The sequence below is a fragment of the Macaca nemestrina genome, chromosome 3, assembly GCF_043159975.1.
Source record: "Macaca nemestrina isolate mMacNem1 chromosome 3, mMacNem.hap1, whole genome shotgun sequence".
Taxonomy (NCBI): Eukaryota; Metazoa; Chordata; class Mammalia; order Primates; family Cercopithecidae; genus Macaca; species Macaca nemestrina.
Window position 1 is genome coordinate 64772973 of NC_092127.1, and position 144179 is coordinate 64917151.

The 144179-nt window shown below is 35.9% G+C and overlaps 1 long non-coding RNA gene and 1 pseudogene across 1 annotated transcript; one reads left to right on the plus strand and one right to left on the minus strand.

Annotated features, from left to right (window-relative positions):
* Positions 1 to 5415: 5415 nt before the first annotated feature.
* On the minus strand, positions 5416 to 111255 carry LOC105486115 (uncharacterized). The gene is made up of 3 exons (XR_989987.2): positions 110894 to 111255; positions 23778 to 23919; positions 5416 to 9141 (listed from the first exon to the last, which is right to left on the minus strand). It is a non-coding gene; the product is annotated as an uncharacterized lncRNA (long non-coding RNA).
* Positions 111256 to 141788: 30533 nt separating this feature from the next.
* LOC105486116 (survival of motor neuron-related-splicing factor 30 pseudogene) lies at positions 141789 to 142868 on the plus strand (annotated as a pseudogene).
* The last annotated feature ends 1311 nt before the right edge of the window (positions 142869 to 144179 follow it).

Genomic DNA, 144179 nt, shown 5'->3' on the forward strand with positions numbered 1-144179 from the left:
AGTAATGACTATAACTGTGGTTACTAGAGACTGGGGAAAGGTAGGAGGAAGGGGAAGATGAGGAGAGGATAGTCAGCAGATACAAAGTTGCAATTATAAAGGATAAATAGGCCGGGTGTGGTGGCTCATGCCTGTAATCCCAGCACTTTGGGAGGCCAAGGAGGCTGGATCACCTGAGGTCAGGAGTCTGAGTCCAGCCTGATCAACCGGGTGAAATCCCATCATACTGAAAATACAAAAATTAGCCAGGCATGGGGTCACATGCCTGTAATCCCAGCTGCTCGGGAGGTTGAGGCAGGAGAATCACTTGAACCTGGGAGGCAGAGGTTGCAGTGAGCCGAGATTATGCCACTCCACTACAGCCTGGGTGACAAAGCAAGACTCTGTCTCAAAAAAGAAAAAAAAAAAAAACCAAAAGGAAAAAAAAAGGAAGGAAGGAAGGAAGGACAAAATAATCAATAAGATATATTTCAAAATAGCTAGAAGAGAGGATTTTATATGTTCCAATCACAAATACATGATAAATGTTTGATATGATGGATATGCGAATTACTTTATTTAATCAATACACAGCGTGTCCATGTATCAAAACATCACATTGTATCTCCAATTATTTGTTCATTACAAATAAATAAAAAGTTTTTAGAAGTAAAAAATAATTTCAGAACCAGAAGTTTTTTTTTTTTTTTTTTTCAGAATTCTAGTTTTGCAGAGGGGATAGAATAAGTCCCTTGAATGTAGAAGCACACCTATGAAGACATAAGTCTTAGACAAGCAAGTTTTATATAAAAGTTGTTGATAACTGGGTCTGCATATGCTGAGCACCTGACTCTTGACCTCATGGCATTTCATAGCTACCTTACTGTAATTCTATACTTGAAAACTACAAAAATTCTTGAATGTGCTCAATATTTTTTCCCCCTCCAGGTTGATTCCTAACCTTCTCCAGCTTCTTTCTGGCACTGAGCATGCTGACTGCCATTTACTGTTTCAACCAAGTTCCTTTCTGTTTGGCTTCAGTTCGGGTTTGTGTAATGGGAGAGTATTGCTATCCTGCCGTAAGAAAGTACAACAGATTGGGTGGCTTACATAATAAAAGTTTATTTTCTTACAGTTTTGGAGGCTAGAAATCTGAGATCAAGTTGTTGGCAGCGTTGATGTTTTTCTGAGGCCTGTCTCCTTGGCTTGTAGTGGGATATCTTCTGATTGTCTTATATGGTCTTCTTCTGTGTGTGCCTGTGTCCTAATCTCCCCTACTTATAAGAGCACCAGCCATATTGGATTAGGGCCCACCCTAAGGGCCTTATTTCCAGTTACTTCTTTAAAGACCCTATCTCCAAATACAAGTACTGAGGATTAGGACCTCAACATACAAATTTTGGGGGACACACGTCGGCACATCACAGGAGGCACATGTAAAAGACCAGAGAGACATGTTGGGTAATTTTCCCCTTGGCTATGTATTGTCTTCCCTCAGCTGACTTTAACTAAGAGCATTCCTCTTGCTGGGTGGCCACTCTCCTACAGATACTTTTTCCAACGAGTGGATTCTGGTAACTGCTACCTTCACTGTCCAGCTGTTAGTAGTGCTAGATTGCTTACTATTCACTGCTTGTTTTCCCTGGCCCTTGCCATACTTTATAAATAGATCCTTTGTAAAACTGTGTCCAATTATCTCTTCTGAATATGCCATCTGAGCAACAATGAAAAGATTCCACATATTAAAGAGAGAACTAGATTTTATGGTAGAATTTATATAATAAAAATTGTATATCATGAACTTCAGATGATAGACCGGAGTTCTGATTTCTGATTTGCTCCTTAGTAAGTTTAAAGTCACTCTCTCATCCTGATGTTGATATGTGAAGGATCTTTGGGCAGAATTCTTCATTTTCTTAAGTTTTACAAGTTTTCCAGTTGTGTGTATTAATACCAGATTCTATTAATGCTATTCTTAAGGGTGGGTGGGAAATGACTTCTTCCAATTTTCTTTGCAAAATGCCTGTCACTACATATTTATAAGCTCAGAAATCACTATTCTCTATTTGTGTGGTCCTCAAATTCTCCATGTTTCTCTAATTTTAGGGCATACATTTCTTCAGCAACTGCTTCTGCTTTGTAACAAGATGCTGTGACAATTAGAAGAGTAACTTTCAAACTAAGAAACAAGCAGGAAATTGTGATCTTTCCTGCAGCACCATATCCATACCCCTCCTTCTAACTACTCTTTCCCATACCTGCTTCTATTGGTGAGCAATATACATGATGCACACTCATTAATTTCAGAATAAAGGTTTCAATTTTCCCGGTAAATATTTCTGGATCCCATTTGTTTCATTGGCAAATACTCCTTTTAGTGTACAGTATAATATCCCGAAATATATGTTTCAGGTCTCCCAGGAAACAAGTTTCACAAGTTGGTACATTATGTCATACCCTTTCCATGGTTCAGTTCCAAGGGAAACAAAAAGGATTCCTTCCTGCTTTAGCTATGCTTTTGAGACACTGCATTGCAAGCAGAGAAGAGGGACTTTGCTTTTAAAAATATGATGAATTTTTGGTGTTGAACAATATTACATATTCTTTGACGCCAACAGCTTGCTGGAGTTGTATAATAACTGCAGAATTATCTAGATAACATTCACCTGATATATGATGCAATGTTTGAAATAATTGGTTCTTATTCACTTCCATATGTATAAATCATTGATTCATCTAGAGATATTTTTTGAAACAATTCAGCCTATGGCTTCACCTATAACATGCCTGCTGAGGGCATGAAATATTCCAGGATGTTGGAAATTATTTTGCTTTCTGCTAACTATCCAAGAGCCACATGGATATTCAAACTGCAGTCCCTGTAACCAAAACACTCAATGTAATATATTCACAAGAATGAAGCTTCTGTCACAGAATTTTCCCATAAAAGTAAACTGAAAACCATTGCGTTAACTATGTGAGTGTGTGCCAGTCTGTACATGTATACAGTTTATGCTACATGTGTGGTAAGATATAAGGTAATTCATCATTCATCTTCCCCACTGGGTTATAAGCAACTACAGACGAATACAATTCTATCAAGATTAGCACCAAGATGATGGACTTCATAATTTTTTTTTTTAATTTTCATTAGATAATTTTACAATTTCAAGATTTGACACTTACTTTGAAGCGACTTCTCTCTATATATAGTAATCCCCTCTTATCTGTAGTTTTTCCTTCAGTGGTTTCAGTTGCCCATGGTCAACCATGGTCCAAATGTATTAAATATAAAATTCCAGAAAAAGAAATTGATAAGTATTAAATTGGACACTATTCTAAGCCGTGTGATGAAAATGTGCACCTGCTCACTCTGTCTAGGCTGGAAAATGAATCATCCCTTTTTTTCCACCGTATCCACACTGTATATGCTACCTACCAGTTAACTGTATAAGAAAAAACATAGTATATATAGGGTTCAGTACTATCTGTGATTTTAGGCATCTGTGGGAGGTCTTAGAACACATCCTCCACAAATAAGGGGGAGATGTAGATACCTTAGACTTATGAATTCTCAAGATACTTTACCACATTCCCAGTGGTCTTTGTTAACCAATGAAAATTGACAAAATCATTCTCTTTTCCACATTGATCAACGATAAAACAGCCTTTCACATTGTTTGACAGCAATTTTTCCCTTGTATTGCACAAAACAAAGGCAGGGGGCAAGCATTAGCCTTAACAAGTGATGACTAAAAACACAAATTCTGGCAAGTGCTGCTCCCTGATCCATTACAGCTTTCTTCTGAGGGGCAGCACACACACCCATATAGACTTTGGAGTTGATCTGACAAGTTCAAATTTTGCCTTGGCCAGTTCTTAACTGTATCACTTAACCAATGACTAAAGTCACTGCACTGAGTGGCAGCTTCCCTCCTCTTTAAAATAGGGATAATAAGGTACCTATCTATTAGGGTCGTTATGAGTTAACATTTTTAAAATACTTCAAATTGTGCTATATAAGCACTGCGTAATCAATAAATTCTGATATATAAGTGATAATCTCCCATCTACATTTTTAAGACTTGAGTCCTGGCAATTTATACGTGATTATCATGGCAAGTAGCAGTAGTTGGAGTGCTTCTGCATGTAAATATCCAGGTGCTTATCTCAGTAATAGAACCAGATATTTCTGTCATGTTTGGACAAAATTGCATATTGCTTTAACAACTCAAAATAGGGAACCTCATTATGAAGTCAGCTAAATTCTTTACTTTCACAGTTATTTGTCTTGGTATAAAATTATTTAAGTTTGTAATTTAGCCAAAATGAAGCCTAAACTATGATACTTGAAATATAAAATCAATAATGATTTTTCCATAGGGTTATGAGAAGCATGTAAAAGTTAGGATTTTTTTTTTTTTTAGATATTAGAATGAGAATACTACTAAGAAAAGGTGTGTGGCTTTTTACATGTTGTTTTCAATACATTAAGTTAAAAAAAAAAAAAAGAGGAAGAAAAAGAAAAATGTTTTCTTTGCCCCATAAGGGAGAAAAACCAATTCCACAGTATTCAGGATCTCCCTTTGGAAATAGTTTTGTAGAGTTAAAATGTTCCAGTGATGTGTTGAGATTATTTGGTGTGTTTCTCATCCTAAAGAAAATATTCATCCCATGTCACACACAAAGAATTCTCCCACATAGAATGAGAAATTAACCATCAGTTTTTTTAAGCATTTCCTTTCAGATATGACTTAGCATTTGTTTCTTAATAACTTAAAAGCCCCCATACATATTTTCAGACAATGTGAAAATAAGATGATTCTTAGAGGATTATAGAGGTGTAGAATATTGTCTGTCTGCATCTAGCAGCATCTTAATTGTGCTAGAAAAAGTCAAAAAAATGCAACCCTTAAGTCTGTATTGTTTAGAGATGATATCAATAGGCAAAAAAAATTTTGGAGCTTATTTTATAAATGTAATGTTTGAGTTAGGAACTCTAAATATTTGAATCATGCAGAGCTTATTTAATTTTTAGACTTTATAGCTTATAAGAATTTCCTCTTTCTAATTACAAAATGCTATCAGAAATACTTTTTTTCATACAAAACTAATATTTATTCAATAATGGGCATATGATTAACCTTTAAAAAACTTAAATGCTATCATTAGCATGTCTATTTTATCCACTATATGATAGTACAGCATATGTCAAGATTCCTGAAATCTTAATATAATTGCTTTGTGTCCTGATCCAATACAAATATGAAAATAAAAATTATTTTAGCATTGACTACTCTATATTGCCTGTACAAGACTAATTCCTTTATGAGCATAACAAAATATATAAGAATTAGTGTCTTGCTTCTTAATTAGTTCCATGCTATTAAGTTCTCTCGAAAGACTTTTAATACTATACTATTTTTGTATTATGTACTTTACACAAAGGTAATGCTTTTTTTTTTTTTTTAGCTTTTAACCATAGCAACAAAGATGATAAAATATCATGAACTGAAAAAATATTATCTTTTTAAAATTTCTGACATCAAATATAAACTCATTTAACACAGCCTATTTCTGGGTCATCATAATTACAAGTCTATTCTTGAATTATTACAAAAAGTCAAACATTTTCAACAGCAGCAACTACAATGACTAGACTTCACAGTGCACACACATAACGTAAAACTTGTGAGGGAGCTAATAAAAAAAAATTAACTCCCAGAGTAAGCTCTTATTTGTTCTTTAGATCAGCCAGAAGCTAATTCTGTAGCTGAAAATTAAGCTCCTTAAAGCAGGGTAAAAGGAACAAATCTGAAGTGTAAATGATAAAGTTTCCATGTTTTTTGGTAATCTCTCCTTTACCTGCATGGTAGCCATTTTTTAAACTAAAACTGTAAAGCCTGTCAATGATAAATATAACAACATAATTACAAACTTGGCATTGCTCTTACTTTTGTTGAACATCATGACTTGTTGAAATGTTTGCTTGCCTTTGTAGTGAATATGAATAACCCAATGGAATAAATGAAATGATTGTAAATGAATCTATGTCTCCAGCATTAACTTTCCACATGAGCCATAGATTTATAACTGGATGTCAGATATTACCATGATATGTCCAGTCATCTCTAAAATCTACAGTTTAATATGTTGTCTTCTCCTGTAAACAAAACACCCTAGTCATCGCTCAAGTGTGTCACCTTCATTCTGACTTAGATTTATTTTCTTTAGCCTGTGCCCCCAATTCTCTTATACATAGTAATCAAAATATGCTGTTAATATTCCCTTTTGGTCAGTCACTCTCGAATGTACTCCTATACCATTACCACTATCAATACCTAAACTATGCTTATTATAATAATAGTTTTAGTTTACATCTCCTCATCTTAAATTATTCTAAATGTGGCTACTACATTAATAATCATTTCAAAAAGACTGAAAACTAGCATTTATATGACATTCACCTCATAAGAACTAGATAGCAAGAATCTCAAGATGGCAGGAATCAAATTCTTCGAACTAGAACCAAATGTCCTTCATTAACTGATGCCCTATTAACACAAATTAACTGTTGTAATTTACATTTTATAACTTTTCCCATGGAATTTCCTTCCCAGCTGAACTTCACCTCCACACTCAAGCAAAACATCCTCAGTTGTGCTGCCAGGTAAATACACTGTGTTAGCACTCTACCTCCATTGTTTATAGAGCCTGGAATGTCCTCTATCATGATCTTCACTAATTCATAACCAACACTCTTCAGAAAATTCCAGCTTGGAGCAGGTGCAAAGGGGCACACCTGTACTCCCAGTTACTTGGGAAGATTGCTTGAACCCAGGAGTTCAAGACCAGCCTGGACAATATAGCAAGACCCTGTCTCAAAAAAAAAAAAAAAGTCTAGCTTAACATTCATCAGGTTTAAAATGCACTAAGCATTCAATAAATATACCTTGTGCAGGAGCCAAGGAAAAACTTCCCCTCCATCCTCCGGAGGTTCACTGAAAATCAACTGATAAAAGACACATTAATAGGAGAAAACGCATATAAATGTATTAACGTTTATGGAGGAGAAGCACAGAGCAATTGCTCTACCACGCAATGAGGTACAGATGGTTATGTTCCCCATTCTTAGGAGAAACAGAAATAGGGAAGTGTGAATGACTTTAGGCAGGGGTAACAAATGATTTTTATTGGAATTCAATGAGCTTGAAGAACATACAATCACCTGGGACTAAGTCTATTGGGCCCACAGAGCAGACAATGGTTTGTGGCAAAAATCTGCCCAGGTTTGTCGACAGACTGCAGTCTTCCTGTGATATGAATTCAGTTAATGAAAACTCAGGGGTAGAACAAAAGGTAATCATATTCTGCTTTGGTAGGTCCAAATTTCAGACAGATAAAAATCTTTAGAGATTATCATCCTGTGCTGTGGGAGAGATAGAGCACTGAAAAACAGGAGGTATGGGATCACAGAGACATTGAGGCTGCAAAACACCATGTTTTGGGGTATCAGTTTCTGTGACTCAACACTTGAATACCTACTGTGTCCCTCAGGACATGCAGTGATCTTGGCTGTATAACAACAGAACCTCAGTGGATTAAAATGTAGGTAGGATCACTCATCTAAGACATTTGTCCATCTTAGATCTACAGAGGCATCCACTCTATGTGATCTTCACTCAGCCGCCAGCCTGTTGGAGTCTAGAATATTTGGAATATACCTGCTTCTACGGTGGAAAGAAGGAAACATGGGGAGATTTGATAGTGACCTGAAAGTGACACACATCATTTTACTCCTCACATTCCAGCCCTAACTACATGATACCAAGGTTGTGCAATCTTACCATTCGTTCAGAAGAAGGAGAACTGGAAATATTACTGAGTTTCATCATGTGGCTTGAGATGATAGGTTGCAGGCTGATCTTAAGTGTGGGATATTTTTTCTCTTCATTCTTCTCCACATTTATATTAATATGTAGTCATCCTGGCCTCACCAAAACCTCCACATTATAACAAGATCTCATATTGATAGCTCTAAGCTTCTATCCTATTATAAAATAGGAGTTAACACAGACCCAGTCGTTGAAACAAGCACCTTGGTACACCTGGTTCTTAGCTTTTCATACTTCTCAGAGCTTTAGAAAAAGTGCCTGTGGCATTCACTAAAGCAGTAACCCTCTTTCCAGCAACATGATAGAATAGTACTCCCTGAGACCATGTTACCAGTGTTAGCCGATGACTTCCAGACTAAAGTGGTGTTTCACTACTGAGCACACAGTAGCTAATGTGAGACTCTCTAGAGCCCTTTTATCTTAAAGCAGATGTCAGCACATATAAAGGTAGAGGCTTCTACATCAACCTTAGTCTAAAATGAACACAAACCACAATGAGTGAAGACTCCTTATCAGCCTCTGATGCATATGTAACTGGGCATAAAATCAACTTTTGTCATTTTTAAACGAGTAGATTTTGGAGCTGCTTGTCAATATCATAATCTAGGTTATATTGACATTAATATAGATCCTTATGAAAGCTATAACTCAGAGTGATAGTAAGAAACTTTTTATTCTTTCTAATGGAATGCTGCAATAAGCCCTCAGTGATTTCAGAAGCTGAGTCTGGCTTGGATCCCCTGGGATGGGGCATTTTGGATTTTGTTTTGTTTTCTCCCAAACTCTGGCTGCCTTTGTTTGCTTTTGAAGCTAGATCCCTCCAGCTCAGGCTACAGTGTGGCGTTTCTATTCCACTTTTGGTCCATAAAGGTATTTATATTGTTTATAGATATTTATTTTGATGTTTCAAAAATTATTTCACCTCACATTGATGTGTTTGGCATGGAGAGAGTATTTAAAACAGGCTTTCTGTCACCTTCTCCTACAATTTTTGTGGTTTTCAACTATCAAATCCTCATGTCGAGTCAAGCATTTGCCAACACTAGGGTAGAAAAATACATTCAAGGTCTAATAAGTCAGGATTTTTCTAATCAAGGCATTATTAACATTTTGGGTTGGATCGTTCTTTGTTGTAGAAGACTGTCTTGCACATCGCAGGTTGTATGGCAGCATCTCTGGCTTCTACCCACTAGATTCCATTAGCCATGCTTCTCCATTCCCCCGAGTCTCAACAATCACAATGTCTGCAGACACCGACAAAAGTCCTCTGGAGAAAGAGAGCATAATCACTACTAGTTGAGAACCAGTGACTTGAATAACTCCAAAAGAAGAGTATCAAACATGTATTTAGTCATTACTAGGATAATTATTAAGAATAAAGACTCTTTAGGTAATTGGGAATATGTATAGATTTCAATTTTTTATATGTATGTGTGTGTGTGTGTGTGTGTGTGTGTGTGTGTGTGTGTGTGTATCAGATGGGCCCTTTTTTTTTTGCCAAAAAAGTAATCTTACCATTTTATTACATATTTCACAAAAAGATCGGCAACTAACGATTCAAGAGATAATGTATTAGTTGCCATAAGCATGCCAGAGACAGTTCCTGTGGCACACAGGTATCAGCTGGTGTCTTCCTGTCCCTTATAGGAGTGGACAACTCATTTCCATTTACCTGGGACTTTCCCAAGTTTAAACACTGATTGCTTAAAGGAAAGCCCAAAGGCAAACTTAGATGGTTGTTCACTGCTAGAGACTTACTGTTTATGCCCACCCCCAACCTTTCTTCCAAGATTTGTATTCCGAAACCTAACGGCCAATATGAAGGTATTCGAAGGTGGAGTCTTTGGGAGGTAATTAGGTCATGAGCACTCACCCTCATGAAGGGCATAAGGTATTAGTACTCTTACAAAAGAGACCCCAGAAAGCTCCCTGAGCTTTCTACTATGTAAAATGCAGCAAAAAGACAGCCATCTATAAATGAGGAAGCGGGCTCTCCTCAGACACGGAATCTGTAAGCACCTTGACTTTGGACTTTCCGGCCTCCAAAACAGAGAATTAAATTTCTGTTGTTCATAAGCCACGCAGTCTATGGTATTCTGCTATACCAGCCCAAATAGAAAAGACAGTCACCCTACAATAAGGGGTAGCAATTCTATCAGTGTGTGCCGGTGGAAAGTTCATGTTAACCTTAAGAATCTGGCTAAATTTTAAGGAAAAGATACTTCTTTATCCACCTCTAGCTCCTATTTCCTGCTCTCTATGAATTTTACTTCTTGCGTTAAATCTTAAGGCTCTTTATTAATTTCCTTATTGCCATTTAAACAAATATAGACTTTATACTCTTTCTATTTCAAAATAAAAGACAAAGGAAACATTCAAAATGCCTTTTATGTATAGTAGAATCTCTCGAATTTACACATTTGAATATCACAGAAACATAATTTAAAATAGGATATCAGATATGCCAACTTTTAAAATTTCTAACACAAATCTGCCATGTTTTACATGCATTTATTTTCTCTCTTCTATCAGTCCCACATCCTGCCACACACCCCTGCCACACTCCCTTCTCTTTTCTCTCCTTCTCTTTCTGTTTATTCTTGATCAGAGTATTTTAACCATGAGTCTATTTCCATAACTCCAGAAATCTATCACCTCAAGGTCTCACCATTTTCCTCAGTTATTCTATCAAAGATTCTTTGTTTTCTATGAACAGATGTAGATTTTCCTCAGATGAATTCTGGAGCGTTTAGTAAAATAATGTTTCTTTCACCTTAGCAAACATGTTACATGAATTTGTAGAAGGAAGAAAGTGTTCTGACTAGCGATAACAGAAGACATTTTTTCCCATGAGAAGAAACAAAACAACAAAGGCACAGTGGTGAGATGATAAGGGTCATTTTGGGGGAACAACAGGTAGTCTAGTATGGCTGGAGAGGAGGATCTGTGGAAGCAGATATGTTTGGAAGATTAGGTTGGGAATACTTGAGACAGGTTAAATGTCAAGTGATAGACTTGGGAATTTATTTCATAAGAAGTAAAAAACCACTGAGTAATTTTAACTAATTAGATTAAAACTTCTATATATTAAGCCAGCAAACAATTATCTTTCCTTTCGTTCACTTTTATATTACTTTCTTATTGGTTAACCTAGAATATACGCTCAATATTTAACACTGTAATAGTGCAATTGCCTCTGTGGTAGAAATTTTACATTATCTTTTCTGTTTCCATTGCCTAGAGTGGTCTGAAATTGATATAAAATGTAAATTAAGTTTCCTAAGTAATTTTTATCAATTAATGTTATTATCAGAAAATTTACCATCCAATACATTGTGCATTCCTTTTTTATTTGAAAAAAAAATGCTATTATTAGGAACTGCAAACAAAATGCAACTGAACAAAAGAAAAACTTCTAAAGTAGTAATACCACCTAGTTTCTATTTTCCCTCTGGCAAACCAGACTTCTTCCTCTAAAAACAAAATAAACTATATCAAGGTAAGGTATTTAAAAACTTTACATTTCACATACTCTTAAGCTTTTCGGGGTAATATTCAGTACATTTTAGATTCTCCCTTGCCATGTCAGAGTTTACATGGGATTTCATTCAGAAAATCGTTGAAACCATTTTCTGTCTATAAATTCCCAAGTGTACTGCGGAGAAGTTATTTGCAGTCTGTTGAATCACCAATGGGCAAGAGTTTTTGCTTCTCTCCGATTTTAGTTCATCAAGGAATCATTTTTGCTGAATTTTATATTATATATATATGTAAAATATATACACACACATGCATACCTCAAGAATAAATGAATATTTTTACCCTCTTGCTACTTTTGGTCTTATTTGCTGTCCTTTGTTCATTTATATACATAATTTTGAGCTAGATCTCCAGAAATACCATACTCATTTTGTTAGATGAATATCACTAAAGCTGCCAGTGTTTTTCATCTGCATGTGTACATTTTTTTTACACTAAATGAAACAGAATAAAATTAAAAATACAATACTGCAAAATGTACCCACAAAGTGACCAAAGTCTTACACCTATATCCATGTTCCACATTCCTTTAAATAAAAACTCAATACTAAATTTCCCCTCAAGCAAAATTCAATTGAGAAAGAAAACAACACATACTGCATTTTCCTAGTGTCACTGAACTAGAAAGGAATTACCATTAAGGAACCCATATTGTGTTAAACCTTTTTTCTCCCTAGCCATTAATTTACTTTAATGGATAAAAGAGAAAGAATGAAAAAAAATTTCCATTGCATCACTAATATAATTACTAAGCATTTGCAATGGCTCCAAGCTAAAAGCAATACAATTAAGACCAATATACAACAAATATATGTGGCCAAACTGCTTGAGATATCTATTATATCCAATTATATTTGTGCTTCTTTATGTAGGTCTGACTTTCACATAATAGGGCAACAAGGATTATTCCGAACATTACGAGGTTTTTTCCCTTAACCAGCTCATAGTTAGGTTAAAAATTCCACTTTCTCAATTAACCTTTGAGAGCACACAGAGCCGTTTAATTTGCTATTTCTGAAATGCTGTTTGTTACGAGAAAAGGTTGCCATCCTCATGAATCATTTGCACCCATGCTGGCAGGACAGGATTCCGGCATAGTTCCATCTGGACCTAGCTTATTTTCTGAATATTTCTTTCAGTTAATCTTTTCTTTGTGTGCTAGCATCTTCTTCAGGCTGTTTTCCAACATTGTCGGAAGATGGAGACTAGAAGCTATTGGGGGCAATATTGTTCATATCTCAAGAGCAAGCAAGCAGCATTAATTTCTACAATCACCAAAGTCCTAAAATTCACACTCTTTGGACTCTCCCTGAATCAATGTCCGTGATCAGGCAACTGTAACATGCTCACTTACTAACCCTGGATTATCTGAACATTTGGCTATTGCTAGGTAGATAGAAATACCCTGACTGGTTTAGATAAAGGATTCACCCCAATGCTAAGTGTTGAGCTAATCTCACCAAATGAAATGCTGCTACACAGTGGGAGACAGAGAAACTGGGTGTTGAGAGGAAAGCACACAATATGTTTTTGTCACTGATCAGGTTTTCCAAGGCAGATTCTGAGAGCGAGGTTTAGTTTATTGGCATCTCTAATAAACTGTTTATTAGAGAGTTCCCTTGGGATCAACACCTGTAAAGAGAGGGGAGGAAAGCTGGAGTGGGCAGAGCAGCAGGCCTAATGACAGGTTTTACCGACCCTATGAAGAGTTCTGAAGCCAGAGTGGTCCTTCAGTGGGTCAAAGGGTCAGACTTTTATTCTCCCATGTTGATCAGCCACCGGATGTGGCAGACTGGGAAAGCAGTGTGACTTTGATAGCTCTCAGCAGGTGAGGCAATTTCTGAAGGGCTGAGAGCACACCTAGATGCTGGGGCAACAAGTCCTTCACCAAAGGGAAATGTGGGTAGTACCTCCCCTAGAAACATGTGACACATAAACTCTTTACACAGACATGTGTGCATATGCATAGAATGCATGGATTGGTTAAACTCTGAAAACTCATTGTTTTTCAAGATGACAATGCAGTTCAGAGATTGGTTTTATTAATTCTTCCAGCTGATCAGAACTTGATTAACTCAGAATGTAACATTTTTCCTTTATTTATACAAACATTCCAAGTTAATCTCAAATCTTGAAGAAGCAAAACACAGTGTCAAAATTGATACTGGAAACATTGGTCCACTTTATATTTTACCTTTGCAAGCCAAACACGTTTTTGAGTTACCAAACAAAATAAAACAAACAAACTATGCAGCACCATAACATCACCCTCCCTCAGACTAATAAAATGAACAAAATAGCTTTAAATGAAGAAGAGAAAAAAAATCTTTATAAGCAGCAACCGAATAAGGACGCAAGAACAAAGTGAAGCCATAAATCTCAAAAAGCAAAGTTAAAGAATGAAACAGAGAACTCTAATGTGATAGTTGTTAGCTCCCTTGCTCCCCAAAACAACACTGAAAACAGGAATGACTACAAAATCCTCTGAATTCTCACTAAAATCTTCCATTTAGAAAACTGTAGACTGGGCCAGGCGCAGTGGCTTACGCCTGTAATCCCAGCACTTTGGGAGACCGAGGCGAGTGGATCACAAGGTCAGGAGTTCAAGACCAGTCTGGCCAAGATGGTGAAACCCTATTTCTACTAAAAATACAAAAATTAGCTGGGCGTGATGGCAGGCACCTGTAATCCCAGCTACTAGGGAGACTGAGGCAGAGAATTTCTTGAATCTAGGAGGCGGAGTTTGCAGTGAGCCGAGATTGCACCACTGCATTTCAGCCTGGGCAACAGAGCAAGACTGTCTCAAAAAAAAAAAAAAAAAAAGAGGGGGGCGGAGCAAGATGGCCAAATAGGAACAGCTCCAGTCTCCAACTCCCAGCGTGAGCGACACAGAAGACTGGTGATTTCTGCATTTTCAACTGAAGTACTGGGTTCATCTCACTGGGGAGTGCCGGACGATCGGTGCTGGTCAGCTGCTGCAGCCCGACCAGCCAGAGCTGAAGCAGGGCGAGGCATTTCCTCACCTGGGAAGCGCAAGGGGGAAGGGAATCCCTTTTCCTAGCCAGGGGAACTGAGACACACAACACCTGGAAAATCGGGTAACTCCCACCCCAATACTGCGCTTTAAGCAAACAGGCACACCAGGAGATCATATCCCACACCTGGCCAGAGGGTCCCACTCCCACGGAGCCTCCCTCATTGCTAGCACAGCAGTCAGTGATCTACCGGCAAGGCAGCAGCGAGGCTGGGGGAGGGGCGCCCGCCATTGCTGAGGCTTAAGTAGGTAAACAAAGCTGCTGGGAAGCTCGAACTGGGTGGAGCTCACAGCAGCTCAAGGAAACCTGCCTGTCTCTGTAGACTCCACCTCTGGGGACAGGGCAATAACAAATGCAGCCGAAAACTCTGCAGACGCAAACGACTCTGTCTGACAGCTTTGAAGAGAGCAGTGGATCTCCCAACACGGAGGTTGAGATCTGAGAAGGGACAGACTCCCTGCTCAAGTGGGTCCCTGACCCCAGAGTAGCCTAACTGGGAGACATCCCCCACTAGGGGCAGTCTGACACCCCACACCTCACAGGGTGGAGTACACCCCTGAGAGGAAGCTTCCAAAGCAAGAATCAGACCGGTACACTCGCTGTTCAGAAATATTCTATCTTCTGCAGCCTCTGCTGCTGATACCCAGGCAAACAGGGTCTGGAGTGGACCTCAAGCAATCTCCAACAGACCTACAGCTGAGGGTCCTGACTGTTAGAAGGAAAACTATCAAACAAGAAGGACACCTACACCAAAACCCCATCAGTACATCATCATCATCAAAGACCAGAGGCAGATAAAACCACAAAGATGGGGAAAAAGCAGGGCAGAAAAGCTGGAAATTCAAAAAATAAGAGCGCATCTCCCCCGGCAAAGGAGCGCAGCTCATCGCCAGCAACAGATCAAAGCTGGACGGAGAATGACTTTGACGAGATGAGAGAAGAAGGCTTCAGTCCATCAAATTTCTCAGAGCTAAAGGAGGAATTACGTACCCAGCACAAAGAAACGAAAAATCTTGAAAAAAAAGTGGAAGAATTGATGGCTAGAGTAATTAATGCAGAGAAGGTCCTAAACGAAATGAAAGAGATGAAAACCATGACACGAGAAATACGTGACAAATGCACAAGCTTCAGTAACCGACTCGATCAACTGGAAGAAAGAGTATCAGCGATTGAGGATCAAATGAATGAAATGAAGCGAGAAGAGAAACCAAAAGAAAAAAGAAGAAAAAGAAATGAACAAAGCCTGCAAGAAGTATGGGATTATGTAAAAAGACCAAATCTACGTCTGATTGGGGTGCCTGAAAGTGAGGGGGAAAATGGAACCAAGTTGGAAAGCACTCTTCAGGATATCATCCAGGAGAACTTCCCCAACCTAGTAGGGCAGGCCAACATTCAAATCCAGGAAATACAGAGAAAGCCACAAAGATACTCCTCGAGAAGAGCAACTCCAAGACACATAATTGCCAGATTCACCAAAGTTGAAATGAAAGAAAAAATCTTAAGGGCAGCCAGAGAGAAAGGTCGGGTTACCCACAAAGGGAAGCCCATCAGACTAACAGCAGATCTCTCGGCAGAAACTCTACAAGCCAGAAGAGAGTGGGGGCCAATATTAAACATTCTTAAAGAAAAGAATTTTAAACCCAGAATTTCATATCCAGCCAAACTAAGTTTCATAAGTGAAGGAGAAATAAAATCCTTTACAGATAAGCAAATGCTTAGAGATTTTGTCACCACTAGGCCTGCCTTACAAGAGACCCTGAAGGAAGCACTAAACATGGAAAGGAACAACAGGTACCAGCCATTGCAAAAACATGCCAAAATGTAAAGACCATCGAGGCTAGGAAGAAACTGCATCAACTAACGAGCAAAATAACCAGTTAATATCATAATGGCAGGATCAAGTTCACACATAACAATCTTAACCTTAAATGTAAATGGACTAAATGCTCCAATTAAAAGACACAGACTGGAAAACTGGATAAAGAGTCAAGACCCATCAGTCTGCTGTATTCAGGAGACCCATCTCACACGCAGAGACATACACAGGCTCAAAATAAAGGGATGGAGGAAGATTTACCAAGCAAATGGAGAACAAAAAAAGCGGGGGTTGCAATACTAGTCTCTGATAAAACAGACTTTAAACCATCAAAGATCAAAAGAGGCAAAGAAGGCCATTACATAATGGTAAAGGGATCAATTCAACAGGAAGAACTAACTATCCTAAATATATATGCACCCAATACGGGAGCACCCAGATTCATCAAGCAAGTCCTTAGAGACTTACAAAGAGACTTAGACTCCCATACAATAATAATGGGAGACTTCAACACTCCACTGTCAACATTAGACAGATCAACGAGACAGAAAGTTAACAAGGATATCCAGGAATTGAACTCATCTCTGCAGCAAGCAGACCTAATAGACATTTATAGAACTCTCCACCCCAAATCAACAGAATATACATTCTTCTCAGCACCACATCGTACTTACTCCAAAATCGACCACGTAATTAGAAGTAAAGCACTCCTCAGCAAATGTACAAGAACAGAAATTATAACAAACTGTCTCTCAGACCACAGTGCAATCAAACTAGAACTCAGGACTAAGAAACTCAATCAAAACCGCTCAACTACATGGAAACTGAACAACCTGCTCCTGAATGACTACTGGGTACATAACGAAATGAAGGCAGAAATAAAGATGTTCTTTGAAACCAATGAGAACAAAGATACAACATACCAGAATCTCTGAGACACATTTAAAGCAGTGTGTAGAGGGAAATTTATAGCACTAAATACCCACAAGAGAAAGCAGGAAAGATCTAAAATTGACACTCTAACATCGCAATTAAAAGAACTAGAGAAGCAAGAGCAAACACATTCGAAAGCTAGCAGAAGGCTAGAAATAACTAAGATCAGAGCAGAACTGAAGGAGATAGAGACACAAAAAACTCTCAAAAAATCAATGAATCCAGGAGTTGGTTTTTTGACAAGATCAACAAAATTGACAGACCACTAGCAAGACTAATAAAGAAGGAAAGAGAGAAGAATCAAATCGACGCAATAAAAAATGATAAAGGGGATATCACCACCGACCCCACAGAAATACAAACTACCATCAGAGAATACTATAAACACCTCTACGCAAATAAACTGGAAAATCTAGAAGAAATGGATAATTTCCTGGACACTTACACTCTTCCAAGACTAAACCAGGAAGAAGTTGAATCCCTGAATAGACCAATAGCAGGCTCTGAAATTGAGGCAAGAATCAATAGCCTACCAACCAAAAAAAGTCCAGGACCAGATGGATTCACAGTTGAATTCTACCAGAGGTACAAGGAGGAGTTGGTACCATTCCTTCTGAAACTATTCCAATCAATAGAAAAAGAGGGACTCCTCCCTAACTCATTTTATGAGGCCAACATCATCCTGATACAAAAGCCTGGCAGAGACACAACAAAAAAAGAGAATTTTAGACCAATATCCCTGATGAACATCGATGCAAAAATCCTCAATAAAATACTGGCAAACCGGATTCAGCAACACATCAAAAAGCTTATCCACCATGATCAAGTGGGCTTCATCCCTGGGATGCAAGGCTGGTTCAACATTCACAAATCAATAAACATAATCCAGCATATAAACAGAACCAAAGACAAGAACCACATGATTATCTCAATAGATGCAGAAAAGGCTTTTGACAAAATTCAACAGCCCTTCATGCTAAAAACGCTCAATAAATTCGGTATTGATGGAACGTACCTCAAAATAATAAGAGCTATTTATGACAAACCCACAGCCAATATCATACTGAATGGGCAAAAACTGGAAAAATTCCCTTTGAAAACTGGCACAAGACAGAGATGCCCTCTCTCACCACTCCTATTCAACATAGTGTTGGAAATTCTGGCTAGGGCAATAAGGCAAGAGAAAGAAATCAAGGGTATTCAGTTAGGAAAAGAAGAAGTCAAACTGTCCCTGTTTGCAGATGACATGATTGTATATTTAGAAAACCCCATTGTCTCAGCCCAAAATCTCCTTAAGCTGATAAGCAACTTCAGCAAAGTCTCAGGATACAAAATTAATGTGCAAAAATCACAAGCATTCTTATACACCAGTAACAGACAAACAGAGAGCCAAATCAGGAATGAACTTCCATTCCAATTGCTTCAAAGAGAATAAAATACCTAGGAATCCAACTTACAAGGGATGTCAAGGACCTCTTCAAGGAGAACTACAAACCACTGCTCAGTGAAATAAAAGAGGACACAAACAAATGGAAATACATACCATGCTCATGGATAGGAAGAATCAATATTGTGAAAATGGCTATACTGCCCAAGGTAATTTGTAGATTCAATGCCATCCCCATCAAGCTACCAATGAGTTTCTTCACAGAATTGGAAAAAACTGCTTTAAAGTTCATATGGAACCAAAAAAGAGCCCACATCTCCAAGACAATCCTAAGTCTAAAGAACAAAGCTGGAGGCATCACGCTACCTGACTTCAAACTATACTACAAGGCTACAGTAACCAAAACAGCATGGTACTGTTACCAAAACAGAGATATAGACCAATGGAACAGAACAGAGTCCTCAGAAATAATACCACACATCTGCAGCCATCTGATCTTTGACAAACCTGAGAGAATCAAGAAATGGGGAAAGGATTCCCCATTTAATAAATGGTGCTGGGAAAATTGGCTAGCCATAAGTAGAAAGCTGAAACTGGATCCTTTCCTTACTCCTTATACGAAAATTAATTCAGGATGGATTAGAGACTTAAATGTTAGACCTAATACCATAAAAATCTTAGAGGAAAACCTAGGTAGTACCATTCAGGACATAGGCATGGGCAAAGACTTCATGTCTAAAACACCAAAAGCAACGGCAGCAAAAGCCAAAATTGACAAATGGGATCTCATTAAACTAAAGAGCTTCTGCACAGCAAAAGAAACTACCATCAGAGTGAACAGGCAACCTACAGAATGGGAGAAAATTTTTGCAATCTACTCATCTGACAAAGGGCTAATATCCAGAACCTACAAAGAACTCAAACAAATTTACAAGAAAAAAACAAACAACGCCATCAAAAAGTGGGCAAATGATATGAACAGACATTTCTCAAAAGAAGACATTCATACAGCCAACAGACACATGAAAAAATGCTCATCATCACTGGCCATCAGAGAAATGCAAATCAAAACCACAATGAGATACCATCTCACACCAGTTAGAATGGCGATCATTAAAAAGTCAGGAAACAACAGGTGCTGGAGAGGATGTGGAGAAATAGGAACACTTTTACACTGTTGGTGGGATTGTAAACTAGTTCAACCATTATGGAAAACAGTATGGCAATTCCTCAAGGATCTAGAACTAGATGTACCATCTGACCCAGCCATCCCATTACTGGGTATATACCCAAAGGATTATAAATCACGCTGCTATAAAGACACATGCACACGTATGTTTATTGCAGCACTATTCACAATAGCAAAGACTTGGAATCAACCCAAATGTCCATCAGTGACAGATTGGATTAAGAAAATGTGGCACATATACACCATGGAATACTATGCAGCCATCAAAAAGGATGAATTTGTGTCCTTTGTAGGGACATGGATGCAGCTGGAAACCATCATTCTTAGCAAACTACCACAAGAACAGAAAACCAAACACCGCATGTTCTCACTCATAGGTGGGAACTGAACAATGAGATCACTTGGACTCAGGAAGGGGAACATCACACACAGGGGCCTATCATGGGGAGGGGGGAGGGGGGAGGGATTGCATTGGGAGTTATACCTGATGTAAATGACGAGTTGATGGGTGCAGCACACCAACATGGCACAAGTATACATATGTAACAAACCTGCACGTTATGCACATGTACCCTACAACTTAAAGTATAATAATAATAAATAAATTAAAAAAAAAAGAAAAAAAAGAAAAAAAAGAAAAATGCAAATTGGGGATAAGCCCTTTTAATATTTTTTCTTCCCTTACTGTTCTGTATAGTTTGAATTTTTATAATAAATTAGCATATATTATTTTATTTAAATAACTATTTAAGTAAAACATCAAAATAAGAATTAAAAACCTATTCTATGTGTCCCGTAAACAGTACCTACTTAAAATTGCCCGCCTGATACATGAGAATTTGAGGGCTGATCTTGGCCAATGTATATTCTGCTAATTGATTTGCTTCAATAGATAGACCTCCAAAAATTTTATTTATTTATTTAGAGACAGAGTCTCACTCAGTTACCCAGACTGGAATGCAATGGTGCAATCTCCGCTCACTGCAACCTCTGCTTCTCGAATTCAAGCGATTCTCCTGCCTCATCCTCTGGAGTAGCTGGGATTACAGGCACATGCTACCACGCCAGGCTAATTTTTGTATTTTTAGTAGAGATGGGGTTTCACCATGTTGGGCAGGCTGGTCTTGAACTTCTGACCTCAGGTGATCCACCTGCCTTGGCCTCCCAAAGTGCTGGGATTGCAGGCATGAGCCACCATGCCTGGCCAAATTTTTTTTTATTTAAAACAAGTAATAGAAATTATATATCAGTTTTCTGAGGGAGTTTATTCTAAATAAATGAAAATACATCTTATATATCACTTTATTATTTCAGCAATATACACTGATATAATAAATTTTCTTTCCCAAGACCTTTATGTTACACTTTTCTACAGTTCTTTGGGTAGTATGAGTAACAAATGAAAAACCCTTATTTGTTCAATTTTCACAGCCATGTATTCTTACCCTCCCAATCTTGTAGAGTGTGAACATCATCCACTCTCATCATTCATTTTAAAATTTTGCCTAGCACTGTGCAGAGCATTGTGGGAAATCCAGGAAACAGTATCTGCTCCCAGTAAGCTGGGAACAGGCCCCCAGTAGCTATCGTGTCTGCCAATAACAAATGTTTCACAGGTAACTACTAGCTGGGATCTCCCCCAAGGACACTTCTCGAGGTCCCGTTACATACTACAAAAACTAAACTTTCAGGTCGCAACATAATGGTCCTAGAAGCCTACCAAGTAAACATTCAAGGGATATCTGAACACAGGTTTAGCAGATGATTCTTCTCTCTCTACTCTCCCTCTTCCCTCAATCATGTTTCTTTTTTTTTTTTTTCTTTTTTTTTTTTTTTTTTTTGAGACGGAGTCTTGCTCTGTCACCCAGGCTGGAGTACAGTGACCGGATCTCAGCTCACTGCAAGCTCCGCCTCCCGGGTTCACGCCATTCTTCTGCCTCAGCCTCCTGAGTAGCTGGGACTACAGGTGCCCGCCACCTCGCCCGGCTAGTTTTTTTGTATTTTTTAGTAGAGACGGGGTTTCACCGTGTTAGCCAGGATGGTCTCGATCTCCTGACCTCGTGATCCGCCCATCTCAGCCTCCCAAAGTGTTGGGATTACAGGAGTGAGCCACCGCGCCCAGCGCCTCAATCATGTTTCTAAGCAGCTGAACACAAAGAAAAATAAGTTGGGGAGGCGGTAGGTGTAAAGAGGTTGGAAGAAGAAAAAAAAAAAAAAAAGTAAATGTGGCTAAAAGAGGAAGAAGAATGCCTATAACTAAATCCAGTCCTCAAAGACCACTCTACGCCAAGGTTATTCGATCATCATCACTGACTATGAGTGCCAGGAGACCTAAGTTGAAGTGACAGATGTACCATTAACTCCTTCTGTGACTTGGGCAATCTATGTGGCCTCTTTACACCTTAATTTCCTTATCTGTAAATTGGTGTTAGATAAGGGCCTGGTATTTTTTAGAGTTAATAAGAGAGTTGACTACATGAAAGCACTTTATAAATGGTAGCATGCTATAAAAACATAAATGCAACTGAATGTTCCGGTTGTACCCAGCCCAAACTAATTTAGAATCAGTTTGCCTAATCAGTGGGATGATGACTACTCCAGAAAGCTATTTGCATGTGTTGTGGGTGGGCAGAAGGTATTTTATTTTCAGGCTGAAGGAGAAAAGAGAGACAGAAAGAGAGAACCCAGACATTAGGGCTAGTCTAGGAAAAGGAAGTGAAAACGGAGAATTGAGAGTGTCTTTTTTCAGTCAGTATAACAAGCTTTCTATCCCCAGTGGTGGTAAGAATTAAAGCAAATACCAAAGAAGACGTTTACATGAAATTCTGTTTTTCTGGGTGCTAACGTGGTTTCCTGGCTCAAGCGACAAAATGTGGCAGTAGGCTCACTGTTTCTACAGCCATCATAGATCCCCACAGGTACTGAGGACCAAGCTTGGCCAGCAGGCAAGAATGGAGGTGCCTAGTGTGAAATCCAAACAGATGATGGCACCCAGCCAACACACAATCCCATGCAGGGCCCCAGTGGAAGCGGTAGCCCACTTGCAAGTGGATTGCAGAAAGCATACTTCCTCAAGGAAGCTAGATTCCAGAGTAGAATAAGATTTGCTTCTGAGCATATTCAAAAATTTTTATTTTTATTTTATTATTTTTTTTTTGAGATGGAGTCTCGCTGCTCTGTCTCCCAGGCTGGAGGGCAGTGGCGCAATCTCGGCTCACTGCAAGCTCTGCCTCCCGGGTTCATGCCATTCTCCCGCCTCTGCCTCTTGAGTAGCTGGGACTACAGGTGCCTGTCACCACGCCCAACTAATGTTTTGTATTTTTAGTAGAGATGGGGTTTCACCGTTTTAGCCAGGATGGTCTCAAGCTCCTGACCTCGTGATCTGCCCACCTCGGCCTCCCAAAGTGCTAGGATTACAGGTGTCAGCCACCACGCCTGGCCCTTAAGTATGGATTTTAATGTTTGTGCCTTCTGGTGAGGCTTGAGAATTTAATTAGAATATATTATATATATATAGTATATATTTTTATATAATATATATTTATGATATATATTATATATAATTATATATATTATATATAATATATTCTAATTATATATACATATATACACACACACACACACATATATATTATGTATATGTGTATGTGTGTATGTGTGTGTGTATGTATGTATATGACTTGTACAATAGGATTTCCCTGTTATTTTCTCATGTATGAATTATATCTTTATTTTACGGATTTAATCTCCTATGGAAAATAGAACAGCTAAACATGATTGAGTCTATGTAAGGAATGACACATTTTATTGTACCTTGCACATCTAGTGCAATGGAAATTATGCCCTGAAACCCAACTACTTAGGGATTTTCAAATTTTGAAGCTGTAAATACTCTTTCTTCAAATGAAATCTCCTATTGAATTCGAATATGAATCTCAATTGAAAAGCAGCATAATGAGCAAAGAAAATATCTTTACCTTTAGTTTGACACTAGAGTTCTTACCTACCACTGTGTTTTCTTGAGGAAAAAAACTAAAGCAAATGCTGGAAAGTGCTCTGCTTTCCCTTCCCCCACAGAAGTTTTGTGTATTGGCTGGAACTGATCAGAAGCAAGTCAGGAGAGAAGTTTGTGTTCCTAGGGCAATCTGGGAACAAAAAAGAAGGGGATTTACTCAAGTTAGAAACACATCAGTTCTGCAATATTTTTTAATGTGTAAATCAGTGAAGCTTATCAGCCTATGGAGGTCAGAAACAACATGTAAGTACCACAAAATCAAGAGTGGGAGGCGGTCTTGAGCTAATAAAACACACAACGAAAGTTGACCTTGATGTTGGAAGCACATGCGGCGCCCCAGATATTCATCCTTTGGTCAGTCTCAGTCAACCTGGGTAGCTGCTGAACCATCTTCATAGAAAAAAGGTGGGCAAAATAGTAAGTTGGATGATCTTTAAAGTTCTTTCCAGAAGGAAGGACTAAACTGAGTTTTGTTGGTTTAGTGTAAGACTTTTATTTTACATTGTGTTTTCGTTGCTGTGGTTATAACGAGTTCAAGGATCAAGCTCTTGGGTTGTTTCTATCCAAACCCCACCCTCATGAATACGTTTAAACTAAATTAAATCTGATTTGTCATAAGTCACTCTACTGTTCCACCTTCTTTTTCAGGCTTAAGACTCTATGTAGGCAGATACTACAATCACTTAACATTACAATCATAATAAACCTAAGTATTTTCTTGCAGATATGGAAACAAGCCTTTGATCTGACATGCAAACTACCCTTATGTTTTTCACTTAACTACCCTTAAGTTTTTCACTTAGTTATTACTTTCAGTGTTTACTATCGTCAATATACTATGGGAAAGGCAAGAAATGTCATGGCTTTACGTGTGATAAGTTTCCAGTCAGGAGAGCTCTTACAACATGATACAATGCACATTACAAAATCGATATAAAAATACCATGAAAACACAGTGGAGAAAAATAACAAAATCTGTCTGGAGAAGCTGTCACCTGCCAGAAGCAACTTTCCAGATGAATCTTAAAGAATGAGTAGAGAAAAGAGAGAGAGACGATGAAGGATTGAGGAAGGTGTATACTGTCTGGACAGAAGGACTAGCACAGACAGAGGCATGGAGTCATGATATTGCCCAACATAGTAGCCATTTAATTGACATTTGCTGGCCAGGCCTACCAAATGAGGAAAAATATAAAGCTCACTTAACAAGACTTTATTTTTAGAAATAAAACCAAACAAAAAATTCCAACTTTTTGTTGTTAACTATTATTGAATTTTTATATTGCTTACCCCCAGAGAATATAATACACAGTCTCATTATATTTTCCCACTCTATTCCCAGGGACAACTTTCAGACTCAGGCAAATCTCTTATTGAAATTTTGCCAACTGTTTGGGCAGCAAATAGCAGTAGTAGACATGACATCAGAAATCTGACATTGTAAAGTTTCTGGCTATATTTAAGAGAAATGGCTTAAATCAAGTCGGGTTTCAACATGTTTATACAAAATGAGCCTTCAACCATTTAAAATTTCACTCATCATAATTATAATTCTGTATGTTTTTGAAGGCTTTATAGTTCAACTCTAACACTTTGCTCAGGGCTGACACTTGGGCTTTCCCTTCAAAACCTCATAAGAACTAGAATCAGGTAAAACCAGTTTAGCAGACTTTGTAGAGGGTGAGTTACAATCTCCTACTCCGTCCCATATTCCAAACACTTACCCCTAAATTGATGGGTGCTGCTGCTGGAATGTCAACATTCCCAGAAATACTGTCAACAAAAGCAGGGCTGGTCTCCAAGATATTCAAAACAAGTAACTCAATAAGTACTATTTTGAAATATGAATTGTTTACAACTGATTTTGGAATTATTGACCACATGTAATTTTATTTATCTGGTTGTTCTCAAAGAGAAACCTTGTCAGTTTTGTGGACTGATAATGTATCATTTCTTTCTTCAATGATAGTTCATGAAAAAATTTGAGGACAGTGGAACTGCCTTGGAAGTCATATAAAAATATAATCATTTGCAACTTTAACAAAGAAAATGAGTATTGGCAAAACCCCACAGGCAATCATGAAATTAAAAACTGGAATAAGATAGGCATCTCATTTTTGTTCATGTTAAAATACCTAAAGAAAGTTGTTCTTTAGTAGATTGAGTAAACTTCAATATATCATCAACAGAGGCATAGAATTTTAATCCTGGAAATGACTTCTCTTATCATCTACACCGTTTTATACATGAGCAACTGGGATCCAGAACAAATAAATGACAAGCCTAAATTCACTCAGGATTTTTACTAGAAGGGCTGCACCCTTAACTACTAGTATTAAGTTTTTGACATACATTACATAGAGGAATAACTTTTGGAAATATTGACATATGCTTTTTACCTGTCCCATCTTTTTTAACTAAGACACTCCTCCATTCAGTATGGAAGACATGAGGCTACCAAATCTTTAAGGAATCAAATTTTCAGGGGAGAAAAATTCTTACTTTTCCAGTTAACATATACATCTAGATGAAAGAATGAAAAGACTGTAGAATAATATATCTTTAAGGAGAGCCCATTCCTCACTCCCCCATTACCTCCCCTTCTGCTATATAACGAGGAAAAAAGAAAATCAAGATTTGAGTGAAAGGAGAACATTGAAAGGAGGACAATTGAGAAGCAGACTGTACTAATGTCTCCAAAATGAAGATGATAAATCAATAAACGAGTTTGGAGATTTTAAAGCAAAGAGGATTCTATGTCTGCTCACAAGAAGGCAGTATCCATGACGGAACAGGAGAGCAAAACAATGGCTTCCTGGAGTATTAGAGGCAGTAAAGGACTAAGACAGTGTCACAGTCAGGCCTGCAGCCAGTGCAGTCTGCAAGATTCAAACCTTTCCCCAAACTCCTGAAAGACTTAGAAGCCCACCGAGATAGAGAACCAAGAGACCCAGAGGTCTCATGGTAGGACAAGCGGCGGTATTGGCAGAAAGGCATGTAGATTTGATAACTAAGAGCTTAGAGAGTGGCTGCTGGGCAGAGCAGACAACGTACACCTCCAGGCATGCCAGAGAGCCCAGAAACCAACTAAGGTCCAGCATCACCCAGCAACTTCTACAAGCACTCCCACTAGCTATAGGCTGACTTGTGTCCCCCCAAAATTCCTATGTTGAACTCCTATCTATAGGCTTTCTATCTCAGTGGGCTTCTAAGTCCTTCAGGAATTTGGGGGAAAGGTTTGAATCTTGCAGACTGCACTGGCTGCAGGCCTGACTGTGACACTGCCTTAGTCCTTCACTGCCTCTAACACTCCTCAGAATATGACTGTATTTTGAGACAGGGTCTGTAAAGAGGTAATTAAGTTAAAACGAGGTCACTAGCATGGGCCCTAATTCAACATGAGTGGCATCCTTATAAGAGGAAGACATTTGGGCACAAAGGGAGAACTCTCTGAACATGAAGAAGCCATCAACAAGGCAAGGAGAGAGGCCCCAGAAGAAACCATCCCTACCAATACTTTGATCTCAGATTTCTAGCCTCAAGAACTGTGAAAAAATAAAATTCTATTGATTACATCATCCAGTTTGTGACACTTTATTATGACATCCCTTATAAACCAACAAACCACCCTTAACCCAGGTGCCAATCTAAGGAAAAGAGATCTAAGATATGATTCATAATCTGACTGTGGTTAAATTCCCTAAAACTGAACCTCTTAGAAATTACAAGATTAGGCCGGGTGCAGTGGCTCACACCTGTAATCCCTGCACTTTTTTTTTTTTTGGAGATCGAGGTGGACGGATCACAAGGTCACGAGTTTGAGATCAGCCTGGCCAATATCATGAAACCCCATCTCTACTAAAAATACAAAAATTAGCCAGTAATGGTGGTGGGCACCTATAGTCCCAGCTATTCGGGAGGTTGAGGCAGGAGAATCACTTGAACCCAGGAAGTGGAGGTTGCAGTGAGCCTAGATAGCACCACTGCACTCAGCCTGGGCAACACAGTGAGACTCCATCTAAAAAAAAAAAAAAAAGAAAGAAATTACAAGTTTATAGTTCTTCTGTCAATTGAAACCACAATAGTGATTTGGGTAAGGAATATTTAAAAAAAAAAAAAAAAGTTACAGTTTACAGAGTCCCATATGGCAATGATCATTTGAACATTGTGTTTACTGATATTATCTATATTTTGACTTCATGGGAAACTATTACTTCCTAAATACCATTTTTGGGTTTGCTTGTTTTGTTTTACAGATCTGAGAAATCTGAACTAAACCCCTTTGCTTTATTATTCTTGTCCTACAATCCCCTATTATCTCATTCTGCACCTCAGAGGCCATTAATTTTGCAGGGAATTCACTTTGGATACACTGTACGAAGTCAAAGATATAAAATAAGCAGCTACTTACTGAACTCTGGAATTTAAAAAACAGTACAACAATCCCTATTCATAAAAATACTTTCCATATTAGTTTATTGAAAGACTAGTGGTATGGATTGACGGCTTAGGCAGTTAAATGAGTTAATACCTTAGGACAAGGTGTTTTAAATAGCTAAATATTTTTTGGTTGTTAGTTTGACCACAGTTCCATTTCCAAATCAATAAGGTATTTGTCAAACATGGATGACCATATAAATATAATTTTGGAGTAAACAAAAATAGTAGATTATTCTATCACTAAGAAAATGTTTGGCCTTAGGCAATTTACTAAACTTCTCTAAGCTTTCACTGCCACATGTATAAAATGTAGGTAAAAGTACAATCTAAAATATAGGCTTGTCATGAGTATAAATTTGATGACTATGAAAACATAGAGTAAATTATTGAATAAAGAAATTAGTTTGAAATATCAATTAAGACCAAGTTATAGAAAATTTTTTACATCTAAACTGGATTTTTGCACTTGACTTTTGGTAAGAATGAATTATTAATAGAGAAATGTTCTGGCTAAGAAAACTTGATTTCTATATATTATAACTACAGTTTGAGAATAATTACTAATTGTTTAACTCTTGAATTCTGTGTGCAATGGGACAAAGTATCATGACATCTTCATCTTAGGGTAAATCTTAGTCATATATTCTACTTTTCTACTCTAGGGAATTATTATCATGTTGCAAATATATATTATATCAGAGACACCAAGCTCTCTCTTCAAGAGTGAATGACTTATTCCTCTACGTGCCGGGACTGCTGATAGCAGAAATTTGTTGGTTGTCTGCCATTTGGGATAACTGCTTTACCCAAATTTTCAGTCCTATAAGTAACTTATATCTAATGACTAGGAAGGGGTCACCTGTGAGCAACTGACAAAAGAGGCAGAAACAAATCTTGATTAATGGGTTGGCTCAGTATGTGGGTACAACTTGGAAATGGCTGGAAGCTACACTTGAAAGAAGGTAACCTTGAAAGAAGATAGTGAGAAAAAATCTTTCCACGGAGTAGAGCTTTAGGCAATACAGCTGGTCACCTGCACTGTGTACAAAGATAATAGGAACCAAATGACCAGGTCAACAAAACTATCAACCAGTGACCTCAGCTAACATCCTTCATCAGATATCCCAGTGCTGGAACAATAGATGCATACTTGCAAGCCATAGTGGTGGGAATGGAGGTTGAGCTCCTATTTACAGCAGTAGACTAAGTACTGCCATTGCTGAATATTCAAGTCAGCAATGGAAAACAATGATGAGCCTCAATGTGGCACAAACCCTCCTTTTGGCAGCATACTGACTACACTGGACCCCTTCTACCTAGGAAGTGGCAATGGTTTATTTTGATAGGAATATACTTATAGTCTCATTATAGGTTTGTATTGTCTGACTTCAGGTTTGTAGCCATCAGCACTATCTGAGGCTGTAAAAACTAATCCACCAGCAGCACAGAACTACTTTATAGCAAAGGACATGCAGAGCAAAGGTGTGAGCAGAGACCATGAGATTTGTTGGTTATATCATGTACTATCCTACCCATAAGCTCTGGCTAATAAAGTGATGGAAAGAGATGGTAAAAGCATAGTTGGAGCACCAGCTTAGACAGGGTAACTTGGGAGGATGGGGTGCCATGTTCCAGGATGCAGGGCATTCTAAATCATTGGATTTTATATGGTGCTATATCTTTAAGGGATAGAATACTTGGACCCAGAATCTAAGTGCTAGGGAGAGGGGATACTCTGCTATCACTGCTAGTGACACTTTTGGGGAATTTGTGTTTTCCATTTCTACAATTGTGAACTATGAAAGTTTATAAGTCCTCCTTCCCAAAGAGGAAACACTTCAATCAGGGGACACAAAAGTAGTTCCATTTAACTATAAAGATCAGTTGCTACTGGGTCGTGTTCCAGCACTGGGATATCTGATATTTTTATGAATAGGGATTGTTGTCATTTTGGTTTCCTTATACCAAGAGACCAGGAATCAGCAAGAAGAATCACCATCACAGAAGGAATAGTTGATCTTGATAACCAGGTAGGGCTGCTGTTACACAAGGGGACAGGGAGAAATATGTTTCAACTAAGGTAATCTAGTTGGACGCCACTTTGCATTCCTGCACATAACTGCTATGGTAAATAGAAAAAAAATAATGTAGCAGCCATGGCTAGACAGAGAACAGCATACAGGGCTCAGACTTCTCAGGGATGGAGGTCTGGGTCACGTTACCAGGTAAGGCACCAAGAACAGTAGACATTCTAGCTTGTGATCAAGCTAATCTAAAAATGATAGAGCAGGAAAGACATAACAGTTTTGGTTCATTAATTTCCCAGGATTTCTCTCCCCCCACCACCCTGGAAACTGTAGGAGCTGTTCCCAGATTTGATACAAACATGTGATTCTGAGTGGGGCAGTGAACTGCTGTGGAAGCTGTAACTGTTATCTAATTCTCCCTTCTAGAATAAACTTATTCTTTTACTTGCGTGTTTCATGTGGACGTCCTTCAACTGTCAGGCCTATTTAGGAAGTACTTTGGTAAAGAGAGTTACCTCATCAAAGCACACAGGCACTTCCCCAGGCAACTCACCCAATGACTAATCCACGTGGGAATTTAAGACCCAAATCCCTCACCCCAACTCATAACTCTGAAAGACTATCCAGGCTTTGGATCTCTCCACGGGATTTGTAGAGGCCTTTGTTGACACTGTAACACAGCTTACTTTCTTCTACCCAATCCTGCTTCCTCCCCTTCCTTTCCATGAGTGTTGCTATAGAAACATTTTCTAATAAAGTTCCTGTGTGATCACGTTCTTCTCTGAATCTCCTTCTGGAGACCTCAGTCAAATACCACCCAATACTAAAGGACAGAGAAACCTCACCCGTCTCAAAGAAAAAGGAAAAAGGAGAAAAGAAAGGGATAGTGATGGTGGCTAAAGTTAGAAACTTACCAGAATAAGAAGAAGAGTAGTCAAAAAGGTAAGTCAATCTGGGAGTTGTTTCTGTATTTCATAAAATGTTATATATATGTGTATATATATATATACACACACATACACACGCACACGTGCGCACGCACACACACACACACACCCCCCAAGGTAGATTTCACTTAAAAATCTAATAATAGAAAATTGTTTTCATCTTATTCCTACTTGTAATATTGAATAATGTACTGAGAGTGTTGGGATAATAATGGAGTTATTTCACACATCTGATTGCTCATATTTTTAATTATCTGTTTGCAGGATCCCTTGTAAGACAAAACAAACAAAACACCAATAATATTGTTCCAACATTCAAAGAATGCACAACCCAATACTATGATTTAAAAAAGTGAAATATTTTTTTCTGTGAGTTTAAAAAATAGATATTTTAAGGCACTATTAAATGTATAAAACATAATAAATTTCCCAATTTCTCTGTAAGTGGGTCTCCTACAGAAATCTCTCAGTAGCCTCAGCTAAGCATCAATGTTGAGAGTTGTAGGGAACTCTGGCCATCATGAATATGTTTGCTCAACAAATTTTCCTGAATTCTCTAAAGGCTATTTTAGATTGCATTTGGATTATAATAAAATGAATTGTAAAACATTAATATGAAAAACTAAGTTTAATTTTCTTCAAAATGTTTACTTGTTTAATTTAAAAAATAGGTTTTTTACAATTTAGCTAGTCCAGGTTTGTTTTAAATTATAGACTAAGAAATGTTAGATTTTTTAATCTAAAGATTTGATATTCAAAATTATGTTGTCAAGAAAGCAATGCTCTATTTTATTAAAATGTTAATTAGAAAAGAAATGTGTAAAATGTTTGAGGGTTGAATTTGTTCTATATATAAGGATCTGAGAAAAATACCCTGTAAAATTTGATTTGCATTTCCTTGGGTGTGTTAGGAGACATTGTACACAAAATAAAATATTTAGTGTTTGGGAATTTGTATGCATGGTCTTTAAGCCCAGGAACATAACTCTATGTTCCTTTATAATTTAGTCTTTCAAGAAATTATTCTTGGGCAATGATAGAAGCTGTAAGGGTAACAAAATAATTACACACAAACATATACATACACACAAATATACACAAATGATTGTTTTATCTCATAAGCTTACATCTTAGTGTATCAGAAATAATTAATGGAGATACTATATCTAAAATTCTCAACAAAGGTCAATACTCAATAGAGAGGAGGTGTTGTTATCATGGTCAAAATGAGGAACATTTTGAAATGCAGAAGAGAATTTCTTTTTCTTATGAGAACCCATTAGATTCAAATTTAAAAAATATATATATAGGTTTTGGTTACTGGGCTTCTACTTAGGATTTAGAAAGTGTAAACGAGCAACACTCTCACCATTGTAATAAAAATAACAGAAAACCTCCACGTTCACAACTTTTCTGACACTAATCAGAGAGCTAAGGTAAAAGGGCAACAAACTAAGTGAAAATCTGAGGAAAGACAGGTGCCTCAAATGAGTGAAGAGACACAATAACTCCCTTTCTGAGGGAAGATGCCACGAGACAACAGTAGCAGTTTTGTATCATTAATTGAAATTAGATTTTTGTTTATGCATATACACTTCTTTTACATACTATACAATGTCAAACACCTTAACATTTGAGAATTTTCTAAAATTGGTATTAAATAACAGGGTTAGCCGGACGCGGTGGCTCACGCCTGTAATCCTAGCACTTTGTGAGGCTGGGATGGGTGGATCACGAGGTCAGGAGATAGAGAACATCCTGGCTAACATGGAGAAACTCCTTCTCTACTAAAAATACAGGGAAAAAAAAAAATTAGCCAGACGTGGTGGCAGGCGCCAGTAATCCCAGCTACTCGGAGGCTGAGACAGGAGAATGGCGTGATCCTGGGAAGCAGAGCTTGCAGTGAGCCAAGATGGGGCCACTGGACTCCAGCCTGAGTGACAGAGACTCAGTCTCAAAAAAAAAAAAAAAAAAAAAAAAAAAAAAGAAAGGCACAACCTCCACCTGGACCCTTGTGTATTCCTGCTATGGAACAAAAGCCCTAAACCAGTGGGAAAAAAGGCAAAAGGGACTGTTCCCTTAGGCCCCTCGTGAAAGCCCGTTGCAGTCAAGAAAAGAGAAGAGTAAAATACTCTCAGTCCTTAGCAGGAATATATGTTGGGCCCCAACTTGTAGCTTAGGAAGGCAGACTCACTAAGGCGGCCCATCCTCAAGACCTAGAAACAAAGTACCTGCCTAATATTCAAGTTAATCAGAACAACACAACAGAGAACAACCTTCTACCACCACCACACATACAAATTTTCCATCACTGAGTTAACAAATGTCAACTGTCAAGTGGCAAATTCACCACTGGAGAGGGTCAAGAGCATAAAGAGAAGCTATCTTTGAGGCACAGCACAAATGTAAGGCTTAAAGTTGTGGATGGAGGAGACATTAAGAAAACATCTCAGACAAACCAGCCCCTACCTTAAACATAAGGTAATGCCAGGGGAATTTGAAGTGTGTTGTATACTGAGGATAAACATAAAAACAACAAAACCCAAACACAGCTTAACTACTGATGAAATGTATTAAATACTCTATAGAAGAAAATGGGTGCTCATATCTAGGCATACACATTTTACGTAACTCAGTCTCTACTGTCCTACACAAACTGTCTAGCTTCAACAAAAAATTACAAGATGAGAAAAGAAGAAAAAAAATAATGTTGAGAGGTAAACAATAGAATAGGACTCAGATATGATATAGATATTATAATTATTAAATACAGGATTTAAAATAATTATTATGAATAGGTTAAGACCTCTAGTAGAAAAGGTGGACAACATAAATGATCAGGTGGGTAATTTCAGTAGAGAGATGAAAACTATAAGAAAGGTTTAAAAATACTAGAACAAAAAACAGTATGAAAGATGAGAAATGCTTTTGATGGGCTCATCAGATCATCATAGCGGAGGAATTAATAAACTTGAAAACAAGTCAATACGTTTACTCAAAATGAAACATGAAGGAAAAAAGGAATTAAAAGAGGAAGAGAGTAGCCGGGAGCTACGGGATAATATTTAATGGCCTAATAAATATTTATTTGGAATCTCAGAAGGAGAAGATACACAAGTGAGAAAAATTATTTGAAAAAATAGTGACTGAGAATTTTTCCAAAATTAATGAGATACCACAGTATGTGCCGAGGATCTCAGAGGACACAAATTGGATACATTTCAAAACAAACAAAATGCCAACAGAAACACAAATATTCAGGTATAACTTCTCCAAACCAAAGACAAAGACAAAATGTTAAAATAATAGAAAAAAGCTATTATATTTAGCATTACAGCAGATCTTACATCAGAATCTATGCAAGATAAATGATGGAATAACATTTTTAAAATGCTTATGAAAAAGAATTTTTAATCTAAAATTCTATATAAAATGAACATATATTTCAAATTTTTTAAAATAAAAGATTTTTGTCAGACCAAAAATTACTGAGTGAAAGTATTGCCAGAACTACTCGGAACTACAAAAAATTAAAGAAAGTTCTTCAGGCAAAGCAGTAAAATACAAATAAAAGATGTGGATCTAGAGGAGGTGAAGCAAGATGGCTGAATAAAACTCTCCAGGAATCATCCCCCTGCAGGAAAATTAAATAGAAAAATTATCCACACAAGAAAGCACCTTCATGAGAACCAAAAATCAGGTGAGCAATCACAGTACCTGGTTTTAAATACAAGAGGCCCTGAACAAGGTAGGAAAGAGGCTTGAATCACTGACATCACAGCTCCCTAATCCGCCAGCAGTGGCCATGTGGCATGGAGAGAGATCTGTGTGCTTGGAAGACAGAGAGCAGAGTGATTGCATTGGAACTTAGTGCTGCATGTCACAGTGGAAAGCAACACAAGGTAGAATTCAACCAGTGACCAAGGAAGAAGCATTTAGACCAACCCTAGCCATAAGGGAATAGTCCATCCCAGCAGTCAAAACCTGAGTTTCAGCCACCACTGCAGGGTAAATAGCTCTGGGGTTCTAAATAAACTTGAAAGACACTCTAAGCCACAAAGACTGCTATTCCTGGGCAAGTCCCTTGTGCAATTTTGGGACTCAGAGACAGTGGAATTGGAGTGCATGTGACATAGTGAGCCACTAGCTGGGGCAGCCAAGGGAGTGCTTGTGTCATCCCTCCCTCACCCAAGTCAGTACAACCTGCAGGACCAGAAGGCATCCTTCCTTCTGCTTGACGAGAGGAGAGGGGAGTGTAAGGGGACTTTGTCTTACAACTTAGATGTGAGCTCAGCCTCAGTAGCATAGGGCACTAACAGATTCATGAAGACTCTATTCCAGGCCCTAGCTCCCAGATGACATTTCTAGACACACCCTGGGCCAGAAGGGAACCTGTTGCCTTGAAGGGAAGGATCAAGTTCTGGAAGAATCCACTACATACTGACTAAAGAGTCCCTTGGCATTGAACAAACATTAATAGTTGCATGGTACTACTTGCCATGGGCTATAGGTGAGACCCAGTGATGTGCTAGCTTCAGACGTGATCCAGAACATTCTCAACTGCTGGTGGTCATGGGGAGAGACTCCTGCTGATTCATGAAATGAGAGAGAAGAGTAAAGGGGACTTTGTCTTGCAGCTTAGCCACAGTGGGGTAGAGCACCAAGCAGGCTCCTGGGACCCTGATTCCAGGCATTGGCTACTGGATGGAATTTCTTCACCCACCCTGGGCCAGAGAGGAGACCATTGTTCTGAAAAAAAGAGACCCAGACCTGATAGAATTTACCATAAGGTAACCGAAGAGCCTGTAGGCATTGAGTGAACATTGACAGTCATCATGCAATACTCCCTGCAGGGCTAGGGCAGGAGTGGCTATGAGGAGACTCCCATTGCTTAAGAAAAGAAAAGGGAGGAGTGGGAAAGACTTTGTGTTGTGGCTTGGGTGCCAGCTTAGCCACAGTAGAATAAAGCACCAAGTAGATTTCTAAGGCTCCTGACTTCAGGCCTGGCTCCCAGATTGCATTTCTGGGCCTGCACTGGGCTGGGGGGTAGCTCATCACTCTGAAGGGAAGAACACAAGTCTGACTGGATTTTTGCCTGCTGGCTGAGGAGCCCTCAGGCCTTGAGTCAACTCTGGCAGTAGTCAGGCAGTGGTTGCCACGAGTCCAAGACCCAGTGCTATGCTGGCTTCTGGTCTGACCTAGCACAGCCCCATTGCTTGTGGTCACAGGAGTGCTTACGTCACCCCTTCCCCAGCTCCTCATAGCTCAGCACAGGGAGAGAGTGACTCCATTTGTTTGGGGGGAATCTCTGTCAGGGAAATCTCTCAGATATTATCCAATAACACCAAGGCAATACTTCCAAAACCCAGCAAGAGTTACAGTGTTACTGGGCTTCGGGTGCTCCTTAATGCGGATACAGCTACAGTGACCAAAAACTTAGATGCAACACTCAATCCTCTTAGAATACTTTGAAAGCTTTCCCAAGAAGGACAGTTACAACCAAGCTGAGACTGTGCAGACTCTCTTCAATGCCCAGACACCAGCAAACGTCCACAAGCTTCGGGAACATGTAGGAAAATGTAACCTCACCAAATGAACTAAATAAGGAACCAAGGACCAATCCCCAAATGACAGATATATGTGACCTTTTAGACGGAGAATTCAAAATAGCTCTTTTGAGAAATTTCAATTAAATTCAAGATAACACAGAAGGAATTCCAAATGCTATCAGATAAATTGAACAAAGAAATTAAAAAAAAAAAATCAGGCAGAAATATTGGAGCTTAGAAATGCAATTGACAGGCCGGGCACGGTGGCTCAAGCCTGTAATCCCAGCACTTTGGGAGGCCGAGGCAGGTGGATCACGAGGTCAGGAGATCGAGACCATCCTGGCTAACATGGTGAAACCCCGTCTCTACTAAAAATACAAAAAACTAGCCGGGCGAGGTGGTGGGCGCCTGTAATCCCAGCTACTCGGAGGCTGAGGCAGGAGAATGGCATGAACCTGGGAGGCGGAGCTTGCAGTGAGCCGAGATCGCGCCACTGCACTCCAGCCTGGGTGACACAGCGCAAGACTCCGTCTCAAAAAAAAAAAAAAAAAAAAAAAAAAAAAAGAAATGCAATTGACATACTGAAGTCTCTCATCAGAGTCTCTCAACAGAAGAATTAATCAAGCAAGAGAAAGAATTAGTGCACTTGAAGAAATGATATTTGAAATTGCACAGTCAAAGGAGACAAAAGAATAAGAAAGAAGCACACCTACAAAATCTAGAAAATAGCCTCAAAGGGGTAAGCCTATAAATTATTGTCTATAAAGAGGAGGCAGAGAGAGAGATTGAGGTAGAAAATTTATTCAAAGGGACAATAACACAGAACTTTCCAAATCTAGAGAAAGATAACAATATTCAAGTACAAGAAGGTTATAGAACACCAAGTGCATTTAACCTAAGACTACCACAAGACATTAATAATCACACTCCCAAAGGTCAAAGATACAGAAAGGATCCTAAGAGCAGCAAGAGAAAAGAAGCACATACAAAAGAACTTGGACAGACTGCTCATTGAAAAACTTACAGTACAGGAGAAAGTGGCATGACAATTTAAGATGTTGAAGAAAGAAAAATAACTTTTATTCTAGAATAGTTTATGTAGCAAAAAAATATCCTTCAAACATGAAGAAGAAATAGTTTCCCAGACAAACAAAAGCTGAGGGATTTCATTAATACCGGACTTCTTTCACTAGAAATGCTAAAGAGGGTTCTTCAGTCTGGGAAAAAAAAAAAACAGGTTTTTTGCTGAGCAATAAGAAATTATCTGAAGGTACAGAACTCACTAGTTAGAGTTAATACACAAACACAGAATATTATAAGACTGTAATTGTGGTGTGTAAACTATTCATATTTTGAGTAGAAAGACTAAAAGATGAACCAATCAAAAATAATAACTACAACTTTTCAAGACACTATAATAAGATATAAATAGAAAGAACAAAAAGTTAAAAAGTGGGAGGATTAAAGTATAGAATTCTTAGTTTTCTTTTGTTAGTATGCTCATTTGTTTTTGCAATCAGAATTAAGTTGTCAACCAGTTTAAAATACTGGGTTATAAGTCATTACTTGCAAGCCTGATAGCAACCTCAAATAAAAAAAAAAAACCTATAACAGATACACAACAAATCAAAAGCAAGAAATGAAAACATACTGTTGCGGGAATCAGGAGACCAGAGAGAGCAATAGGGTGGAACAGGAGGATTTTATTTAGGTGAGCAGCTCAGCAGATTCACATCCAAAAGGTTGAGCCCTGGACAAAGACAGGGCTTGATTTTTATACATGCATCTGTAGCGCAAAATGCAGTGGTGTGAAAGTAGGTAGAACAAATACAGTTTATCAAATAGTAACGGGCTCATAACTCAGGCTTTCATGTGACTCTTGCTATGCAGGTCAAGTGGCTGTTATCTAGGCTTGCTCAAGATGGCTACACAATCTTATCTTGTGTCCTCTATGGTGCCCAGATGGCTGCAATCTAAGCTCGCTCAAGCACGTCTCATGACCTCCGTGATGCTACAGAGACTTACAGACACTAGTTATGGAAGACAGTAATCTATAAACTCATAAAAACTTGCAGAGCAGGGTACAATGGCAAGGAGCAGGGAGGGATTCAAGGGGGAAGCTGCTCATACCAAAAGAAAGGAAGAAAATTTGATTTTTCCCTTTTTAACTTCTGTTGCAACACCAGCAGAGAAAATCACCTTCAAGGAAAGGAAGGAAGGAAGGGAGGGAGAGAGGAAAGGAGGGATGGGGAGAGGGGTGAAGGGAGGGAGGAGATTACAAAATAACCAGAAAACAAACAACAAAATAGCAGGAGTAAGTCCTTATTTATTAAAAATCACACTAAATGTAAATGCATTAAATTCTCCAAAAATGACAGAGTGACTGAATTGATTTTAAAAAATAACATCCAACAGACACTTCTCAAAAGATGACATTCATGCAGCCAACATTAATGTTATATGAAAAAAGCATATATAACATGTAGCATGAATGTTACATATGAAGGAAATCTCAACATCACTGATCACTAGAGAAATGCAAATCAAAACCACGATGAGATACTACCTCATGCCAGTCAGAATGGCAATTATTAAAAAGTCAAGAAACAACATGCTGGTGAGGCTGTGGAGAAATAGGAATGCCTTTACACTGTTGGTGGGAATGCAAATTAGTTCAACCATTGTGAAAGACTGTGGCAACTCCTCAAAGACCTAGAACCAGAAATACCATTTGACTCAGCAATCCCATTACTGGGTATCTACCAAAACGAATATAAATCCTTCTATTATAAAGTTACATGCACACATATGTTCACTGCAGCAGTATTCACAATAACAAAGACATAGAATCAATCCAAATGTCCATTAATGATAGACTGGATAAAGAAAATGTAGTACATATACACATAGAATACTAGGCAGCCATAGAAAGGAATGAGATCATGTCCATTGCAGGGACATGGATGAAGCTGGAAGCCATTATCTTCAGCAAACTAATGCAGGGACAGAAAACCAAATACCAGGTATTCTCACTTAAATGTGGAAGCTGAATTATGAGAACACATGGACACAGGGAGGGAAACACCACACACTGGGGCCTGTTTGGCCTGGGGGTGAGGGGAGGGAAAGCATCAGGAGGAATAGTTAATGGATGATGAGATTAATACATAGGTGATGGGTCGATCTGTGCAGCAAACTACCATGGCACATGTTTACCTGTGTAACAAACCTGCACATCCTGTGCATGTACCCTGGAACTTAAAAGTTGGAAAAAAAAAAAAAAAAAAAGACCCAATAATATATTATCTACTGGAAACATACTTCACCTATAAAGACAGATGTAGACTGAAAATAAAAAGATAGAAAAAGATATTCCATGTAAATGGAAACCAAAAGAAGCAGGAGTAGCTACTTTTGACAAAGATGCCAAGAACATACATTTGGTCAAAGGAAAGTCTCTTCAATAAATGGTGCTGAGAAAATGGGATATCTATATGCAGAAAAATGAAACTAGACCCCTATCTCTTGCCATATACAAAAATCAAATCAAAATAGATTAAAGGCTTAAAAGTAAGACCTCAAACTGTGAAACTACTACTAGAAAACATTGCAGAAACTCTCCAAGACATTGGTCAGTGTGAATTTTTTGAGTAATACTGAACAAGCAAAGGAAACTAAAACAAAAATGGACAAAATGAAATCATATCAAGTTAAAAAGCTTCTGCAAAGTGAAGAAAACAATCAACAAAGAGACAACCCACAAAATGGGAGAATATATTTGCAAACTATCCATCTGACAAGGTATTAATAACCAGACTCATAATGGTTTGGTTGTGTCCCCACCCAAATATCAACTTGAATTTTATCTCCCAGAATTCCCACGTGTTGTGGGAGAGACCCAGGGAGAGATGATTGAATCATGGGGGCCAGTCTTTCCTGTGCTATTCTCATAACAGTGAATAAGTCTCACAAGACCTGATGGGTTTATCAGGGATTTCTGCTTTTCTTCTTCCTAATTTTTCTCTTGTCACCACCAAGTAAAGAAGTGCCTTTTGCCTCCTGCCATGATTCTGAGGCCCCCTCAGCCATGTGGAACTGTAAGTCCAATTAAATCTTTTTCTTCCCAGTCTCGGGTATGTCTTTATCAGCTGTGTGAAAATAGATTGATATGCAGACTATATAAGGAAATCAAGCAACTCTATTAGGAAAAATTTTAATGATCTAATTTAAAAATGGGCAAAATACCTGAATAGACATTTCTCAAAATAGGAGAAATACTAATAGCAAACAAGACGCTCAATATCATTGATCATCAAATAAATGCAAGTCAAAACTACAATGGGATATCATCTCACCCCAGTTAAAATGGCTTTTGTCCAAAAGAAAGGCAATAATGAATGCTGGCAAGGATGTGGAGAAAAGGGAACTCCAGTGCATTTTTCTTAGTTATGTAAATTAGTATAGCCACTACAGAGAACAGTATGAAGGTTTCTCAAAAAACTAAAAATAGAACTACCGTGTGATCCAGCAATCCCACTGCTATACATATACCCCAAAGAAAGGAAACTAATATATCAGAGATACCTGCTCTCTCATGTTCACTGCAGCACTATTCACAATAGCCAAGATTTGGAAGCAACCTAAGTGTCCATCAACAGAAAGAAACATTCCTTATCAATTCATCCGTTCACTATTCAGCCATAAAAGAGAATAAGATAATGTCATTTGCAACATGAATGGAACTTTATTAAGTGAAATAAACTACAGAAAGACAAACTTCACATATTCTTACTCATTTGTGGAAGCTAAAAATAAAAACAATTGAATTCATGGAGGGAGACAGTAGAAGGATGTTTACCAGAGGCTGGAAAGGGTAGTGGCCATGGAAAAGTCGGGACAGTTAATGGGTACAAAAATATGGTTAAACAGAATGAAGAAGATGCAGTATTGGTAGCATAACAGGGTGACTACAGCCAATAGTAATTTATTGTACATTTTATAATAACTAAAAGTAGAATTGGAATGTTTGTAACACACACAAAAAAGATAAATGCTTGAGGTGATTGATACCCCATTTACCCTGACATTATTATGCATGTTTGCCTATATCAAAATATCTCATGTGTCCTATGAATATATATACCTATTATATATCCACAACAATTTTAAAAATTCAAATACTTGTATCTACACAAAGAAATAAAAAAGTGCTAAAAGTAGAATAAAGATAATTATAAAATTCTTTTATTTTTAATTGCTTTAAAGAATTACTGACTTCCTAAAATGAAAATAGTTAACAAGATATTTTGAGTTAGTGCACATAATGCCAAAGTATATGCTAATAGCAGAAAAAAAAATCAGAGGACAGAATTGGGACTACATATGAACCTATGTAACATGAGTTTAATGTATACTCTGATTAAGGATATATATTAGGTTGGTACATTGAAAGTAATGGCAAAAACTGCAATTATATTTGCACCAACCTAATATTGTAACCCTGAGGGAAATCACTAAAAATACTTTTTAAAAACATAAATAATAATTAGTGAAGATGAAATAGAATCTCCACATATATGTAAATAATCTTTAAAAAGCCAGAAAAATTGTTAAAAGAAACAAAGAGACAGAACAAATAAGAAATAGCACGATAGTAAGTTTTACTCCAACCACATTAATAACAAAATTAATTATAAGCGGTCTAAACATACCAATTAAAACATGGATACTATCGGGTTTGATGAAATAGTAAAATTCAACTCTGGTATCTACCAAGAATGCATTTCAAATAAAATGACATAGGTAGATAAAAAGTAAAAGTATGAAAAAAACATACAATTATATCATCATCAAAAGAAAGCTGAAAAAATAAATATTGATAAATTACCTTATATGAAAGGCATAAGTTATAAAATTATAAAGGAATTAATTCTCAAAAGAGTGTAACTGTCCTGAATATGTGTGAACTTAACAACAGCATGCCAAAATGCATGGGATGAAAAACAGTGAAATTCAATACAGAACTAGACAAATCTAAAATTATAGTATTAGACTTCAAAACTCCTTTCTTAGTAACTGATTAAACAAGAAGTGAGAAAATTAATAAGAAACTAGAAGACCTACATGACACTATCACCCAAAGTAATCTAATTGACACTTATAGAAAACTCCCCCTACAGTGAGAGAATGCATAATATTCTCAATGGCACATGGAGCATTCCCCAAGATGCACTATATTCTATGCTTTAAAACCAACTTTAAACAAATTTTAAAAGTAGAAATCACACAGATTACTGGGCAATAATAAAATTCAGTTTGGAATCAATGACAGAAAGACACCTGGAAAAGCCCACATACTTATAACTACACCATTTGTCAAATCAGAAATCACAAAGGAAATTATAACATTTTGAGTAGAATGAAAATGAAATAGAACATCAAAATTTATTGTTTTCAGCTAAAGCAATGTTTAGCGTGAAATTACAGCACTACAGGATTAAATTACAAAATGTAAAAAGATCTAAAATAAATGACATAAGCTTCCAACTTAAACTAGTAAAAAAGTTAAGTCAAAGGAAGCAGAAGGAAAGAAATAATGAATATAGAAAATTAATAATATTGAGAAAAAATATACAGGATTGGATCATCATGGCAGACTGGAGGCAGGACTAGATTGCAGCTCTGGACAGAGCAGTGTGCAGAGGCTCGCATCGTGAATTTTAGCTCCAGATTGACTGCGAGAACAAACCAGCAATCCCAAGAGGTCACACAGACCCTCTGAAGGAAGCAGACTGCTCCTGCAGGACCTGGGAGACACACCAAATATTGTGAGGGCCCCAACTGCAGAAGTAGGAAAGGGAGACCCTCCTCTCCTGAACACACACCCTCACTGGAGAAACTGAAGGTCTGTTTGTGGGAGAAATTTTTGATTGTACCTGGAGCTGAGTCAGTTTGGAAAGCCAATAGAAAAAAGGGGTAGAGGAAGCAGCAGAAAGGCCCTGGGAGCTCGCTGGCTCCCCAAGCAGGCCATTCCTGCCTGGTGCCACCAGGATCCATCCAGAGGGTGGCAGAGGAGCAGGGGATAAAACTCCACAGGGAGAAGGAAATGTCTAGCTGAACTTTGTTCACAATTTGAACAGGGTGAGAAACCTCCTGGCCAGAACTCGGGGGAGGGTGCAAATCTGGTGTGCAGAGTCCACAAGCAGGGGAAGAACCATGCCCTTTTCGTTTGCAGCTGGGAGGTGGTAGCCTGAGGCAGATTTTCAAGCCCATCTTGCCCACCACCTGGAAACGAACTTGGGGCTCTTTGGGGGAATATGATGGGAATGAGCCTAGCCCTTCAGTTTTCATGGGAGCTGGGTGAGGCCTGTGACTGCCAGCTTGCTCCCACTTCCCTGAAAACATGCATGACTCAGCAGAGGCAGCCATAATCCTTCTAGGTACACAACTCCAGTGACCTGGGAATCTCATCCGCATCCCCCACAACAGCTGCAGCAAGGCCCACCCAAAGAGATTCTGAGCTCAGAGATGCCTAGCCCCATCCCCACCTAATGGCCTTTCCCTGTCCACCCTGGCAGCTGAAAACAAAGGACATAAAATCTTGGGAGTTCTAACGTTCTGCCCACCACCCATTCCTCCCCATGCTACCACAGCGGATGCTCTCTGGAAAGTGCCTGGAAGGAAGCCAACCAGCCCAAAAATAGAGCATTAAAACATCAAAGCTAAGAACCCTCATGGAGTCCACTGCACAACCCCTGACCCGCTGTCACCTCCACCAGAATAGGTGCTGGTATCCAAGGCTGAGGGACCCATAGATGATTCATATCACAGGACTCTGTGAAGACAACCCCCAGTACCAGCCTGGAACCAGATAGACTTACCGGGTAGCTAGATCCAGAAGAGAGACAACAATCATTGTAGTTCAACTCACAGGAAGCCACATTCATAGGAAAAGGGGAGAGTACTGCATCAAGGAAAACCATGTAGGACAAAATAATCTGAACAACAGCCTTCAGCACTAGACATTTCCTCTGACAGCGTGCAGAAGCACAAAGAACACCCAGAAATTCATCACAAAAAGATCTTCACCTAGACACATTGGCATTAGGTTATCCAAAGTGAAGATGAAGGAAAGAATCTTAAGAGCTGTGAGACAGAAGCACCAGGTAACCTATAAAGGAAAACCTATCAGATTAATAGCAGTTTTCTCAGCAGAAACCCTAGAACAAGCTAGAAAGGATTGGGGCCCTATCTTCAGCCTCCTCAAACAAAACAATTATCAGACAAGAATTTTGTATCAGCAAAACTGAGCTTCATCGTCTATGAGGGAAAAATACAGTGTTTTTCAGACAAACAAATGCTGAGAGAATTCACCATTACTAAGCCACAAATACAAGAACTGCTAAAAGGAGCTCTAAGTCTTGAAACAAACCCTGGAAACACAACAAAACAGAATTTAATTATAAATTAAATTTATAGGCTATAATCACATAGGCATAAATCACACAAGACCTATAAAACAAAAATTCAAGTTAAAAAGCAAAAGCAAAAAACAACAACAAGAAAAAACAAAGTATAAAGGCAACAAAGAGCATGATGATTGCAATGATACCTCATATTTCAATACTAACATTGAATGTAAATGGCTTGAATGCTTCACTTAAAAGATACAGAACTGCAGAATAGATAACCCACCAACCAACGATCTGCTGCCTTCAAGAGACTCATCTAACACGTAAGGACTCACATAAACTTAAAGTGAAGGGGTGGAAAAAGGCATTTCATGTAAACGTACACCAAAAGTGAGAAGCAGTAGCTATTCTTATATCAGAGAAAACAAACTTATAGCAATAGTTAAAAGAGACAAAAAAGGACATTATATAATGATAAAACGCCTTGTCCAACAGGAAAATATTACAATCCTAAACATATATGCCCCTAACACTGAAGCTCCCAAATTTATAAAACAATTACTAGTAGATCTAAGAAATGAGACATAGCAACAAAATAGCAGTGGGAGATTTCGATACTCCCCTGACATCATTAAACAGGTCATGAAGACAGAAAATCAAGAAACAATGGATTTAAACTGTACCTTGGAACAAATGGACTTAACAGATACACGCAGAATGTTTCATCCAGCAACCACAGAATACACATTTTATTCAACAGCATATGGAACATTCTTCAAGATAGACATAAAACGATAGTCCATAAAATGAGCCTCAATCAATTTAAGAAAATTGAAATGATATCAAGCACTCTCTCAGACCACAGTGGAATAAAACTGGAAACAAACTCCAAAATGAACCTTCAAAACCATGGGAATAACAAAATGTGCTCCTGAATGAGCAATGGGTCAAAAACAAAATCAAGAGGGAAATTTTAAAAATTTATTAACTGAATGACAATAATAACTAAACCTATCAAAATCTCTGGGATACAGCAAAGGCAGTGCTAAAAGGAAAGATCATAGCCCTAAATGCCAACATCAAAAAGACTGAAAGAGCACAAACTGACATTCTAAGGTCACACCTAAAGGAACTAGAGAAACAAGTACAAACCAAACCCAAACCCAGCAGAAGAAAGGAAATAACCAAGATCAGAGCAGAACTAAGTGAAATTTAAACAAGAAAATCCCATAAAAGATAAATGAAACAAGCTTGTCCTTTGAAAAGATAAATAAAATTGACAGACCATTAGCAAGATTAACCAAGAAAAGAAGCGAGAAAATCCAAATAACTTCACTAAGAAACAATGTAGGTGATTACAACTGGCACCACTGAAATAGAAATGATCATTCAGGGCTACTATAGGCACCTTTATGCACATAAACTAGAAAACCTCAAAGAGATGGATAAATTCCTGGGAAAATACAATCCTCCTAGGATTTAAATCAGGAAGAATTAGATACCCTGAACAGTCCAATAACAAGCAGCAAGATTGAAATGGTAATTTAAAAAATTAGCAACAAAAAAAAGTCCAGCACCAGATAGATTCATAGCAGAATTCTATCAGACTTTCAAAGAAGAATTAGTACCAATCTTTTTGGCACTCTTCCATAAGACCGAGAAAGAAGAAACCCTCCCTAATTCATTCTATGAAGCCATCATCACTCTAATACCAAAACCAGGAAAGGAAATAACCAAAAAAGAAAACTACAGATTGATATCTTTGATGAACATAGATGCTAAAATCCTTAACGAAATACTAGCTAACCAAATCCAACCACATATCAAAAAGATAATCCACCATGATCAAGTAGGCTTCATACCAGGGATGCAGGAATGGTTTAACATGTGCAAGCCAATAAATGTGATACACCACATAAACAGAATTAAAAACAAAAATCACATGATCATCTCAATAGATGCAGAATAAGCATTCGACAAAATCCAGCATCTTTTATGATTAAAACTCTCAGCAAAATTGCATACATGAGACATATCTTAATGTAATAAGATATAGCCTATTGCTCCTAAGCTATACAACTGAACAGCATGTTACTCTACTGAATAGGCAATTAAAAATAATGGTAAGTATTTATGTATCTAAATATATGTAAACATAGAAAAGGTAAAGTAAAAATACAGAATAAAAAATAAAACTAGTACTCCTGTATCACTTGCCATAAATGAAGCTTGCAGGACTGGAAGCTTCTATGGGTAAATCAGTGAGTGAGTGGTGAGTGAAAATGAAAGTCTAGGGCATTGTTGTACACTATTGTAGACTTGATAAACACTGTGCACTTAGGCTACCTTAATTTTTATTTGAAAAGTCTTTAATAATAAATTGACCTTAGTTTACTATAACATTTTATGTTATAAGCTCTTAAATCTAACTTTTTGACTTTTTTGCAAAAAACTTAGCTTAAAACACATTGTATAGCTGTATACAATTTTTTATTTATATCTTCTTCTATAAGTTTTTTACTATTTTATTTTATTACTTATGAAACATTTTTGTTAAAACCTAATACGCAAACACACACATTAGCCTAGGCCTACACAGGGTCAGGATCCTCAATAGCACTGTCTTCTACCTCCACATTTTGTCCGACTGCAAGGTCTTCATGGGAAATAATAAAATGCATGGAACTGTCATCTTTTATTATAACACTGCTTTCTTCCGGAATACCTCCTGAAGGAGCTTCCTGAGGCTGTTTTATAGTTAACTTTAAATTTACATACATATGAATGGAGGTACACTCTAAAATAACAATAAAAAGCATAGTATGGCAAGTAACATGGTCGTTTATTATATAATATTATGTACCATATATAATTATATGTACTATATTTTTATATGACCAGTAGCACAGTTCTGTTTATACCTGCATAACGACAAATACAGTGAGGAATACATTACACTATGACATTAAGACAGCTAAAACATCACTAGGCAATATACATTTTTAGTTCCATTATAATCCTATGGGACTACCTTTGTGTATGTGGTCCAACATTGACAGGAACATTATATGTCATATGGCTACATATACACTTTTCCAAGCACATTACATTATTTAAAAATTAAAAATTCTACAAGAGAATCTTGCCATGTGGTGAATGGCACAATATTTGTAGGTAATTCATCACCCGAAAATAGAATGTAGAAAAAAAGCACAAAAAGCTCTTTGGACAATAATGAAGAAGGACATGTTTGAAATGAAATCTAAGAATTTAGGAGTACTTAATTCTGTTTGCAATATGTTTTGACAGATATTAGGGGTTTGGAGAGTCCAAGCAATTCAACCAGACAACAAACTGATAGAAGTTGCATAGCCTCTTCAAAATGTTTTCTCTAAATCTTTCTCCAAGAAAGAGGATGGAAAAAATCAGAAGAAATACGTTCGAGGACAGTATAGTGGAATGGAATCTTCATTTGCTACAAAGATTAGGTGTTTATTTCTACAGCTCACTCTTGGAATAGTGATTTTAAATATAATACACAGATACTTTATGGATAATAGAATTTGTGCTTCCCAAATTCTGGGATAATATATGTTTAAATCAAGTTGATAATCCAAAATATAAGTAACACTTGCTTACTTAAAAATATCTGAAAATAAGGTATAAGTGAGTACACTTGAAGTTATTTGCATCCTAAAATATTTCAAATATATTCAGCCTAAGATAATATAATATGTATGATAGTAAAGCTTAGGAAATTACTGTAGACAGGAAAATCATATAAAATATCACACACTAATATCTGACTGTCAAAATCAGTTGTGGCTAAGATAAAACTAATCTACTTCAGCAAAAGTGGAATTCTACGTGAATTTCAGAGTTCAGTCAGTAATCTATTATTCTTCCATCTGGTACTTAAGCAGGAACACAAGATAGAAAACACAGACATACATGCACTTAGCAGAATTCTTTGCTCTTTAAAATCTCAAATTGTGATTCAAGGCAACTAAAGTGATTTTATTTCTGAGAGCAACTCAATTTTTATTTCATTTGGTAGAACTCCTTTTGAAGTGTTGAAACAAAGCCAGTTTTGGTTTGGAATTCTTCTAAGCAAAGGGAAAGAAATCACAGTTACTCTTAAAGCATATAACATTAAGAAACAATAAGCAACACTATTTTGCAAATTTGAAGAGAATTTTTTACAAACAATCTGTAAAATTGGTTGTTGAAGTAACTCCCATATATAGAACAGTTATACTATTTTATTATTTAATTCTAATCCTGACAAAAAATAATGGTAAAACAGAAATCCTATAATTTAATGTATATTGGAATGCTGCTGATGAAGTACACAAACAGTGGCGATGTTCCAAAAATACATATGAATTAAAGTTTATGTTTCGACGGGAAGAGGAATTACATCTTAAAATTTCTTGTCATTTGTTGAGCCTCAGCACAAGTTTGAAGACATACTATGTAATTTTTAATAATAAAGGATTGTTTAATCACTATCTTGATTTCAATTTGTTATTAAATCTTACAGAAACATAAAGGAAGAATACTATAACAAATTAAACTAAAGTCAATCTAAAATATAGTCTTTTAACATAGGTTAAAAGATTCATACACATTTAAAAGATGAAGAGCTTTTTATTAACATTAATTGTCACCAAACATCATTATTCTTAGGAAAAAAACGAAAGCCATAAAAGATAGTCTAAGGAATACCATTTTCTTGACAATGGTACCATAAAAGAATATTAGGGTTTTCTCTTTCTTTTCAATGTAAAACAAACATGTGATATTAAGATTAAACCACATTTAATCTTTTGTACCTTTGAAGGATATTACAATGAAAAGAAATTTTTTCATACATATTATTGGAGAAATGTGTCCTTCAGGAGGTTATAAGGTGTTAAGACTTTGTTCACCTGTCCCCAATTTCTCCCTTTCATGTCTCTAGATTAGTGGATGCAGACTTGGGAACACTGTTTGTTCATTTGCCATAGCAGATGGGACTTATGAAGTACAAAATCTCAATGTTAGAAAAGATTCTAGGGCATTTTGAAACTGTCAGTCTAGCGTTACTTTTAATAAGTTAGTCAAATTGCCAGAATTTGTGCTTTTATGCCTTGCTTAGCTGAAAACAAATGGATTTAGGTTGTATCTCAAATATTCCTCAATTATTATAAAAATTAACTGACAGTTCAATGACAGGTTTTTTGTTGTTCTTGTTGTTCAAGACTGTGCCTAAAGTTATTTGCTGTTGCTTTATGGTGTTTCACTGGTCTTTTCTATGTGAAAGCATTATTCCATAATATTTAAGCATAATTTTTCTGATATGTATGAAAATGTAATTAATCATATATATTATATATATTGAAAAAGACCTCTAATTCTCTATTAAAATATGCTAAAATATATTACCAAATACATTTTTATTTGAATCCAGAGTTTTTCATGTGTCTGTAAATGCAATTATGTCCATTCATGAAGGTAAGTGTGACTTTTAAAAATTAATAAAACAAAACAGACTATTTTGGCCAAAGTCTTTAAAACCAAAATATCACTCAATAAAGTAATTAATTTTTCTTAAAGTTTAGTATAAGAACAATGTTAGACTACACTAAGGAATTTGGTTCAGATAATTTATCAAGATAACTCACATTGATTTTTATTATGCAACAGTCTTTAAGATACAATCATATATTACATATTCAACAGTAAAGTCAGGACATACTATACTACTGTGGTTTGGTATAAGATAAAATTTTATTACATTATATGTAAGAACATTTGCTATAATTTGTTTTGCTAATAATTTTATCTAGCTAGGTTATTTCAATTTAATTTAAAATGTAGTACTCATTTTATAATTAATAATACATAGACTTGCTGAAACTCAAGTAAATATATGATATATTTCTGTCCACTAAGTTGCCTAACATAGAACTGAGAAAGCTTTGGGCCCTTAGGTCCTAAGTTAGATGACGGATACATTCACCAAAAACAAAACATGTATATAAAATAAAAAATTTATACAAGCAGATCCTCAAAGAATGTAATTTTGTTCAATGTCATTATAATGTTGATAAGAAAAAAATCAATTTCCAGATAGGGCCACTGTTGGTGTGAAGTTGCATATTCTTTGCATGTATAATATTAGTTTTATTATACATCATTTCACTTAAATTTATAATTTCTAAGAATATATCGATGACATTCAATTAGGATTTACTGTACATATAAATTGAATCCTGCATACAGTGTCAAATATTCTAAAATGTGTGGCAAATATGAAAATAATTTCAAGTGCCCATGTAAAAGTAGGTAGTAACAATTGATTGGTTCATAAAATTATTTTTTCCATATTCTAAGATGACTCAATGTTCAATATTATGTTTAAAAACAAAAACATTTTTGAGAATAAAGCTAATAATTACAATTAATGCATGTAATTATATGCGTAAAATTTTAAAAATCAAATATTTGAATTAAAAATAATAATTTGAATCCAACATTTTCCTTCAAATAAAAATTTTATTAAATTAACAGCATGATGATATCAGCTCATTTGGCCTGTTTAGCAGGCTAATTGGCTAGTTGTAGAAGATAGTAACTGCTCAGCAAAATTTCATTCCCACTAAACCACCTGCATGAGAGAAGTATACATTCCCATTCAATTGATATTGGGCTAGACAATGTCATATCCTTTGGCCAATGGAATATGGGCAGAAGTGACTATGTGTGACACTGTGTACGCAAGTTCTGAGCACTGCATGTTTCTACTTACCTATCTGGAAGCTTCTGACCTCCACTATAAGAAGATCATGCCCCAGGGAGACCCTATTCCTCTGGGTAGACTCAAGGATGAGACATTTTAAGCAGGTTATTCAAGCCAATTATTACACACAGGAGTATAAAATAAATATGCATTACTATATACCCTGAGATATTTCCAATACACTATTCAGAAAGTGTAGTAATAACTAAGATATTACCCAAAATAACAACTATATAGTACTTAGAAATTAACTTGCAGAAAAATATATAAAACCCTCATCAAAATTATTTTTTAATGTTTGAACAGAGATGATGTTCTGAAGAAATGGAGGACATTGCACACTTGACTTAAAATTAAAAAGATGTCAATTAAATATGTTAATCCAATGTAACCAAAATAAAAATTTAGTCAAATTTCTTATAAATTTATTCCAAAGTTCATACAAAGGAATATTTTTCCAGCAATAGGTAAATCAACTCTTAAGAAAAGAAAGAATAAAGAACAGAAAAATAAACCAATGGAAAAGAACAGAGTTCAGAGATACATCATTGTATACCTCATGGTAACCATAAAGAAATAAAATCTAGTAGACACACAAAAGAGAAATAGAAAGGAATCAAACATGCCACTATAGAAAATAACTGAATCACAAAGAAACATCAAGAGAAGAAGAACAAAAGAACTACAAAAAAATCAGAAAACAATTAACAAAATGGCAATAGTAAGTTTGTACTTATCAATAATTACTTTAAATGTAAATGAATTAAGTTCTCCAATCAAAAGACAAAGACTGGCTGAGTGGATTTAAAAAGAAAAACAAAAAACAAAACAAGAAAAAAACAAAAACACAAGATCTAATTACCTACTGCCTAAAGAGACTCATTTTAGCTTTAAGGCACACAGAGGCTAGAAGGAATAGAGAAAGATATTTCATGCAAATGATAACAAAAGAGAGTTGGGGTGGCTATACTTATATAGACAAATGTAAACAAAATATACTTTCAGTCAAAGCCTGTCTCAATAGACAAAGACACTACATAATGTAAAAGTAGTCAGTCTATCAAGAGAAAGTAGCAATTATACATATTTATGCAGGCAACATTGGAGAACATAAATATATAAAATATTAATAGAACTGAAAAATAAACTTAGACAGTAATAGTAGAGAACTTCAATACCCCACTTACAACAATAGATAAACTAGATAGAAAGTTCATAAGAAACAGTAGATGTGAACAACAGTATAGATTATGTGGACCTAACAGACACATACAAAACATTCCATCCAAACAGCAGTACAATACATATTCTTCTCAAGTGCACACAGAACATTTTTCAGAATAGATCATAAGTTATGTCATATATCTTAACAAGTTTAAAACCAAACACCGCATGTTCTCACTCATAGGTGGGAACTGAACAATGAGATCACTCGGACTCAGGAAGGGGAACATCACACACCGGGGCCTATCATGGGGACGGGGGAGGGGGGAGGGGGGAGGGGGGAGGGATTGCATTGGGAGTTATACCTGATGTAAATGACGAGTTGATGGGTGCAGCACACCAACAAGGCACAAGTATACATATGTAACAAACCTGCACGTTATGCACATGTACCCTACAACTTAAAGTATAATAATAATAAATAAATTAAAAAAAAAAAAAAAAAAAAGAAGATGGAAGTGATATCAATTATTTTCTCTAGTCACTAATGGTACAAAACTAGAAATCAGTTAACAAGAGGAAAACTGGAAAATTCACAAATATGTGGAAATTAAGCAACATACTCCTGAACAACCAATGAGTCAAAGCAGAAAGAGAAAAATAAAAAAGTATCTTTGAGACAAAGAAAAATGGAAATACAACATTTTAGAATATATGAGATTTAGCAAAAGTAGCTCTAAAGAGAAGTTGATAGTGATAAATGTCTACATTTAGAAACAAGAAAGATCAAGGAAACAACCTAACTTTATTCCTCAAATAGAAAAAATAAGCCCCAATTTAGCCAAAGGAAGGAAATAATAAAGATCAGCACAGAAACAAATGAAATAGTGACTAGAAAAACAATAGAAAATATCAATGAAATTAAGATATGCTTTTTAAAAGACAAAATTTTAAAACTTTTAGCTAGGTGAATAAAAAGAAGACAAAATTGCAAATGATAGAGGTGACATTACAGCTAATATCACAGAAATACAAGGAATTATAGAAGACTACTATGAACAATTATGTGCCAACGAATTGGATAATCTAGAGGAAATAAATTCCGAGAAAGATGACTAACCAAGACTAAGCTAAGAAGAAATAAAAATCTGAACATATCAATAATGATTTGAAAGATTGAATCAGTAATAAAATATCTCCTAACAAAGTAAGTCTAGAACCTTACAGCTTCACTGATGAATTTTACCAAACATTTAAAGAATAATTTGTGTCAATTCTTTTCAAAGTCAATAAGTCATCCAAAAAATTAAAGAGTAAGGAATGCTTCCAAATTTATTTTGCTAGGCAAGTATTACCCTAATGCCAAAGAGAGACCAGGACAAAAAAGGAAAATTACAGGCCAATATCCCTGCTTCAAGAAATTACTAGCTAACTAAATGAACCTCACATTAAAAGACCATATAGCATAATCATGTGGGATTTATTCCTGCATGTAAGGATGGTTCAACATACACAAATCAATAAATGTGATACCACACCGTAACAGAATAAAGAATAAAAATTATACAATTACCTCAGATGCAGAAAAAGCATTCCAAAGTTACAACATTCTTTCCTGATACATATTAAGCACAGAAGGAATGAATTTCAACATAATAAATAATATATGACAAGCCCACAGGTAGCATAATACTCAATGGTGAAAAGTTGAAAGCTTTTCATCTAAGATTAGGAACAAAACAAGGGTGCCCAATTTTACCACTTCTAGTCAACAGAGTACTGAAATTTCTCATCAGAGAAATTAGGCAAGACAAATAAGTAAAAGACGTCTAAACTGGAAAGGAAGAAAATTAATTGTCTCTGCTTGCAGATGACATAATCTTTCTATGGAAAACACTGAAGACTCAACAAAAAATCCTGTTAGAAATAATAATAAATTCAGTAAAGTTTCAGGATAAAAAGCCAACATACAAAAACCAGTTGTGTTTCCACATACTAACAATGAACTTGGCAAAGAAAAAATGAAATTTTTGTATACTGTTAGTGGGAATATAAATTGGTACAGCCATCATGGAAAAACCAGTAAGTTCCTCAAAAAATTGAAAATAGGACCACCATGTGGTCCAGCCATCCCACTTCTCTCTCTATATCACAAGGAAATGAAATCAGCACCTTAAAGATATATTTGTACTCCCATATTCATTGCAGTATTCATGATAGCCAAGATATATAAATAACCTAATATATATGGACAAATGAATGGATAAAGAAAATGTATACTTAATAATGGAATATTATTCAGCCTTTAAAAAGAAGGTAATCCTGTCATTTGAAGCAACAAGGATGAAACTGGATGACATTCTACTAAGTGAAATAATCCAGCACAGAAAGACAAATTATGTATGATCTTACTTACATGTAGAATCTAAAAAATTTTAACTCCTAGAAACAAAGAGTAGAATGATAGTTGCCAGAGTCTGGATGGTAAGAGAAATAGGGAGACATTGGTCAAAGTATTAGAGTTACAGTTAGGCAGAATAAATAAGTTCTGGAGATCAAATATATAACATGGTGACTACAGTTAATAATACTGCATTGAAGGTTTGGAATTTGCTGAGAGAGCATATCTTCAATGTTCTCATCACAGAAAAAGGTAACATGAGGTGATGGATATCCTAATTAGCTTATGATCTTCTCACAATGTATATATATATCAAAACATTATGTTGTACATGTTAAATGTGTACAATTTTTATTTTTCAATTGTACCTCTATATAAATGGAAAAAATGGAGCTAACAGCATTTTTGTAAGTATAAGGGAAAAAGTTAATTTAATTAGACTGAAGTATGGGTATCTGTCCAGATACCCATATACTTTAGATACCCAGATACCCATATACTTTTTCCCTTATACTTACAAAAATGCTGTTAGCTTTATTTTTGATATCTGTTCAAGAAAAGATACCGGGGGCCGCACGCAGTGGCTCAAGCCTGTAATCCCAGCACTCTGGGAGGCCGAGACGGGCGGATCACGAGGTCAGGAGATCGAGGTCAGGAGATCGAGACCATCCTGGCTAACACGGTGAAAACCCGTCTCTACTAAAAAATACAAAAAACTAGCCGGGCATGGTGGCGGGCGCCTATAGTCCCAGCTACTCGGGAGGCTGAGGCAGGAGAATGGTGTAAACCCAGGAGGCGGAGCTTGCAGTGAGCTGAGATCCGGCCACTGCACTCCAGCCTGGGTGACAGAGCGAGACTCCGTCTCAAAAAAAAAAAAAAAAAAAAGAAAAGATACCATCAGAAAAAATGAATAGACCAATGAATGGGTCAAGATATTTGTAATGTCTTGAACAGCAAGTGAATAATCTCTGTAATATATAAGAAATTGCTAAAAATAACAAGACGACGACAGAAATCCTAATCGACAAGTGGCAACAACTATGAACACGTAAGTTATAATCAAGGAAACCTAAAAGGCCAACATGCACAAAAAGTGCAGTTCAAAATTAATTGTCAGAAAAATGCATTTAAAACTAGATTTTGAACTATAATATAGAAAAATGAGAAAGCTGAATAATTTCAGTTATTGGAGAGATGTGGTGATTTAAGAATGCTCTGCATTGCTAGTGGAAGGGCAGACTGGTACATCTGCACTGGAGAGATGTGTCATTACTCAGGCAAATACAGTGTAGGCATAACTTATGATAGAGTTAATCTGCTTCTACAAACCCAAGGAAATTTTCACACAAGTAGTTAAAGGGAATTTTCCAGGATATTTATCCAAGCATTGTGTGTAGCAATGTGGATGTGGAGGCAACCTGGGTATCCATCACTGTGAGAAATTAGTAGGTAAAATGTGTAGTAGATGAACACATGAGGCTACACAACAAATGGAAGCAATAAATAGATGCATACCTTGTGACATAAATGGATCTCAAAAACATGGTGTTTAGTTAAAAACAGGAGGTTTTCTTGTACTATCATAAAAATAAATCAAAATACCTATACACAAAACACACACAATCTTTAAGAACACATACTTTAAAAAGACACAAATTAAACACAATAGAGTGGCTATTGTTCTCATTATCTTTTGATGAGTAACAAATGACTCCAGAACTTGATGTTAAACAACAATCATTCATTTTGCTCACAGATCCATGAGCCAAGAATTCACAGGTGACTGGAATAGGTAGTATCTTGCTTACTTAGTATCTATAGAGGTCATCTGATGTGTTATAGCAGTAGTTGAACTGGCCTGTCATGTTTAAGACCTCTCCAATCAGAAGTTTGACACTTTGGCAGAGACACTAGAAGGCTTTGCTCAGCTGCAACCCTCTCCTCCATTGTATCTTCAGGGCCTTTCTATATGGTTTCTCCATAAAGGTAATCAAATTAGGAGAGCAAAACAGAGACTGTCAACACTCTTAAAGTCTAGTCCTGAAGTTTATGTTGCATCACTTCCGTCATAATTAGAATCACATAGTTGGTCATAGGTGAACTCAGATTCAGAGCGAGGGGAAGCAGATCTCATCTTTTGATAAGACAGATATCAAAGTATTTACAGTCACGTTTATTCAGCCATTGTTATCTACAGAGGAAGAGAAATGAGAGTAGGATATGGAGATAAAAGGAAACACAAGTGTATTAGTCCATTCCTGCACTACTATAAAGAACTACCTGATACTGAGTAATTTATGAAGAGGTTTAATCAACTCACAGTTCAACAGGCTGTACAGGAAGCATGGCCTGGAGGGCTTAGGAAACTTACAATCATGGCGGAAGACAAAGGGGAAATGAGCATGTCATCACATGTCAGAGAGAGAGCAAGGGAGGAAGTGCCATACACTTTTAAACCAATAGATCTAATGAGAACTCACTATCACGAGAACAGCATGGGAGAAATCCACCCCCATGATCCAGCCACTTCCCACCAGGTACCTCCCCGAACACTGGGAATTACAATTCAATATGAGATTTGGGTGGGGACACAGAGTCAAACCATATCACATAGATTAAATAAAGGTCTAGAAAAAAAAGTGATGATAATATACTACGAACTGAGGACTATATATTTAATATTTTGAAAAATTACATTCTGATTTTAAAAGATGGAGAATCCTTTAATACTGTGCCTGCCTTTAGTCTAATCATTTCTTTAGGCCCAATCTTTCATGCCTAAACATTATGGTCAATATTTATATGTTAATCATATTACATGTTTCAGGAGGATAGTATTGGTTAGAATGACAATGTGTACCTAAATTTTCCAGATTGGAGAAAATGTTGCAAATTCTTACGTAAAATCTGGGTGGGGATTTTTATTTTTATTTTTTACTTTTTTTGAGACGGAGTCTCTCTGTCACCGAGGCTGGAGAGCAGTGGCATGATCTTGGCTCACTACAACCTCTGCCTCCCAGGTTTAAGCAATTCTCCTGCCTCAGTCCCCCACCCCCTCCCCCGAGTAGCTGGAATTACAGGTGCCTGCCACCCCACCTTGCTAATGTTTGTATTTTAGCAGAGACAGGGTTTCTCCATGCTGGCCAGACTGTTCTCAAACTCCTGACCTCAGTTGATCCACCTGCCTTGGCCTCTCAAAATGCTGGGATTACAGGCGTGAGCCACCGCACCCTGCCTCTGGGTGGTATTTATTTGGATATTGGCTACATAACTGTAATAGTTTCCTAAAAATTCAAAATACTTTGTAATTAAAAAAATCTTCCACTATCAAATATTCACGTGAGAAAAAAATGAATACTAACATTTTTAATAGGTAAGCAACCTTAAAATTCTGAGAACAGAATGGTTACCAGTTTAAACTGCCTTTAAAATTAAACAGAGGCACAGCTGCATTTCATAAATAAAAGCAACTTGCACAATAATTTTCTTCAGCTTAACAGGAGATGCAAACACATACTATTGTTTTGAGTTTGGGAAGATTTATTTTGAGAAAAACATTTTTTTTGGAGGGAAATTATAGTTTATACATTATACGCTATAAAACAGAATTTTATTTCTGAATTCAGAATTTTCTGTTTAAATGTTAAGAAAGTATAACAAAAGCCAAGGAAAGTGTTAAAATGACAGACACTTTAAAAATAAATCAGCATGTATATATTCAGTACCTACCACACTCAAGGCAATTTAAAAAAATCTGTGGAATCAATAGTCAACTAACAATATTATGTTAGGGGATTTACTTAACCTTTCCAAATCTTTTCATAATGAGGGGTTGGACTAAAATCTCAAGTTTTTGTTTCTTATGGAAGTTTCATCTTTGATAAAAAAAAAAAGTATTGGCAAAACAAAAAATTAAACTTAGTATATTATAAAGTCACAGTTTAGGTCTTCAGATAATAAATGTATATTATCTCAGAAGAGGCTGATATTGATATAGAAACAATAGAAAAGAAGAGGTAAGATTGACATGAAGTTTGAAGAAGAGCGTGTTTGAATAAGGTACAGAACAAACAGAAGAACTTAAGTAAACATCATAACAAGGACTGAAAAATCAAAAATGAAAAATTGTCAGACCAGGCACAGTGGCTCGTGGCTCATGCCTGTAATCCCAGCACTTTGGGAGGCCAAGGTGGGAGTATCACTTGAGGTCAGGAGTTTGAGACCAGCCTGGCCAACATGGTGAAATCTGGTCTCTATTAAAAATACAAAAATTAGCTGGGCCTAGGGGTGGAAGCCCGTAACCCAGATACTTGAAAGTCTGAGGCAGGAGAATCGCTTGAATCTGGGAGGTAGAGGTTGCAGTGAGCCGAGGTTGCAGTGAGCCAAGGTTGCACCACTGCCCTCCAGCCTGGGCAGCAGAGCAAGACTGTCTCAAAAAAAAAAAAAAAAAAAAAAAAAAAAGAAAGAAAGTTGCCTGTAAAAAAGATAACAAATCCACTTGAATTAAACACGGGAAGATGTAATCCTTGGCTAGATTCTACCATTGAGTATTGTTTGGCAAGCAGAGTAGTTTTCAAGTATTTTCTATTATAAGTTGTCCACATTAAAAAAAAATAATGATTAAAATTCTTAAAATGGAGACTTTACCAAGCACAATCTGACCCCATTCTTACATGGAAAAAATCAACTGGAGCTAAGTAGAGGTTGTCCACTTTTAGACAGAATATTACTCTGCAGTTATCCACAACTGCCACTCATTCCTATTTCACTCAACCAGTTTTACTGCTGTATGTTTACTGATGAGTCCCAAAAAGACAGCTGAGTATGACAAAGCCACAGAATAGGTCAATTTCTAAGAACTTATAGAAGTGACAATTACACAATTACCAAGCTACAAAATTTGAATTTCATCCTATGAGATTTTACTATATGCAGTTTTTGATAAGAGGATTTCTGCTTTTGAAATGCATTTTTTAATTTAAAAATAGTTCTAATTAAGTCATTGAAGGTGCTAAAATCAAAGAAAAGTCTCCTCAGGAATTGGGAAAAGATGGAATCAAGAGCTGAAGCAGGAGGTTGATTTTAGAGGAGTCCTGCTGTCTTAGAGGTGGGAGAAATGTATGATACAATGGGGTAGCAAAAGGCAAATGTTGCATCTCAGGTTGAGGCTGAGTATAGTAGTAGATAAAAAGACTGTATCAATTCATATTTCTGGGGTAGAGATCGGGCTCTCTACTACTATTTTTATGATTATTGGCATGTCATTGTCATCTGTTGACTCTTCAAAATTCTGCCAGCAAAATTAAGGATTTTAGACTTATTTCAGCATGAGGGAGTGCCACCTTGACAGACCTTTAGAAGTGTCTTAATGTTACTAGTGGTAAATCTGTGTGAGTCTGCAGCAATCTCACTTCTTGCCTCTTTGAAAGAAAGATTTTGACAGAGGGAGTGTAAGGCAGGAGAGACTGAGGCAAGTTTTAGAGCAAGAGTGAAAGTTTATTAAGAAGTTTTAGAGCAGGAATGAAAGAAAGTAAAGTACACTTGGAAGAGGGTCAATCAGGCAACTTGAGAGATCAAGTGCCCTGTTTGATCTTTGACTTCTTGGCATGCTTCCAGGGTCTCACATCCTTTTTCCCTAGATTCTTTCCCTTGGGGTGGACTGCCCACATGCATAGTGGCCTGCACGCCCTTGGGAGGTGAGCTGCACAGTGTGTTTACTGGAGTTGTACACATGCTCACTTGAGATGTTCTTCCCTTAGCTGTTAAATGTCCCTGGAAGGTCATATACCAGTAAAATGTCACCATTTTGTCTGTTAATGTGCATGCTTGAGCCCACTTCCCCAACTTCTGAGATCTTATTGGGAAGCTGCTGATCACCAGTTCCAGGTTTTTTCTATTTGTGGGGAGACTGCCTTTCCCTGGTACTGGCTATGACCAATTATTATTTTAGAGAAACAATTTAACAACTGTCTGACCATACCTGATGATCACCTGACATTTCTGATGGTGAGGGAGCCCTCTGCTGCCCTGCTCTTGTCTGGCTGCCTACCTACTATAACATTAATATGATAAATAGGACCTTAACTTGAGTGAGCCTTAGGAGGTGACAACTGGTTGAGTTTGGGTAGAGTTTATGATTTAACAGCTTTGAATTGGTAGACACAGAAGGCAAGGGGTTCTGAAGCAAGTCCTAATAAAGTGTTCATCTTGGCTGGACACAATGGATGACACCTTGATATGATTTGGCTGTGTCCCCACCCAAATCTCATCTTATTGAAGCTCCCATAATTCCCATTTGTTGTGGGAGGGACCCAGTGGGAGATAATTGAATCATGGGAGTGGTTTCCCCCATACTGTTCTCATGGTAGTGAATAAGTCTCACAAGATCTGATGATTTTTATAAGGGGTCCCCCTTTTTTCTTGGCTCTCATTCTCCTTTTTGCCTGCTACCATGTAAGAAGTGCCTTTCCCCTTCCACCATGATTGTGAGGTCTCCCTAGCCATGTGGAACTGTGAGTCCATTAAACATCTTTCTTTATAAATTACCCACTCTTGGGTGTATGTCTTTATCAGCAGCATGAAAATGACTAATACACAGCTGTAATCCCAGCACTTTGGGAGGCTGAGGTGGTGAGTTGCTTGAGCTCAGGAGTTTGAGACCAGCCTGGACAACGTGGTGAAACGTTTTATCTACAAAATAATAGAAAAATTAGCTAGGCATGGTGGCATGAACCTCTCTGGGAGGTTGAGGCTGCAGTGAGCAATGATTGCACTATTGCCCTCCAGTCTTGGCAACAGAGTGAGGCCCTGTCTCAGGGGGAAAAAAAAAAAAAAAAAAAAAAAAAAAGTTGTCATCTTTATAAGGACAATGCCTAGTTCACAGTCTTTTCTTCCAGGAGGAGGTATCTCCTGGAGTAGGCATTGAAGTTAGTTTTGCTTGGTGTAAACGCTGTTAAAATAGAGATAGGGAAATATATTCCTGGTATTATTTAACACTGGGACAGAAAAGTATCCCTAGTGCTAGTATGTTGGTTTCATTTCTCACCATATAACCCATGTGATCAAAACTTTATTTCTCTCACATGTGAAAAATAAATGGTGATAAAATCTTCGGAGAGAACCTGCTGGGCCACTTCATATAAAATAAAACTTCACTCCCCATCTCTTATTGGTTTTTGTCTGCTCCTGTGTGTTTTGTTTATGGCACTTGACCTTTTGTCATTTTAAATTATTATTTATTGTTTTTTATTCTTACCACTTTCTTCTTTACTGGACTATTAGCTCCCTGAAGTCAGAGTCCACATTTATTTTGTTCATCTTTTTATTTGTAAAATTTGGCACAGTATCTAATTCACAGTAGAAATTATTTCCTCAAAGAAATTAAGAAAAGAACATTCAAGATTGGTAAAAAGTTAAAAGGTTCTAGGAGAAATGTGAGATTCAACAAAAAAAGAAAAAAAAGGCAGGAAGGAGATTATATTTTTGAGTGTTTGAGATGATTTAGTGATAGATATAAAGAAAACAAGTAAAAATCAAAATTGATTCCCATAAAATTAAGGAAAAATAAAAATTTATACAAGAATAGAAAAATAATCATTACATAGCTCAGCTTTTAATTATATTTATATAGGCTTAATAATGTTAATGATATATAATTATACATATATACTTATTACATAATTATATAATAATTATATTGACATTACATGTGAATGTAAACAATAATATAGATGTTTAATCAATAACCAACTATTAATATCTATATTAAGAAATGGGAAATGATAATTGGCAGAAGGTGTAAGAAGGATATGGTTCTAAGAATACTAAACTTCTATCTTTTGTAGTAAAATTCAAAAGTTAACATATACAACTAATTTTTTAAAATTAACATAAATCCATGAGTTAGGAATTTATGCAGTTACCTCTAGGGAATAGAGGGTGGGGGAGGAAGAGTAGAGAGCAATGGGACAAAGAAGAGCTTTTGTTTATTGCTACAAGCTCTACAGGAGCATTGCCACTTAGAAATTATTTATATATGTACTATAATAAAATGTTAAAATTATAACAGAAAAATTTAAAACATATATAACCACTTGTGTATATAATTTGGCCAAACTTCTTCATACCTTCCCATTGCTCGATGAGCAAGTATAAACCATAAGTCTGTTTGAACTTCCCAGTCCCAAACACTATGAACACCCGCCACAGACCCTCAGTTATGGTCACCTTTCTCCAAACATACTATGCTCTTTATTATTTCCTACTGCTGTAACATGCTTTTCCTACCTTAGGTTCTCTAATATGCTACTGAAGAACTCCTACTCAATCTTGAAGACCCAGGCTAGATAGCTGCTTCTTGATGAATCTCTTCCCTCCTCCCTGACAAGTGCTAATGCCACTTTTATGCACCCTGTATACTTAAAACTATTAATGATCTTCATTGTCCATACACAGTACCCATAGCCAGTGTTCCTGAACATGAAGAAACCACTTGAGATTGGGGATGATAAATGTAAATTCATCACACCCACTAGACAAATGATGCAAAAGGCATTCTTACTGATACATTGAAAGCATCCTCATTGTTGGTAAAAGCAGCAGTTGGGCTTTTTTGGTTGTTTTTGTTTCTGTTTTTGTTTTTAACAGGTAAGGGAGTTGAGCTTTGTTTGATGAAACTTAAAAGAATTAATCGCATTTTTTGAATATTTCCATTTAAATCTGTTTTCACACCTTAATGTATTCCATTCCAGGAATAACTCTCTTTCATTGATCACAGCCTAATTATCTTATTTAGAAGCACATTTATTATGATTTACCAAAAAACAATGTTATTTTAAATTCAGCCTAATTTCATTTTTAGCCTGCTGAGTCCGAATGCTAATATACTTCATTGGGTCCTTCAAATGACTTTGTTTTAGTAATGTGTTGATGACAGCTATTTGCTGGTTCAAATTTAAATTTTCTTTGCCTGTGCTATTTAAATTATAATCAGCACTGACAGCCAGTGGTCATAAAGAGACCACAGTTACAGAATGTGTTTTCTTAGCAACAGAAAAATAATGTGGGGAAAAAAAGCACTACAGCAGAAACACCAGGGAACAGACTTAATATGGTCTGATGAACATGTAGAATATGCATTTAACACAACGAAAATTATATCTTGTCTCAATAGCAATATTCATCACTCTCATTACTCCTACTGGTAAGATGACAGTTAAAAACTGCAATAATAATAGCAAACTCTATAGTGTCATTCTCTTTTATGATTATCTAAACATGATTTATTGCTTTTGTTTTTGTTTGCATGGATTTTGTCAATACTAACGTACACTACTCTGAATGTTTTATATAAAATAAATTTTTAATATTGCAGTAAAAACTATCAAGCTGTTTCCTTTCTCTTTGTGACATATTCATGCTATACCATTGGTCACTGCAGCATTGCACTGCATGCATTTTGATACATTCAACTGTATAGAATCAAAATTGCTCCATTCACTTTCAAGTGATTCCGATAAATGAAATGGACACTACGCCTACTTACAAGATTGAGATAAAAATCTTACCTCTTGTGAAAATCAAAGTAAACAAAGAGGAGCTGAACTCTGATGAACATGTTTGGGCCACAGTTATGCCTCTTAATTGCAAACTATTCAACAATTCTACAAGTTCCATGATCCCAATTGCCAAAATACACCTCTCTCCAAAATTTGTCCAAGCTTTTGCCTACACTAAATTACATATCAATCCTAGTGAGAATTTACCTTTACATATTTGCATTTAGAGTGAAGACCAATAGATAGCAAAATAAACCTAGCAAACTTCTAATAGACAGGGAACAGATCTTTCTAAGAACCCTGAAATGTCTAGCACAATGCAATAAGTACTTGATTACGACTGTGGTAGCAGTCATCTGAATTACCATAGGATGCATAAATTAATATTTTGGGAATTATTAAAATGATATTTTACAACTAGGTATTTTTTGCATATTATTTAATAAATTCCACATTGAGAGACATAGACTTTTTTTAAAAGCAATTTCTTATAGAATGAAATGACACTAAAGATTTTTGTATGGGCCTAGTTATCAAGCCATTTCAGTGGGAAAGTGGAAGGTATGTGTGTTGAAAGACACCAACTAGCAGGAAATTTTAGAAGGGCAGGACTAAACTGATTAGTATTTCTAGGGCATAAGAAGATTGACAGAGAAGCACACCCAGAGGTTATCTGCTTACAGATGTGCACATTAAGCTCTGATAACAGTTAACCTGAAAGAAAGAGGAAGACCTACTGAATGACTCAATTCAATGCCTGAAGCAGTTTCTCACCTCCATCTAAACTCAGAAAGCCCTTAGTAATTTTACCTTTTTGTTTCCTACCCCTTCACCCTCCTTAAATCTCCCCTGAGAAAGTTACATACCCTTTTTTAGGCCCCTGCATTTCAACAAAATGCTGGAAGAAGACTGGATTCTGGATTGACCAGAATATGTATGCACAAAACCTCTCTGTTCTCAGATTTATAGACTGATCATTAAAGGAATATGGATTCATCTTGGTTAAAATGATGAGAATTTGCCATACTATGTGTCTTATTAATTAGCATTTTCAGGGCCCCAAAGCTACTGCTGCTGTACATATGAATATGGTCTTTTAAACTCTGCTTTTACATGAGATTTTAGATGATTAAGACTTTTTGGCATTATAAATTTACTCCCATCTAATAATATACTGTTACTACATTTGTATCTGTAAAGGCACAGTTGGTTTAACGTACAATTATGTAAAATGTATTGGGGATATGACATAGTAACTATAATATTTCAAACTTTAATTCTTTGTTGTAGGGCAAAACAACTAGCAGTAGTATAGCTTAACATTTAGATATATTCTAAAACACAAAGTCATAAATAAAATAATTTCAACAAGAAAAAACCTGTAGCTTTCAGAAGCATGGGAATATACCAAAAGAGATAATTGTCTCTGTAATTGTCCATATTAGTGATTATGTAGTAGGAAAAATTTTCCAGGAATATTTAACACTAAAATTACCTCCCTTCTCTCTCCTTTCACAGAGAGTACTTTAAGCCATCCATTTTGAATTATGGGGTAGGCTGTTTCCGTTAATTTCATTTTGATGGTGTAATATTCAGAAAATTTAAAGCAACAGTAGACATAGCAGAAAAAGGATAAAAGAAAAACATGCTTCCTCACTATCTGCTTTTGACTAAACTTTAGACATTTATAATTCGCTTTGATCAGATCCTTATTTTAAGCAAAACATGGAGATCTTTAAGGTATATTTAAAATTGGTAATTTAAAAAAATGCTGATTCCCCTTGCCTAAAATTATCTTCTCATCTACATTTCCCCATTGTACAGTGTGTGTGCACATACACACACAGATAAATTGGCAAAGTGTTATTTTGCCTTTCATGATGTGTGTGCATGTGTGTGTATACATATGTATTTTTTTTTTCTATAATGGAGTCTTGCCTTGTTGCCCAGGCTGGAGGGCAGTGGCATGATCTCAGCTCACTGCAACCTCCACCTCCTGGGCTCAAGCAATTCTCCTGCCTCGGCCTCTCGAGTGGCTGGGATTACAGGCATGCGCTACCACTCCCAGTGAATTTTTGTATTTTTAGTAAAGATGAAGTTTTTCCATGTTGGCCAGGCTGGTCTCAAACTCCTGACCCTGTGATCTGCCCACCTCAGCCTCCCAAAGTGCTGGGATTACAGGCATGAGCAACCGTGTCCAGCCTCATAATGAATTTTTAAGTGGTTTTTATCTTACTTTGTTGTACAAACCTTTTGAAACACATGGTGAAACTTATATTTAAAATCTCATCTGATTATACACACTCAAACATTTCTCAGAAAAATAATGTCTTCTGAGAAATGATATTCCTACACCAAGGAATAGCTTCAAACCAATTTATATTAAGTCTCATCTGTAATCACCTAAGTTACAAGCATTATATCCCTGTGGGAGACCAGACTATGCTACCCCAAAATATGAAGGATTGTTGAGCTGAAGATAATTAAGCAGGAGCAGATGCTGGGAAGCTCTGAAAGCAGAATACAGATTTACAAAGACAATAGATTTATTAACACACACATACACACCAGGGAGAACAAAGGTTAGTCACCAAAGACAGCTCTATACATTGACTGGTCCAGACATGGTGCCAGAAGACGTGGCATTAACAAGCTTTACTACTATAACTAGACTTTATCTGTCACTTATTTGCCTTCCTCCAAATTGCTGCTCCTAGATACCCAAAGTCCTTTTCCTTTGTCTTCACTTCTCTAAAAATTTACTATTCTTTATTGAAGTTGTTATGTAAACTAACATTTGAAGCCATTTCTTTGAGAACTTTTCATTCTCTGAATGTCTCCCATGTACATATGAAAAACACATGTAAATAAACTTCTGTTTCTTTCTCTCTTGTTAATCTGTCTTTTGTGACAGAGGTTGTTTCCAACTAAGAACCTATTGTTGACGGAAAAAAAATGGTTATTCTTTCTCTATATCTCCAACTCCTCCTTTACTTCCTGGTAGTTCTGTATAACAATATCAAGCTGTTTTCAGGACAAAAGCTGATTTAGAAGGTTTTGTAATTAGCACATGACTCTGAGAGCTTATTTCACTCATAAAATGACAAAATTATCCAGTCCTTAAATGTATCAACCATTACCGTGAAATTTTACTCTATCTGTGCAGAATAAAAAAGTTGAGGTTCATTCATTTAATTTTGATTCACTGGACACCTATTATATGTTAGGTACTGTGCTAAGCAAAGGAGTAGAAAATGCATATAATAGTTGGATCTCAATGAGCATTTGATTAAATTCTGATTCTGATGTTTATTACCTATTGAAATTGTATGGCTGTGTCCCCACCCAAATCTCATCTTGAATTATAGCTCTTACAATCCCCACATGTCATGGGAGGTAATTGAATCATAGGGGTGGGTTTTTCCCATGCTGTTCTCATGATAGTGAATAAGTCTCATGAGATCTGATGGTTTTATAAAGGGCAGTTCCCTGAACATGTTTTCTTGCCTGCCACCATGTAAGAAATGCTTTTAGTCTTCCTTTACCTTCTACCATGATTGTGAGGTCTCCTTATCCATGTGGAACTCTGAGTTCATTGAGTCTCTTTCTTTATAAATTACCCAGTCTCGTGTATTTCCTCATAGCAATACGAAAATGGACTAATACACCTGTGTAATAAAGAATTTGACTGGCTTTTGTGCCCAGTTCCTGAGAGGTAACCTCTAAACCCTTGGCATTTGCAAGTGATAAAATAGTCTTTCATGGTGGGTCACTGAGACATATCTGATAGCCTATGCCAATGAGATGACTCATGGTGTTTTCCTAAATAGTTTATGCTAATGAGATGACTCAGCATGAGGACTGGACACATCAGAAAAACCAACTGTGTAATCAGAGGTTGGGCTTTGAACCAGCCAATGTCAGCCCAACCTGTGCAGAAGGGAGGAAGGCTGGAGATTGAGCTCAGCCACCTGGACAATAATTTAATCAATGATGCCTACATAATGAAACCTCTTTAAATCTCCAGATACTAAAGCTCAGGTGGTCTTCCTGAGTCAGCAGTACTCCATGCCAAGAGAATAGCATATCTTTGACAAGAGAAGCTTCACATTTAAAACCAGGCCAGTATCAGATTTTGCCCTATGCATCTCTCCTAATGTGTATCCTTTGCTTGCAATAAACATCACTGTAAGTATAATTGGCTTAAGTGATTTCTGTGAGTCTTTCTAGCAAATGATCCAAACTGAGGGTGGTTTTGGGAAACTGATGAACTTAACAGTTGGGGTCAGATTTGTGGACAGACTTGGTAATCTGGAGAACTGTGCACTAAACCTTAAGTGCACGCTTAAGAGAGTGCGGCTAACTCTAGGTACTGAACAACATTTGCTGGCAAACTGTATATCTTTTAACATCTCAGTCTTTATTTATTTAGGTAAAATAACAATACCTAAATTACCAAGTTATTATGAAGTTAAAATAATTACATAAATTACCTATCATGTTTCTTGCACAGAACAGGCGCCCCACTAATGCTTTACTATTATTGACTAGGAATTTTAAAAGATCACCCTAATACAGTATATTATAAATGAAAGACTCACTGAAAATTGCTCTCATAGCACAAAAGCAAGGGACGTAATTTTCATGTGTCATGTCTTTGACTTGTCAGATGAGAGAACTCCATCTATCAACATCTCATTTCCAGGGTCAGTGACAAATATCATTAGGAATCTTAGGCTTATGACTAGTGATGTTAACCTTTGAGAAATTTTTTAAAATATGAGAATTAAAAGAGCTCCATTATAAATATCTAAGATTTAACTAAAAGATAAATTGTTACGGAAAGTAGTAACTGATAAAACTACTGGCATAATAGTATACTAATTGGACCAGAAGTAGAAGAGCTTGCTCAGAGCCTTAATTCCAATGTAATGCTTTACTATTTCCAGCTCTGTGACTCTGGGAGAGGTCCTTGTCCATTTAGAAAATGCCATTGTATAGCCTATTATTAAAGCTGATGTGAATTAAATGAAATGGTACACATAAAAGAGCTCAGAAACTACATTCTATTTAGTCTAGGTAATCATTGATTTGGACATGTAATAATATTATAATATGGTGGTAAAAATATTTTTGAGCAGTGAGATAGAAACCCCATTGACTAGCTCAATAAAGTTAAGAGAATTGGCGAAAATAAGGTTAGCATTTAGAAATGAACCATTGCACTTGAAACTGATGTTACTTAAGGATGAACTCAGAGTACCAAAACATAAAAAAGACATGCTATGATCCAAATGTTCCCAGAGATATGCTCTGGTTGGTGCAAAGAGTTTTAAAAACTCCTTTATAATTTTATATACTTGGTTCATATTCCCAAATGGCAACCATCAAGTGGAAATAAATTGAATCATTCACTCTCCAGCTTTCTGCTGTTCTCACTCAGGTCCTATTACTGATAATGTTTGGGTCCCCTCAAAATTCATATGTTAAAACTTACAGCATGACTGTACTTGGAGACATGGTATTTAGGAAGTAATTAAACTTAAGTGAAATCATAAGAGGCCCTGATCAATACTAATAGCATCTTTACAAGGAAAGAAACCAGAGAGCTTGGTCTCTTTCTCTTAGTGCACATTCAGAGGAAAGATCACATGAGGACACAGAAAGAAAGCATCTGTCTGCCAGTCAGAAAGAGCCATCACCAGAAACGAATTGCACAGAACCGTACTCTTGAACTTCCTACCCTGCAGAACTGTGATTAAATACATTTCTGTGGGTTAAGCCACCCAGTCTGTTGTATTTTGGCAGCAATAGCTGACTGATAAAGTCCCATTTCTTCTATCACCAGCCTGGTGCCTATAAGTATGTAAGCTTCTAATTTCACTTAGTTAAGTAACTTCTAGGTACTAGAGATCAGAATCAAGATGGCTGTAAGTGGTAAAAATCAGGACTTGGAGACAGATGTGAACAAGGAAGACAGGAGAACAAGAGGGAGATAAAAAATTAAGAACAAAGACATTTACAGGTCATTAAGAACAAAGACATTCACAGGTCAGAGTAAGGCAAAGAAGGTGGGAGAAAAAATTATAGTTCAAACAATCTAGAAAGCCTTGCAACATAGCATGTCATTGGCCCAAATCTCTCGCTATAGCTGCAGAAGTACCAAGTAGTCATGAATTTAGCCTGGTCTTTCAGGGAGCCTGCGGGGAAGAAAAAGCTTGTCAGGAAGCCGCAGCTGTGGCAAACAGGTCTTGACTGTGCCCTGATCCAACGAGATCTGTAAACATTTCTGCCATTACATTAGTCAACACATCTATCTGCAAAGACTCTTTCTCAATTCTTACTGAAACATCAAATTCCTAAATTATTCTGATAATGGAAGCTGTGATAATCAAAATTGAGAATCAGAATGAATACATTTACTCTTTAAAGGAGGCCAAGAAACCTTTCTTTCCATATAGAATACTGAATGTTTCTATATTCCTACTCTCACCCTAGGAAATACTCTAGCCATCCATATGATGGAGAGGAAAACAAGGACTGTCAAGTAAGAATGATGGTGGCTGAACATATGTGAGTGCTCTCAAACCTGACTGGTTAGGATTGTATTAGGACACATAGGGAGTGGGCTGAGTCATGTAGGTAGTTCTGCTTCACTCTTTCTCACCAGTCGAGAAATCTAGAGAAGATAGGGTTGAATTGATTGTGTGTGCATAGGCCCAGGATTGGCAGGAAAGCTGGTTAGCATCCATATTTCTGAGGAAGTGATTCATATTCATAATAGATTCATAATCCAAATGTTATATTTTATTGTAAAAAATATAAGCCAATATTTCCATTTGTCCACTAATTTACTGAAAAATTTGTTCAAGAAGAAATAGTTAATAAGCTAATTTGGTGACTATTTCAAGAACTACAAACTTAAAAATTTGCTAAGAAAAATAAGACATGTATCTCTAAAATCTATGTAAATCTTTTATAATTATATATCTGAAGAGCATTACTGAAAAAAACTGCTATGAATTTCCAGATAAGGAAAAGCCTGTAGTATTTGGCAGGTGCATCCCAGAGAAAGTAAAACTTGAATAAAAATATTTGGATAGGAAAAGGAAGCAGAGGATGTGATCATGCAAGCCTTTGCTTCAGCTCCTTGAAGGTTTCCCATTACCAAATAGTAACATCTGAACGTTTTATCAAGACACTCCAGATGCTGAAAATCTGGCTCCAAACTAAATTCTAGCATTATCTGTGACTGCTCTCAAGTTATGTCAATCATTCCAGATATGTTATCATTTACATTTCAAACCTCCACATCATCTCTGTTGCTGTTCCCACTGCCTTTTCTTACTCCATAGGCATTGTGAAGTTCTACATATGCTTTAATATTCAGCTCAAACACCAGTGAATGTAAGAAGGATTTTCTAACTCTGCCTCTTCGAAGAGGAAATGTTAACTGGCCCCTCCTCTGTGCTGACAGTGAACTGTAGCTACTGTTATTGTGTGGTGTGAGAGATTATCATTCCCAATCATCTGTCAGTAACCTCTGATTCTTTATAATAACTGATACTTACCTTCCCTTTTACACTGGAAACTCTTTCCATACAGCAAATATTTTTGAATGCTTACTTTTTGCCAGGCAACTCACCTTGAGTAAGCAACTATGCATTTTTCTTAAGTGTATCACCAAACAGGGCTCTAGGAAATCATCTTCACATGCCACTTGCCATTCTCCCTTGACTATAAGCTAAGCTTGGTGGAAAATGAAATTTATACCTCTAGAAACTAGCACAATGTCTGGTATACATTAATTTCACTAGCTATTCCTTGAATACATGGATAAATTTTAAGAAGCAATGAGAAGACCACTCTTTTTGGATTGGTGTATTCATGTTGCAGAGTACTAAGAAAATAAGTGTGGAATCAAACATTGAAGTCAGGTTATGGAATGTGTTAAATGCCATACTAAGGAAATTATATTTATCTTGAAAGCAGCAGGATTTTACTTTTTGAGCATGTGGTGACAGGATTGCAGGTGCGATTTAGAAAAAATTTCTCTAACAACATTTTGTAGCCCACTTTGGAAGAGGAAAATTTAGAAGGAAGAGGCACTCTTAGATACTTTTCAGTAGTCAAAACTCGATATGATAAACTCTGAAACTAGGATGCAACTTGTGTGAATGACTAGAAAATGTTACGTATTTTTATTTATTTAAAATTTTTGTATTTCAATAGGCTTTTGGGAAACAGATGGTATTTTATTACATGGACAAATTCTTTAGTGGTGATTTCTGAGATTTTGGTACACCAATCACTTGAGCAGTGTACACTGTACCCAATGTATAGTCTTTTATCCTTACCCTGCCTCCCACCCTTTCTGCTGAATCCTCAAAGTCCATGTATCATTCCTACACTTTTGCTTCCTTATGGCTCAGCTCCTACTTATGAGTGAGAACATACAATGTTTGGTTTTTCATTCCTGAGTTACTTCACTAAAATAATGATCTCAAATTCCATTCAGGTTGCTGCGAATGCCATTATTTCATTTGAAAAGGATAAATATTAACAGAAGGAGATGAATGGAAGATGATGCCATTTATTTGATTCTAGGTCACTAGGATGATAATGATAACAAGATAGGAAGATATTAAGTAATGTGATATAAATATTAATTCCCATTTTGTGCACATGTTAGATTTTAGGTGACAAGTGACAATTGGGCATCCAATCAAAATTCTATTCAATAAATATTGAGTACCTACTCTGCTAGACAACTAATCAGATTCTGAAGAATCAGAATTCAGAAAGACACTTCTTTCTTTACTCAAGGAAGGTGAGTATTAAGAAAGTAAATTGCAAATAGGTAATTACAACCATGTGGAATAATATATTTGATATTTAGAGAGTTAATATGGTAGGAAAAAGATGAAACAACTGAATGTGTTTTGAGTCGAAGATAAAAGAACAATACATTTGAAAATGAACAGAGTTGTGAGGCAAGGGCTTCATGAGAAAACTGATGTTTTCATCATTTGATCTGAATCTTAATGAAGCAGAAATTTGCATGGTAGAGACAAAGAGCATTTTAAATAAATATATAAAAATACACAATTCTTTATGAACTTATACTAGAATAAGAAATTAAGATTTGACAGACAATTGCATAAAAGAGACTTATTTACAGTACAGAAAAGAACAAAAGAACAGAAAGTGACCTATTAGGAATGGTAGTTGAAGCATGGAGGTACAAAATCTAAAAAATGAAAAATCAGTATCAAATGCAGCAAAATTGTTTGAAAAAAAAAATGAGAGATGAGAAAAGTCTTTTGGAACTCATGAGGACTGGTGGCAACCAAGAACACATTTCCCTTCGAGTGGTGAGCAGGAACATCAGATTGGTTTTCAAAAGTGAATTGGTGTAAGGTGAACAAATGGAAGTAGAAAGTATAGTGCACTTGAGAATGTTTATTTTAAAAGAGAAAGAGATTGATAAAATTACATCACCAATTCAATATTTATTTATTGAGCAGTAGTCAACTGGGTTCTAAGTGCTTGGACATAGTGGTGAACAAGGCAGTCAAGGTCCTTGACACAATGGTGCATAAATCCATTGAAAATCTCCCACTTCAAGAAAATAGGGAACCTACTCATATTAAAAGTCAGAGGGAGAGGAATTAAAAAAAAGAAAAAAAGGAAGTATTAATATCCCAGATGAGGCTTAACTGGCGGGATTAGGTTCCTGGGGGGAACATTGAAGGAACTGAGAAGGGAACAGGTGGGGGAATCGTTCTGACATGGTTACGTGCCATTTCTTCCTTTTAAACTTAAGTTTAATCATTTAGTTTTTAGTATTCCCAACTACTTATTATATCTTATTATATTGTGTTGTATTTTGTGAATCAGGACAGTACACTTAGTCCATCTATTATTGTTGTCTACATTATCCTTCAGGGATCATGTAGAGATTCTATGAATACAGATTTTATTGGGTTAAACATCCAAAATGTTTGCTATTAAACCAATGTACATGTTGAAAGTGAGAAATCAACACTACAACTCTATACTGGATTTTATGATTTTATACATATTAATGTTCTAGAATGATTTAATCTACCTGTTAGTTTCTCCAATATAACTCTATAATTTATTATAAACTATTATTTATTTTATAATTGAACACAATGTTATAGGATATCCCTTAACATTGATTTTTAGGTTACCTTCAAGCTAAAATAATATTAGTCATTAAAAACACATTGTATAAAAACTTTGTTTTGCCCAGTTGATATAAAACAACTCATTTCTGATTCCAAAGCTAAGTAGAGGCTGTAGATTCCAAGGAACCATTTTCTTTTCTGGTTATCTGTTGTAGTTATAATGAATCATGTGCAATTAAAAAATATCAAATATATTTCCCTGAATATTTATATTAAAAATGGAATGCCAGGAAAAAAGCATGCTGAAAGGTCAAATTCAATCTTCAAACACTGTAACTTGAATAGCTTTTTAGAAAGAGAAGGCAAATGAACAATCTCTCTTTTAGTAGAATGCTAGTTTCCAAATCTCCTGCCACCTTTTCCCATAATCATCTAATTATAGGCTAAGTGTTTTACATATTCCCTTGAAGGTGTGACCATATGCCTAAGATGGTGACAATGGAACGTGAGTGAAAGTCATACCTACACATCTTACATTATTTGCTTTAAAAAATACCTTTGGAGGTCCATTTTTTGTGTGTGAAGGTGTCAATGGCCCAGGTATAGACAGGAGCAATGCAATGGAGGAATCTTAAGCCCCTGAATGACCTGGTGGAGTAGAGTTGCTCCAAAAGCCTGAGATGCCATTTTTTTTAATTTAAATGTTTAAATTTTTTAAATTCACCATAATAATTATACATAATTATGAGGTACATAGTGATGTTGTGATATATATAATTATCATATCTATCATGTTAAACATTTATCATTTCTTTGTGTTTGCAACATTCAATAGCTGCCTTCTAGCTATTTGAAACTATGTAATATTGTTAATTAAAGTCATCCTACAGTGCTACATCACAAATTATTAACTCAGTAGACTTTGGAATCTCTTTACAATAACCCAGGGACTACCCTAATACCACAATAGATTTTTGGTTCTATTAGAGAATAATATCTCCTTCAGAATAATTATATCTCTGCTATTTTTCCTTAAATCAAAAATAGTAATCTACAGTAATTCAAGATTGTGAGTCATAAACACAAAAATGTTATAGCTAAGATTATATGTAATCTAAATAGTGCCATAATCTTAAGTTTTAAGTGTTTCATTGTAATTCAATATATCATTTATTATAATTCATTACAAAACTGTCATCACTGGAATCACAGATTATATTGTAAGACTATTCTACAGTTGCATGAAATACATGGAAAAAAAACACACACAAAACTTCAAACAGACTTCTCTGCAATCATTTTATCTGCCTCAAGTAGTGTCCCCTCCCTATTGTCCAATTCCACAATATAGTTTATAGCCTTTTCTTGAAGTACCGAAAAATAAAAAACAAAAAGTATTGTATGCTTTTATATAATCTAAATCAAACTATAAATTTAAGGGGTTGTTACATGCATATATTGTTTAGTGGTGAAGTCTGAGTTTTAGGGTTTCCATCACCCAAATAATATACATTGTACCCATTTAGTAATTTCTCACTGGCCTCCACCCTTTCAATGTACCTTTTTATCTTTTTCTGGTTTAAAGACCACCTCCTGGATAGACAGCATGTTAAGAAGTCTGAACACTAAGAAAGTCCTCAAAAGGCTAAGAATTCACATCTTAGACCACAAAGTCCCCTTCTAGCCCACTTGATCCTAAAGATCTTCCTATAAGAAGCAATTTTAATTAGGTGAAGTTATTTCAATGTTTTACTTCTCTATTCGGGATACTAAAAAATAGTTTCTAATAATTTGATAGTATAATACAAGCAAAGCACTAGAGAAATTAGAAAAGAAAAAAAGGGAATTAATTAAGTTGGGCAGAGACTTCCTGAAAGGGGTGGGGTTTAAAATGATTCTAGCAAAACAGAGAGAAAAATAGGAGAGTACTTCCTTGTAGGAAAAATAGGATGGACTCTAAGAAAAATATTTTCAAATGTAATGGCAAAATAACATGAACTCAGACCTCATTTAAAACTGGAAAGTATGACTAATTTTAGCAAACAGTTTAGAAATTTTAAAACCTACTTCTTTACTGAGCATTTAAAATATTTATTCTAGTTCATGTAGGAAGAAAGGAATTTTTGAATGTGAATTTCTTTTTTAGTTTTAGATGACACAATTCCAATCAGTAAGAAGAAATCATCGTTGATTAAAACTGACAGAAATAGAAGTCAGAATTATATATGTATGATATATGAACTGTAATCATGTTTTACCAAGTGAATGCTAAATCACTCAGTATATTTCAAAGCAGGTTTTTTTTTACATATGGTATATCATTTTCAATAAACAGGCTGATATACAAATTTTCCCAGATGGTATGTGTGTGGAAATGATCTCAATGGTATGTTACTCTTATAATTATCTTTCTTGAAAGGAAACTAAATACAAAAGATAGGCAAGTTGGCGTAAGTCTACAATCTCAGACCAACCAGAAACTTGGCTTTGGGCAAATAAGAATTTTAGTTAAAATTTCAAAATATAATTAACTGTTGGCCCTCTATTTCTTCCAGCTACACTGACAAATTGTCATCATATATAGATACAAGACAGTTCTAGGATTTATTGCTTATCCTATTGCTTCATGTCCTCACTACTCTACTCTTCTCAGAAAAACTTGGTCATATAATCAGATGATGAGACTCCAGGATCTATTAAAAGTATGTGTTTGTTGATTGTTAATATATTTACATTTCAAGAGACTACATGAAATACCTCAAAAAGCAAAAAGGTCATCGATACAAAAAGACCCAAGTTTCAGTCATGGCTCCATCAGTTACCACTTTTGGCTACTCATACAACATGTGAGGACACATACAACTTTGAGACAGAGTGGTAAAATGGAGATAAAATTACCTGTTGTAATTATTAAACGTATTTGTAAAACAAATAGTACAATAGGATCATTGACATAACTGATATACAATAAACATTAGCTACCATTACATTTCATAAAGAAAGACTTGTTTAAATGGTTTACTTTTTAAAAAATGATATTAGTATTTCTCATCATCCAAATTTCAGGTTGGAAATCAAAGGGTTTTTTTAACAGCTTTCTTTCATTTATGCATAAACAATAAAACTCAAGGTAATAAAACTCAATACACACACATAGAACCCCACACATCCTACCTTCATTTATTACTTTAGGACACTGGGCACATATTCCAATGACATTGACATTTACAAATAACTGAGAATTCTCATTTGAAATTTTCTTCACAGTATTGTTTTTTGAAAATTTTTAATGGTGTTACAATGAAATCCCCCACATTTCATGAGTGAGATTTTTTATAAGAAATTTACAGAAATAATTTAGCAAAAAAGTAGAAACAAATTTGATGAAAATATTAATCATACTAGTTTTGTTAAATGCAAAGTATCTAATTTAATAAAGTTGAGCTAAAATGGACTATAAATTCACTTCATTTATTGAATATATTGATATATCTTTCTTAACCATATGAAATCATGTTAAATGTATTTACTTTTAAAAAAGAACAAATCTAATGATATGAAATTTATTTCATAAATCATAGTTACTATAGACACATCTGAGGATGTGTTATAAATATACTAATTGGAAGATGTAAATAATTCATGCCTCAGTCTTACATTTGGGCTTTTATTGGGAGTGCCTTCAGCATTTGAAAACCCCCTAATTTTAAGTATATGCTTGTATGACAGTGATGGTTGTAGCCAAGTAAGACAGATGATAGAAGAGGTAAAACACAGTTGTTGGAACCATATTGGGGAAAAGTCTTCTTATAAACTTAAAAGGGAATTATTTGCAGTCAGCTTCAACAATTATTTATGGAGCATCTGCTCAGTGTTCAGAACTGTGCTATTTGGCATCATTTTTCTTTCTAAATTTGGATATTCCAGTTAAAAATCCTTAACTGTCAAGGAGAAATATTTAGCCTTTCCTTGGGACTGTTGAGTCATTGCTAAATTACTTGAAATGGCATTTAAACATAAGGATAGTTTTATTTCTGCTAAATCTCTACTTTAAAAAGCAGTCAATTATCAATTTTAAAAAGCTCCTTCACTCCTATTTGAAAATTATAAAACTACAGCAAATAAGTCAAATATTTTGAGAACTTGATTTGCAAAATGTTCAGTATAATAACTTTTGAATATTTAATTAAATGCTTTTTTAGATAGTAAGGACAGAGATCACATCTTTGTAATGCATCCTGAATACCTTGAAAGTAATACCTGGTACAAAAATAAAGACATTTAATAAATATTTCTTGAACAGATCTGAACTTACCAACAACTCAGAATGAGTTTGAAATAAATGTTAATTTTAAGAAAGAGAATACTGTTTTCTAGATTATTATTTTAAGTTGAGGAGACAGAGGGAATAATAGAAATGCCGATTGTATCTAGAATACTGTGAATATGCTAGAAAAGATCGTATATACACACACAAAAAATGAAATATTTCTATTTCCAATTTGCTAAAGCACTCTTTTGAGAAAGGCATTTCCTCTTCATCAGAATGCCTTTACGATGTATTTATTATAGAATAGGGCTTGGGAAATAGTGAGATTTTTGGAATCAGTTTGGTTTGCTTTTTATGAAATATTTCATAAGTTGTGCTTTAAAAAAAATACCGCAGACATTGTTTTGACACAATTCAGTGAAAATATGGACAGACTTATGTAACTCTATTATTATTCAATAATTTCCAAGGAGGGAACACATTTGTATTTTCATATTGATACAATTTTAGATATAGAAGAGGGTGCAGCACCCACAATGTAAAAAGATTGTGTCAATGGCTAGCAAGTCACTACACTTAGTAAGGGTCAACAAAGATGACCAAGTAATAAATGTACTGGGAAAATCAAAACACAGATGGCCTGCTCTTTTATCAGAGAGGAAAAAGCACCTTTTACAATGTGCCATAATTGATTCACCTAGAGATTAGGCTCTCATGAAGGCAATTATGCTTTTGGAGCTCTAATCACTCAGTGGCATGAGGAACATTCTGTATCGCTCCCTTAAAATGAAGGGACCACCTATTATTTCTGTACCATATAATGGAAAATGAAACTAAAGTATAAAAGGCTAACAAATGAAATAATGTTTATGCTTTAAAAAAGGTAGCACATTAAAAAGCACCATGATATTATTTCTTTTTTAATTTCTTGAATACATGTACAGGATGTGCAGATTTGTTACATAGTTTAACGTGTGTCATGGTGGTTTGCTGCACCTATCGACCCATCACCTAGGTACTTAATCTCAGCATGCACTAGCTCTTTTCCCTAATGTTCTCCCTGCATTGCTGCCCCCACAACATGACAGGTCCCAGTATGTGCTGTTCCCCTCCCTGTGTCCGTGTGTTCTCACTGATCAGATCCCACATATAATTGAGAACATGTGGTGTTTGATTTTCTGTTCCTGTGTTAGTTTGCTGAGAATAACGGCTTCCAGCTCCATCCATGTCCCTGCATAGGACATAATCTCATTCCTTTTTATGGCTGCATAGTATTCCACAGTATATATGTACCACATTTTCTTTATTCAGTCTACCATTGATGGGCATTTGGGCTGATTCCATGTCTTTGCTGTTGTGAATAGTGCTGCAATGAACATGTGTGTGCATGTATCATTAAACAGAATAAGTTATATTCCTTCGGGTATATACCCAGTAATGAGATTGCTGGGTAAAATGGCATTTCTGGTTCTAGGCCTTTGAGGAATCACCGCAATGCCTTCCAAAATGGTTGAACTAATTTATATAACCACTAACAGTGTAAAATTGTTTCTATTTCTTCACAGCTTCACCAGCATGTGTTGTTTCTTGACTTTTTAATGATCACCATTCTGACTCATGTGAGATGGTATCTCATTGCGGTTTTGATTTGCATTTCTCTAATGATCAGTGATGTTGAGCTTTTTATTTTTTTTTTGTATGTTTGTTGGCCACATAAATGTCTTCTTTTGAGAATGTGTGTTCATGTATTTGGCCTACTTTTTAATGGGGTTGTTTTTTTCTTGTCAATTTATTTAAGTTTCTTGAAGATTCTGGATATTAGACCTTTGTCAGATGGATATATTACAAAAATTTCCTCCCATTCTCTAGGCTTCTGTTCACTTTGATGATGGTTTATTTTGCTGTTAGACTTCCACACAATAATAGTGGGAGACTTTAATACTCCATTGTCAATATTAGACAGATAGTCAAGACAGAAAATTAACAAAGATATTCAGGACCTAAACTCAGCACTGGATCAAGTAGCCTGTTAGCTATCTAGAGAACTCTCTATGCAAAAACAACAGAATATACATTCTTCTCAGCTCCACATGGTACCTACTCTAAAATAAATCACATAATTGGAAGTAAAACACTCTTTAGCAAATGCAAAAGAACTTAAATCATAAAAGTATCTCAGTCCACAGTACAATCAAATTAGATCTCAAGATTAAGAAACTCACTTAAAATCACAAAACTACATGGAAATTGAGCAACCTGCTCCTGAATGACTCCTGGGAAAATAATAAAATTAAGACAGAAATCAAGAAGTTCTTCAAAACCAATGAGAACAAGGAGACCCAGAATCTCTAGGATGCAGCTAAAACAATATTAAGAGGGAAATTTGTAGCACTAAATGCCCACGTCAAAAAGCTAGAAAGATCTCAAATTAGCATCCTAATATCACAACTGAAAGAACTGGAGAACCAAGAGCAAACAAACCCCAAAGCTAGCAAAAGACAAGAAACAATCAAGATCAGAGTAGAACTGAAGGAGATAGAGACATGAAAAACCAAAGTTTTTCAAAAATCTCAATGAATCCAGGAGCTGTTTTTTTGAAAAAAATAATAAAATAGACTGCTAGCTAGACTAATAAAGAAAAGAGAGAAGAATCAAATAGACACAATACAAAATGTTAAAGGGGATATCACCACTGACCCTACAGAAATACAATCAGAGAATAGTGTAAATACCTCTACGCAAATAAACTACAAAATCTAGAAGAAATGGATGAATTCCTGAAGACATACACTCTCCCAAAACTGAACTAGGAAGAAGCTGAATTCCTGAAAAGAGCAATAACAAGTTCTGAAATGGAAGTAGGAATAAATAGCCTGCCAACCAAAAAAAGCCCAGGACCAGATGGATTTACAGCTGAACTGTACCCACGGTAAAAAGAAGAGCTGGTACCATTTCTTTTCAACCTATTCCAAACAATTGAAAAGGAGAGACTCCTCCCTAACTCTTTTTATGAGGCCTGCATCATCCTAATACCCAAATCTGGCAGAGATACAACAACAAAAAAGAAAACTTCAGACCAATACCCCTGATGAACATTGATTAAAAAATATATATATTCTTAATAAATACTGTGAAACCAAATCTAGCCACACATCAAAAAGCTTCTCCACCACCATGAAGTTGGCTTCACCCTCAGGATGAAAGTCTGGTTCAACATACACAAATCAATACTAATTTTTACCCAGATCTTTTCACATTTCAGTTAGAATATAACTTTAAAAAATTTTAAATGGCTTGAGCTGAAATTGGGCAAGAGTAGCGAACACTGTGAAACTAAACTCTTGTATTCACTGTAGGGTATTGAAACCAGAAGGATTCAATCTTTTTGAAAGTCACTTATGAATAGTAAATCCCTGTTTTTTTCCTACTGCAATATGTATGATACCATGTTCACAAGGATCATTATTTAATACAATGAGCATACTGAGATTTTAATAAAACATCTAAAATATTTTGCCCAGCACTATAATAGCTGAATGCTATTGCTAAGCAATTGTTGCTGCACTTGATAAATTAACAGCCATGTCATAAATAGGACAACTTGATGATTATACTACATCCTATTGGTTTCTGTTGCTCATTTGTCCACACTCAAGAAAGGATAGTAAAATCAAAGTAAACAGAACATTAATTTAGGGAAAGGCCTTAAGTGAACAGCATCTGGTCCATAAAATATGTAAGTATTTTAACTTCTACTAATAGTATATTACTTATAACATACTTCATAGAAAATCCTAACATCTAAGAGTAGTATGTCTGAGTGGGAAAGTTGAAAGCCAATGCATTTCACTCATAAATAGTTTTCACTAGATAGAAGTTTTCATAACAAGAAATCACACACAACTGAGAGAAAAGTGTCACTGTGTATGTCAAAACTAGTTGGCCCATGCTGAATTAAGTTTTGATTATTGCACTGTGGGACACTGGTCAACTTCTCTTTCAGGGATATAATTCTATATAAATTAGCCTATATTCACTTACAGTATCCCAAAATTAGACATAGAGAAATGCTGGTTTGATAACTTTGGTTTTGTGCCATCAACTGCCATTTTTAATACTGAGATTTGCAATTGCATTACCTAGGTTAAATATTTACATATACCTACATATATATGTATGTATAAATTTGTATAAATTTATATGTATAAATTGTAATCTGATAAAATAAGATCTTTTAAAATATTGAAGATAATAATATTCATTAAATGCTGATAATTATTTTCATGCTTGTTAAAGTGGGGTAGGTATATTTTTTTCCTGCTTGGAGAGTGAGGCTTACTAATATTAGTGAAATTATCAAATACAATGCATTATGAAAGGCTAAAGTTCAAGAAAAACTGAACAACGATCATGTCTTCTGTATCTAGGATGAATGAAAGATTTATTTGCTCTTTAGTTGTAACTGTAGTTAAGAATAATTTATGAACCTTTCGACACAATAGGAATCTGGAAAATGTCAAATAAGTGGTAAATATTTTAGTTCTTGGAAGTCTGCTTAAAAATTGGGGAGGCATGAGTTCCGAAAGCACGGGAAATAGATAAAATACTATCTTGACTAAATAACATGCTTGTTATTTTAGTCTTAGTAAGAATTCCTGTAGTGCAACTTGTTAAGAACTATGATCTTTTCCACTTGATAGGCTGCACCCAGTAAAAACACACTTGCTTGAATACATTTTTTAACTAAAGGCTTAAACCATGATAATTAGGGTAAGGCACTCTACATTACCCACCATTGTGCTTCATAGGTAATGATGATTCCAGTTGGCATTCACTAAGCAGGCAGAAAATTGTAGCAATTATTGAAAATTGTTGGGTTTTTAAACACATTGTACTCAACTCTCTCCTCCCACCCTCTAAAACCATATTCAAATTCTTTTTATTAGGAAAATAATAAATCATGCTGCTTCAGCATCAAAAAACCTAGATTTCATGTAAAAATTATTTCGTATGATATTTTATTGGTTTGTTATAAACAAAAAATACATATTCACTTTTTTTCCCCCAATCAGAATCATAGTTTTCACTTTCCGTCAATTTCCCTATGCTTAACATATTTGCCTATCCCCACTGAAAGTTAAAACTCAAATTCTACCTCTTCCAAGAAGCCTTTCCTAATCCTTAGAAAAACTTTATACTTTTCTCGATCACACTTTGACAATATTTTTTGTAGCTCCATCAAGCACTTAGTATGCCTGTTAATATAGTTAGGTATATGTTAAATATCCCTATAGTAGGGATAACAGAGTAAATATGCTCACTATAATGTGAATATGTGGTTGAGCCCAGGCATCTTTATCTCTGTTCCTAATGTCAATAACCCACTCAATAACCAGCATATTATTGAAATTAATTGAAAACAAAGAAATCTAAAGTTTAGTGACTCCTAAACAGGATACCTTCAACTTAATGACTCTTAAACAAAAATACCTTCTTCTTCTTAATTCCACAAAAAGGACTATTTTTTGTTTAGTGTTGGATTTAAGAATGTCTGTTTACATTGCAATATGGCTATTATTTAATTTAAAAATAAAAAATAAAAGTAAAAAAGAATGTATGTTTAGATGAATATTAACCTGAAGTAACATTAAAATATCATATAATTACAAATGAACTACTTACTACAGTATCTCTTAATATTTTCTAAGACAATTTATCCTTGGCTTAGAAAATAACAATTCTGAGTAAATTTGTATCTACTGAGCTGAATTATCTATAATCACATGCAATTTGAAACATAATACAACTAATTTATAACAATAAAATTCAGTTGAAATTAAATTTTAAAATGTTTATGCAAATTAGAAATGATAAGTAATCCTATGTTGAACTAGATTCAAATTTGACTTTTCACAAGTAAATACTATTTACGTTTATCATAAAAATTATTAATACCAGAGACTATATCTTTCAACTCATGTCACCGTCTGAGTAACAAGTAATTATTAACATATACCTTAGGCCATTGATAATTCAAAGATTTACTAAACCAGATTTTTAAAGAATCCCACTCCTGCTATTCTGAAGTAGAAGAAAATCTATGTTCTCTAAGTGAGCCTTTAAAATTCAGCAACATAAGCAGAAAACTGTATTTGTGAAACAAATTTAATTTCATGGCTAAAGAGATTTCTTCCCAAATTACTGGTAGCTACTGAGATTTTTGTACATAATGCCATATCACGTTAGAAAGAATTGCCAGTTTTGTCCTGAGTCTATATGGATTCAGAAATGTTATGAAATAGGCTAAGCATGTATTATGTTGTTATTTTGCACATTTAAATTAGGTATCTATTTTATGGGAAGCCTTGCATTTAGCACTGATTTGAGTCACAAAGACAAATAAGCCTTGGATGTCTTCCTAGGGAACATCACAATATTAGCCAATAATACATAAATCAATGTTTCCTAACTAAAATTATGTTTACTAAATTAATCAATTTTAACCTGGATTTCTAAGAACTACAGATTCTCAATCATTATAAACCCCCAAATGATAGCTTCTCCAAGTAGTAACGATGAGTAAAACAGAAGATAGCAACTCATTTCCTATTAGTTGCAATTACTATAAAGAGATGACATGTCAGGCGCGGTGACTCTCATACTTGTAATTTCAGCACTTTGGGAGGCTAAGGCAGGTGGATCACCTGAGGTTGGGAGGTCAACACCAGCCTGACCACCATGGAGAAACCCCTTCTCTACTAAAAATACAAAAGTAGCCAGGTGTGGTGGCGCATGCCTGTAATCCCAGCTACTCTGGAGGCTGAGGCAGGAGAATCGCTTGAACCTGGGAGGCAGAGGTTGCCATGAGCCAAAATCGTGCCATTGCACTCCAGCCTGGGCAACAAGAGCGAAACTCCATCTCAAAAAAAAAAAAAAAAAAAGGAAAAAAGAGATGACAGGGGTAGCATTCAATATTTTTACTTAAGTTGAAACCTGAATTCTTACAATAAAACATTTCAGGTAAAAATGATTCATAATATATTTTTCCAGAAAATTCTATTTCCTGATTGGATGAAATATCTTCTCAATTGTGTTGCTTTCACATGAGAAGAACTTGTCAAGAATGAATATACTATTTAGCAAACATGCATATTTCTAGCTCTCTATAAAATACTACTAATGCTAATTAGGTTGCATATTATAATCAAGGATCCATGGATCCTAAAGTCAATTAATTTCCACTCAGTTGAAGTGAGTTATTCACTAGGTAATAAGAAAGTAGCTTAATGCTTATTTGTCATGCCAATTAAGTTATTTCCATATCTGAGAGGCACATAAATTCTAAAGCCAAATAGATATTTTGGGGAGAAGTCAGGATGGGACAAAAGTAGAGGACGCTGTCAGAGTTTCCCAATTTAGTGTTTAAAGAAGCATAATCTTTGCTTTTATGTATCCAACTAGACCATGACAAATTAATGTTAAGTAGCATAAAACAATTTACAATAGACTGCTGAAAAGATAGAATGAATGTAAAATCTCAGTTGAAAAATAGAATTCTAAATAAATTGTATTTTCTACAATCTGAAAAATCTTGGCTGGGATAGGTATATATGTACAAGTACCATATCCATCTCCACAATTTTAGCATAAACTGAGTAGAAGCTTTACATTGTTATGAATACTTCCTAATTATTTAGAATTTACTATAGAATGGCAGTTACACATCAAATTGTTTTAAAATACACAGGCAGACCATACGGTGAACATTTACGCTTGATGGATCATTTTTTATCTGCACATCCCTTTAAATTTAACAAGCCAGTTTACGTGATGTTCCAATATTATTTTTTGTTTTTCTGAGACAATGTAGAAAATTTCGATGTGGAAAAAGGAAGAAGGAAACCATGCCATATTTGTGCTTTGACAATGAAATTTTTAATCCAAGAAGTAAAGGTAAAGAACTTTGTTGAGATTCTGCTTCATTCTGATATTTGTTATCCAGCTTTACAAGGGAATCAGCATTGTAGATATTTAGGGCATCCTTCTTTAACTCAGAAAGATTATTAGAGGAACCACTAAAGTAAACAGGCTTCAAATAAACATTCAGTTGGCATACATTTTGGTTTGGCCACAATAACCAAGTTGAGGCTATGGGGCTACTGTGTCAGACTGAATCAGTGAAAGATGTGGAATTTGAATTCAAAATTAAGTTTGAGTTCCAAATTCCGGACTTCTAAGTTTCCAGTCAGTCCACAGATTAATGCATTTCTTATTAATATTTCTATGGTTATGCTTAAGTATGATTAGATAAAAACACAATGAAAAAGCATGGATTCCTTTTGACTTAAGCCTCAAGAAATCATGGATTAGGTCATCAGCATGCGCTTTTTAAATTTATGTATTGTGAAATTGTAAAGAGGAAAAAATGAGCTTGTGTTAGTTTTGCTGTGCACCTTAAACTGCAAAAGTTAACAGCCACAGTGCACAGTAAGCACTTACAATGAAAAAGGCCTAAATTTATGGGTGAAAAACATGAACAGAAAACATTTTGATTGACAGCAATGTGTTTGAACATATCCCCACAGAAGGCTACTGTAAATACAAATAATGTATTAATGTATTATTTGAAGGTGACCTTTAAAACTCAATTGCAACAATCTAAAAATAGATTTTACTCTGGTAAGGTTTGTTTTGTTTTCTTTGATAAACAATGAACTTTCAAGTATTCTGCATAGTGGATGATAATAGTAATCAATTGTGAGCACATTTCCTATAAGTCACATTTAAGGGTGTTTGAATCCTCTGGGGAAAATAGTAATGTTGAAAATAAATCAATAAGCTATTTAACATGTATTACCAGCATGTGGTTTAAGTAGTCTGACTCACATGATTTGTTTTCAAAGCTGAAGACCAGAGGTACTCACTCTGATCCCTTTGTTATTTAAAAATTTAATCCTCACGGTCTGGCCAAAACTCTTTTGTATATATGAGATAAATTATGCCACAGAAGGCCCTTCATTATTAAAAGCAAACTGAAATATGTATCTCTACATTTAATCATTGAAGCAGGGAAAAAGGAGACAACATCCTACCAGCTAGGCTATCAGATATTGATAATTATCAAAAAGAAGATGTTCAAGAATGTTATCAAATAAAGCAATGATATCTATGAAAGCAGGATATCATTTTTAGTTATTTTGCCACTTAAAACATTTGACACTTTAGAAAATTAAGATAATTTTTATTTCTCAAATACAAATAACGTGTAAGAAAGATGATTAGTTATATGAGGTTTCTATTTATTTCTGGCTTAACATTTATTTCCCAGACCTGACTGATTTGTTACAGCATTGTAGTTAGTTAATGGTGAATAGTTTATTCTGTACAAATAACATAAACGTCATTTTCCTACATACTTTATAAAAGAGCATGTTCTTTTCTAATGTGAACTAACCACTTTATTATTTCAACAGTTATTTAATATCTAACCACTAGGGGAAAAATCATAAGTTTGACTTAAGATTTTCATGAATCCCTAATTATGCTAATTTCAGTATTTCTTATTTTATCATCACAATATCAACATATTACAACCACAGTAAGTTTATTCAAAGTATTCTAGATACACCCTGATTAGATAGGCTATTAATAAATTTTAGCAGTAATTCCAGGGAATGTCCAAGAGAAATGATACAAGAGATGTGTTCTGGGTAAAAATCTTGATAAAAATGGAAATCTTCTGAAATGCAGATTAGTAAGACAAAAAAGATACTTATTGCTCCACTTTGGTTTCTCATTCGGAGAAGAAAAGAAAGAAATACGTATATATTTACTGCTAAGTCAGAACTTAAGGATGAATATTTTATTGAGTATTATCCTTGAAAATAGATGCAATTTAGAAGTCTAAAGGGAACTTCCAGTTACTTTTTCAAAAAGGACTCAGTAAATTTTGATCTTGGACCATGACTGTATGAACTGTGTAAATGTAATTTTGTTTTTAACTCCTCCATTTCTGTACTATGGACAACTTCTGTTACTATGGCCTTCCTAAAAGTAAAGAATTATAAACATGACTTTGTGGATAATTTATTTGTGGGAGAAACAAATACTATCTTCGTGGTGAGAATACCAAAATATAAAGTGGATACATGAATCTTTATAGGGGAAGGACAAGAGCTAGTTGAGGTTGTAAGGACAGAAAGAGAATGGGAAAAGCACCCTAAGTCTTAGGAGTCACCTTGGGGCTGCATAATGTGAATACTCCTGTGATTCCCTAGCAGGACAGTGTCCTGTGGTTCTAGTTCTCGACACTAAAAGTGTCAAATTTAGTCTCTATCATAAACCATTCATTTATTCATAAAACAGATAATTAATGAGCCCTAACTCAGGGTCAGACACTGATGACATACTTATCAGCAAGAAAGATATGATCTTTCCCCTTGTGGTTCATTGACCTACTGAGAAGAATGGACAAACAAGCAATTATAATGAAATATGAGAGAAAAAAAATAATAGGGTACCTAACCCAACTGCTTGGGTCAGGGAAAGCTTCCTAGAAATAGTCAGATCTAAACTAGAACTTAATTTATGAGTAAGAATTCATTAAAAGAGGAGAGGATGTTGGCAGGACACAAGCAGCCAGAGGAGAATATAAAGTGTAAAGAATATGTACAAATATCTGGAGCAGAAAGGGAGAGAATGGGAAGTTTAAGATCAAGGCAGCAGCATCTTAGGAGGGTCTTTTTGCTGCATCATAACATGGCAAAAGGCATCACAGGGACAAGAGAGAATAAGAGAGGGCCTAACTCACTCCTGCAATGACAACAAACTCACTCCTGCAAAAACAGCATTAATCCATTTATGAGGCAGGTGGCCTCAAACCCAAACAGCCCTACCAAATCCCCACATTGTGGATCAAATTTCTAACACATGAACTTTGGGGGACCCATTCAAGCCATAGCAGACATTAATAGGCTTTTTTTTAAATGTATTTTTTGCTTAGTACCATGATCACATTTTACGCAAGGAATCTGTATGCTGTCTATTGCTATGTAGCAAATTACCACAAACTTAGTGGTTTAAAACAACACATTACCTCACAGTTCTGTGGCTCAGAAGTCATGATATGGCTTAGCTGGGTCCTCTACTTTTGATTTCACAAGTCCTCAGTCAAGGTGTCTACTAAGATTTGGTTCTCATCAGAGGCTCAGCTAAGGAAAGATCCTCTTCCAGGCTTCCCCAGATTGCTACCAGAATTATTTTCCTTGAGTCTGTAGGATACATGGCAGGTTATTTCTTCAAAGTCAGAAATGGATAGAGTGTATATTTGGAATATGGTTGTATATGACATAACTACACGAGTAAAATCCCTTATTTGTCATTCTATTAGTTATCAATAGAAGCAAATCACGGATTCCCACCTACACTCAAGAGGACAGGATTATGTAGACATCAACACCAGGAGGTGGCAGGCATGGAGCTACCTTCAACTCTACCCATCAGACCCTCACTTACTTGAGGTGAAAAAAATAATGGAAAGATGGAGTCAAGATGTGTAGTTGGTATTAACCTACACTAAGACAGGGGACTTGGAAAAAGTTTGCCAGATTCTGGAAATTTCTAGCATGTAGAATGGATACAGTAATTGAATTTGGGGATTGAATAAGAGGGAGAAATCTAAGAGGAAATCTAAGATAACAGTTCTGGACAACTAGATGAGTGCTTATCACTGAGATGAAATTCTAGAAGAGTAACAGGTTTTGAAGGTCTTCGTGATAAGTTCAGTTGAACATTTTGAATCTGAGTTGTAAACATTGCAGTTTGAGATAACTAATGACAGGGCATCCAAGAGGTAATTCTATAGGCAGTTCTGTCTATAGAAATAAATGTAAGGGAACATAATTTGGTATATTAAAAAAAAAAAAACAGTTTGAGTTTCACATGCTTTCTAAGAGTGGCAAGAATTTGTCTCCAGCAGAGATGATTCTTTTAGCAAGTGAATGTCTTGGTCTTGGAATAAGAGGAGAAAGGCAAGGACTTCCTCCTATTAGATATGGTCAAATAGGTGCTATTTAGATAGCGATTTTTAAATTAAATCTCCCTGGAGAACAAATAACAAGAACTTTGGAGCTGTCTGCTAGTACCTAGAGAAGAGACCAAGTCCTAGCATAAAGGATAGGAAAAATAAAGAATCCCAGCTAAAGCCTGTGGAAGTACACAATGCATTAGAAATTCTGTAAGGAAAAAGATCGGAGGATTTATACTGTGTTACTTTTTATGTCAGTTGTTTTAATTGATTTATTTTACCTCAAATCTTTACTGAAAGCCTACTTTAAACATTAACTTTATTTTAGCAGTATTTTTTTTCTATGTAGGAAATGTTAAAAAGATCTTTCAAAAAATCATCTCTAAAGTCATAAGAAACATTTGGACTAGATGACAGAGAAGTTGTAAAAGCATGATTTAAACAATGTATACCCTCTAGATAATCTATGTCCCTTCATCTGGAAGGAAAACGATTTGTAACTTGTTTCCACACAGTGTGACAAATGGGAGTTGGAGCCATTTTCTTTAGCTATTAAAGGAAAAGGTAACTCAGAAAAGTGGAAGATGAGAAGCAGACATTTGTTATGATGTCAACTGCAACACAACTGCCAATGGTAATTGTAAGACACCACTGATTTATCCTGATAGAGATGTGAGTAAATACACTTTTTTAAAAAGTCAGTTTGGTAAACAGTAATCTGCTCACCACTGGAAAGGGTAAGAGAGGGAAGAGCTTCTCAGTACTTGATTGCCTTTCCCAGTCTTTGGTACAGCTTCTGCAAGTCTCAGCTCCCTCTGCACCTTCGGGTAGAGGAGACAGCACTAGCAATGCACCTAACATCTTGTGAAGAACACCAGACAAATGCTGGGAGTGTATAGGATGCTTCTTCTGCAAAACTAATGGAGAAATGTGAAAAGACGGTGATTTATAAAAATTCAGAGGCCTTCTAATTAAATGCACTTCTCACTTTCATTGTCATAATCAGAGGAAGCACTGCATAAATAATTTGCTCTGATCACCCAGGAATAGCTGAAGGTAGAAGTTAGGAAACCACATTTTAGTTAATTTTGCAATTGTGTTTTTATTAAACTAGAATAAGAAGCTCAAAGTTTTTCGAACAATGCAGCAAACTAGAATGGAGGTGACCCAAAGCAGTCTCTTAGCTCCATCCAGCTTCAGAGTAAGTGAGGAGGTCAGACTGCAGTCAATGTCTTGCTCTTAGTCCTAACAGAGGCCACGTGGCACAATATGAGATTATTATATCTTACGCAATATATGATCAGTTTTTACCATTCCAAATCTTGTACAAGTATACAACAAGCTTGTACAATTAGAAGAATGAATTTAGATATTAACCTACTAATCAGAAGTACAAAAATAAACATACATATTATGTGTTTTAAGTTAAGGAAAGGAATAAAAATAGATCTCAAAAGAAATGAATTTTCAGTTCACTACGAATATAGAGCTATACCTGCAATAAGTGAAGAAAATGTCCCATTTCCCATCCCCACCACAGTGCTTTCAATATTCTAACAATGCTGGATCATTTCCAAATAAAAAGACTATTGTAGGCTAAACTATGACCTCCAAAATTCATATGGTGAAGCCCCCATTACTTCAAACATGGCTGTATTTGGAGATAGGGCCTTCAAAGAAATAACTTAGATGAGGTTATTAGTGTGAACCCTAATCCAATATGATCAATGTTCTTATAAGAAAAATGACACAGGCAGAGATGGAAGGTGATGTGAAAACACGGTGGAGAGGTCCATCTGCAAGCCAAGGAGAAAAGGCCCTAGAGGAGACCAACCCTACACACACCTTAATCTTGGACTTCTGGTCCTCAGATCATGAGCAGATGAGTTTCCATTGTTTAGGCCAGTGGTCACCAACCTTTTTGGCACCAGGGATTGATGTGTGGAAAGACCATTTTTGCACAGACTGGCAGTGGGTGGGGAGGCAGATAGTTTCAGGTTCAGGGTGAAACTGTTCGTCCTGAGATCATCAGACCTTAGATTCTCATAAGGAGCATGCAACCTAGATTCCTCACATATGCAGTTCACAATAGGGTTTGCGTTCTTATGATCTGACAGGAGGCGGAGCTCAGGCGGTGATGCTTGCTTGCCTACCTCTCACCTCCTGCTATGCAGCCCGGTTCCTAACAGGCCAGGGACTGGTATTAATTCATGGCCCAGGGGTTGGGGACTCCTGGTTTAGGCCACCCAGTTTGTGGTATTTGTTATGGCAGCCATAGCAAACTAATACAAAGGCTAAAAAGTCATAATGAAAACAAGATAAATTTTTTTGTAGATCAGAAAAACAGAAATGTAAATTAGTAAACATGACAGGAGTCCTGTGTTGGTTGAGAGAAGCGGGCAGAGGCACCAGGTATTTGGCTTCATTGGGGTAAAGTGGACTAAAAGCTGCCTCACACAGGCAGGGGCTGGACTCCACTCACTGCTTAAAGCTAGAGATCAGGGTGCAATTTGCTTTTTATAAAAAAATCCCAGAAGTAGCTATGGGATTGTTTTGTTGTCTTTAAGAAAAAGTAGCATGCCTAAGAAGGTGGAAGCTTACAAACAAAGCTCTTCCACTAGAAAGTGAGCCAAGCCACTTATTGACTTGGTAATAAAATCTATGATTATTCTGAAATCATCTAGGGCAGAACTCCTAGTACTGCCATAATAAGACTTGGTTTTGGAGTTACGGGTAGAGACAACCAAAGCCAAACTCATGAGCAAGCAGAAAAATTAAAAAGAGCAAGAACAAACTCCACACATGTAATAAGCATGCTAACCAAAATTCCAAAGCACATGAAATCTAATATTAAAAAATACCCCCTGAAGATTCAATTCTAGATATAACTACATTAACAAAACTCTTGATACAGATTTTAAGGTATGTATATTGTTAGTATCCTCATTAATGAAAATGAAATAGTATCTAAAAAATTAACAGTAATACTGAAATAAAATTAGAAATTTTACAAAGAAAATATATTCATTAACGTAAAAGAAAACATGGAAAATGATAAACTTTAGGTGGGAAAGAGTTTGTCTTAATTTTTTTTTTTTTTTTTTTGATACGAAGTCTCACTCTGTCACCCAGGCTGGAGTGCAGTGACGCAGTCTCGGCTCACTGTAGCCTCTGCCTCCCAGGTTCCGGTGATTCTCCAGCCTCAGCTTCCTGTGTAGCTGGGATTACAGGTACGTGCCACCACACTCAGCTAATTTGTATTTTTAGCAGAGATGGGGTTTTACCATATTAGCCAGGCTGGTCTCAAACTCCTGACCTCAGGAGATCCGCCCTCCTCAGCCTCCCAAAGTGCTAGGATTATAGGTCTGAGCCACCGCTCCTAGCCTTAGTTTTATATTGTTGCATAACCAGTTACCACAAATTGGGCAGCTGAAAACGACAAACATGTATTATCTAACAGTTTCCACAGGTCAGAAGCCCAGGCAAGGCTTAGCTGGAACTGGGATTACAGGTATGTGCCACCATGCCTAACTATTTTTGTATTTTTAGTAGAGACAGGGTTTCACATTGGTGGTCAGGCTGGTTTCAAACTCCTGGCCTCAAATGATCCACCTGCCTTGGCATCCCAAAGTACTGGATTGCAGGTGTAAGTCACTGCACCTGGCACATTTGTTCTTTATTTAGATGTTTGGTCATGTTTTTGTGACCAGAAGCACCACGTAGTTACTAAACTCTTGTTTATATCAATTAGCCTATGATAAAATTGGTTTCTTTGTATGTTGTTTCACTTAAAGTCAGTTTGCAACCTGTTGACAACATTAAATGAGGATTTACTGACATTCATTAACTCTGAGTCCTCACTAGACTGGTTGTATTTATTCAGCCTCTTCAAGATTTAAGTTAAGGGTTTACATTTTAAATTATGAGAGATTGTGAATCAAATTTTCAATCCTTTGCTATTGGAATTCATTACTAACTGGAATTTATTAGCCCCAGATCTAAATCATTGGCCTACTGGATTAATGTTGGTTTTATCTTGTTTCTCCTACTATCAATGATAAGAAAACTAATACTAGCATCTTTACAAACAGATGTACAGTTAATATAGAGTACAGTGCAAATGACAACCAATTGTTGAACTGAACCTTGTAATGACAAATTAATTTGGTACCAAAACACTTGTGGAGAGAGATCCTTCTAGTTGTCATCAAGAATAAGACCAAAATAGGATCTCCTTAAAGCATGAATCTCACAGGGCCTAAAAAACAATGCACAGTGGGAAAAAAAAAAGTATTTAGGCAACAACTAATGTGATAAATAGAACTACCACCTCACATCTTAATACTAACATTGAATATAAATGGCCTAAACACTCTACTTAAAAGATATAGGATGGCAGAATGGATAAAATTCCACCAACCACGTGTCTGCTATCTTCAAGAGACTCACCTAACACACAGGACTCACATAAACATAAGGTAAAGGAGCAGCAGGAAAAGATATTTCACACAAATGAAAACCATTAAGTGAGCAGGAGTAGCTATTCTTTTTTTTTTTTTTTTTTTTTTGAGAGGGAGTCTCAGTCTGTTGCCCAGGCTGGAGCACAGTGGCATGATCTCAACTCACTGCAAGCTCTGCCTCCCGTGTTCACACCATTCTCCTGCCTCAACCTCCCAAGTAGCTGGGACTACAGGTGCCTGCCACCACGCCTGGCTAATATTTTTTGTATTTTTAGTAGAGACGGGGTTTCACCATTTTAGCCAGGATGGTCTTGATCTCCTGACCTCATGATCCATCTGCCTCAGCCTCCCAAAGTGCTGGGATTACAGGTGTGAGCCACCGTGCCTGGCCAGGAGTAGCTATTCTTATATCAGACAAAAGATATGTTAAAGTGAGAACAGTAAAAAAGGAAAAGACATTATGTAGTAAAATGATTAGTCCAATAGGAGGATATTACAACCTTTAATATATATGCATCTAACACTGGAGCTCCTAAATTTATAAAACTACTACTAGACCTAAGAAATGCAACAGACAGCAACACCATAATAGTGGGGGACTTCAATACTCCACTGACAGCACTAGACAGGTATCAAAGACAAAAAGTCAATTAAGAATGGACTTAAACCATACCCTAGAACAAAAGGACTTAGATCTTTACAGAATATTCTATGCAACAACTGCAAAATATCTATTCTTCTAATCAGTGCATGAAACATTCTCCAAGATAGTCTACATGATAGGCCATAAAACAAGCCTCAATAAATTTAAGAAAAATCAAAATCATATCAAGTATCTTCTCAGATCACAGTGGAATAAACCTGGAAATTAACTCCAAAAGGAGTTCTTAAAAACTATACAAATACATGGAAATTAAATAATCTGCTCCTGAATAATCTTTGAGCTAACAATGAAATCAAGATGGAAATTTAAGAATTCTTTGAAATAAATGAAATTAGTGATACAACTTATCAAAACCTCTGGGATACAGCAAAAGTGATGCTAACAGGAAAGTTCACAGCATTAAATGCCTACATCAAAAATTCTGAAAGAGCACAAATAGACAACCTAATGTCACATTTCAAGGAACTGAGAAACAAGGACAAACCAAACCCAAACCCAGAGAAAAGAAATGAGATTAGAGCAGAACTAAATGAAACTGAAACAACGACAACACAAAAGATAAGCAAAAAAAAAAGCTAGTCCTTTGAAAAGATAAAATTTATAGACCATTAGTGAGATTAACAAAGAAAAGAAGAGCAAAGAATCAAATAAACTCAATTAGAAATGAAATGGGGGATTTTTTACAACTGATACCACAGAAATACAAAAGATCATTCAAGGCTACGATGAATACCTTTGTGCACAAATACTAGATAAGCTAGAAAAAATGGATAAATTCTTGGAAATATACAATCCTCCTAGATTCAATCAGGAAGAGATAGAAACTCTGAATAGACCAATAACAAGCAGCAAGATTGAATCAATAATTTAAAAATTGCCAACAAAAAAGTTTAGGACCAGATGGATTCACAGCTGAATTGTATCAGACATTCAAAGAACTGGTATCAATCCTATGAAAACTATTCCAAAAGATACAGCAAAAGGGAATCCTCCCTAAATCTTTCCATAAATCCAGTATCACTGAATACCAAAACAAGGAAAGGACATAAAAAAAGAAAACTACAGACCAATATCCCTGATGAACATAGATGTAAAAATCCTCAACAATACACTAGTTAACCAAATCCAACAGCATATCAAAGATAATTCTTCATGATCAAGTGGGTTTCATACCAGAGATGCAGGCATGATTTAACATATGCAAGTCAATAAATGTAATACATCACATAAACATAATTAGAAACAAAAATCATGTGATTATCCCAACAGATTTTAAAAAAGCATTTGACAAAATCCAACATCCCTTTATAAAAACCCTCAACAAAATTGGCTTAGAAGGACACATCTCAAAATAATAAAAGCCATCTATGACAAACCCACAGCCAACATCACACTGAATGGGGAAAGTTGTACTGGAAGTCTTAGCCAGAACAATCAGACAAGAGGAAGAAATAAAGGGCATCCAATTTGGAAAAGAAGGAGTCAAATTGTCACTGTTCACCAATAATATTATCATAAACCTAGAAAACCCTAAAGACTCATCTACAAAGCTCCTAGATCTGATAAATGAATTCAGTACAGTTTCAAGAGACAAAAATCAATGTAGACAAACCAGTAGCACCACTATATACCAACAGTGACCAAGCTGAGACTTAAATCAAGAACACAATCCCACTTACAACAGCTACAAAAAAATATATAAAATTCTTAGGAATATACTTAACCAAGGAGGTGAAAGATCTCTACAAGGAAAACTACAAAACACTGCTGAAAAAAAATCATACATGACACAAACAAATGGAAAAACGTCCAGTGCTCATGAAGGGGTTGAATCAATATTGTTAAGATTACCAGTGCCAAATGCAATGTATAGATTCAACGAAATTCCCACAAAAATACCATCATCATTCTTCACAGAACTAGAAGAAACAATCCTACAATTCATGTGGAACCAAAAGAGCCCTCTTAGCTAAAGCATTTTTTTTTTTTTCTGATTTGAGTTACCTCTATATTCTTGATATTAGTACTTTGTTGGATGCATAGTTTGCAATATTTTCTCCCACTCTGGGGGTTGTCTGTTTACTCTAATAATAATAATAATTATTATTATTTTGCTATGCAGAAGATTTTTAGTTTAATTAAGTCCCACCTATTTATACGTGCTTTTGCTGCATTTGTTTTTGGGCTCTTGGTCATGAATTCTTTGCCTAAGCCAATGTCTAGAAGAGTAAGCAAAAATAACAAATCTGGAGGTATCACATTACCAAACTTCAAACTATACTACAAGGCTATATTTGCCAAAACAGCATGGCACTGGTATAAAAATAAGCATGTAGAACAATGGAACAAAATAGAGAACCCAGAACTAAAGCCAAGTACTACAGCCAACTAATTCTAGACAAAGCCGACAAAAACATAAAGTGGGGAAAGGACATCCTCTTCAACAAATGGTGATGGGATAATTGGCAAGTGACATGTAGAAGAATAAAACTAGATCCTCACTTCTTATATTATACAAAAATCAACTCAAGATGGATCAAAGACTTAAACCTAAGTCTGTGAATTAGAAATTTTGTGAATCCACAAAAATTCTAGAAGATAATATTGGAAAAACTATTCTAGACATTGGCTTAGGCAAAGAATTCATGACCAAGAACCCAAAAGCAAATGAAACATAAACAAAGATAAATAGATGGGACTTAATTAAACTAAAAAGCTTCTGCACAGCAAAATAAGTAATTATCAGTCTGGGTACTTTGGCTCACACCTGTAATCCCAGCACTTTGGGAGGCCAAGGCAGGAGGATTGAGGTCACTTGAGGTCAGGAGATTGACCACTTGAGGTCAGGATTTCAAGATCAGCCTGGGCAACATGGTGAAGCCCTGTCTCTACTAAAAATACAAAAATTATCTTGGGCATGATAGCACATGCCGGTAATCCCAGCTACTGGGGAGGCTGAGGCAGGAGAATCACTTGAACCTGGGAGGTGGAGGTTGCAGTGAGTCGAGATCACACCATTGCACTCTGGCCTGGGTGAAGAAGTGAGACTCTGTCTCAAAATAATAATAATAATAAAGTAATTATCAGAGTAAACAGACAACCCAGAAGAAAATATTTGGAAACTACATATCCAACAAAGGACTAATATCCAGAATCTACAAGGAACTCAAATCAGCAAGAAAAAAACAAATAATCTTATCAAAAAGTGGACAAAGAAAGTGAATAGACAATTCTCAAAAGACATACAAACAGCCAACAAACATGAAACATGCTAAACGTCACTAATTATCAGGGAAATGCAAATAAAAACTACACTGAAATAGTACCTTATTCCTGCAAGAATGGTCATAATTTAAAAATCAAGAAATAATAAATATTGGTGTCTATGTGGTGAAAAGGGAACACTTTTACACTGCTGGTGGGAATGTAAACTAGTACAACCACTATGGAAAACAGTGTGGAGATTCCTTAAAGAACTAAAAGTAGAACTATCATTTGATCCATCAATCCCACTACTGGGTATCTAGACAAAGGAAAAGAAGTCATATAAAAAAGACACATGTACATGCATGTTTATAGCAGGACAATTTGCAATTATAAAAGTATGGAACCAACCTAAATGCCCATCAACCCACAAGTAAATAAAGAAAATGTGGTAGATATACACCATGGAATATTACTCAGCCATAAAACGGAACAAAATAATGGCCTTTGAAGCAACTTGAATGGAGTTAGAGATCATTATTCTAAGTGAAGTAACTCAGGAATGGAAAACCAAATATTGTATGTTCTTACTTATAAGTGGAAGCTAAGCTATGAGGACACAAAAGCATAAGAATGATATAATGGACTTTGGAGACTCAAGAAAAGTGAGAGGGGATGAAGAATAAAAGACTACATATTGGGTACAGTGTACACTGCTTGGGTAGTGGGTACACCAAAATTTCAGAAATCACCACTAAATAACTTATCCATGTAACCAAAACCACCTGTTCCCAAAAACCCATTGAAATTAAAATTAAAAAATTAAAATTAAAATTAAATAAAATTGAAAAGAATATATTTTTAAGTATGGATTAATTTTATACCTAATTTCAACAGAACATTAAATTATTTTCAAAATAAATGGTTGAATGAAAAATAAAAAAGCATAATTGCAGTAAGGTTTCTATGTGGTTACAGTTCCATAAGAAAGCTAGACATTCACCTGGAAAGAATAATTTATTACTTTACCAGAAAATACATACAAACACTTCAGAGAATAAACTTTTATATTATTCCCAAAGCTTTTTAGAGGGCATGGCTCACAAGTTACACAGATAATCTTTTCATTCTAATAATATTTAGCTATTTTTGAAAATTACAGTCTCCGCTATGATCACTTCAATTTCTCTTCTCTTTAGCTTTGCTGGTAAGTAATCTCATAGATATAAGTATACAATTTAAAATATTTAGCTAATCAAGTAACTAACTACTGAGTTACTCTAAAAAAACTATCATCCATAATTGAAATAGGACACCAAAAAGCAAAAGAAAAATATAAATACGAAGAGTTATAATATACAATTGACAAATACAGTGGTTGAAAAATTTCACTAATAGGCTAATAACAGAAATGTAAGTCTCAACATTTCATTCTAACTGTTCAACAGCTTCCTACTCGAAACGTTTGACACGTCCTTCATATGACCCAAAAGCAACAGTGTCATATGGAAAATTGAATTAAAAAGTTTACAATGCACGATGTGTCCAGTGTTAGGTGAATAGTGCAATTATCAACAAAGGTGATGAGCTCTGAAAAAGAATAAAAACAAGAGGTTTTTTGGTTTGTTTCTGCACAATTGCCTTTTCAGAGTACTAGAACGATCATAATTCATCTGCCCTGAAAATTGGGAACTTTCAGAAGAACCTCAAGTGCAGAATATAAGAATGTCGACAGTTCCTATGTCATGCATGATATAAAATATTTTACACTTTAGTGAAATTGGCTTATCATAGTGGTCAAAAATAGACTCTTATTCTGGTTAACAAAAGTGTAATAGCATAGGTCTGGTATTTGTGTGTATCTCCCTTCCCCAAAAAAGTAAAAAGCAAGATATAAGATGTACTTAAAAGAGGCCAAATAGAGTATCTATAAGGGATTTAAGCTTTCTTGGCTCTTAAAACCAGGATTTTGTGATTTAATCCCATTGGCTGTGAAGTCTGACTGGATGCACATATAAGGAAGGGAGGTAAGCTTCATTACTGAGCATTTTTGGTTCCCAAAGACTCTGAGTAGTGTGTTGTGTTCCATTTTCTCCATTTGTTATGTGGTTGTAAGAGTGTGGATGGATGCACACCTGCATCCAATTTGAGTAACACAAACACAGGGCTCTGCTGGCAGAAGAAGTAAAAAACTGGAATGCATCGAAGGCTTTTCTCAGTGATGCCAGATGCCTAATTTTACTGTCTCCTCTTTTGTGAGGCTAAAGAATACGCAAGATTACAGAGCAAGCAGACAAGTTGTTTTTTTTTTTTTTTTTTTTTTTTTTTTTTTTTTTGGCAAGTCCAAATAACCTGAAAATAGCAATGATAATAACTTTTACATAAATGTCATCCAGCCTCATAAATGTTTAAATACTAAGTTAAATGACTCAGATTTTAAAACAGCCTTACATGGTAAGTATATGTCAGTGTTTAATTTTACAATAGGGGAGCTAATGCAGAATAGATTAATTGCTTTATCAGGGGATATATATACATCCTGTGTTAGAATCAGACATGGAATCCAGAACTTGTGAACTCTAAGCCCTCATAGCAGTGTAGAGCTGCTTATAATTCTTTCTCCCAGCACTTCTATTTGGAAATACTGTAACAAATTACATATAAATCTCCTGAATATATTATCTATATTTTTGGTAAATTCCTTTCTGCTACCCTATTATGTTATCAAAACTTTTCTTCAATATTTCAGAAGTCAACTGGAATAGCTACAAAAGTAGGGCTCTTAATAAAGAATGTTCAGTGTATCATTTTCAAACAAAAAAAGAAAAGAGCTAGTTTACCTCTAATAAGTATTCACTGACACTTGGAAAATATGTGCCTGTAAGTTTGGAGATAATTACAGATAATATTTTTGTGAAATATGGTAATACCCTATAGCTATTCATTCCTGATAAATGTCCACAGTTAATTCATTGTAATTCAATTTAATGGATTACTGGAGTCAAGCTCTGAATCCCATATTGAACATAGTGAATGTCGTCCTCTTAGGAGGCATTTAAGAAACAGTTCTGCAATAACTGCAGGATTTCAAGTAAACAAAATAATGATGTAATATCTACATGGTTTTTATTTTTGAGCAACTTTAACTTCTAGAACCTTAAGTCTTTCATGGTCTGGCTATGTATTTGGCATATGTGTATACAATTTTTCTTAAGTTAAACTGTGAAATAAAGTCTATAACTTTTTTTCCCTACATCTTACTTTCTCATGATTCTAGGAAAAGGTAATTTAAATAATCATTTTAGTTGTCAACATGAAAATCATTATATCTTTTAGGAAAACAGGCAACACTGCCTTATTCTACTAACATAATAATATGGTGACGGTAAAATCCACTGTTAGTCTCTCCGATGAGAACATAATGGGGTCAGCCTGGCTTGGGTTCATTCTGGATTTCATCACATTTAACCTATTAGTCAAAATCTCTAGGCCTGTTTCCTCTGCTATAGAAGAATTGTTTCACAGAATTATCGTGAAGGTCAATTAAAAGAAGCATTTGAGACTCTTTCTGGTATATATCTTAATATGTAAAATATATGTAAAAATATATACACACATATCCCTTCCATTCTCAAGTGCACTCTTCAAACTCCCCAAAAATCTACTTTACACCTTTTCAAATACAGTAAGAATTCATGAAGTGTTTACTTAAACCATTCTAGTTATAATAATTATGGCTAATAAGTATTAGTGATGTCTTCTAACAATATTATTTAGGAGGCAAGACATACAAGCTCAGGTATTTGTCCCCTACAAACCTCTTGTTGCAATTTGATCCTAGTGGGAGGTGTTTCAGTCATGGAGGCAGATCCCTCATGAAGGGTTTGGTGCTCTCCTTGCAGTAATGAGTGAGTTCTCACTCTGTTTTTACTGGAAGTGACTAATAAAGAGTCTGGCACTCTCTGCCCTCTCTTGCTGTCTCTCTCACCATGTGACACACCAGCTCCCCTTCCCCTTCTTCCATGAGCCCCCTCCACAGAACCAGATGCTGGTGCCACATTTCTTGTACAGCCTGCGGGACTATGAAATAGTAAATCTCTTTTCATTATAAATTACCCAGTGTCAAGTACTCCTTTAGAGCAACACAAAGCAGATCAAGACAAATGCATTACATATTTAGAGAATATCATACAACTTCTTTAAAATTCAGTAGGTGTGATAAGAAAATGTGACTACCAGAAAGGAGTAAATTTAAGAATAAACTGGAAGTTTGCCAGAAGTTCTAGGAAAGAATCGACTAGACAGCTGAGAGACAACTTTGTTCTTCAATCTTATCTCACAATAGACCTAAATGCCTTCACTTCTACATTAGTATTACCTTCCCCCTGCCCTCTAAAATCCATCATCATCTCCAGAAACTTGAGTTTCCTCTCATCATTTCTCTGCTCAAGAGCCTACAAAGCTTCTGTTACCCAGGCTTATGTAGTTAAACTTCTCTTCCTTGTTCTCAGTCTCTCCAAAACATTTTCTGTGCACCTTCACTAGAGTCAATTTATCCATACATTCCTACATCTCACCTCCATTTCTTTAGAGAAATGTTCTCCCATTAGTGTTGCTCCTTCTGCAAGGGTCTAGCTTTTGTTACCTGTATTAGTCTTCTCTCCTCAACTTGACTAAAACCAGAAACTCTGGTATCCTTACAGGAAGTCATGTTCCAGGACGTACCAACAAGTAAACTGTATATGAATAATGCCCCCTTAAGTTGGGCAATAGGGAGGTCCAGTACACTTGTCTACCACTGATATGGGACATCACTGAAAGGAGCATCTATGAGCAATGAGTATCCATTTAAAATATTTAATCAAATGCGAAATCAAGCAGAAAAACCACAGACTCTTAAGTAGAATATAAATAGTCTATATGATTGCTGAATATTTAAATAACTATGAATTGCCATAGACTGACTGAATGTTGGTAATATATTCAGCTATCTATAATAAATTAAATGTCTTCATGTTTTATAGATAGTTTTCACATTAAAACCTAGAAGCAATGTATGGCCAGTGAAATAAGTGCTAGTAGTAATCAATAGTCATTGAAACTTACCACATTCTTTAAAATTCTTAGATGAGTAGAAATTGAACTATTATACACTTATTATATTGAAGAATGCATGTACATACTGAAGATAACCACCTATTTTTAAAAGTGTGAATATCATATTATCTTTTTAGGAAAAAATAAAAAGCATCAGTTTATGTCTTTTTCTGCTTTGGGACATATTTTTACCAATACATCTAAGTGGCTAAAAACAGAATTATAGATTATGTCATGAACAATAAGAGCCAAAGTTCATCTATTTTACTATTCACTCAAGAATTGTGTATGATGTACCATACTGTATGCTTATAAAGAGACAAGTAGTAATAATTTTACTACATGAAAAGATGACCCAAATATTAATTAGAACTAACCCAGTTTAAGTGAAGTTTAAATTAGAACATGATAAAACATAGGAAGAGAGTCAAATAATACAGTAACATTTCTCAAACAGATTGCACACAAAGAAATAGGACCATGTTTCAAATAATCTTGTGTAGTGTACACTCTTGTTATTCACTGGATATTCTAACTCATCTTCTAGTTGTGTGCATGTCTCAATTACTTTCTTATTAAAGCAAAAGCTAACGAAAATTCAACACTTTTTGGAGCTGGCCTAAACTATAAAAATGGTTCAATTTCTAACAATGATGTAGCAGTTATATTCTTGGTTTTATCAGTGGTGCATGATGTCCAGTAGTACAGAAATAAAGGAGCAAATTAATAAGAAATGTGTCAGCCCAGTAAGGCTGATGGTTGAGCGATGGGACAACTAGCTTTAGCATCACCCTCCAGCCAGATACAGAACTGATGAAATTTGCTGAAGTGGCTCTCAGTCACAGCTTTATTGCCAGCTTCAGGGCCAATCCAGTAAAATATTTCATTTTAATGTACTTTTTTCTTTTAACAGTAAAACAAAAACAGTTTCAATATTACAAATAAAAATGTTTCTCATGATTTAAAAAAGACACAAGATGACCTAAATTTAGAAAGAAGGCAAAAAGTACTAATAGAGTATAAACTAAATTATAATCTGTAAAATGCCATACTAGGCCATAGAGAAAATACAAAGCTGAGTAAGACTCAAATTCCTGTCCACATGGCAATAAGGAATCATATTTGAGAAATAGTAATTATAATTTAAATCACAATATAACTGGTACTATGGAACACAGTGTTAAAAAATAAAAATAATAAGAAGTATTTATTACCGCTTTAGGAAAATAGAGGGTTCTATGCGTCAATTACCTTCTCTTCAACCCTTTGGAGAGGGAGGGATTCCTGCCGTACAGTTATGGGGATGGCCCAACACACAACACGTAACACGTAACACTGGACAGATGAGATCAACACCAGTTTAGCAGTCACATACACCCACAGCCTGGGAAGAACAATACTGCCTGCCACACAGGGACACACACAATGGTTGCATTTGGGAATAGAGTATACAACCAGTGGTTGTGGGAAGCAGGCTTTGCAGAATCAAGAGGTTGAGATGCCCCATGGTTTCTATGGGAGGACATGATTGGTTTGAGTAATTTTATGAGTTTGCTGATAACTGAAACCCAAGGATAAGCAGGAACCACACCTGATTTCTTGCTAAGGAGGGTTGTGTGGCTAGGGGGAACTTATCCACAAGAACAGGGTGAAGAGAACTTGCAATTAGGCTATTTGAAGCCTTCATGGTTTCACCAGATGTCAATAAAGCAGATGATATTTGGCCTTCATTTCAGGCCTCACCTCATTATCTACAGGATAGAATCAGACATTGTATTCAGGAAGCACATTTGAATTCTCAGGTTGTATATTGTTGGAAGGATAGCAATCCAACAGGCTGCAGGCTGAGATATAAGGGGTGTATCTTAAGCACATGGAGAATGGGAAGAGTTGAAAGTGTTCAAAAAAGTTAAGGAAATTTTAAATGAATGTACATTTCATCATTTTGCAAAAGACTGCTGACATTCTATGTATTCTTCTAATTTTAGATGTGTTGCTTATACAAATGTGTTTTTATGAAATATAGAGTGTAAGATAGGAGACAAAATTCAGTATTTGAATTACAACATAAACCTTTATGAAGGCACATAATTTACTAGGATATATGAAATAAAAGCTGATGTTTGACCATAATAACCTGATAAAAAATTATTTCAGCTGTGACTGTCTCTTCCAACTGAACTCCAAACCTTTATGATTATAGAAACTTTGTGTATCAGACCGAAAAATGTAAAATCTTAGAGATGCAAACTACATTTATTCCAATCATGCTCTTACCAGAGGATCCTGACTCGTGGATCATTCCAGCAGCAGGAAACACACAGGTTTGTGAGACAACTCACTTTATCCTTAAACGTCACATTGTGTCCTGTACTGAACTGGAATGTTTCTTTTTACAACTTCAATCTATTGGTTCAAGTGCTGCTTTCTGAATCAATGTGCACAGTAAGTATAGTAGGCGCTATATGTGATCAAGAAGATGAAAAATGACTCTGGTAGCCCACAGCTAGGCCATGAAATTCCCAGCGGACGGTAAACAAGGTTACAGGATACAAACAATATAAACAATTATCAAACAAAGCACACTTGACTGTGATGGAACAAGACAAAGACAATGCCACTCAGTGACCAGGTCAAAGATAATATAGAGACTCTGCCACCACAAGACGAACTAAACATATTCCTTTCCTTCTCACTCCACTTCAGTAATCCCTCCTAGATAAAAATTACCAAAATACTCAGTTACCATACTGTTCCCACTTCCAGATGGCACCCAATCCAGAATGGCCTCAATTTCCTTTAAGTTTTAGAATCACAGAGAATATCCCCAAATCTTGTATTAAGACTTTCCTTACTGCCTCCTACCATGACAGCACACAGTTCCAATGATGGACATTCTTTCGCTCTAGAAATCATCCTGACTGAAGATGTATTCCTAGTGGTCTTCGGTGAGTTTGACATTACAGTACTTGACTCTCTCTGGGATTCAGCAGGCTTGGGTTCTAGTCCCAAGTGCTGCTCCCATTTAAATGTTATACCTTGGGTAAGTCACTAAACTTCTTTAGGCTTTAGTTTTTAAAAATGAGAAATAAGACTAAAATTGGTGATTTCTTATCTTTGAGGTTTTGAACCACAGGGATTATGAGTTTTTATACAGAATCCTTAAGTCCATTATAAACATACGAATTTCCTTATAAATGTGTATTGAAAATACTACTACTCTTATATGAGGACATTTGAAGGTTTAGACCTTAAAAGAAACCTTTATACTTGAGTTTGGAAACAACTGGACTGCTTTTGAAAGTTCATATAGTTAGAACTTTCCCAGTGAACACAGTAGCACTGATATAGCTATCATAAGTTATCTTGGCCATCTTGGGAAGTAAAGAGAGTGTGAGGAAAATTCTAGAGTTTCTATCTGTGGGGGTGGAGGGTGAAGTGTTGCCAACAGTCTGACTATCTATCATAAGACATATATCAACTTCAGAACAAACATTAATCGATGCGATGCCCAAAGGAGTCTGGGACATTGGAATGGGGCACACTGTATAGAATTTCACTTATTTCTTAGTCATGCTTGGGGATGAGAACTACTGAGACTAATGTGAATGAATGAGTTCTGAGGTTAGTTGCAGAAGTCTACCCTGATTGCTAACAGAAGTCTCCCTCAGAGGAGTTAATGCAGAACAATACTGAATTGTAAGGTTTTAGGATTATAGGCATGTTTTTAAATCATTAATTTAGAATTCTAAAAATCTCAGTTTTAGCCTTGAATTAACTTTCACACACAGTGGCCTATTTTTCTTCAGACTCTCAAGCTTTCCGCCATCATTCTTATGTACTATATTATGAATCTAAGATTTGTCTCCTGAATGCAGTTTTTGTGCTATATTTAGCAAAAGAATGCTTCCTGTTCTTCCTCTATAGATATTCCTCAATGAGTACAGTCTTCACTCATTAACACTATGAATAGTCTTTCTTCAGACAAAGCATTAGAAAAAAAAGCCTCCTATTCTGTTAGGGGAAATGGAAATTTGATTTATGTGAATATATTAATAAAGAGAACTTGAATACAAGTGTCTGTCCTTCAGACCATTATGAGTTTACCCTAATTACTATCAACCATTTAAGTTTCCTTGCAAAGAAATCTATGCTGGCCATAACCTCAATTTAAAACAAAATATTTATTATTTTAACTATGTCAGTGGAAATATTATATCTGAAATTTAAATATATATTCATTTACTGGTTTTTATAAAAGTTCAAGAAATAGGCCTGAGGTTAAGCCCATTTCTATACTGAATAAAATTATTATTATTCTTTTTTTTTTTTTTCAAGTACTAACAAGGATTAATGAACTGGGATTTGCAAAGTATTGTGAGTCTTCAGGAAAAATATTAAACAGATCATTTGGTTGAATATTTCAAAAACCAAATTAATTTATTAGGTTATGTGTAGATACATAAAATGCCTATGCATATTGTGTACGTTTATGTATGTATAATACTGAATAAGATGCATTAAATTGTAATCTGACAGGCAGCTTACCAGAAAGTTCAACTTAATCATCATATATGTACATGTAAATTGTACATAGCATCATATATGTACATATAAATTGGTCTTATTCTTATCTGAGACTTATGTCCAGCGTTGTCCTTGGAATTTATTAACAGAAATACAAATGAATAAATGACCCCTCTCCCTGATATCTTATCTCTCCCTTTCCCTTTAACTTCAATTATACAAAGTTTATGTGCAGTTTTCTTATTATTTTACTGAAATAAGTTATTTTACTGAAACTGTTTTTGAAGTTCACCATCAACATCTCAGTAACCAAATTCAAAGGTCTTTTATCATTACTCATCACATTGTACCCACTGGAATAACTTGTCATTACTTCCTTAAAAAAATCTCTCAATATAGCTGTTCAAAAAATGTATAGCTTTTTCAACTTTTACTGTTAAACTTAACTTTCAATTTTTACTTTCAATTTTTACTGTCTTCTGAATGTAACATTTTGCCACTTGTGTGTTTTCATATTCTCTACTTTTATTTCTATCCTCTTTCCCTTGAAGGGGACACCTGCCATGACTAATACATCCTGATAACCCAAATCTATTTCTGCAACAATCTCCCCTTTTCAGGGAATTTTTGCTCACTTCCTACCGCTTGTCCATCTCATTACTTAAAATATGACATGCTGGGAAATCATTCATTTATCCAGACTAAATACAGCATCTTCAAACTCGTTACTTTGTGACTTACATACTTTTCTTAATGGCACTACAATCAACATAATCACACTCAGGCTTAAAAACTATAATCTTAGATTGCAAAAGCACATATCCATTTGACCTCAAATCCTTAGAATTCAAACTCTCCGGCTTTAACATCTGCTCATTACTCTTTTACTATATCTTCATGAAGGTTCATAGCACATGATTTAACATGGTGTATTACAACAGCCTCATGGTCCACTCCTAATCTATGGAAAGGCAATCTATCTTCTGTGTAATTCCAATCAGCCTCTTCAACCACTCAAAAATGTTCAATGGCTTACATTAGTGCTGAGTAATGTGCAAACTCCATTGACAGTCCTCCTGGACATAACATTAAACTATTTTTTGTTTGTTTCCAGTATTGTTCACAACTACTTTCAAATAAGCAATATAGCAATTTAATAATACACACTTGATGTTCTCTAAATAAGTTGTATGCTTTTCTTACTCTGTGCATGGGAAAAGCTGAAAGTGGAAGAAATTAACTCTATATTTTAGACACAGATTCTAAGAAGTCTAGACAGTTGAATTCTACTATTCCTTCTCTTAATGTGTCTAATAATTGATTCTATTTTAATCAAATGTGTTATATATTAATTCTTGTTAAATGCATACTGTGCAACAAATTACCACAAATTTACTAATTTAAAACAGCATATATGTATTACCTTACAGTTTCTGTAGGTTAGAATCCAGGTGCAGCATGGCCGGAGTTTCTACGCAGGGTCTCACTAGCTGAAATCAAGGTTTTTGATAGGGCTATGGTTCTCATCAAAGTCTTGAGGTCCTCTGTGTGTTTTGGCAGAATTTAGTTCTTTGCGGTTGTAGGGCTGAGGTCCCAACTTATTTTCTTTTGTTGTTGTTGTTGTTGTTGTTGTTTTAAGCTGTTGGCCAGGACCACTCTTCTTCTAGATGTCTCCTTCAGTTTCTCGCCATGTGGCCCACACGCACCATTGAGAACATAGATACTGGCTTTCCTCTAGGCCACCTAAAGTGTGTCTCTCTGGCTGCAACCAACTAAAAGCTCTGCTTTTAAAGACCTCATGTGATTAGTTCAGACTCACATGGATAATTGCTCTATATTAAAGTCAGCTGATTTGGTACATTAATTACATCAACACAATCAATTCACAGCAGTATCTAGTTAATGTTTAACTGAAAAACAGGTATAAGCTGTGTAGATACGAGGGACTCTTAGGGAGTCATTTAGAATTCTGCTTACCTCACAGGCTTACTTTTTTTTCAACACTGTTGGCATATTTTGCTATTAAGAGCCAATAGTTTCTTTCAAGAGCAGTCAAAATTGTTGACTAGTTGGTGGCAAAAGGGAAGCAACAAAAATTGTTGACTTTGGCTCCACATTTTACAAATTTTAAATAACAATATGAATAATATTGCATTCAATAATTCAAGTCAGGCATAGAAGTATATGCTCACACTAACTTAATTTGGTAATATCATTACTATATGATATTTTTCCAAGTCAAATTGTTAAGGGAAGCATCCTGGGTGTCTTAGTCCATTTTATGTTGCTATAACAAAATACCTGGAGCTGAGGTTTATCTAGCTCACAGTTCTGCAGGCTGGGGAGTATAAGAAGCATGACCTTGGCATCTGCAGGCTTCTGTTAAAGGCCTTCCTGGTCCATCACAATGTGTTAGAGAATCAAAATGAAAGTGGACACAGGCTAAGAGACAAAACCCAAGGGATGTCCTTCATGTTACAACAACTCACAGTCAAGAGAACAAATTCATTAGCCTGGGAACTAATCCAATCTATCAAGAGAAAGAACTCAGTACCATGAGAACAGCACCAAGCCATTCATGAGGGATTCACTCTCATAACCCAAACACCTCCCACTAGGTCCTACCTTTCAACATTGCCACATCAGGGATCAAATTTCAAGATGAATTTTGGTAGGGACAAATCATATCCAACCATAGCACTGGAATCTTTAATTATTGAAATTGCCAATTCACCACACAAGATCTTAAATTATCTAGGCCAGTTTTTCTTATTCTCTATGCAACAGACTTTGGGATCTAAATCAAGAACTCAAGAATTTAGGCAATTTCCTCTTTCTGCAGACAACCTTGGACCCATTTGGAGGCACACTGGTGCAGAATGTGGATGGCTGTTTCTTTCTGAGTAAAATATATGTTAGGCTTGGTTAAAACAAAATAACAGATTCAAATGTCACTTGATCCTTAAGTCAAACCTCTCCAGAGTGCTGACATTTCAGGGCTTGTCAGAGAAGGCAATCCCACATTAGTTGTGTTGTGATTTCTTGGAATGCAAGGACCATATCTAAAATATTTAAATGCTTTAGCAAAGTCTAATAGTAAATAAGTTATTAAAAGTTAAGGATTTCTAAAGACTATGCTTAGCTCCTTAAGGAAATAACTTTATCAAAATTAAATTCTATATACCAGCCATGAGAAACTACTATATGAAGAACATTTTTGTGTCTTCTCAAACATACATTGGAATATCTTGCTAATAATATTAACCAGCATCCCTTATGTCAGTAGCCACATGATACTTTTCTCTCTATTAATATTCAGATGAAAGCTAGTTTTGGTGACAGGTCAATTCAGTTCAAGAACCATGTATTTAGAGCCTAAGGTCAAAGACACTAGGCTAGGCCAAAGGGATGCTAAGGTGGAAAAATAATTGGTTTTCTTCCCTGAAAGAGTTTAAAGATACATATGTATTTCTTCTCATGAGAATATTAATGACTTTACTTACTACTATTTCCTTTTTGCTTTAACTGCTAAGAAATACAGGGCTAAATTTTGTGTTCTCCTCTAGTAACACATTTCTGGGAGCATTTATGTCTTAACTTCTCTAAATAAATGATCTCTGACTTTCCGTTTTTAAATTTTTTTAAAGAAAATGTTTTGCTATTTATTCTTGTAAGCTGCTTCAAATTCTTGTTCAGAAGCAAGTGACATTTTAAATGAAACTTTAAAAATTGAAATAGTATTTATAATATTTTCCTTCCAAATTGTGTATCACATTATCTTTAGGCATTGAAAACATTCAACAATGCTACAGTATAAAGGGCATTTTATAAAAATTTACATAATTTTATAGTTTTTAAAGAAAACTTATTGTAAATAAAATTATTTTCAACTTAAGTGTGCTGGAAGATCAGATTTTTCAATTTTTCTTTAGGATTTAATTAAAATTATAAAAAATCATTAAAAATTAAATGACTGTCAGAAACATTATAAATCTTTTTATGATGTTTGCCTTTTTTTTAAAGCACTGTCTTGTAAAGTAGCATTATGTAAGCTGCACGTGGTACCTCACGCCTGTAATAACAGCACTTTGGGAGTCCAAAGCAGGAGGATCACTTGAGGTCAGGAGTTCAGGTCTAGCCTGGCCAACATGGTGAAACCCTGTCTCTACTAAAAATACTAAAATTATCCAGGTGTGGTAGCGTAAGCTTGTAATCTCAGCTACTAGGGAGGCAGAGGTGGGAGGATCACTTGAATCTAGGAGGCGAAGGTAGCAGTCAGCTGAGATTGTACCGCTGCACTCCAGTCTGGGTGACAGAGAGAGACTCTGTGTAAAAAAAAAAAAAAAAAGCATCATGTAAAAGTGAAGAGGAATGTGACATTTATTTTATTATTTCTATGTGCCATATACTGTCTAAGCATTTTACTTAGTTCATCTTATTTAACAACTCTGTAGATGATTAGCCAGGAGTGTAGCATTTGCATTCTATGAGCCAACTACAGAGCTAGGTATTTCCAAATACTTGAATACTTACAGCAGTTAACACTTAAGCAACCCTATAAATTTAATTGACCCCATTATTTTTATATGGAAAAGGTGAGCCTCACAGAAGTTAAGCAACTAGGTAAAGGCTATACAGATAAAAACAAGAATCCAGATATGGTAGGGAAAATTCTAAGATGATCCCCAATGTACATGCTTGTACAATTCCCTCCCCTTTCATGTGAGAAGGACCTGTAACTGGAATTTCACCAACAGAATGTGGTATCAGTTGTAGGACTTCACTGCTGTGATTATGTCATATGGAAAAGGTGAAGAAGTTGGGCAGCTATAATTAGGATCCCTAAATCAGTTGACTTTAAATTAATTGCAGGGGATCTTGGATAGCTCTGACCTAATCTTAAAAGGCCTTTAAACACCTGTCTAGAAGTAAGAAACAAGTAGCAGCAGCAGCAGGTGCTCTCTTTTTTGTCTGAAAGAGCAAAATGTATGTGTAGAGAGGTCCACGTGACAGAGAACTTTAGTCCTACAATCACAAAAAACAGAACTCTGCCAGCAACCAGGGAGTTGGAAGAGGACCTGGAGCTCAAAATGAGATTATCCTCCTGGTCCACAGCTTGATTTAAACTTCCTAACACCCTGATTCATGGACCTGGCTAAGCTGTGCTCAGATTTCTGACCCACAGTAACTGTGAGATAATAAATGTCTGTTATTTAAGGCCACTGAATTTGTGGTAATTTACTATGCAGCAATAGAAATCTTATGTACCAGGTGTGACTCATTTAGAATCCTATCATATTTCCATTATATTGTTACCATATTTTCTTATGACACATGGCCTATGCCATAGTTGTCTAACTACAGCTATTTCCCCATCATTCTTTTTTTCTATCATAACATTTTCCCAGCTTCCCTTGCAGTAAGGTGTGGAAAAGTAAATACATTCAAATCAGAAAAACACAAAGAGAAGTAATGTGGGAGGCTTTAGGAAAAGATTTTCGTCCTTGATAAATGGGAAAACCATTCGAGATCCATCATTTGTTCCTTCCTTTCTTTGATGTGACTGCATGAGAATCCAATTGTTTGAAAGTGCAGCCACCATATTGTGTCTTCAAAGGGAAGACCAAAGACGAGGAGAGATGCTGAGCCACAGCTCTGCCAGTACCAAACTGCTTATAAGCAAACACATTGATGTGAAAAAATAAATCCCCAATGTTTTAGCCTTTTGTGACAACAGACATAATAGAGTCTAGCTGGTAGGACATGCTTGCAGCTGAAATAAACTGTATTTGTCAATGTTCTACAGAGAAACAGAACAAATGGAGTGTGTGTGTATGTGTATGTGTATGTGTATGTGTACAAGATATTTATTTTAAGAAATTGATTCATATGATTATGGAGACTTGACAAGTCCCAAATCTGATGTGGGAGTCTGGCAGGCTGGAGACTTAGGAAAGAGTTGAAGTTTGCGTTGAAGAGCAATATGCTGTAGAAACAGAAAGAACTAATATTACAGATGAACTCTGAAGGTCGTTTGCGGAAGAATTCCCTCTTGATAGCAGGATAGGCTTTTTACTTATAGGCCTTCAACTGAATAAGGCCCACATTATGGAGGTCAATCTTCTTTATTCAAAGTCCCACCAGTGAAAATGTAAATGTCACCCAAAACAGCATCAGATAAGCATTCAGAATAGTATTTGATCAAATATCTTGGCATCATGGCTCAGACAAGTTGACATATGAAATTAATTATCACAGCATTCTCACTGATAAAGGAAAAAAATGTCTTATCCTGATGATAACTCTACATACTTCATGGGAAAATAAAATTTAGCTTCAACAATAAAAACAGCTGTCTTTTACTGAGTGATAATTTATTGCCAAGTGTTACCACACTTTTAATAATTTATTTTATTTAATCCACATGTCAAGATTGTGAGGGGTTTAAAATCTTTTATTTATTTATTTATTCACCAATTATTTCTTTGGCACTTAAAATGTGCCAGAGATGCTTTGGGGGCCATGCACATACCAGTAAACCACAAAAAGTCCCAACCCTCATGAAACATATATTCCAGTGAGGTAGGTCAGATAGTAAGTCAATGTTTATTACATATATATGTGACATAATGCTATCTAATGATTAGTGCTGTAAAGAAATCTAAAGCAGGTTATAGAGATAAGAAAGAGGTGATGTATTTAAAGGTAGCAATATTTCAATAAATGATGTGAGGGAGTGAACTGTATGTGTATCTGAGAAAAAAAAAAATGGTACAGGTAGAGAGAAGAATACGTGCCCTGAATGACAATGAGCTCAGCACATATGAAGAACATGAAGAGGCCAGCAGTCATTATTAGGATTGAGTGAGCCAAGGCCAGAGGGTTAGGAGATGATAGCAGACATAGCTGAAAGTAAATCATACATGAATAGATTCATTGGAAAGTTTTAAGGAAACTGTTGTGATCCGATTCATTTTTTTTTTTTTTGAGAAGGATTCTCACTCTCGCACAGGCTGAGTACAGTGGTGTGATCTTGGCTCACTGCAAACTCTGCCTCCTGGGTTCAAGTGATTCTCCTGCCTTAGCCTCTCGAGTAGCTGAGACTACAGGCACACACTACCACGCCCAGATAATTTTTTGTATTTTTAGTAGAGATGGGTTTTCACCATGTTGGCCGGGTTGGTTTTGATCTCTTGACCTGGTGATCCGCCTGCCTCTGCTTCCTAAAGCGCTGGGATTACAGGCGTGAGCCACCACACGTGGCCCAATTAATGTTTTAAAATATTACTCTGTCCCCTGAGTGAAGCTGGACTGAAGGGAGCTAAGGGTGGAAGCAAAGATGCCATTAGAAGGCCAGTGCAGCAGTACGGGACAGAGATGATGGAGGCAGGAAGCTGGGAGACAGAGATGGAGGGGGTAGGGTGATTGCTGTTGACTCCTTTTCATAGATTAGGAAGCTGAGCTTGGGAAATGTTAAGAAAGTTACTCAGGTTAACAGAAAAACAACTCAACAAAACTAAAATTAAAAGAGAAAAATGCCTGAACAATAAAGAATCTTTCTTCGAGACAAAATGGTTTAGAAGGAAAGTGGGATTTTTAGATCTTCCAAGTCCACTTGGTAGGAGAATAATGATGTTTTGTTTTCTCTTGACCAAGATTGTTGAAATGGCATCACTTGAGCAAGAATTTAAATCTGGAGAGGGCATAATTATTCATATTTAAAGTATCATGGTATGTAAATAGAACATTGCTGATCACTCATTGCAAAACAAACATACTAAGCTTGATACGCACACCTTTCCCCCCTTTCATTTTAACTTAGATACTTTCCAAACTATTCAATAAGAATTATTGATTATTCACTGAGAATATCTTTTTGTAAAATGATGACCTAGTAAATACACACACTTAACTGAAATACGCATTTCAAGAAATAGTATTATCTCCACTGTTCATGACGAACTCTAGAATTTTCAATTGTATTCTATTTTTTAATGCTAGATGCAAACCTCTAACTTCATTTTGAAACCTACTAATAGATCAATGATTAATGTCTCAAAAGCAGTGGAGCAGAAAACTGGAGAAAAATTGTAAATATGTAGCTCCTGTGCCCATTTGTGTCTTTCCCTCCTTGGGTACAGGATTATTACATAGTTCCTGAGGTCAGTCCTCAGGTCAGTCCATAGCCTCAGAGCAACTGGGTTCATAACTACAACAGCAGGAACAGTCTTGGAGGCTTCTCCTTGGCATTTTAACTTCTTGTTACATTTGCTTTTGTCAACAGGTAGCCACATATGGTAGTGTGGCAAAGTTAGGGACCTTAGACTGAAATTGTCTAAGATGGAAGGAGGGGCAGCAGCTCCTTATCTGGCTGCCCAGGGTCATAGCCCACTTGCCTCGGCAGCCCACTGGCAAAGGACCCATCAGTGAATAGTTAAGAGCAGGAGCTCCAGAAGGCAATGCCAACCTCTAGCCCTGCTCTAACACGAGTTGTGCAAGCTTCGAGGGTTGCCTAACTATGCTTCAGTTTACTTAGGTTTGTAATAGCACTAAAAGATCTCACTCAGAGGGTCACTGGGCTAGCAAATGAGTTGATGAAAGCAAAGGGCTTAGTCAAAACTTGCACACATTGAGCACTCAGTTGATAATTGTTATTACCAGTAGTAGTAGCAGAGCAAGGGCATGATGTCTGAGGGAAATGAAGCAGAAGATAGTGATTGAAATATGTTTCCTTATTCTTTACTACTCCCAAATGTAGGTGTGTATTAGAACCATATAAATATGAAAAAGACTAGAGCTGAAAGACGTCTTGACCTGTATCAGTCCAACCGCTTTATAGATAAGGAGGCGTAGCAATATTATCTCACAAAATTTTAAAAGAACCTGACCAATTAAGTTTTTATTGCCAAGAAGTAAATAGAAACTGCTAGTAAATATTTTTAAAAATTAAGAAACTTCTTTTTTTATATGTGTGTGTGTGTGCGTGTGTGTGTATGGTTTAGTATATTTGCGAGTTTTATATATTTTAATGATTTATAAATAATATCATTTATATATTATTATAATGTAGATATATAAACATATAGTAAAATATGCAATATATAATATTTATATTTATATAATCATATTTAATATTTAATATAATATATTTATGTGTTTTATATATTTAAATTTAATATATAATATAATATTTCTTTTTTTTCTTTTTTTTTAATTAATTTATTATTATTATACTTTAAGTTGTAGGGTACATGTGCATAACGTGCAGGTTTGTTACATATGTATACTTGTGCCATGTTGGTGTGCTGCACCCATCAACTCGTCATTTACATCAGATATAACTCCCAATGCAATCCCTCCCCCCTCCCCCCTCCCCATGATAGGCCCCTGTGTGTGATGTTCCCCTTCCTGAGTCCAAGTGATCTCATTGTTCAGTTCCCACCTATGAGTGAGAACATGCGGTGTTTGGTTTTCTATTCTTGTGATAGTTTGCTAAGAATGATGGTTTCCAGCTGCATCCATGTCCCTACAAAGGACACAAACTCATCCTTTTTGATGGCTGCATAGTATTCCATGGTGTATATGTGCCACATTTTCTTAATCCAATCTGTCACTGATGGACATTTGGGTTGATTCCAAGTCTTTGCTATTGTGAATAGTGCTGCAATAAACATACGTGTGCATGTGTCTTTATAGCAGCATAATTTATAATCCTTTGGGTATATACCCAGTAATGGGATGGCTGGGTCATATGGTACATCTAGTTCTAGATCCTTGAGGAATCGCCATACTGTTTTCCATAATGGTTGAACTAGTTTACAATCCCACCAACAGTGTAAAAGTGTTCCTATTTCTCCACATCCTCTCCAGCACCTGTTGTTTCCTGACTTTTTAATGATCGCCATTCTAACTGGTGTGAGATGGTATCTCATTGTGGTTTTGATTTGCATTTCTCTGATGGCCAGTGATGATGAGCATTTTTTCATGTGTCTGTTGGCTGTATGAATGTCTTCTTTTGAGAAATGTCTGTTCATATCATTTGCCCACTTTTTGATGGGGTTGTTTGTTTTTTTCTTGTAAATTTGTTTGAGTTCTTTGTAGGTTCTGGATATTAGCCCTTTGTCAGATGAGTAGATTGCAAAAATTTTCTCCCATTCTGTAGGTTGCCTGTTCACTCTGATGGTAGTTTCTTTTGCTGTGCAGAAGCTCTTTAGTGTAATTAGATCCCATTTGTCAATTTTGGCTTTTGCTGCTGTTGCTTTTGGTGTTTTAGACATGAAAACTTTGCCCATGCCTATGTCCTGAATGGTACTACCTAGGTTTTCCTCTAGGATATTTATGGTATTAGGTCTAACATTTAAGTCTCTAATCCATCTTGAATTAATTTTCGTATAAGGAGTAAGGAAAGGATCCAGTTTCAGCTTTCTACTTATGGCTAGCCAATTTTCCCAGCACCATTTATTAAATAGGGAATCCTTTCCCCATTTCTTGTTTCTCTCAGGTTTGTCAAAGATCAGATGGCTGTAGATGTGTGGTATTATTTCTGAGGACTCTGTTCTGTTCCATTGGTCTGTATCTCTGTTTTGGTACCAGTACCATGCTGTTTTGGTTACTGTAGCCTTGCAGTATAGTTTGAAGTCAGGTAGCGTGATGCCTCCAGCTTTGTTCTTTTGACTTAGGATTGTCTTGGAGATGCGGGCTCTTTTTTGGTTCCATATGAACTTTAAAGCAGTTTTTTCCAATTCTGTGAAGAAACTCATTGGTAGCTTGATGGGGATGGCATTGAATCTATAAATTACCTTGGGCAGTATGGCCATTTTCACAATATTGATTCTTCCTATCCATGAGCATGGTATGTTCTTCCATTTGTTTGTGTCCTCTTTGATTTCACTGAGTAGTGGTTTGTAGTTCTCCTTGAAGAGGTCCTTTACATCCCTTGTAAGTTGGATTCCTAGGTATTTTATTCTCTTTGAAGCAATTGTGAATGGAAGTTCATTCCTGATTTGGCTCTCTGTTTGTCTGTTACTGTTGTATAAGAATGCTTGTGATTTTTGCACATTAATTTTGTATCCTGAGACTTTGCTGAAGTTGCTTATCAGCTTAAGGAGATTTTGGGCTGAGACAATGGGGTTTTCTAAATATACAATCATGTCATCTGCAAACAGGGACAATTTGACTTCTTCTTTTCCTAACTGAATACCCTTGATTTCTTTCTCTTGCCTAATTGCCCTAGCCAGAACTTCCAACACTATGTTGAATAGGAGTGGTGAGAGAGGGCATCCCTGTCTTGTGCCAGTTTTCAAAGGGAATTTTTCCAGTTTTTGCCCATTCAGTATGATATTGGCTGTGGGTTTGTCATAAATAGCTCTTATTATTTTGAGGTACGTTCCATCAATACCGAATTTATTGAGCGTTTTTAGCATGAAGGGCTGTTGAATTTTGTCAAAAGCCTTTTCTTCATCTATTGAGATACTCAGGTGGTTCTTGTCTTTGGTTCTGTTTATATGCTGGATTATGTTTATTGATTTGCGAATGTTGAACCAGCCTTGCATCCCAGGGATGAAGCCCACTTGATCATGGTGGATAAGCTTTTTGATGTGTTGCTGAATCCGGTTTGCCAGTATTTTATTGAGGATTTTTGCATCGATGTTCATCAGGGATATTGGTCTAAAATTCTCTTTTTTTGTTGTGTCTCTGCCAGGCTTTGGTATCAGGATGATGTTGGCCTCATAAAATGAGTTAGGGAGGATTCCCTCTTTTTCTATTGATTGGAATAGTTTCAGAAGGAATGGTACCAACTCCTCCTTGTACCTCTGGTAGAATTCAGCTGTGAATCCATCTGGTCCTGGACTTTTTTTAGTTGGTAGGCTATTAATTATTGCCTCAATTTCAGAGCCTGCTATTGGTCTATTCAGGGATTCAACCTCTTCCTGGTTTAGTCTTGGAAGAGTGTAAGTGTCCAGGAAATTATCCATTTCTTCTAGATTTTCCAGTTTATTTGCATAGAGGTGTTTATAGTATTCTCAAATGGTAGTTTGTATTTCTGTGGGGTCGGTGGTGATATCCCCTTTATCATTTTTAATTGCGTCAATTTGATTCTTCTCTCTTTTCTTCTTTATTAGTCTTGCTAGTGGTCTGTCAATTTTGTTGATCTTTTCAAAAAACCAACTCCTGGATTCATTGATTTTTTGGAGGGTTTTTTGTGTCTCTATCTCCTTCAGTTCTGCTCTGATCTTAGTTATTTCTTGCCGTCTGCTAGCTTTCGAATGTGTTTGCTCTTGCTTCTCTAGTTCTTTTAATTGCAATATTAGAGTGTCAATTTTAGATCTTTCCAGCTTTCTCTTGTGGGCATTTAGTGCTATAAATTTCCCTCTACACACTGCTTTAAATGTGTCCCAGAGATTCTGGTATGTTGTATCTTTGTTCTCATTGGTTTCAAAGAACATCTTTATTTCTGCCTTCATTTCGTTATGTACCCAGTAGTCATTCAGGAGCAGGTTGTTCAGTTTCCATGTAGTTGAGCGGTTTTGATTGAGTTTCTTAGTCCTGAGTTCTAGTTTGATTGCACTGTGGTCTGAGAGACAGTTTGTTATAATTTCTGTTCTTGTACATTTGCTGAGGAGTGCTTTACTTCCAATTACGTGGTCGATTTTGGAGTAAGTACGATGTGGTGCTGAGAAGAATGTATATTCTGTTGATTTGGGGTGGAGAGATCTATAGATGTCTATTAGGTCGGCTTGCTGCAGAGATGAGTTCAATTCCTGGCTATCCTTGTTAACTTTCTGTCTCGTTGATCTGTCTAATGTTGACAGTGGAGTGTTGAAGTCTCCCATTATTATTGTATGGGAGTCTAAGTCTCTTTGTAAGTCTCTAAGGACTTGCTTGATGAATCTGGGTGCTCCTATATTGGGTGCATATATATTTAGGATAGTTAGCTCTTCCTGTTGAATTGATCCCTTTACCATTATGTAATGGCCTTCTTTGTCTCTTTTGATCTTTGATGGTTTAAAGTCTGTTTTATCAGAGACTAGTATTGCAACCCCCGCTTTTTTTTGTTCTCCATTTGCTTGGTAAATCTTCCTCCATCCCTTTATTTTGAGCCTATGTATGTCTCTGCATGTGAGATGGGTCTCCTGAATACAGCAGACTGATGGGTCTTGACTCTTTATCCAGTTTTCCAGTCTGTGTCTTTTAATTGGAGCATTTAGTCCATTTACATTTAAGGTTAAGATTGTTATGTGTGAACTTGATCCTATCATTATATTAACTGGTTATTTTGCTCGTTAGTTGATGCAGTTTCTTCCTAGCCTCGATGGTCTTTACATTTTGGCATGTTTTTGCAATGGCTGGTACCAGTTGTTCCTTTCCATGTTTCGTGCTTCCTTCAGGGTCTCTTGTAAGGCAGGCCTAGTGGTGACAGAATCTCTAAGCATTTGCTTATCTGTAAAGGATTTTATTTCTCCTTCACTGATGAAACTTAGTTTGGCTGGATATGAAATTCTGGGTTGAAAATTCTTTTCTTTAAGAATGTTGAATATTGGCCCCCACTCTCTTCTGGCTTGGAGAGTTTCTGCCGAGAGATCTGCTGTTAGTCTGATGGGCTTCCCTTTGTGGGTAACCCGATCTTTCTCTCTGGCTGCCCTTAAGATTTTTTCCTTCATTTCAACTTTGGTGAATCTGGCAATTATGTGTCTTGGAGTTGCTCTTCTCGAGGAGTATCTTTGTGGCGTTCTCTGTACTTCCTGGATTTGAATGTTGGCCTGCCCTACTAGGTTGGGGAAGTTCTCCTGGATGATATCCTGAAGAGTGTTTTCCAACTTGGTTCCATTTTCCCCCTCACTTTCAGGCACCCCAATCAGACGTAGATTTGGTCTTTTTACATAATCCCATACTTCTTGCAGGCTTTGTTCATTTCTTTTTCTTCTTTTTTCTTTTGGTTTCTCTTCTTGCTTCATTTCATTCATTTGATCCTCAATCGCTGATACTCTTTCTTCCAGTTGATCGAGTCGGTTACTGAAGCTTGTGCATTTGTCACGTATTTCTCGTGTCATGGTTTTCATCTCTTTCATTTCGTTTAGGACCTTCTCTGCATTAATTACTCTCGCCATCAATTCTTCCACTTTTTTTTCAAGATTTTTCGTTTCTTTACGCTGGGTATGTAATTCCTCCTTTAGCTCTGAGAAATTTGATGGACTGAAGCCTTCTTCTCTCATCTCGTCAAAGTCATTCTCCGTCCAGCTTTGATCTGTTGCTGGCGATGAGCTGCGCTCCTTAGCCGGGGGAGATGCGCTCTTATTTTTTGAATTTCCAGCTTTTCTGCCCTGCTTTTTCCCCATCTTTGTGGTTTTATCTGCCTCTGGTCTTTGATGATGGTGATGTACTGATGGGGTTTTGGTATAGGTGTCCTTCCTGTTTGATAGTTTTCCTTCTAACAGTCAGGACCCTCAGCTGTAGGTCTGCTGGAGATTGCTTGAGGTCCACTCCAGACCCTGTTTGCCTGGGTATCAGCAGCAGAGGCTGCAGAAGATAGAATATTTCTGAACAGCGAGTGTACCTGTCTGATTTTTGCTTTGGAAGCTTCCTCTCAGGGGTGTACTCCACCCTGTGAGGTGTGGGGTGTCAGACTGCCCCTAGTGGGGGATGTCTCCCAGTTAGGCTGCTCAGGGGTCAGGGACCCACTTGAGCAGGGAGTCTGTCCCTTGTCAGATCTCAACCTCCGTGTTGGGAGATCCACTGCTCTCTTCAAAGCTGTCAGACAGAGTCGTTTGCGTCTGCAGAGGCTTCTGCTGTGTTTGTTATTGTTTACTGTGCCCTGTCCCCAGAGGTGGAGTCTACAGAGACAGGCGGGTTTCCTTGAGCTGCTGTGAGCTCCACCCAGTTCGAGCTTCCCAGCAGCTTTGTTTACCTACTTAAGCCTCAGCAATGGCGGGCGCCCCTCCCCCAGCCTCGCTGCTGCCTTGCCGGTAGATCACAGACTGCTGTGCTAGCAATGAGGGAGGCTCCGTGGGCGTGGGACCCTCCCGGCCAGTTGTGGGATATGATCTCCTGGTGTGCCTGTTTGCTTAAAGCGCAGTATTGGGGTGGGAGTTACCCGATTTTCCGGGTGTTGTGTGTCTCAGTTCCCCTTGCTAGGAAAAGGGATTCCCTTGCCCCTTGCGCTTCCCAGGTGAGGCAATGCCTTGCCCTGCTTCAGCTCTTGCTGCTCGGGCTGCAGCAGCTGACCAGCACCGATCGTCCGGCACTCCCCAGTGAGATGAACCCAGTACTTCAGTTGAAAATGCAGAAATCACCGGTCTTCTGTGTGGCTCGCGCTGGGAGTTGGAGACTGGAGCTGTTCCTATTTGGCCATCTTATAATATTTCATCTATTATATAATATTTATATCGTATATATTTAATATATATTTAATATATTTAATATATATTTAATATACGATTTAATATATATTTAATATATTTAATATATATATAATATACGATATAAGTATTATATATTAAATGTTCCTATATAACATTTACATTGTATGTTAAATATTTTTATACTGTATTATATATTAAATATTTCAAGATTGGAAAGATTACTTTCCAATACTATTAAGATAATCTTATCTAGTAATAATACCTAAAATGAATAAACACTCACACATGCACACACATGTGCACACACACAGCGATTTAATAACCCCTGGAATTAAATTACTTATTGTTTCTCACCTATGATGAACTTGGAGAACTGTTTCTGTCAATCCCACTATATACTTATGTAGCTGTATTGTATCGGCAGCTGATATCTGAACTTTGATTGGGCCCCAACCATAGGTAATGCATAGAGCTGGTAATATCTAGAGGGATCACTAATGTTAACACTCAAACAATAAAGTCAAATCTTCCATGAAGTCATTAGTAGAGTTAATGCTTGTCTAAAGTGTGTGCTAGTAGATAACTACTCAAATACATATATGCATATGTGTGTAGCTATATTTATATATAGTGTATATATCTATTACTGTATCTACATCAATTTATATGTATGTATATTGCATGCTTATACATGTATAACTATATATCAATATATGTGTGTGTATATATGTATGTGTATTTGTAGAGAGAGAGAAAAAGAGAGAGATAAGTAAGTAAAGGGATATTTTAAAATTTTGAAGCTAGTATATACATTGAGTTAATAGTAGCAAGCATCACTTAGATATTTAAGCATCACTTACATATTTAAGTAGAATAATGAGCATTTTTGCCTATAGTGACAGCTACTGAAAAGAGAATTATGTTCTAAAATTATGTTCTAGAGATTTAGAGATTATATTCTAAAATTATTTTAGAATATGATCTATATTTATATACAGTGTGTATATATCGTATCTACATCTATATATGTGTGTACATTGCATGTTTATATATGTATAACTATATATTGATATGTGTGTGAATATACGTGTGTGTATATGTACTGAAAAGAGAATCATATTTTAAAATGATGATATGAACCTTTAAGTTTAGTACCAAATTTTCTGGCTTATTTATTCATATACTTTCTGAGTTCAACATTCAAATAATGAATTTCCAAAATATATATGCATATATATTGATGAAACCATTGATAACATACGTTTCTGAATACAGATATGCACACACACATGCATACACACAGAATCAAGCCTTTTAAGAATGTAGAGGCTGCTTGTATCCAATTAATTAAAGCATGGCGCTATCCTCTTCTAGAAAGTTTTCTCTGAAATTGAACCAGAAGTACCTGGGTGACACTAAGTTTAAGAGAGAAACTCACGTTTCATAACTTATATCCAAAGAGTAAGATGACTTTGATTAGTTCATTATAATCTGGTGAAAGAAATAGACTAATGGATGCAAATGAATTTTAAAACAACATAATTTAAAAGCTACAAGAGGCCAGGTGTGGTGGCTCATGCCTGTAATCCCAGCATTTTGGGAAGCCAAGGCTGGAGGATCACCTGATGTTAGGAGTTCGAGGCTAGCCTGGCTAAATTGGTGATACCCCTGCCTTTACTAAAACTACAAAAAAAATTAGTCAGGCATAGTGGCACACGCCTGTAGTCCCAGTTACTCGGGAGGCTGAGGCAGGAGAATCACTTGGACCCAGGAAGCAGAGGTTGCAGTGAGCTGAGATCGTGCCATTGCACTCCAGCCCGGGCGACAATAGCAAAACTCCATCTTTTAATAAATAAATAAAAGTGTTACAAGAAAAAAAAAAATTCCCAAAACTATAATTCACATTAATAGGATTTGAATCTAATTTATGCACTCATAAATAGGAAATATATATTTCATATAGATATTTTTCTTTTCACATCATTTGATTAGTTTAATACTCTATTTTTTTAAATGTATTAATTGTGTTTTTAGAGGGCTTCTGCATTTGGTTGAGCCGTACACAAACTTACTGCCTGGGATGTGACTAAGGTGCCTAAGAAAAAAGACACCTCTTTTTTTTTTTTTTTTTTTTTTTTTTTTTTTAACTTTAAGTTCTGGGATACAAGTGGCAGAACATGTAGGTTCGTTACATAGGTATACATGTGCCATGGTGGTTTTCTGCACCTATCAACCCATCATCTAGGATTTAAGCCCTGCATACACTAGTTATTTGTCTTAATTCTGTCCCTCCCCTTGCCCCTCACCCCACGACTGGCCCCAGTGTGTGTTGTTCCCCTCCCTGTGTCCAGGTGTTCTCATTGTTCAATTCCCACTTAAGACCGAGAACATGTGATTTCCTGTGTTAGTTTGCTGAGGATGATGGCTTCCAGCTTAATCCATGTCCCTGCAAAGGACATAATCTCATTCCTTTTTATGGCTGCCTAGTATTCCATGGTGTATATGTATCACATTTTCTTTATCCAGTCAATCATTGATGGGCATTTGGGTTGGTTCTATGTAAAAAGACACCTTTCTATAATTCATTTGCTGGACAGGACCACCTTTTATAATTCACTCAAAAGCTCCTTTTGTGCTCATTGTGCTCCTAATTGTTTTGCGTGACTACTTGTCTAAACAGCCCAGCTAAATATATGGATGTGTGATGGGTGGTGGTATGGAAGTAGAAGCCTAGAATTATTGAGTAATTTCAGTTTATGTGGCTAGGCCCTTGCAAATTAGGAACCTCGTATGCCACATCAAATCTTTATAGCCTCAACTTTTATTACAGGCCCTTCTGCAGCAACCAGTTCCACACAAACTTCCACGAGCTTCAAACAGCAACCCCAAGACTACAACACACACCTCTTGCTTTCTGACTAGAGCTTCTTGGACACCTAGAGTGAACTGGGTGCTCACTCATGGATGTACAAGCCTGGAGTGTAAGAGAATTATAGCACATGTCAATAACTGTTTGCCAGTGGGAGAAGGAACCAACGGGTGGACATTTATTTTTGAGCTATATTTCCTAAGTCTCTTCAGTACATCCTATGACATTGGGCGTCAGTTATTCATAGTGATGGTCAATTCTATATATCCCCTTATTGGCTGCCTTTCCTTTCCTGATTCCCTCCCTTATCTCATACTTGCACTCCCCAGGATCACTTGCTAAAGAAATCACAACACAGAAACCTTTGATTCAGGTACTGCTTCTGTAGGAACTTAACCTAACACTCAAATCTTTTATGATCACATATCCCTGATGGAACATCTTAAAGGAAAATTGATAGGAAACTCCAATACACACATTCACAGGTCAGTGTATATGTGTATGTTTCTGTGTTATTACAACTTTAAAGAAATTACAACTTTAATCAAATGAATCAAAAATATATTCTCTCACACACTATGTAGCTCAGAGTAGGAAGCTGAAATTGTATCCTCTTGTATCCAATTGTCAAGTCCATTTCTTACTTGGCTATCCTATTGTACAAATCCCTTCCACATGGCATTCTTCGTTCCCACTCTCTTGCCCTGCTGACTTTTATCAAATTTCAAACCCCTGTTACTTGCCTCAGTCTTCCAAGTCCTGGGGCCTGGCATGGCTTTTTTAAAATTATTCATTTCAGGCAGCAGTATTAAAATGTTATAATGTTTGTTTTCTTATTACAACGGCAATATATTCTTTTAGAGACACTTTAAAAATTATAGATAAACAAAATTTGGGGGGAAAGCCACAAAAATTAACAATAACTACAAGCGTATGATGTAATCAGTGTTACCCTTTGGTAATTAAACTTCCGAAGTTTTATTTTCGGAATATCTTTTTTTTCTAAGGCAGGAACATAATGTAAATAATGTTTTATAATTGTCAATTTTTTGAACAACTGAAAGCATTATTAACTTTTGAGACAATAAACATCTTTCTATAGTGTTTTCTGGCAGCCTAGTTCCTCTTCAATCATTTGTTCATATGTTCAGCAGATATTGTTTTAGATTTGCCTAATTCCCAAATTCTATTCTAAGTATTGCAGATATAATGACCCGGTGTCTGTCATTATGGGATTTATATATAATGATTTCTCAGTATTAACAAAGAAATATTAACAAGCGTGCTGAGTACCAAGAAAAGCACAGTGCTAAGAGGGTGTAGAACATACCCTATTCCTGGATCAGGAAAGAGAAACGTAGTATTACATTTCCTTCGGTCAAATTCTTGGACATTTACTTTGTTTTCAGTGTTTCACTAATTTTTTTAAAAAATCACGCCAGTGTGCATCCTTACAGATAAATCTTAACATAATTTCATAATGACTACCTGAGAATAAACGTATACAAGAGAAATTGAAGGGTCAAAATATATGTACCATTTTAAGAGGTCTAATTTTTAGATACATTTTACATACACATCCTACAAAAATGTTATACCACACTACAGCAGATCACCCACTGATGCCCATGCTTAAGTGTTCTCTTTTGCCCTCATTAATACTGGATCTTCTGAAAATCTGTCTCTCGCTCTCTCCACCCTCCTTCCCTCCCTCTCTTCCCCATAAGTAGATGCCAATTACCTACTAAGTAGTTACACTTTAAAACACACAAAAAAAAAAAAAAAATGAGAGAGAGAGAGTTTTAAACTGAAAGGGAGAGAGAAAGAGATGGAGTTTTAAACTAATTTGTCTTGGATTTATTAAACTTGATTAAAATAAGAATCCCTTGTGGGGCTTGTAAAAATCTGCATTTCTGGGCCCCTAAAAAAATCTTCAAGGGAAGGCACTGAAAATTTTATTTTTAAAAGTGCCAAGTTATTCTTTTTATAAAGCAAAAAAGAAAAAAGTCAAACTTATTCATGAAAATGTCTGTTAAAATGCCTAAAGAACAGTAGACTGTATGGGTTGTGAACTTCATGCTTATCAAAGAAACCAAGAATAATTATGTGCTGTTTTAAGGTCATCAGTGAAGCAAGTTCCACAGAAAATGTATTATTTCTTTGGTCTAATACTCAGTGACTGCAAAACTATTCCTTCAAGGACCTGCTCTGTCTAAACTTTGAAAGTGAAATTTATTAGAAAGTTCAAGAAAAAGCAGGTCAAACTGGTATCAGTATTTCCTTTATATATTTACCCTATTTAGGACAAATAAATGGTTGAGAGAATATCAAGTCTAAATCAATGAAGCAATTAATGAAGTTTTTCTCACTATATGCACAGAAGGAAGTAGCTGTGCTCTGCAAAGGAATCTATATTAAACATTTATGAAATGTGTATCAGATTCTACAGTACCAGATCCTTGGCTAAATTGAAAATAAAGAGGTGAGTTTATAGAGTTTATAGTTTCCTGTAACAGGAATCTCCCAATTTGGGAGTAGATTTATTTAAAAAAAATTATAAAGTCTAATATACTGCATGAAGACATATGCAAAGTACTGTAGGATTATTAAAAAAGCGTGGGTGAAAGATGATCAAGTGATTGCACTTAGAAGATCACTCAAGATAAAGAGATGCTGAGTTTATCTTATAAACCTAAGTGTAATTTTAAAAAATAACTTACAAATTCATTAATTCTATCAGCATGTTTGAATAGCATTTTCAGAGAAAGTATACAATTATGAAGCCCTGGTTATTATTTCCTGTGTGCAGACAAATGGCTCTTCATTAGAGAGACAGTATCTCTCAGTGACACTTTGTTCTTACCAACTAGTGATCACTAAACTACTTGCTTAGCAAATCTTGTTGGCAACGAGGGAAACAACACCACAATGAACTATAATATGAACAACATGTAATTTAATGCGTGCACATATATGCTGGTGTTCTCACTGCTGTTTTACAATGTGTGTGTAACTAAAATAAGTATAATGCAGTTAGGCATAATCTTCTGTCCTCCAAGTAGAATTTTCCTTAGTCTATAAATCTCTCATGTACCAACACTGCTTAAATCAGCTCAAAAATCTCAACAGACACTTGCAGTTAATCTATATATCTTTAGTTGGCACATAACATGCTTACAAATTGTCTGTTCTATTTACTCACAGTATGACAGAATATGTTATATAAAACACAGGGTACTTTCTTCCATGTCATAAATCCCTGTCTATGCAATGCCTTTGAATATTGGCTTCCTAGTATAGATAATTACATTTGAATCAATAGGTTATTAATTGAAGTGTGATTCTGTACATTCATGTAAGTTTTAAATTATTTTAACATCTCTGTTGTAGATCTCTACATGGCGAATTTGTCTTTCTTTTAAAATTATTTAACATAGTTCCAAGTAAGGCTTATCAGCCACAGCTTCAGGAAACCTTCACAATAACATTCCAAGAACTAATTTTAAAAAGCAGTGCATTTCAGGGTATTTCAGAGATAAATTTGTGAAGAAACAAGAACACTTTAAAATGGGTAAGATTTCTTCTGTTTGTACAAATTCCAATGCGTTGGCTAATCTTGTTTTAACAGTGACCAATAGTGACGCTTTCACTGCTTCCTCCTTGGAAACCAGCATCCAAACTAGAAGTTTTCACAAATAGACAGTAAGTTGGAAATAATATGATGGATTCAAGACAGAGGATTTGGGGACTCTGTGTAAACATTTGACTACCAGAATATTTCAAATGAAGCAAACGCTTGGGCAGCCCTCCACTTTGCTAGGACTAAATCTGGCACGGGCTGCCTTCGTACTGAAATAGAATATAGGGAAGAGGGGCTGGACTCCCTCGAATACTTGCACAGAAACACATCATTGCTAGGAATATATGACCAAATACAGATTTTTAAAAATGTTTACATCATTATAACTACCCCAAAGCTTATTTACAAATATTTTAAACAGAAAGTCACTAAAAACTTACAATAATTCCTAGCTGATAAGGAGGTTTAGAGGAGAAAGAGTTGGGGCAGGAAGAGGCAGTGGGAAATTGCGGACATGGGGAGATAACTAATAAACATTGTCATTGGCCTGTTGCCAAATCATTTGGGAATAACTACTGCACTAACAAAAATCTTTTGGAAAACTTTGAGATGAAATTCATGTTTATTTCTGAGTTCTGTGGTTGAGCTGGCAGGGAAAGATTCAACTGAGAAACTGACTTACCAAACATTCATTTTATTTATAAAAGACTTCAGCAGAAATATGCTGTATAGTTACAGATTTAGTGATTTTTATAATATGTAACTAACCAGTGAAATTCAAACACAAAAGGAAAGCTTTCCTTTAATACTTTAATCACAAGTATTAACCTTATATTTCGAATAACTCAACAATGTGGTATATACCCGGAATGTGCATTCCATATTTTTGAAGGGTTGTATCATCTATCTAGAACTAAATCCAGACTTTATTTTTGAAGTTGTAGCTGACAACCTTATTTGGTAGTTGATACATTTTTATGAACCACATTATCTGAACTATTATGATAAAATAAAAATTCAAGCAATGGTGACTATGGTTACTAGCCCAAGATAACTCTCAGAAGGCTGGAAGTATCTCTCTGAAATCAAAAAATCACTTTTTGAGGATAATATCCTCCTTCAGTTTTACTCTCTGCCCCTCTGATCCACACTGTAATTGCCTTCTTCTTTGATAACACATTTGAAGAAAACCCCACTGTGTTTCCTGTGTTACGTGTTGCCTAAATCTGAGCCATCATACTTAGGTAAAATGTTTTCTTCCAAGTTTAAACCATTTCCCATCTGAGCCATACTGAACAATGGGTGATTTGGTATTTTCTATCATCTATCAACATATGGCCTATTTTACTAAGTGCCAAAAGGCAGATAAGAAGAGGACACATAATTGTGAGTACACTAACTGCTATTTTAAAAAAAGAGTATTAAATGCTACAGAGATTATATCCAATTCATTTAGGAATAAAACAAAGGAAAGACTTTTCAGATAAAATAAAACTTGAACTGGCATTAAATATAACCATGCCCAAAATTAGAGACAGAATGGTAAAAATACAATATCACACTCTAGTTGAAAATCCTTCCCATAGCCTTCAGAATCCCATTCAAAAGTGGAAGCACAGAATATAAGGTCCTGCATGATCTAGGTCCCGTCTGCCTTTCTATCCCTTCCTCTTACCATAACTTCACTTTGAAGTATATGCTCTTGTCATATTGAACTATGTTTGGTTCCAAGTAGAAGGCACATATTCTTGATTTCATGCCATTGAATTTGCAACTCCTATTGTTCAGAATATACTTGAGTATTTCCCTTTCTTGTTAACTTTCCCTCTCTACCACCTGGCCTGGCCAACTCTTACTCAACAGCACAAAACCCATTCAAATCTCATTTCCTCTGGGATGCTCCTACAATACAGTTATTTTATTCTTTTTCTCTTTTCTCTCTTTCTTCCTATCTTTCTTTCATGCTTGCTTTCTTCTTTCTCCCTCCCTCCCTCCTTCCCTTCTTTTCTTTCTCTCTCTTTCTTTCTCTTTCTTTCTTTCTTTCTTTCTTTCTTTCTTTCTTTCTTTCTTTCTTTCTTTCTTTCTTTCTTTCTTTCTTTCTTTCTTTCTTTCTTTCCCTCTCTCTGTCTTTCTCTCTTTCTCTCTTTCATCTGTGCACGTGCTTACTCCAAGTGCTTCTAGAGCATTTCTTGGAGACTTTCCCTTTGTTATAATACTTTTTTTCTTGGATGTTGGGGACAGACAGTTGAAGTAATTACACTGCACTTCTCAGTTCATGCCCTATTACTGTCATTGGTCCAAACAAAACCCTTCTCTGATTTTAGGTTTTTATTTATTACCTTTTAGCTCCTCACCCACTCCCATCTCCACTTCCATTATAAGCAATCACTCATTCTGTTTAGTGAGTACAATTTTATTTGTGTAGTTTTATAAAATATATACCTCAAATGTCAGTATTTTTAAGTTTAGGCAAATGTATTGGTTTTGATTTTTCATTTCTTAGTTTAATAAAATATTATGTATATAATATACATCCAGGTTGCTGTGAATCCATGTAATCTCTTACACTTAATTGCTGTACATAATTCACAGCGTGCATTTACTCTCTCAATACTACATGTCTGGATTGCCTAGAACCTGCCGTCACACACACACACACGTACATGCTCCCATATGCTCACACTCACATATACACACTTGCACACACATCCACAAATATACACATACACGCATACACACTCACCTCATACACATATACACATATGCAATTCTGCAATGACAATGCTCCTAAATGCCCCACCATGAATTTGTAAGTATCTCTTGGGTATATGGACCCAGGCATGGAACTGCTGAGTCATCATCCATTTTATAATTATTTATCCAAAAAGTGCCAGACTGTCCTCCAGAGTGACTAAAGCTTCCCATATCCTCACATCTCTGCCATCACTTGTCATTATTCAGCTTTCTAATTTTTCCAATCTAATAATGTCTAAAACATCTTTACTGAAACAGAAAAAAACTCCTCAACACTGAAACTGAATTATGTATCTTATTTGTCCATCTATTGTGTAATAGCCTGTAAGATGATAGAGGACATTAAAACCCAAAGGTGCTGAAAACATGTTTGAAGAATGAAAATTTCAAGCAAGCAAGTCTGAAAGTGAAAAAGAGAGATAATATTACCTAAATTAATTAAACAAGAAATTGACTACAGTAAAATAGATATGATCCAATTCCAATTATAATTCCATGGTCATTTCCACATAACAGAAGGCAATGTCTTTATGCCTCAAGTGTTAAAAAGTATTATAAAAATGTTACATACTTCATTCTTTTGGTAGGAATAGGGGTCAATAGCTCCAGGTACTTTTTGTATATTGCTAATTCTAAGATACCTTTGTGATAGGTAATGTGACATTAGACTTTCACAATATCACTAATGAGCATCAGAGTTCTTCTAGTAAACTATTCTTTACATCAGTCAGATGAGCTTCTCAGCATGTTCAGCCTCAGCAAATACATCTGCTCAGTAAGTTCTAAATGCTTGCTCTAGTTCTCCAAACTTCATGATGCAGGGGTTAAAAATCATGACACAGAACTTGTCAGCACAGCCTGCTAATTCACATATATCGAGATTGCCCAGTGAATTGCCAAAGGAATTCTTTGTTTGCTTTGTTCTGACCTTTTTAAAGTCTTCATTAATTTATATATTCAAAAAATATTCTTTGAAGTATTTTCTAAGAAATAATTTAATCCATTTGTTGTTGGTTTATATCTTGCTCATTAAAAAAGAATTTTAAGTAGCAAATTGTTCATCACATTGATTTCAATGATACACAGAATTTTATCTTTATTCCTATAAGCTGGAAATCTTTTTCTTAATGCCTTTTGTTCCTTATTAGGAAAAAAAGGTCATATACATTTCTTTGTGGCTCACAGTGGTTCACAGTGAGCAACTCATCACATTCTAGGGCTATCCCTTCTTTTATACACACATTGGCTCTTCTCAGAGATCTTTGATTTTATCTTTATAGATCTATATATAATTCTTCTTACACTCCAGGCCTGTGTAACAGAGAATTTCTAATCCTTTGTGGCTTAATTGCAGAGAAGCAGGCACACATATGGCTGACAGTCTTGGAATTAGAAGCTTTGAATTTGAGCTATTCTCCCATGAACTCCACTCAATGATTTGGAGCATTTGACGAAGATTCTTCAGTTCCCTTATCCAAAACTTATAGTAACGTTCTTGAATTTTAACATGAATATTCATTATTATTTATTGAACAAATACTTTTTATAGAGCTAACTATGTGCAAGGTACAGTTCTTAGCATTTTAAGTGTATAAAGTACTTGGATCCTCAGGGCAAACAACCCTTTTATATAGGCACTAATATTATGTCCACTTTGCAAATTAAGAAATTGGGCCCACAGAAGGTAGCTAACTAGTCCAAGACCACATAGCTTGTCAATGCCGAAGCTGAGATTCTAACCTTAGCAGTCTAAGTAAACAGTTAATGGTCTAAACCTGTTTTATGTAACGGTTCCAAAATACACATGATTTTTAAAGTTTCCATTGAAATTATATGGACCTATTATCATTATGTATGTAAAAAGTGAAGCTTACTCTAAGAAAAGGAAGACAGATTCTACTCCATGAAATCCAGATCATATGTGGCTCTCTTCATTTTCCTCGTTAAAAAGTTCTGTTCCAACAATCTCCCAAATGTGTTCCATGGATTATAGTGCTACAGGACCAGGTGGGCAAACTCCCATGCCCCTCACTTCCCTGCCTGTCTTCTTTACTGAAACCATTACCCAATCTCTTTGAAGCAAAAATACCCCGGCATACCAACAAAGCATAGTATCATAAATTTAAAACATTTTTTTTCAAATTTCATCCAAGGGAAAACTTACCCAAACTTTAACAATCATGGCACCAAGGCTTATGTACTGTTCAATTATTTAGCATAGCAACTTAAAGGTCACCTTTCTAGCACCAATATGTTTTATTTTATTTTAAAAAGACAATCACATATCCTTTACCTTTTTAAGTCAACAAGGACGCATCAATAAACACTTATGAAACACTCACTAGCTGTCAAGTACCATGCTAGGGCTAGCGAACGCTGAGATAGAGAAGGCAATAGCTAACTTCTGAAAATGCTTATACAGAAGTCAGAAAACTTAAAACCTGATCTAAACGCTGTGAAGAAAGTGAGCTAAGATTTATTTTTGTTGTTACCAGCATATTTGAATTAAAAGCATCAGATGCAAAGCTTTGCATATTGTTTAAATAACAAAATAACCATAAGAATTTATTTTAATTAAGGATGTATATACATAGAGATTTGCTTTTAGGTCTTGTATGAATGAAAATAAGAGGACTTATAAGATTTAAATTGTTGTCTAAGATCAAGCTAAAGACATTTTGAAAATAACTCCACTGAGCAAGGTTAATACATTTGAACAATTAATTCAAATACAAATTCTGTGGGAAGTCATCCAATTTTCAACCTAGAAAATATGTTGGAAACAATGCATTTTTTCAGATCTTTTTTGAGTTTGTGCTTACTTAAACTCCTACATCATTCCTCAATGTAACAATATCACTAAAACAGGATTAATGTAGTGATGTTATGGTAAGAACTGGAAAGGCTTTTGGAACACAGATAAGAAACATGTTATTCTATACAGCCATACATTCACCAATACAGAGTCAATTCCAGGGAATGAAAATCTTTATTATCTCTGTAACTTCAGTCTGAAGTGCTCACAGCTGGTTCTTATTCATTCTTCAGATCCAGCCTTAAAACTCTTCTCTTTAGATAAGGATTGCTCTGACCTTTCAAACTAAAGTAGGCTCATTATATTCTCTCAAATCTATTATTTTATGGCACCTACTGCAATTTTTCATCGCATAGTAACCTGTTTACTTATTTGATGGCTTCCTCCTAACTCAATTATATGCCTAGGGACGAGCGACCTGTCTACCTTGGTCATCACTAAATATCCAGCACCTGGCATGCCATACTCTGGTTGAATCTTCAACAAACAAATTAATGTGGTCATGATCTGCATCCTCACTCAGAAATTTCTGAAATCCATCTGTGATTTATAGTATTCTTTTTGGTAGCTTCAGGACTTTTACTCTGCACACATCTTTACACACACATTAAACTTCCCCATTTAAACCTTTTAAAATATCAAAGCACCAAACAGTGTTAATTGATAGTTCACAGCAGTACCTTTGGGAGATTATTTTATAATTAATTTCCACCCTAAATCTTTTGTATGCAGGAGATGTTCTGACAGTAAGAGGTATGGACAAGAAAACAATAGCTGACAAAATTCATCTTTAGTTGAAGGACAAAAATGCATTTAAAAAAAATAAGTCTTACAAAGTAAGGAACACAAAAAACTGTACCAATTAATATCTCAAGAAAAAAATAAACTATTTACTTTTTTTCTTTTCTTTCTTTCTTTCTTTTTTTTTTTTTTTTTGTTTTTTTTTTGAGACAAAATCATCCTCTGTTGCCCAGGCTGGAGTGCAGTGACATGATCTCAGCTCACCACAACCTCTACCTCCCGGGTTCAAGTGATTCTCCTGCCTCAGTCTCCTCAGTACCTGGAATTACAGGTGTGCACCACCATGCCCAGCTAATTTTTGTATTTTTTAGTAGAGATGGGGTTTCACTATGTTGGCCAGACTGGTCTCGAACTCCTGACCTAGTGATCCACCAGTCTCGGCCTCCCAAAGTGCTGGGATTACAGGCATGAGCTACCGCACCCAGTCCTCTTTTATTTTCTTTAACTGTTTAGCCACAGAAGAGTGAAAGAATCTCGGAAGCAGCTGAAGACAAATTTGCAGCCTTTTGTAAGTACAGTATTGGCTAAACAAAACATTATAGTGGCCATTTTCCCACAGATCCAACTATTCTGTTCTAAAATTTCAAAGTAATATATTTTAAGCTTCTATACTCCCCTTCTATTCAGTTCCACCAATCAAGTCAATAGTATTTTTTTCATGTGTATTACAACCATCCTACTTTACCTATGCTGACAAAAACATCTGTTTCAAGGAATCTGAGCCATCCAGATAAAATGGCAAAAACTGACCTGAATTTTATCTGTGGTGCTGCCACACAGAAACTAAATCTCTTACTTAAATTCAGGGCCTCTTTTTTATTCATCTACAAAATGGGGATAATAACACATTGTCAGAATTAAATAAAGGAATGAACATTAAAGAGATTTTAACTGCAAATAACTCTATAAAGATGGGTAATTATTATTATCATCTTCACTAGAATTCAATGAATTAAGGTCCCAATTCAACGGATTTCCAGTCATAAATTTGTATTGTGTGTTAGTGCTGTAACTATTATATTCCACTTTTAATGTTTCATTCCATTATAATACTCTTGATCTCTTGCCATTCTTACTCTCTCTATTCCAGGGAAATTGAGACCAATAATCTGATGGTTGAGTTTGGAGGAAGAAACTTGGCCCACATAGCTCAGTCCTTCGTTATTATATTCTCTTTTCTGGTAGTGAACTCAGTGGGAAGCTGTGCATTTCCTTTACCATGTTTCTCTACTGGCAGGTTCAGTTTCTGATGGAGGAGGCCAGCCCTAGTCACTGACAGTGACAAGGGACTTGGTAGCCAGCATCCAACAGGCCACCAATGATTCATTCCTCCGGCTACCTCTTGTTTGTGTAGACACCAACCACTCTGAATCTGGCTAACTTTTAAAACCAATAGAATAATGAAGAAATGACAGTGTGTGACTTTCTGGGCAAAACCATAAAAGAAATTGACTTTTGCCTTGCTTCTTCTGGGAGAAGCCAGCTGGCAATGTTATGAAGACACTCAAACAGTCCTATGGAAAGGGACTGAGGATATTGCCAATAGCCCACATCAACTTGTAAGTGATATAATTAAGCCATTTGCAAGGCAGACCTTCTGGCTTCAATCAAGCTTCAGACTACAGCCCAGGCCAACATTTTGACAACAACCTCACTGGGGACCCTGAGCTAGAGCAATCAAGTCCTGAATTTCTCATCAGGAGAAATTGTTTGATGTTATATAATGAATGTTTATTGTTGTTTGAAACTGTTAAATCGAGATCATTTATATACAGTGATAGATTATTAATTCAAGAAGTTAAGTGCTACCAAATGTTATACCTGTTAGCAGACATAAGTTACATTCTCCAGTATTAGCTTGAAATACCAAAGGTGAAATTTTACCTTCCAAGTGTTGTGTCTTTTGTGTTTTTGTTGTTATTACTTCCTTGAGTAGGGAAGAGGGGTTCCAGTTATTGGGTCCCCTAAAACACTAACATCATGCTTTGCATTCTATCATTCATTCCCTATTCAAGTAGCATTCTGTTAAACATTTACTAAGTCAAAGCACTGTGCAAAAGTTGTGAATTCCAAAAGAGTAAGAAGACCTTTTCCACTGACATTAAAGTTTACATAGACTTATGAAAAATGGACATAATTATTAATAACTACTAAATTATAGTAAAATCTCATAAACTAGTTAATTGACTACAGGGGCAGGAGAAGAAGAGTTCAGCTAGTATACAATTGATTTGATATATTTGATTAAAATTACCTCTCATATGTAGACAGTGTATGTGAGTAACCCCAGCCCAATGGGTTATCACACTTACGATAATCCTTTTTGAAGAGGGAAACAGTGTTGAGAGCATAAACTCTGGAGTGAGGCTGCCTCAATTTCTCTCCTGGCTCTGCCTCTTGGGACTGGTGTGGTCTGGGAAAATTAACTTTTGGTGCCTTTTTCTGCATCTGTCAAATGAGGGTTAAATGAGTGAATATATGTGTGGTATTTAGAGTAGTGCCTAGCACCATATTACTATTTGGTATTACTATTAGAATTTACAAAATCTTTTCATTATGTTGACAATGGTTAGCCTCAAGATCCTGAAACTCTTTTTCATGCATATAACAGCCAAGTCATACGTTGTTGTTTTCATCAATTAGTTTGCCAAAACATATATTGAAGATGTTACCTAGTGTTCCAAGAGCTTCAAGAGAAGCTCTTTCTACAGGAGATAAGCTCATGTGCTGGAATTGCTTGTGTCCATTTTTTGATGCACTACCCAGAATTACCTTACTAATGATATCCTATGAGAAGCAATTCAAGATTTTTTATTTCCTTAAGCTCTTCATGTAACCAGACAACAATGCAAAATAAATAGATTCTTTATCTTGTTAAAATTCATATTTTTTCAAATAAAAAATATTTTATTCCATATTCTAGTTCAAGTTGTTCAGTAGTCCCCTCTTTTCATAATTGTTCTAAGTTATTAATTTTTTTATGGAATGTAAAGTACTTAATAGTTTTTGTTAAATAAAATGTTTTACTTACTAAGCTCCATATCTAACGTGCAAAAGAGACAGCCTTTCCCACATTGTATTAACTACGTTATGGCATCTTTGTTCACTATCGTTCAAAATGATAGAAATTTAATTAAAAAAAAAAAACCGGAAAGAGTGGAGAGGGAGTCACAAAAAATGTCTTGTCCAAAAGGAAAATGAGTTAATGAGCATGTTTCAATACAATGGACTAATGTTTGTGTCCTCTCAAAATTAATATGTCGGTATTCTAACCCCCAATATGATTGTATTAGGATATGGAGACTTGGTAAGGTAATTAGGTCATGAGGGTGGAGCCTCAAGAAATTTCATCAGCTTCATGTTAAATCCATCTGGTACTTACACTTCTTGTGAGTTCAAATAAAAATCCCATAAAGTTATATCCTGTGAAATTTAATAGAATCCACCTAATTCGGAGTTTTATTTAGAATGTATTTATGGTTCCATTTATTGTAAAATGAGAATGATTTCAAATAATAATTTTAAGTTCCATGTTATTTGCAAATGAAAATGGAGTAAAGGAAGGGAGAAAAATATTTGCTCAATCAAATTTGCATTGCTGTACCCTAGAAATTGGAAGAAGAAATCAATGAAAAACTGATTTTGTTTGCCTTTTCCAAACATATTGCATCATTTATGTAACCCAATTTAGTAACCCTATTTAAACTTTTTTCTTGATGTGAAGCACAAAGAACTTTGAGTTCGTTCTTTCTAATCTAGAGAACGAAAGGTCTTTAACAGTGACATAATCAAAATATTTCCAATAAAATTCTAAAATCAGGTACAATTAATATAATCACTATTCTACAGCATAAAAGTATCTCTATGTTAAGAAACTGCTCAGAAAACATAAAAAGTGCATGCAGTGAAGTAAGAACTAGGGAAAAAGCAAGAAAACACAAACCACAGTTTCAGCCTCTTCTACTTTTTGTCTACTATGTGTTTAAAACAGCTAAATATAAAAGTAAAAAGAGGCTTCAGTGGCATATCTCCTATAAAAAATAAGATATTAAAACCAGAAACCGTATTCACAATAATTTTAAGATGTGAATTGATATATTAAAATAAATAAAATGCGCCCCTCCCCCTCGCCGCCGACCGACTTCTTCCTTTTCAGAACCAGTCGTCTTCTTGTCGCGGAGATTTTCCTGCTACTGCTCCTGCTGCCGCCGCCACTACCGCTGGGTTCATTTGCCCCGACCCCTTCCCGCCGCACCGCCCCCAGCCCCACACAAGATGTCAGAGGATTTAGTAAAGCAGCTGGCAAGCTACAAAGCTCAGCTCCAGCAAGTTGAAGCTGCATTATCTGGAAATGGAGAAAATGAAGATTTGCTAAAATTGAAGAAAGATTTATAAGAAGTTATAGAACTAACCAAAGACCTTCTGTCAACTCAACCTTCTGAGACGCTTGCAAGTTCAGACAGTTTTGCTTCTACTCAACCTACTCATTCATGGAAAGTAGGAGACAAGTGTATGGCAATCTGGAGTGAAGATGGACAGTGTTATGATGCGGAGACTGAAGAGATAGATGAAGAAAATGGCACCGCTGCAATCACCTTTGCTGGTTATGGCAATGCTGAAGTGACTCCACCCTTGAACCTCAAGCCTGTAGAATAAGGAGGGAAGGCAAAGGAGGACAGTGGCAACAAACCCATGTCAAAAAAAGAAATGATTGCCCAGCAGCGTGAATATAAAAGGAAGAAAGCTTTGAAAAAAGCTCAGAGAATAAAAGAACTTGAGCAGGAAAGAGAGGACCAGAAAGTGAAATGGCAACAATTCAACAACAGAGCCTATTCCAAAAACAAAAAAGGCCAGGTAAAGAGGAATATTTTTGCATCATCTGAGAGTGTGACTGGCAAAGTTGGAGTAGGAACATTTGGAATTGCCGATAAACCTATGACACAATATCAAGATACCTCTAAATACAATGGCAGGCATTTGATGCCTCAATAATCAGAAAAACTATTGGATTTCATCTCTGCAGGGTTTTACATTTACCTTTTTATCCTTACATTTTTCTAAAGGTAAATTATTTGTTAGATGAGTAAGCAAGATACCATTGTCGTCATTGGTTGACTTCAGTAGAATGAAACGTGAAGAAATTGCATTTAATAACTGCTATTTGTTTAACTTTTCTCATTATCAGTACTACGGTTCCCTCAAAGTTTGTTGAATAAAGCAACTTTTGTAAATGCTGTTTCATACAGCACTTAGATGAATTATTGATCATCCTAATATCAAGTGCCTACTTAACCTATGGTATGTACTTTTTGTAAGTTGCAACTTGAAATTTTCAGATGCTTTGAACTTGACCCATACTCTAGCAATTCACTGGAACACCAAGGCAAAAACACCAACCTGCTAAAGAGATCCTTTCATTTTTCTTATTTTCAACTTTAAAACTTAGCTGTTGTTCAGTTAAGTATAAAAGATAGGCTAATTTGTAAATGGCAAAGTTTGTTTTGAGGTTTTTCCTCAAATACTTGTTTCCTAGGCCTATTAGGCCATCTCTAAAATTGATCTGTTTTGTTTTTATGTACTCTTAGTTCTATGTAAGAAACCTTAGGATGAGCTCCCTTTTCTAAGGTGTTTTTGTTTTTTGTATGTTTGCTTTTTTCCTGTTTTTGTTTTTGTTTTTTCTTTTCTCATTTACTGCAGTGGTACCATGTTTTGAATGTGTAATGTTTATATGGGAGAACAAAAAGCTGATGTATAGCCCTGTATACAGTGTAGATACTATTTTTGTAAAAAAAAAAAAAGGCTAAATTAATGAACAAGAGTACTGAATATTTCATCATTAAAAATTCTTGTATTTCTTGTGCATTAATCTGACCATAATTTCCCCGTATATTATGTTCATTCAGCTGTTTGTAATTTTTGTTAATTAGATCAAGTTGTCTGCATTTGTTGGTGTAAGTGAACATCACAGTTATCCTGAGTTGAGTTTAAGCCAAATACATGCATAGAAAAGCGTCTTCCTATTAATGGAAGAAGATAATTTTTAGGATGTGTATTATTTCAGTTTTGTATGTTTAATTTTTATTAAAGTGCTTTTAAAATTAAAAAAATAAATAAATAAAATGCAAACCTATATTGAATAACCTGTGGATAATTTACAACAAAGAATAATGACTATACATCAGCATTTGAAGCAATCACTACTAAGCTTCAAAGAAAAGGAGTAAACTAACCTTTCTCTTGGCAAAATAGATAGTAATTCACATTGTATTCTTTGATAGTTCCCATCTACTCCAAAGGAATTTCAGCACTGTCTTTCCTGGTCCTCCTTCGCTTCCCCGACAACCTAGACGGCTGGAAAGCCCTTATATTAGACTGTTAACATTGATTTTTTTTATTTATTTTTTTTTTTTTTTATTTTTTTGAGACGGAGTCTCTCTCTGTTGCCCAGGCTGGAGTGCAGTGGACGGATCTCAGCTCACTGCAAGCTCCGCCTCCCAGGTTTACGCCATTCTTCTGCCTCAGCCTCCCGAG